This window comes from Barbatula barbatula (assembly GCF_947034865.1).
Source record: "Barbatula barbatula genome assembly, chromosome: 23".
Classification (NCBI taxonomy): domain Eukaryota; kingdom Metazoa; phylum Chordata; class Actinopteri; order Cypriniformes; family Nemacheilidae; genus Barbatula; species Barbatula barbatula.
This window is the reverse complement of record NC_136786.1, coordinates 19,495,836-19,608,138: the sequence shown is the minus strand read 5'-3', so window position 1 is coordinate 19,608,138 and position 112,303 is coordinate 19,495,836. Positions and strand designations below refer to the sequence as shown.

The 112,303-nt window shown below is 41.1% G+C and overlaps 7 protein-coding genes across 12 annotated transcripts in view; 4 read left to right on the top strand and 3 right to left on the bottom strand.

The window, feature by feature from the left end:
• Positions 1-6,686: 6,686 nt before the first annotated feature.
• cog7 (component of oligomeric golgi complex 7) lies at positions 6,687-15,622 on the top strand. The gene is made up of 18 exons (XM_079487767.1): positions 6,687-7,344; positions 7,761-7,946; positions 8,385-8,533; positions 8,739-8,855; positions 8,942-9,110; positions 9,646-9,728; positions 9,902-10,024; positions 10,097-10,295; positions 11,072-11,199; positions 11,287-11,441; positions 11,530-11,646; positions 11,719-11,784; positions 12,414-12,594; positions 12,681-12,821; positions 12,906-12,989; positions 13,809-13,923; positions 14,005-14,148; positions 14,476-15,622. Exons 2-18 carry the CDS (start codon positions 7,781-7,783, stop codon positions 14,640-14,642), a joined length of 2,304 nt encoding a protein of 767 aa, XP_079343893.1. The 5' UTR covers positions 6,687-7,344; positions 7,761-7,780; the 3' UTR covers positions 14,643-15,622.
• Positions 15,623-18,132: 2,510 nt separating this feature from the next.
• kcnc3b (potassium voltage-gated channel, Shaw-related subfamily, member 3b) lies at positions 18,133-61,708 on the bottom strand. Its single transcript, XM_079487581.1, has 5 exons — positions 61,458-61,708; positions 54,192-54,859; positions 32,814-33,801; positions 32,521-32,709; positions 18,133-19,668 (listed from the first exon to the last, which is right to left on the bottom strand). Exons 2-5 carry the CDS (start codon positions 54,807-54,809, stop codon positions 19,655-19,657), a joined length of 1,809 nt encoding a protein of 602 aa, XP_079343707.1. The 5' UTR covers positions 54,810-54,859; positions 61,458-61,708; the 3' UTR covers positions 18,133-19,654.
• Positions 61,709-67,437: 5,729 nt separating this feature from the next.
• Positions 67,438-71,317, top strand: dnaaf3l (dynein axonemal assembly factor 3 like; the record flags this gene model as incomplete). Its single annotated transcript, XM_079447673.1, has 11 exons — positions 67,438-67,519; positions 67,925-68,037; positions 68,113-68,206; positions 68,734-68,894; positions 68,979-69,155; positions 69,225-69,347; positions 69,439-69,561; positions 70,242-70,452; positions 70,531-70,645; positions 70,729-70,803; positions 71,179-71,317. The coding sequence occupies 11 exons, from the start codon at positions 67,438-67,440 to the stop codon at positions 71,315-71,317; spliced, it is 1,413 nt and encodes a 470-aa protein (XP_079303799.1).
• A 279-nt stretch (positions 71,318-71,596) lies between these two features.
• LOC306888906 (carnitine O-palmitoyltransferase 1, liver isoform) lies at positions 71,597-82,357 on the bottom strand. The gene is made up of 19 exons (XM_079447470.1): positions 82,134-82,357; positions 80,527-80,669; positions 80,296-80,435; positions 79,711-79,882; positions 79,518-79,619; positions 79,204-79,341; positions 78,543-78,620; positions 78,315-78,422; positions 77,744-77,831; positions 77,034-77,229; positions 75,981-76,169; positions 75,781-75,886; positions 75,568-75,684; positions 75,062-75,226; positions 74,850-74,978; positions 74,570-74,725; positions 74,178-74,291; positions 73,997-74,089; positions 71,597-73,662 (listed from the first exon to the last, which is right to left on the bottom strand). Exons 2-19 carry the CDS (start codon positions 80,665-80,667, stop codon positions 73,540-73,542), a joined length of 2,355 nt encoding a protein of 784 aa, XP_079303596.1. The 5' UTR covers positions 80,668-80,669; positions 82,134-82,357; the 3' UTR covers positions 71,597-73,539.
• Positions 82,358-83,639: 1,282 nt separating this feature from the next.
• Positions 83,640-91,831, top strand: fam171a2b (family with sequence similarity 171 member A2b). Its single transcript, XM_079447808.1, has 8 exons — positions 83,640-83,856; positions 84,491-84,718; positions 84,980-85,072; positions 86,731-86,883; positions 86,982-87,161; positions 87,485-87,598; positions 87,764-87,890; positions 87,967-91,831. The coding sequence occupies exons 1-8, from the start codon at positions 83,760-83,762 to the stop codon at positions 89,474-89,476; spliced, it is 2,502 nt and encodes an 833-aa protein (XP_079303934.1). The 5' UTR covers positions 83,640-83,759; the 3' UTR covers positions 89,477-91,831.
• Positions 91,832-98,226: 6,395 nt separating this feature from the next.
• Positions 98,227-101,589, top strand: dcakd (dephospho-CoA kinase domain containing). Of its 5 annotated transcripts, none has more exons than XM_079487729.1 (6): positions 98,227-98,300; positions 98,381-98,502; positions 98,887-98,999; positions 99,187-99,390; positions 99,488-99,575; positions 99,864-101,589. In XM_079487729.1, exons 3-6 carry the CDS (start codon positions 98,888-98,890, stop codon positions 100,147-100,149), a joined length of 690 nt encoding a protein of 229 aa, XP_079343855.1. In that variant the 5' UTR covers positions 98,227-98,300; positions 98,381-98,502; position 98,887; the 3' UTR covers positions 100,150-101,589. The 5 variants fall into 5 exon arrangements, with proteins under 5 accessions (XP_079343855.1, XP_079343853.1, XP_079343854.1 ...); XM_079487727.1 differs by having other exon boundaries at positions 98,239-98,300; positions 98,381-98,484; positions 99,864-100,450; XM_079487728.1 differs by having other exon boundaries at positions 98,261-98,502; positions 99,864-101,042.
• A 6,199-nt stretch (positions 101,590-107,788) lies between these two features.
• The window catches only part of c1ql1l (complement component 1, q subcomponent-like 1-like), a 4,569-nt gene continuing 54 nt past the window's right edge, over positions 107,789-112,303 (bottom strand). Inside the window, exons 1-3 of one of the 2 annotated variants that reach the window (XM_079487558.1) lie at positions 111,411-112,303; positions 109,846-109,950; positions 107,789-108,804 (exon numbers count right to left, since the gene is read on the bottom strand). The exon at positions 111,411-112,303 is cut by the window's right edge and continues 54 nt beyond it. In XM_079487558.1, coding sequence (XP_079343684.1) covers positions 108,625-108,804; positions 109,846-109,950; positions 111,411-112,049 — 924 coding nt within the window. In that variant the 5' untranslated portion in view covers positions 112,050-112,303 and the 3' untranslated portion in view covers positions 107,789-108,624. The remainder of the gene's footprint in view (positions 108,805-109,845; positions 109,951-111,410) is intronic. The other variant, XM_079487559.1, reaches the window with a different exon arrangement.

Below are 112,303 nucleotides of genomic sequence, written 5' to 3'. Positions count from 1 at the left end.
GGCTCGGAGGTGAGCTGCTTTTATTGCTTTTTGTCCTAAAAACATCTCTTGATGACAACAGCTAATTCTGCTGCCCTGTAGCATCCTACTTTCAAGTGTGCCTTACAAAGCAGCACATCTCTAATGAAGTACGTGACTATACAGCAAAATAATATTTTCAGCATTGAGTAGACATTATGGTGAACAGGATATGCTGTTTTATGACAATATAAGCCAAGCCACGAGTTCAGAGTCTGTGGTTTATATCTAAAAAATGATGTGATGTGCTCTGTCATGTGTCAAGAAATAAAAATAAATGTAGCAACACTTGATCAGCATGATTCACACAAGACTGCTGTATTCATGCACAAATGCATGTCTTATCTCACTATTGTTGAGATAGCTTCAAACGGATACTAAACAAAACTTTTTCAAAAGAGTCTGAATTTTGTTTCAATAGCTCATTTTGAGACGGAACACAATGCACAGAATGCACTTACCCAGAGGTTTGGGATAGAAAATACCATTAGGTCCGTATAAAAACATATAGGTCTATGCAAAGATACCAAAATAAACCTGTGTGTGTGTCTATTTGTATTTCAGGGGTCTGATCGGGTCAGTGTCAACACCTCTTATCTCATACAGATAAAGGCCATTTTAACACATTTAATTCTGTTGGTGTAGATGTTAGACGAGATTATGGATGTATCTGGAAGGTTAGGAAGTGTTAAAACATGCAGATAAAAGCAAGAAACTAAAGTCATGATAAGTGAACACAGACTATATTTTCTTATTTGTGTTATTTGTGAGTTGCTCAACTGTGTGATTTGTTACTCGCCCACATGACGTTAAAAATGTTACGGGAACTTCCGGTGTCTTTGGAGCACAAATGAAGATATTTAGGTGACATCCGATAGATTTTCAGACCTCCTCAAAGACATCATGGTGTCAGTTGTTGTCAAGGTCCAGAAAAGTACCAAAGACATGGTTACACTGGTCCATCTGCTCATAGTGGCTCAGTTGAATTTATTTGAAGCGACGAGGTTTATGTGCGAAAAACAAAATAAAATAGCGACTTTAATGGATATATTCTCCTCTGTCTTGTCAGTGTATAGCGCGCGTTCACGAGACCACTTCATCTTCATCTTCTTATTGGACGAGAGCACTGTGTTGTGAGTCAGAGCGCCGGCGTCCAATAGGGGCCCCATGCGGCGTTCAGCACACAAGCCTAATACACATGCGTCAAAGTGCTCCATAGAGGAGAATATATCCATTAAAGTTGTTATTTTGGTTTGTTTTTTCTTGATTTGTGGGTGAACTTCCACTTTAAGACTTTATTATGTCCTATACAAACTGGCCTGACGTTCAAATTTTAATATTGATAACCAAATGCACAATGAACATATCACATCGCATCACATCGCATCACATCGTATCACATCACATCACCACATCACCACATCACCACATCACACCACATCACATCACCACATCACATCACCACATCACATCACATCACATCACATCACATCACATCACATCACCACATCACATCACATCACCACATCATATCGCATCACCACATCACCACATCACACCACATCACCACATCACATCACATCACCACACCACACCACACCACATCACATCACATCACCACATCACATCACATCACATCACATCACATCACCACATCATATCGCATCACATCGCATCACATCGTATCACATCACCACATCACCACATCACCACATCACACCACATCACCACATCACCACACCACACCACATCACATCACATCACATCACATCACATCACATCACATCACATCACCACATCACATCACATCACATCACATCACATCACATCACCACATCATATCGCATCACATCGCATCACATCGTATCACATCACATCACCACATCACCACATCACCACATCACACCACATCACCACACCACATCACCACATCACATCACCACACCACATCACCACACCACACCACACCACATCACATCACCACATCACATCACCACACCACATCACATCACATCACCACACCACACCACACCACACCACACCACATCACCACATCACCACACCACATCACCACATCGCATCACCACATCACATCACATCACATTACATCACCACATCACATCACCACACCACACCACATCACCACATCACCACATCACATCACATCACCACATCACATCACCACATCACATCCCTTCACATCACATTACATCACCACATCACATCACCACACCACATCACCACATCACATCATCACATCACCACACCACCACATCACCACACCACATAACATCACATCACATCACCACATCACATCACCACAACACATCACCACACCACAACACATCACCACATCACCGTTCACCACACCACATCACCACATCACCACATCACATCACATCACATCACATCGCACCACATCACATCACCACACCACACCACATCACCACATCTCCATACCACCACATCACCACATCACATCACCACATCACCACATGACATCACATCACATCACCACATCATCACATCACCACATCACATCACCACACCACCACATCACATCACATCACCACATCACCACATCATCACATCACCACATCACATCACCACACCACCACATCACATCACATCACATCACATCACCACACCACATCATCACATCACCACATCACATCACCACATCACATCACATCACATCACATCACCACACCACATCACCACATCACCACATCACATCCACATCACCACATCACACCACATCACATCCCATCCCATCCCATCCCATCACCACACATCACCACATCACCACATCTCCACACCACCACATCACCACACCACATCGCACCACATCACATCACCACACCACATCACCACATCTCCACACCACCACATCACCACATCACACCACATCACCACATCACATCACCACACCACCACATCACATCACATCACCACATCACCACATCATCACATCACATCACCACATCACATCACCACACCACCACATCACATCACATCACATCACATCACCACACCACATCATCACATCACCACATCACATCACATCACCACATCACATCACATCACATCACATCACCACACCACATCACCACATCACCACATCACATCCACATCACCACATCACACCACATCACATCCCATCCCATCCCATCACCACACATCACCACATCACCACATCTCCACACCACCACATCACCACACCACATCGCACCACATCACATCACCACACCACATCACCACATCTCCACACCACCACATCACCACATCACATCACACCACATCACCACACCACATCGCACCACATCACATCACCACACCACATCACATCACCACATCACCACACCACATCACCACATCACCACATCACATCACATCACCACATCACACCACACCACATCACATCACATCACATCATCACATCACCACACCACCACATCACAATACCACACCACCACATCAGCACACCACACCACATCACATCACCACACCACATCACCACATCACATCACCACATCACATCAAATCACATCACATCACATCACATCACATCACCACACCAACACATCACCACACCACATCACATTGCATCACCACACCACACCACATCACCACACCACATCACCACACCACACCACATCACCACACCACATCACCACACCACATCACCACACCACACCACACCACATCCATCACACCACCACATCACATCACCACACCACCACATCACATCACACCACATCACATCACATCACATCACATCACATCACATCACATCACCACACCACCACATCACCACATCACATCACACCACATCACATCACATCACATCACATCACCACACCACACCACACCACACCACATCACCACACCACATCACCACACCACATCACCACACCACACCACATCACATCACATCATCACATCACCACACCACCACATCACAATACCACACCACCACATCAGCACACCACACCACATCACATCACCACACCACACCACATCACCACATCACATCACCACATCACATCACATCACATCAAATCACATCACATCACATCACATCACCACACCAACACATCACCACACCACATCACATTGCATCACCACACCACATCACCACACCATATCACCACACCACATCACCACACCACATCACCACACCACATCACCACATCACATCACCACATCACATCACCACATCACCACACCACTTCACATCACATCACATCACCACACCACACCACACCACATCACCACATCACATCACCACACCACATCACCACATCACCACACCACATCACCACATCACATCACCACACCACATCACCACATCACCACACCACATCACCACATCACCACACTACCACATCACATCACATTACATTACATCACATCACCACACCACATCACCACATCACCACACCACACCACATCACCACATCACCACATCACATCACCACACCACACCACATCACCACACCACACCACACCACACCACATCACCACACTACCACATCACATCACATCACATTACATTACATCACATCACATCACATCACCACATCACCACATCACCACACCACACCACACCACATCACCACATCACATCACCACACCACACCACCACATCACATCACCACATCACATCACCACATCACCACACCACATCACCACACCACATCACCACATCACATCACCACATCACATCACCACATCACCACACCACTTCACATCACATCACATCACCACACCACACCAGACCAGACCACACCACATCACATCACCACACCACATCACCACATCACATCACCACATCACATCACCACATCACCACACCACTTCACATCACATCACATCACCACACCACACCACACCACATCACCACATCACATCACCACACCACATCACCACATCACCACACCACATCACCACATCACATCACCACATCACCACACCACATCACCACACCACATCACCACATCACATCACCACATCACATCACCACATCACCACACCACTTCACATCACATCACATCACCACACCACACCACACCACATCACATCACCACACCACATCACCACATCACATCACCACATCACATCACCACATCACCACACCACTTCACATCACATCACATCACCACACCACATCACATCACCACACCACACCACACCACATCACATCACCACACCACATCACCACATCACATCACCACATCACATCACCACATCACCACACCACTTCACATCACATCACATCACCACACCACACCACACCACATCACCACATCACATCACCACATCACATCACCACATCACATCACCACATCACCACACCACTTCACATCACATCACATCACCACACCACACCACACCACATCACCACATCACATCACCACACCACATCACCACATCACCACACCACATCACCACATCACATCACCACACCACATCACCACATCACCACACCACATCACCACATCACCACACTACCACATCACATCACATTACATTACATCACATCACCACACCACATCACCACATCACCACACCACACCACATCACCACATCACCACATCACATCACCACACCACACCACATCACCACACCACACCACACCACATCACCACACTACCACATCACATCACATCACATTACATTACATCACATCACATCACCACATCACCACATCACCACATCACCACACCACACCACACCACATCACCACATCACATCACCACACCACACCACCACATCACATCACATCACATCACATCACATACGAATAGACCACATCACATGTCTATTCATATGCTGGTTTGTGTGTCATTTGAAAACAAAATACAATTTTGAGAAGAAAGAACATTGTTTGGAATGTGAAGTTTCATTTTGGAGGAGAATTGAGGGGTTTTGCCCATTGTGTTTGTGTTTTTTGATTTGTGTGTAGAGTTCTGAGAGTATGAGGCATGCTTTCAGAAAATGTGTGTAAACAATTGAGAAAAACTGTAACTGCACCAGATTTTGTGACCTGAAGACGTAATTCAATAATTGTCCGGCAGGAGGCAGCAATAAGCTTACTGCAGGTGCTCGGTACTTTATGACAGGATTTCATCACATCAATACATCACATTGGTGTTCTTTCTCACTTTCTTTTTCTTAATACAAAATCTTTAATATACTGCCTCAGATTTATGTATAACAATAAAGATCTGATGTAAATGTTATATTCTTAATTCTTCAAAACATTGGAAAAGCGTTAATGAGTTGAAAGTGTTTTGGGCATATTACAGTTTTTCTCAATTGTTTACACACATTTTCTGAAAGCCTCATATTCTCAGAACTCAACAAACAAATCAAAAAACCCAAACACAATGGGCAAAACCCCTCAATTCTCCTCCAAAAGGAAACTTTAGATTCAAAACAATGTTCTTTCTTCTCAAAATGGTATTTTGTTTTCAAATGACACACAAACCATCATATGAATAAACATTTATAAGAACCAGTTGAACACTGATGTGCTCTTTATAAAACACTATAATGAATGTAAAACACTTCTCCGTTCATCATAATGACTTAACAGGTGTTTGTGAGGTGTTTACACATGTGATGAGTCAGTGTTCATATTTGAATGGCAGTGTGTTCCTTGTGAAAACAAGAGATTTTTCTGCCTGAAAATTGTGCCAAATGCAGAGAATTGTGTGTAGTGTTTTGAAAAAAGTGTGTTTTAGATCTACAATGTGAGTGTAAAGCAGGAATTGTGCTTGTAGTTTAGCAGAATTGGTTCAGGGGGTTGGTGAATGAGTTACATGCTGTGGTCATTGTGTCTCAAGTACCAATATTTGTGTGTAATTTGAGAAAAACTGTAACATTTTAAATGCGTTTCATTAGCAGCACGAATCAGTGTTTTATTTCCGCAGTGCGCATGACATCCACCCGAGCAACGTAAGAGGGAACACAGCCACGTCACTCAAATTACATTTCTTAATATATTCAATGTGGGTTACATGTTTATTCATATGAACAATAATATGAGCTTTATACCGCAGTAGGTGTCCACATACAGACGCACAGTGTTTTTAGTTTCTCATTTAAAGTTTTTGTTCGCGAAAGCGGAATGTTTCTTCGCGGTCTTTGTTTCCCATCGATCAGCATTATGACGCGCGCAACCCGGAAACATTGAGCACAGAATCTGTTTATTACAAACCTGCTCTTAAATCAACTCTGGAGGAAGCGATCGCACTGTTTGAATTATATCTGGTGGTCATGGTGATATCGTTCTCCTGGGCTGTGTATTTTATGTTCGTGGTAAGAATGATAGAATAGACTGGCGAAGAACTGAAGAGAGATTTCAGTATGTTGTATAAGAATGAACTTAAACAGACAGTCTGCTTTCTTTCTTTCCTTCTTACCTTCTTTCTTTCCTTCCTTCTTTCCTTCCTTCCTTCTTTCTTTCCTCCCTTCTTTCTTTCTTTCTTTCCTTCCTTCTTACCTTCTTTCTTTCCTTCCTTCTTTCCTTCTTGCTTTCTTTCCTTCCTTCTTGCTTTCCTTCCTTCTTTCTTTCTTTCTTTCTTTCTTTCTTTCTTTCTTTCTTTCTTTCTTTCTTTCTTTCTTTCTTTCTTTCTTTCTTTCTTTCTTTCTTTCTTTCTTTCTTTCCTTCTTTCCTTCTTTCCTTCCTTCTTTGTGAGTTGTTCTTGTTGAATCTGGTGATTCTGGCTCCACAGGGTTTTCAAAGGGGGTGAACATGGACTTCTCGAAGTTCCTAGCAGATGATTTTGATGTGAAGGAGTGGGTGAATGGAGCCTTCAGGGTGGTTCAGAAAGATGCACCTGGAAAAACAGACGCGCATGCTTCTACTCTGGTCATGAAACTGCAGCTGTTTATTCAAGAGGTCAACAACTCCATAGAGGGTAAGACACACGTCGTTCTGTGTACTTTCATCTCTCATAGTAACTCGACTGAGAATTAGTTGTAGGTGTAATTTGTGCTATATGTCAATGACTATATAGGATGGGTGATGTCATTTTATATACTTTTACGTCCCAATGAATTCATTTATAAGTTCAGGGGATTCAATTGAAGTATTTATACTTTATATTTACATTAACATTGAGTCATTTAGCAGACGCTTTTGTCCAAAGCGACTTGCAGAGAGTTCAGGGAGCAATAAGCAAGATACTTTTGAGAGAGAGAAAGAGAGAGAGAAAGGGGGGGGGGGGTTAGTGTACTTTTTTTAGTGTACCTGCTATATATCTCAAAGTATAAATATAAAGTGATACACTGAATATTTCTTAACTTCGACATCTATCTGTCTCCGTTCTTTTCCACTCCTCTTTCTCTGTGTTCAGAGAGCAGCAACCAGGCCCTTCAGAATATGCCTCGAGTATTGAGGGACATCGAGTCTGTGAAGCAGGAGGCTTCGTTTCTGAAGGATCAGATGATTTTGGTTAAAGAGGACATCAAGCGATTTGAGCAGGACACCGTGCAGTCTATGAAGGTATAAATACACAAATTGTGTCGATCAAAGGATTAACGGTATAATGTTTGCATATTAGCATTGAACCCGACAGTTGCAAGTCATTCTAAAATAACAATACATTTCATTTATAACGCTGTCATACGATGAATGTCAATTAAGAAGTGAAAACCATTTGGTTCTCTACATTATGAAGAGCTTGTTTAGATGTTGTGGTGTTCGGCAGGTGTTGGTAGAGATCGATCAGGTGAAGTCTCGCATGCAGTTAGCAGCAGACGCTCTACAGGAAGCAGATAAATGGAGCACTCTGAGCGCTGACATCGAGGAGACCTTTAAAACACAGGTGGAGTCTGTTTAAGTACAGCGTGTATGTTCCAGTAGTCAACAGGAAGTTGATAGAGTGGATGTGATGCGTATGTTTGCTCGCAGGATGTGGCCGTGATCAGCAGTAAACTGGCTGCTATGCAGGGTAGTTTGGCGATGTTAGTGGACACTCCGGATTACAGCGAGAAGTGTGTTCAGCTTGAAGCTCTGAAGAACCGACTGGAAGCTCTCGCCAGCCCACAGATCGTCGCCACGTTCAACTCACTGTCTATCGGTGACACATGCATGATAACACGAATTCACATTCAATCACTTGCATCAAGTTTATAGTATTGGTAAACAGAGCGATGTATGTCCTCATGATTGTTATACTGATTTGATCATAGTTTAGGGGTCAAATATCAAAAGTGAATCGAATCAAAACTTTTTGTTGCCACCTGCTGGCTAGATTAAACCTGCACTTCATGAGGGATGTTGATAATCGACACTGGTAGAGTTCCCATGTATGTGGCACAAATGTAAGGAAACGCATATTTAGGTGTATTTTTATTTAATATTTGCATACAAAAGCATGACGACATTTGCCTTTAGAACAAGGTTTTTAACATAATAAGAAATACATTAAAGTGCGTCCATTAGTTCATTACAACTCTTTTTCTTTTAGTTTTTAGCTACATGGCACATTATTATAGAATTGATGTGCGTACATCGATATTGTAGCCCAGTTTATTCAGTCTGAACTGTCTGTTTTGTCATTTGTGTTGCCATAATGTTAATCATTGTGTGTGTGTGTGTGTTATCTGTTTTAGATCAAGCCAAGGTGTTTGTAAGAGTATTCACAGAAATGGACAGAATGCCACAGTTACTGGCATATTACTACAAATGCCACAAGGTAAATTAAGGCTGATGTTTCCTTTCAACATATCTTTTGTGTTCTGCAGAAGAAAGAAAGTCAAACAGGTTTGGAATGATAGTTTGGAACAGACAGAATTTTCTCTCTTTAAATCCATTTGTTGTATCACACAAACGTGTGTTTGTCTGGTGTGTGTGTGTGTGTGTTTTTAGGCACAGTTGTTATCAGTATGGGAAAGCATATGTCAGTCAGACGGCTCCATGAAACAGCAGCTCTCTGAGTTCTACGACACACTGCTGTCAACATGGCACACACAGTTACAGTGGAGCAGTCAGGTACACTCACAGGTCTGACATCTCTCCAGCTGTGATGGTCACACACACTCACCAATGTCTCCATGTTTGTAGGTGTTTAAAAACCCCTGCGAGGTGGTCACCGTACTGATGATCCAGACGTTAGGGGCGATTTCGCCGTCTATCCCAGAATGCATTGCAGTGGCATTAAAGCGCTGTTCTAGCGACTGTCGCCTCGACCTCTTATTGGACCTTCATCAGACGGCGGCAAACTTCGGTCGCAGTCTGGAAGCAGCGATGCAACAACAGCTCGGTGTGTGAATATGCGTCTACATTTGCTTGATTTATGCTGATGTCACACTAAACTTTTTGTTCCACTGTCTTCCATTTATACGCATGGGACTGGAGCAGATCGAAAATGCAGATGTTTTGTATTTTGGCACGTTCCAAAGGTCAAGTTCGCTGAACTATGATGTGCGCATTCCGATATGTTTAGAGATTAGAAACACATTTTTATATGGGTAGTTGACGAATAAATACAACGTGTCCTGTAGTGTGACATGGTATAATTAAGAAAACAAACGGATAATTTGACGTGATTAAATATTATATATTATTAATATTTATGTTTATCATATAAAATAGCATAAGAGAGTTTATCTTCATTTTAATAATTTTTTGATTGGATCAATTATTTAGTTATTATTTTTATCATTATTCTTTCTGTTTATTTCACAACATATTTATTTACAGATGCTTTGTAATGGTGCAAAATTGAAAAACGGCTTATAAATATATTATACAATAGATTGAATAAAATAAATATATTTGAGTGGTATACCCTAATTGTAAGTGTACATTTGGTAATGAGTTTTTGTGCTGAAAAAATATTTATACAGGATGATTTGAATAATCTTATTATATTAATGGGAATCATTTTTAATATTTCTCGTATAATTTAAATTAAATATATAAGATTATGACCTCAAATATACATAATTCTGTCTTTGAAAATCATTGTGCATCTATGATCTTGTGAATGTGTGAGATTGTTGCTCATTCTCTTGTCTTGTCCTGTTTGTGTGTTAGGTGAGTTTAACATGTTGAAGGTTGGAGAGCTGGTGTTGTGTGTGTATTCGCCTTATAAGACTTATCAAATGCAATATGGAGACCTGGAGGAGAGGAATCTGTTGGTCCAGCTCAGTGCTGTGCCACTGGTGAGAATGCTCTTAATATTTCTTAATGTAATATTTGCCTCCGTTGCATCTAAATGTGTCCGTTTATGTATGGTGTGTGTATGTCAGGAGCGTGGCGAAGTGTTGGACTGTGTGTTGGAACTCACACACTCCGTTCAGAAGGTCTTTGGTTTGGCTGCCGGCGCCGTGGATCGCTGTGTTAAGTTTACCGACGGTCTCAGTGTGTGTGGGCTTATCAAAGCCCTCCGAGGTCTTTTCAGCAAGTATGAGTCATTCACACATTTCTTACGCTTACACGCAAACGCCAGCGGGTCGGTCACAGTATTGATCAGTGCTTTTGCTCTTTCGCAGATACGTGTCAGATTTTTCCGTCACTCTTCAGTCGATCCGAAAGAAGTATAAATTGGAGGACACGCCCACTTCTGAAATCTTCACAGAGGATTGGACAGCCTTTCAGAACTCTGTGAGGTGGGCTGAGTTTGTTTTTCAGGTTTGAGGGTAAGTTCACTTTAAGAAATGTCTTTTTTATGCCTTTCTCAGGATCATAGCGACCTGTGGAGAACTGCTCAGACAATGTGGAGCTTTTGAACAGCAGCTGTCAAACAAGTAAGAGATGAAAACACACTTCTTTTTTTTCTTTTATGTGCATCACCCAACAATACAACATTCTGTCATTATTTATTCACCCTCATGTGATTCAAAGGGCCCTATCGTACAGTCGGCGCAAGTGTTATTGCTAGTTTCAGGCCGACGCAGATCTCATTTTCCCGTCCTGCGGCGCGTTGTTTAAATAGGAAATGCATTTGCTCTCATTTGTGCGCTCATGGGTGTGTTGGTCTAAATAAGAGGTGTGCTTAGGTGCATTGTTGGCGCGTTGCTATTGTGAGAACAGAAAACTTTTAAAGTAGCAAAAGTAGATTTGGACGTCCTGAGTGCACCTGCGCCGTCCGCTTTAGACCGTGAGCTTAGATCGGTATAATCTGTGTCTGACTCTTTCTTCCGTGAAACACAATAGAAGATATTTTAAGAAATGTCTCTGTGGTTTTGTGTGGAAGTCAATGGGGTTCAGTGTTGTGCGGTATCAAAATTATTCAGAAATTACATTTTTTGGGGTTCTTCAGAAAAAAGTCATACAGGTTTGAACTGATAAATATATATTTTTTATAAATATATAAAAGTTTTTTTTGTCTGCATATTTTCTTGACGTGTGTCACGATTGGACAATGTTTTGTCAGGATCCTCGGGAGGGCGGGGCGTTTCCTGTGGGAGGGGTTTAACCCCAGAAGTCTGACTGGCTTACATGAGGGTGTGACCGAGAGGCGGAGCCAAAAGAACCCATGGCAGGACTATAATTACCTTCAGCAAACAAACACGGCGGAGTATAATAATCTGCTGGAGACGCTGCACTCGCTCAAGGTTTTACTTCTTCATTTGTGTGTCATTGCTGCGTTGTTTCATATTTGTGAGAAAGAACTCAAGTCTCTGTGACGTTTTACGTGCAGGAGAAAGGAACAGGAAACTCCAGCTTAATGACGGAGACTCGCGCCGCTCTGACGCGTCTGAACCAACAGGCCAATCAGCTCGCGTTTGACTCCGTGTTTCTGCAAATCAAACATCAACTCTGCCGTCTTACCAAACCGGAGGTGCGTGCTCTTCGGGTGATTTTAGGTGAGGGTGAGGTTAAACATAGAAGCGTTTGTGTCTGACTCTGCATTTGACTTCTGAAGGGTCGCGCCTCTGCTGATTTGGGCGAAACACTAACTGATGATCTGCCGGCCTTCAGTTTGTCACCGCAAGAGCACATCACTAATGTAAGACAATATTAACATATCATCAGATGACAAGAGTTAGTCTATGTTTTCCTATGATGTCAAACATTCCGAAAAATCACTTCAAGACATGTTTGAAAGTACAAGAACGAACACAAGCCGCTGATGACTTACATGTCAGCGTATCATCGTTCATCTGTACGCCATTTTGTACCGGACATAATTATAATCATTCTGTTGTGAAGGGATTAGGTAAAAAAATTTAAACATTGGATTTAAACATTGATTTTAATGTTAATTTAAGGCAAGACAAATGTTTTCATCATGTTCGAGTACTTTGTAGTAGGAATGTCAAATGATTTATCGCATCCAAAATAAAGGTTTGTGTCTTCATAATGTATGTCTGTGTACTGTGTATTTATAAACATGTGAATTATTTTTAAATATGTATACATTAATGTGCACTGTGCCTCTGACCGTCCGACTGTTTGTGCTGTGCTTTTTAATTTAATTTATTTAATTTTTTTATTCTTAACTAGTTAAATATAATTTTTCTTATTTCTTCACTGTTTTATCAAATGGATATTTTTAATTTCTTCTATGTAAAGCATAAAGCATTTGAATTACCATTGTGTATGAAATGTGCTATATAAATAAACTTGCCTTGCCTAAATGCATGTGTTTAGAAATGGACAGTACACAGACATATATGATGTAAAAACAAACTTTTATTCTGGATGCGATTAATCGTTTGACAGCCCTAATTTATAGTAATAACACATACATTTAAATAAACACAAAGATACGGTGAAATGTATTATTTTGTTGTATATTATTATATTTGTTTGTTTGTGTTTATAGATCGGGCAGTATATCATGTCTTTGCCTTTGCATTTGGAACCGTTTGTGGCCCAGGAGGATCCAGCACTAGAACTCGCTTTACATACTGGCAAACTGCCATATCCACCAGAACAAGGTTATATAAACACACAGAACACACTAAACCTGACAGCATTATGCACACAAATAAACAAACTCACGTTTTTTCTTGCTCTAGGTGATGATGTTCCAGAGCTTGAAAACACTGCAGATTATTGGCTAGGGTCTATTGCTAGGGCAACCATGCAGACCTATTGTGATGTCATCCTACAGATTCCAGAGCTGAACCCACATGCAACCAAACAGCTTTCGACGGACATTGGTGACGTCTTCATTACATCACTGCACCATTATCCCCAATCAATAACTGATACGCAACAGAGGGTTAGATATTTTTTAGATTCGATTTTATTAGTCGACCTAGAAATAGTGCAGATTAAGGTTTTCTGAAACATCCTGAAACTTCATGAATATGAAATTTACATTTACATTATGAAGCACTCATTTTCAATGTTGTGTCATACTTTTGGTCCCCAATGTACAACAGCACACTTTCACATAATGAGCGTACACATTTTCACAATGTCAATATTTGTACGCAGCACTTATCTTTAAAACCCACTTGTTTTTTGTTTTTGTGTCCTTACAGATTACCTGAGTAATGTAATGGATGCGTTGGGCCTACAAACCTCCAGAACCCTGCAGAATATCGTAGCCCTTCTTCGTGCCAAACCGGAGGAATATCGGCAAACGGCCAAGCCCCTCCCACGCAGACTGTCGTCCTCCATCGCCAGCATGCGGGGTCTGGAGTACTGATCAATATACATATATGAGGGCTCTTCCATGTTGCTTATTTAACACCGAACTGAGAAACCAAATCTAATATTACCAGGCAAACACACGTGTAAATATTTAAATGTGGCTTATGTCCTGAATCTTTAATCATTTGAAAAGTTCTTTCATTCCTTTTTTGCTTGAAGAAATGTTTTGAGAAACAAACACTTGGGCTGCTATGTGCAGAAAATGGTGTTCGAGGGATCCTGGAATGTTTTAAGGGGTTTTGCATATTTCATTGGATGTTAGCTATTAATCTTTATTTATGCGACACATAAAAATATTAGTTTTTGGGCATAATGTCAGCTGACGTTAGTAACTTCATAAATCTGTTTCATTCAGATTTTAAATCATTTTAGGGATGTTTATATGTGTGTTTAAATAAACCTGAAGAGGTGCAATGAATTTGGCTGTGTGCAGTACTTTCTACTAAGATCAGAAACATTTCTTTGATTTGGTTATACACAAGCACTTCAGTTCCCAATGAAGTCCCCAATATTTTGTTAGAAATAAATGTCTGTCAGTGTCTAAATAAAACTTTAGCTTCAATGATAACGGCTGTAACAAGTTTCCTTTCATAATTGAATTGTGAAAATGTGAAAAAGTTTTTCTGTCAAGGTTTTGGATATTTCTAACCCAACCTGAGAAAGAGAGGCAGAAATCTCAAATGTTTCTGTCTCTGTCATGAGAGTTTCAGAAGAGATCTCAAACTGAGCTCAGATTTATCAAAGTCAATATTATTGAAGATTTCTCACCCATTTTACTCCAATCCAGATGATTTTACCACATTCGTTTTACATCTCTAGTTATGGAACAATTATCTCATTTCTGTTTAGTTTTTTTGCAGAGCATTTTTAGGAGAAACACCTGATGTAAATGTTGATTCTTAAATGAATCTTCTGAGTGATGAAAGAGCAACATCCGTTGTCCTCTGGCAAAATAAAGTTCGTACATCTGTTCTCATATGGAGCGTGAGAGTTTTGTTTTCCAACAGAAGACGCACATGAAGGTTGTTAATCACTTTAATCATATTGATTATTGATCGGGATGATTGGCAGTGGTCAGAGAGGTGGTGATTGCATATCTGTAATTCAAGTACATCAAATGAAACTTAATCCACAGGAATGATCAAACTGACACTGAATACAAGAGCAGGCACAGAGAAAGAAATGCAGACAGATTATACCATTCCAAATCATTTCAAGAGGGTAGTGCGATATCACAAAAGAAACTGAATGAACAGATTTAGGAAGAAAACCAAATCATGAGGTGAAACGCCAGGCCTTCGCCAAAGCGGCTATGTGTGGTGGTGTTCTCGCTGGAAGAAACTATTCATTCTGCATTACTTTGTGACTCACGGACCGCCTCAAAGAAAATCCAGCAGGCTTTTATATATATATATATATATATGTGCGTGTGTGTGTGCACAAAGTGGTCATAAAAAAACATGAACAACCTTTGATATGGGACAAAGTGAAGAACTGAAAACCAAAACTCTGTAGAAAATATAAACTGTTCAATAAATTGATAGATAAAATAAGTTAGAAAACTATAAATATGCACAACTTTGGAAGAAATAAAAAAACGATCTGGGGTGGGAACGGACCCAGTGACCCAGTGTGAAGACATCTCCCGTTCACATGGTATGATCTTCCAAAATATAAGCCATATTGTCATATTGTCATTCTGCCAAAGGTCGTGTTTCCACCTCCGTTCTCTACGTTCCACATATCATCTGATGATATCAGCAGACCCGGAATAACTCAAAGCCGTGACACCAGACCGCTACCTGCTTCAAACTTCACGCCGTCTCTCTTTTGAGGTTTCATTTCTGTTGACTTATCAATTAGCCGACGCTCTCCATCTAGAGTTTTGACACCTACATTGAGGTCAAGACTCATATTCAAGGGTACTTGGTTAATTCGCTCCCTTGCCTTGCATAGTCCATCTCATTTATGACTCTTACAACATCATGAAGGATTGGAACAGGTTTACGAAGCTCTGCTTTTAAGAACCCTCGCTTGTAAATGTGATAGGGGACCATAGATGCCACGTTTAAACCATTTTGGTCCTCAACCCCACAATGTCGTACATCCTCTGATTTTAGATGATAAGAAATAGGATGACGTTTTACCTGTAAGAATGTGTTGGTTGTATATGGCTGATGTGTTTGTGTGTTATACGTATTATATGCATGCATTTGTATATGTATACATCATATAATACGTATGATGACGGTCAGTCTACTGTCTCTCGCGTGTTCATGGACCAGCTTTGACTCTTCAGAAACAGACGTCTGTCTATGATGGCAAACCATGAATAAATCTCATGTTATCATAGTCACTGGAGTGCTACGATGCTTAAACACTTCAGTTAGGTGTAAACAAGGTATTCTGTCCAAAATAATGACAAATAAAATACTAAGAAATGGTAAGTATAAATAATAAACAATATTTTCTGTCCCAACTGCTTGTGAAGAAAAAGACACTTCATGCAAATGTCTTCATTGCCTTAGATCAGGGGCTCAACTGTGCTTTTGTAGGTCTGTGTCAAAAACGAAAGCCTGTTTTGTAAAACGGACAAGCCCTTCAACACTGGAAAGAAAAGTGTGGTTGTTTAAAGACGGGAATCAGAGAGACGAGCGATGGCAGGCAGAAGTCTGGTGTGGATCTGAGCTTTTTCACATTACACCTGAGATTATCAGTTTCCCATCCTGTACCCATTCATAAGGAAGATGCTGAGATTATTACGAGTCTCCTCTTCGCCTTGCTACAGTCTCTCCACAGAGAAGAGCTCTGGATTATCATTCCTATTATTGCCAATGAGAGAAAATGAAGAGGATGAAATGCTATCGGCCCCTAAGCATGCTGGGAAAAGGGGCCGTATCCCACTTATAGAGGGTTCTAGAATCAGCACAGTTGTTACCATGGCTACAGAGGAAACTAATGCTGTACACAGACGAACATTAGCTGAACATTTCAGGTCTACAGAATAAAAAACAGACTGCTCAGCCCCCTTCTACATACATAGAGATACTCAAGCCAAATCTACATGTCCTGGGCCGTTCTGATGGAACAGAGGAACATCACATGGGGCAGCGTGGAACAGATCCGGGTGGCATTTCCATTTTTTGATATTGTTAAACTAATAAAACAGTTCTGTGTGAAGCTCGCAGTCACAATTTATTCACATTTTCTTCCTATTTCAAAACAAAATATATCTCTTTTAAATATATTATTTTCTTAAATATCCATTGCATATCATGTTTTTTTATTTGTTCGTTTTATTAACATCTTTATTGTTAATATATTTTTTTTATATTATTTTAGCCCTCCTCACTTCAACTAAGGGCTGGCAGAAAATACAGTCATGCAAAGTTTTCATGCTGGTAAACAAAGTTACAAAAATGCATTTTTAATCATTTTTTCCCTCTCTCCATGTTGGCTTTTTGCTTATTAGTTTTTTTTTTCTTCATATTTTGACATCTGTTTTCGCAATTCAGTCTATGGTCCAACCATCTCTCTTTTGATGATCTATTTTGCGCCCTCCATCCCTCCCTCCCAAAGAGCGAAATTCACCCTTTTTGATATTCTATTCATAATTCAAGTTCGTTTTGCATTTGTCGCGTTCCAACATCTGCAGCGTCACGGAGATGTTTTTGTAATTCATAACATATCAAAATATAAATTCTTTTTTCTTTGTACATTTATTCTCCTTGATTGGTTTGGCGTGACCCCGTCGAGCGCTCCCTCTGATTGGTCGAGAAGAAACAACAGTGAGGGACATCAAGCCAATAGGAGAGAATTCCAGACGGTGACGGTGGGAAACACGGAAGGCAGTTTTTAGTTTTAAGTCTAACGCAGACGGTTTATCGAAAGGGGCTTTTGAAGAATGTGTTTGCGTGTTTCCCTGACCTTAACAACACAAAAAAAAAGTAAAACAAACTTACGCTTGTTATTGGTCCAAGCACTCTTGCGTGTGCACGCGTGTCATCTATGGCAGCATTAGCTCTACATAATACAAAATAAATCACAAAGTAATTCTCTATAAGCTCTGTCATTTAAGAACAAGAGAGGCTTAATGTGGGAATTAGAAACGTTCCTCAATGTTTCGGGGGTTCTTTAAAAGGACCGTAACCCTGGCAGTACAGCCAATCTGTTCGCATTTAAAGGGACGAAGACATCACCGCTTTGATCCAGTTTGGGTTGTTTTGTGCCATTTTAACTCTCGTACGTCATTTGGTCAGAGGAAACGGACTTTGGTCTGTCGGGACCGCGTGTTTCGACGTTGCCTCCCCTAAACTCACGGGACATAACTGGAAGACTGTTTGGGAATAGCAACGCTCGAGTGCTGCGTCTCGCTTCCCCCACTTTGACTTACAAAGAGAAAAAAGCTTGTCTAAGACTCGTTTTCTCAGACGGCGAATGGAACTGATCACACGGCAAAGCACGGACACACGATTGGCTGCTAAAATGCTGAGTGGGGACGACAAGAAAAACGTTGTGCATGACTAAGCCAGATTTAGTCATTCTGTGCAAACTGTCAATGAACATCAGTCTTTAAAAAGGTTGTTGGAGATTCTCCCAGCCAAGAAATGCTACAGGGTCTTAGCAGAAATGCTACATAATTATTCGAACGTGGTCCTTCATTCTCACATATAGATGAATATACAGAAACCAGTGTGGCAGTCAAACCATCTTGTGTTTTCATCGGCAGACACTGGAATGTTTGGTTTGGTTCAGTGTGTGAGTGTTCAGAGTCAGTCAGTCTTAAGGAAGAGGAGTGATCCGGAGTTTTCAGTGAGGTTGCTTTGGTTACCGTGTGAAGATCCGGCCTTGGAAAAGTCAATTTTCCGTGTTTTTTTTTCTTTCCAGTCACACCCTCTCGCAACTCCGACATTCCTCGCATGTCCAGTGTGTGGATGGTTCGGCGCCATCGGCAAAATTGTCAGGATTCGCCGACTAACCGGGTCTCCTTAAGAGATTCGCCAAACGCTAGAAACTTAACACTGCGGACAGAAACAGACACATAACGCAGCCGTTAGACATGAACGTGCACCCTATCCGATGCTGTGAATGTGTATTAACAATGAACAACTGAAAACTGAAAAAGATGCAAATAGAAAACTATTGACACAAAAACGAAAGACACAACATTTGTTCTACAGACATGAATGTAAAGATCAACGGCATGCACTGAACATCATGTATCTTCACAGGGGTGAAAAAGTCCAGACGCGCACACGCAGAATTCACGTTGTTTTTTGGCAACGTATGACGCACAGAGTCAAAGGATGGGCAATGAAACTTGACTACATTTGGCCAATTAATGTAAGATATTGAATGCAGGAATGGAATAGTCCACCCCAGATACATTAAGGATTATAGTCAAATGTACATCATCGCTGATAAAGGAAACTTATAGATTAAGACAGTAGGAAGCTGGGGAATGTTTACCTGTGGATGGCTGGCAAAAGTTAAGCATGTACTGCAAAAATTGTGTTAACAGATCATTCATTGAACTATTCTAGCTGTAAACTTGATCATTAATTCATTTTCAGGTGGACAGCATTTGTGATTTGGGTAACACTTTACATGAAGGTGTCCTTTATAAAGCATTTATAAATGTGTTCATTGCTGATTAATAAGTCATTTACAAATGCATTATAAAGCAGTTATAACTGCATGAATAAAAAGATGGATTCTGAACTATATACCAGCCAAATAGTGAGTAGGTAAGAAAACCAACACAACACCCTACAGTGTCCAGTCTGACAGACTATATTACAAAAAACATCAAGATAATAATGAATCTGCTTCAAATAAATAAATGATGAATAAAAACATTTGTTTAACATTTATGACACGCGAGTTAAACATGGCTCACTATTTGGCAGGTATTTCGTTAGAATCCCTCTTTTTATTCATGCAGTTATAATTGCTTCATAAAGTATTTGTAAATGACTTATTTATCATTAATGAACCCATTTATAAATGCTTTATAAAGGGTGCTTTAATGTAAAGTGTTACCGTGACTTGTGTTTAGAGAAGCATTGCCGTTGCACGGCGAGAACATTTAGGTCTTATTTCCACTACAAAGGAAAAAGAAGTTAAAGTTTGTTTACATACAGTAACCCTCAACACTCAAATAGCTTTTTGCAACACTTTAGGCAAAACACATTTAATTGAAGGAACAGTTCACCCAAAAATGAAACGCTTCAGTCTCCAGTTGTTCCAAATCTGTATGAATGTCTGTAAAACACAAAAGAAGAGATTTCGAGGAATGTAGGAAAGCAAACCGTTCTGGGACACTTTGGACTATCGTTGCCATTTTTTCTAATGTGGTAGTCAATGGTGGCCAAGAACTGTCTGGAAACATGCATTCTTCCAAATATCTGTTGAAACCACTCCAGGGTGATTAAATAAAAACTGAAGTTTTATTTTTGGGTGAACCGTCCCTTTAATGTCGTTGTAAAACATTACCGGGGTGCATGAAAAATACACTTCATTATTCAAACACATCTGTGAATAATTTCAATTCAAGAAAACCATTTCCAGAAAAACAAGTATGAAAAAGAGAAAAGCATTAGAGATGAGTTTAATGAGCATTCACACATGTAGGCCTACATATTAAGTGTACGAGGTGGATCTAGAAGCTCTGAATTGAAAGGAGAAGCTAGTTAAATCTAGCTAAAAGGTGTATGGCTCTCTAAAACAACACTGTGGCCTAAATTATCCTCATAGAGGGCTCTTGCTTTTTTAATATAAACATGTGTTTTAGTGAGTGGACAGTGTTGTATACAGTACAACTATATGGCATATACTTCACAGAGGAAAAGAACAGCTTGTTTAAACATCTAAACATCAAGAACAGCACAATAGAAACATTAACATCCACTCACAAATGGAATACAGATTATTATCGATCTAGAGAACTAACTAATCATTAGAGATCTATAACTAATGGAGACGTGAAGAACATTTTCGTGACAGTAGTCTCTGGATTCACAGTGTATGAGGAGGTGTCCCACTGTTGTTGAATGGTAGAATATATCAAGTTGAGGGATACATGTTGGGATGATAGAGGTGCCATGTTTAAAACAAAATGGCTCCTTATGGATGTATTTGCGGTCAGTGACCAGTTCTCCATCGGGAAACTAAATAACATTGACGGAAAACTAATTACATACAGTTATCTATAAACTACATCTTTGCAATTATTGCCATATGTTTTTCTTTCTGCTATTTCAGGAAAGTATTTTTTCAGAAATGGCTTATTTACTTGATTTTCTTATGATTCTGGAAGCACTCGGTCACATGGACATGAATATATTGAGATTTTTTAATAGTCTATATTTCTAATACTGGAAAGAAACACAGTAACACGGACGTATATATCATATACAAATGAAACTGTCGTGTAATGTTTTTGAAAACAAAAACAGTTTGTCTTTGAAACCCATTCAAAATAGAACAGAAGAACAACACCAGGACATTAACATTGATAAGTCACACAAGAAAGTCTCCTAAAACACAAATACGGTCACAAAATCCACATCTTCCCTGTACTTTCATTTCAGGATCAAACACATGCGTACACATATAAACAACACGTGTGCGTGTGAGTTTTGTTTGCAGCATTATGAGTTAGTGGAATATTGCATGTTTTGCATATACGTATATGTGTGCATGTGTGTATGGACAAGTGTTTGCTCACTTTTCCTTTTTTTTGCACTTTTAAAGTCTGATACATCACCAGCACTGTGCACAATGGAAAAATGATTGTGAAAAAATCAGGTTTAAGTTGACTTGGGAAGATTAGCTTCTAATGTGTACTACACTTGGCAAGTTATATTATAATGTAAAAAAAATTAACATTATATAAATAAATGCAAACGAATATGATTCAGCCAATGTAGAAACAAAAATAGAACAATGTAAATGACAAATAATCAAAATTCGAATAAGTAATTTTTCCCACTCATTATATAGGTTTGATTCAATGACATTCAATAAACAAACAAGGTATAGTTGTGTGTGATATACATCCTTATCTAGGTGCAGAATACTGATTGCATATATATATATATATATATATATATATATACAATATTCTTGCATTCAAAATTCACTTTTTTTGACAGTCGAGAATGACATATTCACAGTAATATTCATCAGGAATAATTCAGTATTTCAGGCAATCGCACAAGATGAAAGGATGTAGCAAACTAAATAAAATAAAAATCAGTTCCGTCTAAAGTAACCTAATAATGTACTACAGGTTAGGATGGAGAAAACAATCTACTCACAAACACATCTACTGCTCTGAGCGTTGACCTGACAGGTCTATTTCTTTATTAACACGACCCGCCATCAGTCTTCACCTACACCTGCGTGTGTTTTTTACAGTCTCTGCTCATACATGACCAGTCGGTTGTTATTGCCATGAATGCTGGTATCCTGCCTTTCTCTTCTCCTTTTCTGAGTCCTTCTGTCCCTTTCTGCTACAAAATGGAAGGAATGGGCGATCGGCAGCGGCGGAGGGGTCCCGGGGCCTCGTAAGGGTCGTAGGGCGTGCTGGTGATGGGGGTCAAGCGCAGGGCTGACCCCGCCATTCCTGATATGTTGTTGAGGCTACGAGATTTCTCGTAGCCGGTGGCTGCGTTGAGTGATTTATCGGGTTTATAGATGAGATCGGACCAGGTCGGGGTTTAAACATTTTGGTTCATGTTAGTGAGAGATCAAAGAAAGTTTCAAATGCGGTTGGGGTTAAAGAGCATGGGCGATGGAGTGGGTTGTTATTGACGTCACATGATGTTACGGTGCGGTTAATAAATCGATTTGGGTGACGGTGAAGCAGACAGACAGAAGGTGAATTATGAAGCGAAGTAACCGAGACATGATCGCAAAATTTCAACGCATATATAAAATGAATGTGCAGCAAAATGTGAAATCAAAGGTGAGACATATACAAGATCGACAAACAGACACACACAGAACAAGACAGGACAAAACAGGAAAATGAGAGTTATGAAAATTGTCATACATTGGTTTCTAAAAATTCCACAACATAAACACACTGAGGTTTCAAAATACTCCACACACACGTACACACTCTCAATGGTTAAAAAAACACCAGGTCTGCTATAAAGTTCATGTTTTGTGCGTCAGTGTTTAGTGTTTGCCACTAAACCAGTGGTAGTTTAGCAGGGCAGGTCATTTAAACAAGACACAAATAAGAGCTGGTAATGCTGTTCTTCAGACTGTGAGAGACCGACAAGAAAACCACAACAGCCATTCTGAGACAAACTAGAAGATTCTGAACATGAGATAAAATATCACTTTTCTTTAAAACCTTGTGAGCTGCCCTGCTGTCTAAGGATTACACGTCTTTGTTTTGAGGTGAACGCTTGTAAGCAATACGCGTAAACATTAATCACACATAAACATTCACACGGTTTCAAGCTTTAATGATTTTATTGATATTTGTTGGATATGTTTAAAATCCACATTTATAATCGTGGATGTATCACTGAAATGGTCACAATGCATTATGGGATTCCTCGTTCGGCAAAGGACACAATTGTTGTATTATATTATAATTATTATCTGACTTACTATTTAGAAAAGCCTCGGTTGCATATGATGCCTAAAAGTGCTGTCTAGTTAGGCAGCTCACTAGGTTTTATATTAAAGATAGAATTGAATTAAAATCATTGAATCCGTGTGATACATTACAGTCGGGTTCAGAGAAAAAGATCACCGTCTGGTTTCCTTGACAACCTCCCATAACATCCCGTTACACTTCACCTGACTGTGATGTCATAGAAGCCTTCATTTGCATATTATAGTCATGAATGCTTGACATTGAAAAACAGACTTTGTACGAGCGTTGCGTAAAGATTTGTGAGTTTGTAAATAAGGCTTGTACGATCATTCATTCAAGTGAAGTGAGGACACTCGCAGCGGCCTTCCTCCCACATATCAGATCTGCATCTCTCTCTTTCAGTTTCTATATGTGTGCTTGTCTGGGAGAGAGAGGTGAATGTGGGAAAAGTTTGCTGCGCATTGACCACAGAAAAAAGGAAGGGTTTGCTATGAAAGTAGAACAACGGCCTGAGCGCGCACACATCCAGACACGGAAAGCGCTGAGTCAAGTCTGATATACAATACATACACAAACACACACACACACATATAGACCTCATTTCTGCACATTCACAAACACAATACACACTTGTGCACGTTTCTAAAATAAGACACCACCACACACAAAGAGCACACAATGCACCGCAGACACACACACTTTCTATTACATCCATTCAAACACTCACATCCACAATTGGTCTAACACAAATTCTGTCAACTGTTTGCACAACCAACAAACTTAAATTGTGGCATGATTCATGGTTTTATAAATGATTTCATGTTTGCACAATGATTTAATGAAAGGTTCAATGACACACTTTTACACTTCACTAAGCAAAAGATGATCAGTGTTTGCTCCGAGATATTTTCAGTAGAACATAAAAATGTACAGATGTTATTTAAGTTTATTTAATACACTTACAAATGTTTTGATGAATTCTAATAGAAATATTTTGAGTTATTCAGGTTTATTTAATTTTTTTACTTACATTTACTCAATTTAAACAGTATATTTTTCATAGCTTTCACAGCTTTAAAATTTAAAAAAGGACTTTTAAAAAAAATAAAAATAAAAAAATGTTGAGTGTAAATTGTTTCACGTAAAATCACAGATACATTTTTTTAGAGTGCATACTGTCTAATATTTATCAAAGCAAATATTTAGATATGTCCTCCAGACATCACTTTTGGCCACTCCTGTACATCTGAAGTCAAGCGGAATGACTTTATCCTTAAAAAATCATAAGCGCAGAACTGTCTCTATCCGACCACTGATGTCTGCATTAGAAACCTTTTAACCGGCACATTATACACTATACGTTCAGCAGCTTTCCTATCAGCGTCTGAGTATTGCACATGGGTTAGAACAGTACGCCACACTAACCACATACTCCAGGTACATCTCAACCTGTACCTTCATATGCCGGTTAAAACCCACCCACAAACAAAAACAACTTTTTTGCTTTCTTTTACCTCTCAACATTATTGAGACGGCCACATCCCCTTTTTATTATGTTTGTCTAGTAAGAGCTTTTAAACGGATTCCTCAGGAAGCCGAGCGCATTAGCAGGAGTGGAATAAGACAGGAAGAGTAAATACATTTAATGGGATTGATGGAGGAGGTGTGCGAGTGATGGCGCTGACGACACTGAACGCTGAAGTTTGTATGACGGGGGTCGAAAACTGGGCAAACAAGCCACCTGAAAGCAAGTGTTTCTGTGGCTCTACGATTCGATTGCCACACAACATTTGTTTTAACTTAAATGTACTATAATTCATTTTTTATAAAAGCATCTGCTGGACGCACATAGTGAATGGAATAAATTAGAAAAATTTTTTTAGAAAACAGATCCAAAGATGTTAATGAAAAATAAATTCAAATCTGAAAGACTTATGATGTTGAATATATTCAAAGTAATGTAATATATATATATATATATATATATATATACGTATATATATTATATATACATATATATACTTTTGTATATATATTATATAATCAAAGTAATATATACACAATAAGTAATTGAATTCTTGTCATGAATCAACCCATTAAATCCCTTACAAAAATAAGTAAACTTCAAGTACATTAAGTAAACTCGAGTGAGCAGAGCTGAGTAGATTACTTGGGATTTGTAATCAACATCATGATGTCTATCAGCCTTCGGAAATGGATGGTGGCATCGTCTATCCTCCCAACCCTATATTTTCTTTATTTACTTTTGTATGGAAACATAGTTGCTTGAATGGCTACTTTCTGCTGTCTCAGCTGACGACATCTTTTTGTACTGTGGCGGCAAGCGCCGTGCTTTGAAAGGGAGGGGTGAGTGGAGAACTGAGAGATTGGTCCACTGGTGGCTGCTAAAAATCCCACATTGCAACTATATATTATAAGTGAAGTAATAGTTTACATTTATTCATTCGGCTTTTTATGCTGAGATTCCAACCTTCTGATCACAAGCCCAACGCTCTAACCACTAGGCCACAGCTGACTCCATATGTTTCTAGTATACAGGAAATATCTTTAACTGAAAAGTTTACTGAAAGTGTCTGTGGTTCAAAAAGTTTAAAGTTTAAAAGAACTGTATAAATGTACTTAAACTTTTTTTGTAAGGGATCCAAATGAAAAAAAAATCAAGCCACACAAAACAAAATGCCAGTAACTTCATGTCGAACACTCACAATGAAAGTTATGAGTTTATATCTCTGCTAAATGAAGTGTAGTATTCTAATCTCTAGTATTGTTTGAAATATACAGTAGTCAATAACTTTAAAGTACACATAAAGAGCACTTTAAAACAGAGATGATATACCTACCCACAGTCACGCGTTACAAACACTTGAGCTGCAATGGCGGCCTGGAGATATATGAGGGATGAGATGAGTGTTAGTCACAGAGCGGAAAGACATGAAAGACCACATGTGCAAATATCCCAACCACATCTAGATTCCCTGACGTGACGGTCGGCTTGGCACGCGCGACCATCATAGCATCCGCATCAGTCATCAGTGCATGATGATGGCAATGATAATATTCAAATGAATGCTTACACAAACATGAAGTGACATCAAGTGATGGGAGATAATGAGTTTTGGGTGTTTATGGATGATGCTATGAAGGTCCCATGAACACGACAACCAATGAGATGCTTTTTCAGCTCGCTTGGTTCTGGCAGTTCGTCGGCGTATCGACCGTCGGGCTGTTAGAGATAGAGGGAGTTCACATTACCCACAATTAAGCTCTATTGATCGGCTTGTGACCAAAACGCACAGCGGCGCAGTCGTGGCACGCCGCTCACTGCGCTGGAATGCCCAGCTGTGTAACAGGAGAGCAGATCTGCTGTTTTGATAGCGCTCTGTTTAGGTTTAAAGACTAGTTTGAGAAACGTGTTACTGTTAAAACAAGACATCGCTGCCAAGAGTGAATTGATGGATTTAACTGTAATCCAATCGTACTAAATTTACGGGAACATGACGGACACGATGGGTTCCTAAATGATGAGTTTTGATATTTGCAAAGGTTGTGGATAGGAAATGCACAGTTGCAGAGGAAACACAGACATGCAGGTCAAAACACATGGAAGGAGTGTGTGTGTGTGTGTGTGTATGATAAGAGATTTGTTTTTGTGTTTGAAATGAAATATAAATTGGAGTCAAAGGCAATAAAAGCTCCCTGCATTGATTATAGAATTTAATCAACTAGATTACTCTTGAATTTGTGCTTTTAGCATTTTACAATTAAAACATTTTCAATTTAATTTAATTTAGATTTAGAATCAAAACCAAATTGATTCATTGTCGCAGATCTTATATTTATTCCACTACATAAAATACATAGTTTTTCACTGTATATAAACCATAGACAAACCTGGTAAAGGTGTCTAAATGAACACTATTTACTTTCTTTGGATATGATTCTTGCCTTATTGTAAACGATTCATCCGAAAACATTACTTTGTAATAAGAAATATTGTAATCTTTGTAACCCTTCACCAAAATGTATTTACTTTGCCACTTAAACCAACAACAAATATTTTGTAATCATTTGTAAACTTTGAAGAAAGGGAATGGTGTACCAGGCGTTCAAGCTCCAGTCCTCATTCACTTCCATTGTGAATAGAAACATTGGGCGAAAACATCATAAGATAAATTTCATTTTTGGGCGGATTTTTGGTTAAAATATGCACAACATAGTTATCTAATGATGTTCCTCATACGCTATGTACATGTTCACGGCCAAGTGTGGACAAGAAAACATTAAGCCAGACTGAACACAAGAGTATAAACATATACAACACAATCGAGGAGAGATGAAGAAATACAAAAAAAGAGAGACAGACAGAACTCACAATGGCCATCCCAACAGAGACTTCCAGAAGTCCAATATGGAGTTGGACTGAGCAAACAGCCTCATGCAAACAGCATTAGCACAGGACAGGTCAGTGCACACACACACGCACACACACACAGACACACACATACACACACACACACACACACTCGTCTTATAACAGTGGATAGCATTTAGGGATTATATTGCACAGGAAGAGATCACTTTAACGCCCAGAGCAATGCGTGTGTGTGTGTGTCTGTGAAATCCAGATATGGCGAGTATATTTAGATCTTAAATTGACTCCCATTGGTAAATCAGACACGTCGAGTATTTGATTCACTCTCTGTATCAATCCAAATGAACAGAGTGATGTCCATTTCAATGAGACGCTTTGGATCCGTTCCAAACTCTAGTGAGCTGCCTCCATGTCTGCTGTCTAGGCAGCGCTCTTCTGAGGCATCACGCTACGCTAACTGAAACCCAAGATTATAAGTGACTGATTTTAAAATGCTCTTCATGAGCGCTAATTCTGTTATTGGTCACTCATACGCCTCACACAAATATAGCTAAAGCACTGAGGAGATGTTGCCTTTTAGTGCTCAAATAAGCAGAAAGAAATCTAAAGTGCACACAAGTGTTGGGTGAAACTACACTTTCTTCTGTTTCTTAGTTTTTTGAAGTCTTGACTTTTATGGAACTACATTTTATAATAAATATGAGTCTGGCATCTTGCATTGTAAATGGTTGAGTGTGTCACAATGCATTCTGGATTGTATTACACAAGTGATGTCCTAAAAGCATGTTTTTTTCCGCCTCAGGTTAGATTACACCATCAAAGTATGAGGTGTGTGGTACAATTGAGTTTATTTGCAAAAACAGAATGAACGTTTAATGAACACAACCCAACTGTACTTTGATTGATGTTAACTGGAATGCACAATAAAATAACATGGTTTTTGAACAATTTTAAAAACGTTCATCTGTTTATGAAAATCAACTCTTCAAACTTTTAAGGTATTTTTTGGACAAAATCATTTTGGCAAATACCCAAACTACTGTACATGAATGATTTTGGGGTTCGTTTAAATATACAAATTTTTTGTTAAAAACAAATAAACTCTAAGAAAATATATCATGCATTCACTGAGGCTGTATTCCTTTTATTTCATTCTTATGGCACTTGACTACGTAAGATTTGTTCGTTTTGTGTGATATTTCTTTAAAGTCTTCTAAAAGATTCCCAAATCAAAGCCTCAGTTTACACTCCATGTAAAACTACACAACACGAATGTAAACATTTTATGAAATCTTTAACATTAAAATTAGAATAAACAGCGATCACTTTTGGCCCGACTGTATTTGCGAAGCTGCTTTTGGACTGGGCACACATTACTGGTTTTGTCTCCTGCTGTTCAGAACAACCTTTACATCACGCCTCTGATGCCTAAGAAGGCGGTTTATGCTGGACGCTCGCTAGGTTCTGGAACAGATCCTGTGGGGCAGCTTGGCTAAAGAAGAGACTAATGAGTTCACAATCCTGCTTTGGCCTGAATGAGCTGAACTCACTAACACACACAAACATATTCAACACCAGGCATTCAACAAAAACACCTTTTTCAGAAAATATCGGTATGTAGGCTCTGGATGTTAAAGTGATATAAAGGCACTCCACGCTCAAGCCCGGGATAAAGGCCGGGGTGTCGGGATGGAAGAGCTATCGTAGTTATACGGTTCGATCTTACCTTCTCACCGTCAGTCTGTCTGTGAGTCTGTCCAAATATCCCAGTGTCTGTCTGTCAACCAGTCAGTCACACGTCAGAATGTTACACAGAACACACACACCTCACAACAAAAGCTAACACACACAGAGCGTCATACACAGTAGGAGTTTCCGGGCTACGCTAGGAACTGAAGCAGGTTGAGGTCGTATGAGCAGATTCTCAGAGCTGTGTCGCACAACAACACTGTCGGTGTTCTTCTTCGGTGCTACATTGTCGTTTTCATCTCGGTTCCGCTTTCAAACGGTTCAAAAGTGGATCATGCGGCATTGGTAGCGTGACACAGAACAGAGAACGTTTGCTCATTTGAATTCACCGAGACCTCTATCGACCCCTGACCTTTAACCCCAGCCAGAAGATTCAAACACATCGCAATGGACACCTTAACAACATTTAAGTTACGTGTTCTGTACGTGTGCGTTGCCTCGGTGTGCATGTGCGTGAGTCCAGCATCGTGCCGGGGTTAAAGGTCACCGGTGGAGTGAGGAACACACATTGAAAACACAAAGCGACGTCACCACGAACACGACACACACACACACACATACAGCGAGGACCGGGTTAGACAGTAAAACAGTGAGAGAATATATGAAGAAGCCAACATACAAACGCGGGATATGACACAACCTGAAGAGAAAGACAATACAGAACGTGTGAGATCCCACTGAACGCACACACATACACACGCACATGCACGCACACACGCACGCACACTGCAGCAGGTTCCATTTGTAAATGCATTTGTCAATTGTCTTTGTTACGCAACTCTACAGTGTCCGAGTTTGTCCTACATACATGTTCATTTCATGACAGTACAAGGTTAGTACAACAGATCTGAATAAGTCTGAGTTAAGATCGGATTTTCATTCTCCTCTGAGCAGCACGTGCCGTTCGGAGTAATAAATATAAAATATAAAAGTTGTGTTTAGGATACAGACATTCAGTTTAAAATAACCTGAAAAACATGACCTCTACTACGATGTCCTTCTGGGGTTTGGGATTTTTCCATCATCTCATTTTCGTTTATGCTGAGTTTATACTTGCTTAGGTGATAAATGTTTCCAATGATTCATGACTGTCAAGAGTGAAACATCAGCAGTTTGACAAGTGAACAAATCTGTCTGGATCTGCAAAACTCAAGCTAATGTGTCGGTCAGAGAATGCGTGAAACCCAACCTTTACTCACATTCAGTGACATTATAAAACTTTTCTTTTCACATGACACTTGTTAGAATAACAACACAACATCAAGACATCAACACAATTATCAACAATGACACAGTCATGCAGATTTGGGTTTTGTGTGTAAATGTTTTTGTATTGGTATGACGTCATTGTGTTTCAGTGTGTGCCGGAGAGATTTGCGAGGTCCTTGAAGGTGACAGACCAGGGTCATGTTTTAGTGTTGAGATCAACAACATTACAAACAGAAGAAAAAATATGAATGAAAGAAAAAAAGGAGAGTAAAAATGTGCAAAAGAAGATAAGAAAAGGGAGGCAAGGGGGCAGTTCAATTATTATTATTATCGAAGACAAAATCATGATGTTGTGAAAGAAAATAAACAAGCACAATGTAGTCAATGTAGTGTCTGATGTTTTTAAGGGAGTTTTCACATTTTAGTCCATTTTAAAGGAACCAAAAGCACAGTGGAGGCTTGGTCTGGTGTCCGGTCCACCTTTCATTCCAAAAAATACAATATAAAATGAACTAGATTAGCAAAGTTGCATATTATATTGCCTAAATTAATAATAAAATCTGTATTTCATATAATTGGGAAATGACAGTTTCATTCATACTACGGTATACAAACTGCTTTTCCACCGATAAAACAAACCAAGTGTGAAAAGACCCTGAGAGTCTGGTCGTCTAATCTGTATTTTTGGCTCCACTTGCAGGAGCATCTTACATTACGACTGAAATGGTTTAAGGGACTTTATTTAGAGATGTTGCTATGGGCACGTTCAGGTAGCAAGCCATCTTGAATACCTATAGCGTGTTTGTTGTGTTTATGTTGGAGCAACAGGCTGAGATTGTGGGGAGATGTCGGTGGTTGGTCTGTGTGAATATGAGTCAGCATGTGTAACCGGTGTGTACGCACCTTTCCGCACATTCCCATCAGTGGGTCGGAACTCTCGAGTGTTGAGGAGAAAACAGGCTCTGTCCTGCTGGTACCGTTCTCTTGTTCGGCCCACCGGGCTGCGCTCATCTGGACTGAGAACCTGATCGATGGTCGGACAGTCTTCATTTGCTAAAGCGGCGCTTGCAGCATCTCCGTTCTGCTTTGAGTCTGAAGAGAGAGAAAGAGATTGATGTTGGTGTCCAGCCTGAACTCTTAGGAATACGTATTTTCATATTCACATTTGACACATTATCTGTGTATGTCAATCTCACCTCTGTTAATCTCTATGATTTCCTCCTGAGCTAGAGGGCAGCCCACATCACCCGTGAGCCCGCCTGTCCCCAGGACACCGCCCAGCACGTTACCCAGGATTCTCTGGGGCGAGGCCGTGGCCATGGCGAGGGCGTCCGGCCTACAGTAATTGGGCGAGCCGGGTTGCGGGGCTCGTGGGATGTGTTTGTTCTTCTTTTTGGGCAGCTTCTGCTTGGCCATTGCCAGCGAATAATACATGCCAAAGTTATTGACAATCACGGGCACGGGCATGGCAATAGTCAGCACACCCGCAAGGGCACACAGCGCCCCCACCAGCATGCCCGACCACGTCTCAGGATACATATCTCCATAGCCCAGCGTAGTCATGGTCACCACAGCCCACCAGAAACCAATGGGGATGTTTTTGAAGGTGGTGTGGTTGCTCGCCGTGGGGTCGTCGGGACTTGCTCCTATCCTCTCAGCGTAGTAGATCATGGTGGCGAAGATGAGAACTCCGAGGGCCAGAAAGATGATAAGAAGGAGGAATTCGTTGGTGCTGGCGCGAAGCGTGTGTCCGAGGACGCGCAGGCCCACGAAGTGACGCGTCAGCTTGAAGATACGCAGAATTCGGACGAAGCGCACAACCCGCAGGAAACCCAGCACGTCCTTTGCCGCTTTGGAGGACAGTCCGCTTAGACCCACCTCAAGGTAGAAGGGCAAGATGGCCACGAAGTCAATGATGTTCAACGCGCTCTTGAAGAACTCTGCCTTGTCAGGACAGAAGACCACGCGTGTGATGACCTCAATGGTGAACCAGACGACGCACACACCCTCCACGTACGTCAGCCAACTGTCCGTGACTACTTCGTACACGATCTCCTCTCTCGTTGTGTTCCCCTCCGTTACGTTCTCAGTTCTGTTGTAAATGGTGTTAAAAGCTTCATGTGTCTCCATGCAAAACGTAGAAATGGAGATGAGAATGAAGAGTAGGGATCCAAACGCCACATACTGCAGAATAAGAAGGAGAGAGAGAGAGAGAGAGAGAGAGAGAGAGAGAGAGAGAGAGAGAGAGTTAGCGAGAGAAAACAAACATCCATCATTCCAGTAAGTAGTCATTTAGCAGATGCTTTTATCCAAAAGCAACTTGCGGTGCGCTTATTGCTGGGACAACCAGCCCGCAGTAACTTGATGTTAAGTGCCTCGCTCAAGGACACAATGCTAATAACTCATGACTCCCTTCTGATGAGGGTCGAACCCTTTTTACTCTCCAACAAACCATCATCATATAGTGGCAAACCCACAACCTTTCGATAACTTCCCTTTAGTATAGGGACCAATTCTCACTTTCAACTAGTTGTTATTAGCATGCCTATTATTAGCATGTTGGCTGTTTATTAGTACATATAAAGCACATATTCCACATGACCGTATTCTACCTCCCCAATACCTAAAGGTAACAACTACCTTACTAACTATTAATAAGCAAAAAATAAGGAGTTTACGGAGGCAAAAGTCATAGTTAATGGTTTATTAATACCGAGTATTGGACCTTAAAATTAAGTGTGACGAAATTTATTTTATAAATTAAATGGATACATTAAAAAATGAATTAAATAAATGTAAATTAAATTGAATAAATTGAATCAAACATTAATAATAAAGGATATGAGACAGCTTTTGCGCCAGACAAATACTGTAAAATGAAAGGTTTTATCACATAAAATTACATGGTTTTCTTGTAAATGTATAGTGTTTTTCTGTATTGACTGTTTTACAGTATTTGAAAAATACAAGGGAAAATCTGTAAAACAAACTGAAAAAATCTGTACAATTACAAGTTTTACATTATATTTGAAAAATCTGTTAAATAAAAATAAAATGTTTTTTATCCTGTAGACTTGCCCTTAAAAAAGTTAATAAAAAGCTTTCTTCATTTATTAACCCTCATGTCATGTTTGACTTTTTTTCTTCCTTAGAACACAAAAGAAGATGTTTTGAAGAATGTTGGTTACCAAACAACACTGAACCCCATTGACTTCCATTGTATGAACACAAAACCACTAAGACATTTCTCAAAATATCCTCTATTGTGTTCCACAGAAGAATTAGTCACATACAGGTTTTGCATTTAATACCTTAATTGGTTCTGTAAAGTGGATGGATGTTACTTCAAAGATTCATTATGATGTGAATTTATAAATCACATTTGTAATAGATATGACTCTATCTGTAAACGGGCTAATGCATAATTAAGAGTCTTTCAATCAGATGGTTATTTGTGCTTGACATGATTTCATTTCCGTTAGACATTGATCGCTTGTGTACAGGATCAGTTTCCATGACCATAATGACAATGCAAAGTTTCATGTATCAATGACAACATATGGGCTCTATGATCTATACATCCAATGATAAGTATTGTTAAGACAATATCTTTTCTATAGTTGGAAACAGATCACAACTTTTAATGGCAGAAACTGCTGTACAGACCTTCACACCAGTGAGATTTGGGTAAAAATGATCCAACATGTTCCCAGATTGTTTGCAAAGAAAGTCTGTGTTCCCAAAAGTTTAACTACTTGTCCATACAGATATAAATGGATGACTTCATGATGTTTCCAGATGGTTATTTAGTTTAGTCTGTTTTTGTTGGAAACTGCAGGTCTGTCCTCTGAACACACAAAATGACAGCAGAATAGTTTGAACGCTGTAGCTTGGACGTAAAGATCACCGGGTGTGTGACCTGAACTTCTCTGAGCAAGATGACCGGATTCTTCACTTTGAAGATGTTAAGCCTAACCACATGTATCGATCATTTCACATTTGTCTTCACTTTGTCTTAAAGACTTGAGTTTAATTGATTTTTTAAGTTCCCTTACAATGATGTACGGGTTTCTGGATGAGGGTGAAACACGACAAAGGATGGAAGGTCAGGACAGTATTAAAGTTTTTCTCAATTGTTTACACACATTTTCTGAAAGCCTCATATTCTCAGAACTCTACACAAAAAAAAAACCACAAACACAATGGGCAAAACCCCTCAATTCTCCTCCAAAAGGAAACTTTAGATTCAAAACAATGTTCTTTCTTCTCAAAATGGTATTTTATTTTCAAATGACACACAAACCATCATATGAATAAACATTTATAAGAACCAGTTGAACACTGATGTGCTCTTTATAAAACACTATAATGAATGGAAAACACTTCTCCGTTCATCATAATGACTTTGCTCTTTATATGGTTCAGTGTTACACTTACTACAGACAGTACATATATAAGTGTGTTGTAAAATATTTTTTGTATATATATATATATACTCATATATATATATATATATATAAATATATATACAAAATAGATTTTATAGTCAGAACACACAAATACACAATAACTAATATATTAAATTTTTCCAACAAAAACAATGTCCAGTGTACATCCCAACCAACGCAAAGTTGCACATACAGTGGTGTACATACAAAACAACAGAAGAATTGACTGTATACAGTTACAGTAAAAAGACGATGATGCATCTTCTCTTGGGTTTGGGTCTGACCACAGCACATCATCCACATCACAAGCAATGTTTCTCAGTCCAGTCATGAAAAGCATCAGCTGCTATATCTCCACATGTGTCTTCTATAGCTTGGAGAAGGTGTATAGGCGTTTGTGACAGGTGTTTACACATGTGATGAGTCAGTGTTCATATTTGAATGGCAGTGTGTTCCTTGTGAAAACAAGAGATTTTTCTGCCTGAAAATTGTGCCAAATGCAGAGAATTGTGTGTAGTGTTTTGAAAAAAGTGTGTTTTAGATCTACAATGTGAGTGTAAAGCAGGAGTTGTGCTTGTAGTTTAGCAGAATTGGTTCAGGGGGTTGGTGCATGAGTTACATGTTGTGTGTCTCAAGTACCAATATTTGTGTGTAAACAATCGAGAAAAACTGTAATGTCATCATTTTCTCCCCCTCAGATTATACCAGACTTTTAAACATTTCTTTATTCTGCTCAACACAAAGGACGATATTTGGAAGAATGTCAGTAACCAAACCGATCTCGTCCCCCGTCTACTGCCAAAGTAGAGATAATAAATAATGTATTCGTGTCTCTCTCTCTCGTGTCTCTCTGTCTCGTGTCTCTCTCTCTCGTGTCTCTCTGTCTCGTGTCTCTCTCTCTCGTGTCTCTCTTTCTCGTGTCTCTCTCTCTCGTGTCTCTCTGTCTCGTGTCTCTCTCTCTCGTGTCTCTCTGTCTCGTGTCTCTCTCTCTCGTGTCTCTCTTTCTCGTGTCTCTCTCTCTCATGTCTCTCTGTCTCGTGTCTCTCTCTTTCGTTTCTCTCTGTCTCGTGTCTCTCTCTCTCGTGTCTCTCTGTCTCGTGTCTCTCTCTCTCGTGTCTCTCTGTCTCGTGTCTCTCTCTCTCTTGTCTCTCTGTCTCGTGTCTCTCTGTCTCGTGTCTCTCTGTCTGTCTCTCTCTCTCTCTCTCTCTCTCTCTCTCTCTCTCTCCCTCTCCCTCTCTCCCTCCCTCTCTCCCTCTGTGTGTCTCTCTCTCTCTCTCTCTCTCTCTCTATATCGTGTCTCTTTCTCTCTATCTCTCTCTGTCTCGTGTATCTCTGTCTCTGTGTGTGTCTCTCTCTCTCTCCCTCTGTGTCTCTCTCTCTCTCTCTCTGTGTGTCTCTCTCTGTCTCTCCCTCTCTCCCTCTGTCTCTCTCTCTCTCTCTCTGTGTGTCTCTCCCTCTCTCCCTCTCTGTCTCTCTCTCTCTCTCTCTCTGTCTCTCAAGATTCAAGATTCAAGATTCAAAAAAGCTTTATTGGCATGATAAAAAGTGTTTTACATTGCCAAAGCAGGAAGATTAAATATAAACATTCTGTATAAAATGAAATAAGAGTTTTCTATATAAGAAACAATATGTACACATCAATACAGACATAAAAGTGTGAAGTATTGACAAAAGTTCTTAGTGAAAGTGACAGGATCCTGTCATAAGTGTCAGTTTGTGTGTGTTGTGTCAGTGTTGTGTGTGTTGTGTCAGTGTCAGTGTTGTGTGTGTTGTGTTGTGTCAGTGTTGTGTGTGTTGTGTTGTGTCAGTGTTGTGTCAGTGTTGTGTGTGTTGTGTGTATTGTGTGTGTTGTGTTGTGTCAGTGTTGTGTTGTGTTGTGTCAGTTTTGTGTTGTGTCAGTGTTGTGTCAGTGTTGTGTCAGTGTTGTGTGTGTTGTGTCAGTGTTGTGTGTGTTGTGTCAGTGTTGTGTGTGTTGTGTCAGTGTTGTGTCAGTGTTGTGTGTGTTGTGCTGGTTGTTGCTCTTCTGTCGTGACAGGACTAGACGTATCTCGCCGTCAGGTTTGAGCTGATGGGCTTTTCTCCCAGTATGTATGAGATCTTGTCCTGTTGTTGTGTCAGTGTTGTGTGTGTTGTGCTGGTTGTCGCTCTTCTGTCGTGACAGGACTTGACGTATCTGGCCGTCAGGTTTGAGCTGATGGGCTTTTCTCCCAGTATGTTTGAGATCTTGTCCTGTTGTTGAAACTGCTTGAAGTCTTTGTGGAAGTTTGTGAACTGGGGGAAGAATGTTTCTCTGATGTCCGTATAGTTTGGACACGAGGTTAAGAAGTGCAGCTCTGTTTCCACTTGTCTCTGTGTGCAGTGTGGACACAGTCGCTCTTCTCTTGGAGTCCATGTCTGTCTGTGTCGGCCCGTCTCCACAGTGAGCTTGTGTTCACTGAGTCTGTACATGGTCAACACTTTTCTTAGTTTAGGGTCTGATACGCTTTTGAGGTATTCTGCCGCTTTATATTCTCTGTTTAATGACCGATAGCATTCAAGTTTACTTTGCTGAGCTGTTGCTTCTGTCCAGTGTTTGAGATATTTTTCTTTTTGTGTTTTTATCATTTGGTTAATTCTGGCTGGAGTTTGGGGTTCAGTTGGACACGTTTGGGGTTTTAGAGTTAGTTCTGAGATCAGTTGGATGAGACAACTTTTCTCTGGGTTCAGCTCCTGATGACGTAAGGCTTTGTGATGGAGTGATTCTGTATCGCTGTTCTTAAGGTGGTTATAGAATTTAATCGCTCTTTTTTGTATTTTAATTATTAGAGGATATAGTCCTAATTCTGCTCTGCAGGCGTTGTTTGGGGTTTTGCGTTGTACCCGTAGAATGTTTTTACACATTTCTGTTTGCAGGGTCCCATTTGGTGAACTCTTGGTTGGTGAGGGGACCCCAAAGTGCTATTGGTTCTATAACGGATTGGATAATTTTAAGCCAAATTCCAGCTGGGATGTCGATTTTTATATTCCTTTTGATAGCGTAAAAAGCTCTTTGTGCCTTGTCTCTCAGGTCGTTCACTGCCTTGTTTATGTATATTCTCTCTCTCTCTCTCTCTCTCTCTCTCTCTCTCTCTCTCTCTCTCTCTCTCTCTCTCTCTCTCTCTCTCTCTCTCTCTCTCTCTCTCTCTCTCTCTCTCTCTCTCTCTCTCTCTCTCTCTCTCTCTCTCTCTCTCTCTCTCTCTCTCTCTCTCTCTCTCTCAACCTGACCTAGTTACAGACTGCTGCAGTAACCAGCGTTCCCAGGCTACATCTCTCTCTCTCTCTCTCTCTCTCTCTCTCTCTCTCTCTCTCTCTCTCTCTCTCTCTCTCTCTCTCTCTCGGATTCTTAAACTAGAGACATGTTTGAATCCTATTCGACATTTCAGTGAAATCGTTGCAGTGTGACTCACATACAACCACTAACACCACCATGAACGTTTTGTTCGGACTATTTGGTGTCTCTGGTCTTTGGTGCAGGAAGGGAAGCTAGCGCAGTGGTTGTCATGGAGACAGTGTTGAAGCTGTTTTGCAGTAAACAGCGCGTCATTAGAATCACGTTGACACTCGTGTGCACGTTCCCACGCACCAACCAGAAAAGAGCAGAGGGTACGCTACCCCACCAACCTAGAGCTGATCGCTCACAGCGATCACAGCAGTGTGTAGAAATCACACACACAGCATCCGCTCGTCTCAAACACACACACAGCATCCGCGATTTACTCTGGACAGATTTGTTAATCCAGCATGATGTAGCAAAGGATATATTGACTTTTGAGCTCAGTTTGGGTTTGAGATATTTGGGTCATCAGGAGATATAAACAAGTTTCTATTTGCTCTCCAGTGATCTCATTGATGTCTTTGAGACTGAGATAACAAAGAGCTATGCTTTTTATTTCTAACTTTTTATCTATTTCTCTTTTTATTTATAACGTCAACCCTTCGTTGCATCATAAAACATTCACCTAAAATCATTATCCTCCAACACTGTATCCCACAATGCAGTGTGCTCAGTACAATCTCCAATCACCAACAGTGTGTTCAATTAATAATGCAAATGTTTGTATATCAAAATGTGGGTAGTAGTAGTAAAAGCCAATAATAAAGACATGGTTCCACAATGAATTTAAGATTACCTTCTTATAATATGGGTGAGAGAGTAAAGAGGGAGTAAGAGAGGAGGGGGGTGAGAAAGTTGGTTAGAGGGAGAGAGAGAGCAAGTGAGGGAGAGGGCAGAGAGAGATGAGAGTGATCGGTCAGTTGATGTAACACAGGACACTGCGGGACACTGAAGGTCACATGTGTGTGTGTGTGTGTGTCAGCCTGTTGTACAATATCAGTTCGCACGGGTCACAGGTACATTAGAAGGATGTGTGAATGACACTCATAATCCCAAATTACAGATGAGTCTAAATTGAAACATCCGAGTTTCTAACACAAAGCTAACATGAAACATGTTCAAATACATGTGAAAACATAAGACGTGTTGCGTGTAGCATGTGGACTGTCTAAGCATCCTCTGTTTTGTATTCTCTCTAGAACACTGCAGTGTTGCCACGCACGTTTGTCCTTGCGACACAGCGCCCACCCCCTTCTCTGCCTGCCTCTAACTCTCTCATCTCATTCACTCACCTCTTTACTTTCTCTCCATCCCTCTCTCTATCTTTGTCCTTAATCTAACAGAGAGCTTTTGTGACCAAAATTGCTTTGTAAGGGAAAAGACAGTCACAGCGCGCACACACGCATGCAAACGTGTAGAACAACAGTGGAAATACATTGAGAGTAACCTGTTTATATACCTGTATGTATATGCGGGTTTACTGAGATGAGTCAAAGTGATGAATTCAGCATTGGCTACCCTGGGATCTGTCGCATCTATCCTGAACGAGCAGATGGCATCAAGCACACACACACAATCCTGTGCTTTCCTAAAAAGGCTGTTAATGGGGGCGCCACACAAGGGGGGGGGGGCGCCATTGTGCACAAAATATTATTTAATGATTTTCTTTTAAAACACTATAAATAATTAAATAATATTTTTTTATAAAGTTTATATAAAACTTAGGGTTAGGTTAACTTTGTCTAGCATTTTAACGAGTTCAACAAATAGATTTGATTTAAATCAAGTTATTATGTCAACCACTCATGACCATCACATGACCAAATGGAGCAAACAAAGAAACGAGGTGCAGAACAGAACAAAACAAGTAAATTGACAAGTCAAATCAAGACAACGATGTCCAAGTGGATAGATATCGATTGTATATAATTTCATCTCTGTAAATCTTAAAGTTAGTTAACGTTGCCTGAGAGCTAGTTAATATCACATCATCATCGTTGTATTCATGTTAATAACAGTTCACCTCCACATATCTCTGTCACTTGTAAACTAAATCTATGTTTGTGAATGAGCTTTATAATTCAGTTCGGGGGGGGGGTCTGAGAAGATTGTTAAAGCTGTTAATTCTCCCACTATCACGCAAATAAGCCAGTTGTCGGGCTCTTCATTATACGACAGATGCGTCTTCTTCCCCATCTGACGCGAGCTGTCTAGTTTAAACATTAGGCCCGTGTTCTTCATCTGACGCGAGCAGATCCGTCTTCTGTAAGTTACAACACGAGCTGAGGCGTCTTCTCCAAACCAAACATTTTTCCCCAAACATGACACACAAGCCGTTAGAAACACTCACACTGCAACAGTCTTACACACTGCTGAGATCATTACTAAACCTCTTATTGGGATCCAACAATCATTTGACAGCTTGGTGTTTAATACAATATACAACATAAAAGAGTGCAGATAGAGCTAAATACAACAATGAGCGTTAGTGTCAATATATATATAAATTACACTACTGTTAAGTAATCTTAGATGAAGTAGATGATATTACAAGACAAGAAAAGTAATAAACTAAAGAACAATATGAACATGCAACACAATACAGAACTGCGCAAATCACATTTACATTCAGACATTTAGCAGATGCTTTTATACAAAGAGACTTAAAGAGAAGATAAAGGAAGCAATACAGTAAAGCAAAGCGATTTGTCAATAGGAGGCAATGTAAATAAGATGGCATCCTCGGCACCTTTGGCCCACTTTGGTAAAAGTATACTATAGCAGATTTTAAAAGTTATTAGTCGTCTCTGAGTTCTGCAAAAATACAGAACAGGTACAGAAGCTTCCTTTATTTATTTGTGTTTTGATGTATGTTATCCATCTTATTTCGTTTTTCAAAAAATCTTTACTAAACTAAAGTAAAGTTTCAGTAAAAGTATGTTATAGATGCAAATCTGATCGTTACCTTCACGAGACTTAAAATATAACTAGAATGACTCCAAAGATAACATACAACTTGTCTACGGATTTTGTATTTGTTGTGTGTTGGGGGGCGCCAAAACTGATCTTGCACACCCCTCCGAATACCTGCAAACAGTCATACACAAAATCATTTAACAAGTACATTTGAATGCATGACTGGTGTGTGTAGGGGTTTATTTTGCTATAGAATCTTATACTAAAAATATATTTTGCTTTAAAAGTGAAAAGGTTAGTACAGTCTTTTATGTATATACAAAGTCTGCTTTGTCCTCTTCCAGAAAATGATGTAAATGTGTACGTTTTGACACTCTTAGATCCCTTATCCATACTGAATGTCCACCTGTTCAAGGTTTCGCCTTTTGCATTGGTACAGTTTGCGTGTTGTAACCCAGGACACAAATACTTTTGTGAGTCAGCAAAATATAAAAAATATATATTCTAAACAGAAAATAAATGAGAAAATAAATGGGATACTTCTACCGAAAATGAAAATTCTGTCATGAATCCAAATCTGTAAATGTCTTTGTTTGGTTGAACCCAGAGAAAGATATTTGGAAGAATGCATGAGGACCCCATTGACAACGATAGTTGGAAAAAACACAACGGTGGTCAAAAGTGCCCCAGAACCGTTTGCTGTCCTACATTCAAAATAATTTTTCAACAGAACAAAACAAATTGTACAGTATTTTTTCTACTATGGGAGTCAATGGGGGTCGAGATCTGTCTGGTTATAAACAAATATCTTCCAAATATCTTTCCCTGTTTCATCAAAACAAAGACATTAATACAGATTTGGAACAACTTGAAGATGAGTAAATGATGACAGAATGTTTATTTTTGGGTGAAATATATCCCTTTAATGACATCTTCATGAGTTTAAATGACTCAGTGAGTGACCGTCAAACAGACGCCTGGTTAAGAGCATCAATTACTTCCAATAGTAAATGTCAGTATTTATTTATCTTACGATACTTAAGTATTACTTTTAAATAACACTTTACAAGGTTGTGTCTGTTAACATTCAAAAGCAATGAACTTAAAATGAACTATACAGTTTTTGAGCATTTATCAATCATTGGCAATGTTACTTAAAGGAACAGCTCACCCAAAAATGGCAGTCAATGATGTCCCAGAACTGAAAATTTCTAACATTCTTCCAAACATTGTTTTCTGTGTTCATCAGAACAAAGATATGTTTACAGTTTTGGAACATGTGGAAGGTGAGTATATTATGACAGAATTTTCAGTTTTGGGTAAACTATACATTTGATGTAAATACAATATTTTAAGTTTTGGCCAGTGATGAGCAGTATTACTTACATTTGGGACTAGAAATTAAGAAATCTTCAGATAATATATTAACCGGTGCTATATTTTGATATGCTCAGCCATTTAGACAATGGACACTATGATCCCAGATAATAAAGATGAAGCATCTATATGTTTGTATGTGTTTGAGTGAGACTACAGGGTGTGATAGCGCTGCTCTGATGTGTCTCAGCAGGATATGATCTCACCGCCACAGGAAGTTCCAATTATCACCGAGATGAAATTACACAGCAGGTTCGAGCTCAGGTTCCCGGCGGAGCGGACATGAAACTGAAGAGATTGAGTCATTGCCACACACACACACACACACACACACACACACCTGTGTCAGGGAAAACTGAAACGCCTCGTGTTCAATCTGCCAAAGGTCTGGCGCCAATCGTTCACACTCGCAGGAGTCAGTCTAGTGTAAGGTATACATGACCAATAGTGCACAGACGAGTAAATCTGTGTGAGCGCATGGGCAAAATATGTCTCGTAGTGTGTATATTGAGAAATAAAGCTCCTAATGCCCAATGGGCGTCTTTGGGTTTCAGCAGAAAGAGTTGTGACAGGGAGTAGAGAGGGAATGACTCAAACATTGCTGGTAGAGTTACAACCAATCGATAAAACGCAGAGAAGAGAAGTTTGTTCTCATTCACAATATTCAATTACTCGCCATGAGTTTTTAGAATGGAGGCATGCCAGAGTTGGCATGATATCTCGCCAGGCATATTGGTGTTTAGAAAACAATCTGAAGGATTGGAAAGATCAGAGTTTTTTTCATATAATTGCTTTGGACAATCAAAACTTACATTTAAATCCATGAAGAGTCTGGAGGTGTAAAATTAATGTAGATCGTAGAGGTAAAACAATCTGGATTTGAATCAAATTGATGAGAAATGTTTGAGAAGATATTGAGATCATCAATAATATTGACCTCTATTAACTTGACAACTCTGAGCTCAGTCTGAGACATTGTTGAGATCTCTCCTGAAGCTCTAATGACAGACACATTTGTGCGATTTCTCCAGACAAATATCTGAGACGCTCTCGGTTTAACCTCATTGATGTCTAGGAGAAACAACTCAGATGTTAAAGAGATCTCATCTTTCATTCGGTCTTATGGCCAGCCTCTCTCAAGAACCCTGGTGCCACCACCGATCATTAAAGTACCCGTCAAGGGCATGAGGATAAAAGAGAGGGACGGCTGCTGGAATCGGCCATGGAACATGACAGTACACTTGTCTTTGTCAATTAAGCAACCAGGAGCCCGAAAGCCGAGCCCCTGGGAGAAGACGAATCCACTGGCTCATCCGCCTGCTCTCTACAGCCAAGTCAAGACTGAGAATGAAATATTGATGGAACAGGGCGCCAGTGTCTCTGAGCTCAGGTATGGAACCCTGAGACTCTACAAACACAAGCATGAAGCACCTCATCAATGAGCTGTAGATGAAGCAAAGCCAAACCACAGCCGTCTAACAAACACCAACATGAAGTCTGTTGCTTTGGATTGGTTTGACTCCTGCTAGAATGAGCTTTACACTTTGCACCACAATCATTTAAAACACGAAATGTTGGGATTGGCTGAATATCTGGATGGGGAAGTTCAAGATCATTTTGAAATGTCACTATGCTATTCAAATCGTAGTTAATGTTTGTGACACTTTTGAGATCTCAGTCATATTGTTTCTTAGGAGAAACATCTGAGACCTGAGCAAACGTTCTTCCGCAGAACACAAAAGAAGATGTGTTGAAGACTGTTGTTAACTGGACCCCATTCACTTGCAATGGTTCTGTGTCCGTACAATAGAAGTGAAGGGGTCCAGTGCTGTTCGGTTGCCAACATTCTTCAAAATATCTTCTTTTGTGTTCTGCAAAAGAAAATACTTTTCATTTTTGGGTGAACTTTGCCTTTAAATACATTTACATTGAGTCATTTAGCAGATGCTTTTATCCAAAGCGACTTACAGAGAGTTCAGGGAGCAATAAGCGATATGTCATAAAAGAGCAATAGTACAATAGGTGCTAATACAAAGTTACTAGTTTCAACAAAAGCCAGAACAACACCTGTGGAGAGAAGAGGGATAGGGTTTTTTTAGATCTACCTGTGAGTTTTTTTATTATTATTAAGTCACTGCTTTCTCTTAACAAAACCAAAATCCCTGACAAAATATCACAAAGAGCTGCCCAAAGCAGTTAGTTAAATATAAGTTAGGAACTCGGGCACGCCGCGGACAGGATCAGGAGATGTCCCAGGACCCTGAGGGCCGGTGTGTATCAACTCTGATGGGAAAACTGTTGATAGAGGCAGACTCCATGCTAACGATACCCACAATCAGACTCCACTGGAACATCAATAAAGATTCAAAGATTAATGTGACCTTCATATGCTAAGATGCTTTTGGTCAAACATACAGTACATTATGAAAGCAATGATATCGGTGACAATGGATGGATGAAACCGGACCTAATTCCAGAAATAATGCAATTTATACCATGCATAGCAACAAACCACATGTATGAGATCAGAAAGGATAATCAGACATATTTACATTTACATTTAGGCATTTGGCAGATGCTTTTATCCAAAGCGACTTACATTGCATTATCCTATATATTTATACATATGGGATCCAACACACAACCTTGAGTTGTTAACGCAATGCTCTTACCACTGAGCTCTATTATTTCTCCTTGACATCAATGAGATGAAATGAAGAGCAAATGGACACATGCTTAAGTCTCATTTGTGTCTCAGATAAAGAGTCAGAAATGTCACAAGCAGGCCCGCCGATAGGGGGGGACAAACGGGTCTGTTGTCCCGGGCCCAGGATAGGGGGGGGCCCAGACGGTGAAGCTGGAACTAGTGAAGTCAATGTAGAGCAAGGTAAGAAACAGAGAGGAACATGAGAGGAGAGGAACAGCAGAGGAGAGGAACATGAGAGGAAGAGCAGAGGAGAGGAAGAGCAAGGGAAAAGGAGAGATCTGGGCACGGGGGGGCCCATCTAAGATTATCTTGTCCCGGGCCCAGGCAAGACTGTCAGCTGGCCTGGTCACAAGTATGTCTGTCACTGGAGTTTGAGAAGAGACGTCAACAATGTGTCAAACTGACCTCAGATTGGTCTCGTCTGCCAAAAGTCAATATGATTGAGGATCTCAATATCAACGCAAACATTTCTCATCAAATTGACCCAAATCCACATGATTTTACCTTTACAGTCTACATTCATTTACATGAAACTCTTCACGTGTTTGACCAATTGTCTTATTTGTTTCTGTATTTATTTTCAAAAGCAATTATATGAGAAAGATCTGAGACTAAGCTGATCCTGAAATGAAGCACAACTCCATCTCCCGAGCTTTAAATGAGTAACATCCGAGCAATGAGAGACTGTTAATGGCAATTTCTCAGGCTCATCTCTGCTCATGGCTTTCAATGGCATGTGAGAGAAAACGTCTCGGTTACGTATGTAACCTCTGTTCCCTGATGGAGGGAACGAGACGTTGTGTCGAAGCCGACAGATGGGGTTCGCCCTTGAGAACCAATCATCTCTGACTGTTTTGAAAAGGCCAATGAAATTGGCGAATGAAATTTGCATGCCGGGCTCCACCCCCGGATATCCGGGTATAAAAGGGGAGCCGGCGTGCTCATTCATTCACCTTTTGTGCTGAGGAGCCTGAGAGCATCTCGTGACTGCTGCAGCGAACGGCTATTGTAGTGGCATGAAGGACACAACGTCTCGTTCGCTCCATCAGGGAAAAGAGGTTACATACGTAACCGAGACGTTGCCTTTCTGTCAGTCTCTCGACGTTGTGTCGGGATGGGGTTCCTATTGAAAACGCCATGGCACTAGCCGCGTCACAATATCCAGCGAAGCGACGTTGACCAGCCTAGGCGAGTCTGACGTAAGCGCTCTCGCGAAATTGTAACCTTCTAGTAGGCAGACAGGGGGTCCCAGAGCTTTAGCAAGATGGGTAGCCCCTGCCCTCGGCCATCTCAGACGGCACCATTGGCGAGAGCCATCCGGTACCGTAGGACCACTGGGTAAGCGCTATTCCCTCAAGGGGGAGGTGCGCTACGGAGACCAGTTCCCACCCTTTAGGGGGGAAACAGTGGAGGATCAACATGGTCTTACCGGCAGGGAAGAACTCATGGGAGGTATGTGCGGGATGCCGCAAGGTGGATGTCCACCTGGGGGAGGTCATGGGTTCCAGAAGGGGAACCAAGTCATGACGAAATCTCAGACGGAACCACCCTGCTGGGGGGTTACTACGTCTGGAGCACTGAGGTCGGTTAGAGCTACACGTGGCTAACTCAGCTTGGGCCTGCCAAAGGTGGCAGGCTACTCCGCCCAGCCCACTGCCTTGAGGGCTTAGTGATGGATGGAATGCCTATTCTTCGCCCGAGGGGAAAGAAGGGAGGCAGATGATCGCGCACTGACCCACGAGGGGATGGCGCTCTTCACAGGCGTACGCCCTTCCGGCCGCCGGTCTCACCTGGTATTACCCTGTAAGACTCGAGCTGACACCGGTTCCACGCGGAGGTTGTAGAACCTCGCGAATGGCGCCTCTGAAGCTCTGCGTGCAGTCCACGTAGAGGCGGAAGGCGCGTACTGGACACAACACGGATGGGGTTGGGTCTTCTTTCCCGGTGGGGAGCGCCTGCAAGGTCACCACCTGGTCCTGGAAGGGAGTAGTGGGAACCTCGGGCACGTAGCCGGGCCGGGGTCTCAGGGTCATGTGAGAATCACCGGGCCCGAAATTTAGGCAATCTGTGGATACGGAAAATGCTTGCAGATCCCCCACCCTCTTGATGGATGCGAGCGCCATTGGGAGAGCCGTCTTCATCGTGAGATGAGAAAGAGCGGCCTCTCCGAGGGGCTCGAAGGGTGGCCTCTGAAGGCCCGCCAGGACCACATTGAGGTCCCACAAGGGTACGGAGCGCGGCCGAGGTGGGTTAAGCCTCCTCGCGCCCCTGAGGAACCTGATGATCAGGTCATACTGCCCTAGAGGTTTTCCAGCAACTGGTTCGTGATGAGCGGCGATAGCGGCTACATACACTTTCAGTGTGGAAGGGGAGAGATTACTCTCCAACCTCTCCTGCAGGAAGGACAGCACGTGCCTGACCGAGCAAATCCGTGGGTCTTCTCTGTGAGAAGAACACCAAGACAAGAAGAGGCGCCACTTAAAGGCCTGAGTGATGGTCTCCACCACCGCGGGGGGTAGACCACTCAGGAGCTCCTCGTCCCATCCTGGAGCCAGACGTGGAGGTTCCAGAGGTCTGGTCTCGGGTGCCGCAACATGCCCTTCCCCTGCGAGAGAAGGTCCTTCGTCAGGGGAATTTGCCAGGGGGGAGTTGTCGTCAGAAGCATTAGCTCCGAGAACCAAGTCCGGTTGGGCCAGTACGACGCAACTAGTAACACTTGATGCTCCTCTACCCTGACCTTGCACAGGACCTGGGTCATCAGGACCTGTGCAATGAGGCTCACTGGGGGGAAGGCGAACTTCCACTTGTCCCGTGGCCAGCTGTGCGCTAGGGCATCCGTGCCAGGGGGGGCCTCGGTCAGGGAGTACCAAAGCGGGCAATGGGTGGTGTCCAGGGCATTGAGACTTCGTCACCTGCTGACTCCAAAGGAGGAGGCGTCGGGCAAGTTGCGTTAACTGCCGTGAGCGGATACCACCCTGGTGGTTGATATACGCTACAGCAGTCGTGCTGTCTGATCGGACCAGTACTTGCTGGCCCTGCACGAGGGACCGTAGTCCTCTCAGGGCCAACAGAACAGCTAACAACTCTAGGCAGTTGATATGCCAACACAGGTGGGCCCCCGTCCAGCGCCCCGACACTGTGTGCCCTTTGCACACCGCACCCCAACCCTGTAGGGAGGTGTCGGTCATCACCACGACGCGCCTCGGGACCTGCCCCATAGGGACGCCAGTCCGTAAAAAGGTCACTGATGACCACGGGGTTAGGATACGACGGCAGAGAGGCGTAATGCGGATCCGCCTCCTGCCTTTGTGCCACGCTCTCTAGGGAACCCTGTAGCTAGTGCTGAAGCGGTCTCATGTGCATCAACCCGAAGGGGAATTACCCCCGCCGAGGATGACATGTGGCCCAGGAGCCTCTGAAACAGTTTCAGGGGGACCGCTGGTTGCCGCCTGAAGAGGTTCAGGCAGTTCAGCACTGACTGTGCACGCTCTGAAGTGATTACCCTCGTGGAGCTCCTTCAGTCCCTTGGCCTGATGGACCTGCAGGGTGGCCATGGCATGAAGAGCTGAGTGAATGAGCACGCCGGCTCCCCTTTTATACCCGGATATCAGGGGGTGGAGCCCGGCATGCAAATTTCATTCGCCAATTTCATTGGCCTTTACAAAACAGTCAGAGATGATTGGTTCTCAAGGGCGAACCCCATCTGTCGGCTTCGACACAACGTCGAGAGACCGACAGAAAGGGAACCACCGCCTGTACCGCTGTCACACCTGCTGTCAGATACCGGAGTTATTTGTGCTGTAATGAATGATGTCACACTGCAAATACTGTAGAAAACATTTATTTCCTTCACAGATTGTGTCAAAGAATCTATGGCAAGAGCATATGAGATATCAATGCACTGCTCTGACACAAATAGAAAAAGGGTCATATTAGTCTTAACCTCTAATGTCAATATTAATGAGACACATATCGATCACCATGGGACTGTTTTTAAAGCATGTATCAGAGGATTGGTTCTCAATAACCTTCAGAAGTGTCACAGTTTAACTTGCGATGCAGTCAGCTGTACAATGCATTGTGTGTTGATCAGATCCATTCTAACAGACAACGACAGGCCGATCAATAAAAGATCAATCAATAGCAGAAAGTGGGGGATGTGGACAGCTGCTGCCTTTAGTCATAATTGAAGATGTTGAAATGAGTCCATAAAGCATCTCTCCTGTATTCCCCCTCTCTCGTCCTCTCCTTTCTGACCACTCCCCCTCTTAACATCCACTCTCTCCTGTAATCCATCTTTCTCTCCGCTCCATCCCTCTACCACTGCTTCTTTCTCATATTCCATCTTCCACTCCCAGTATATCTCAACGTCTCTCGCTCCACTGCACAGCTCTGACTGCGTAGAGGGTGGAATTGCGGCACTGTGTATGTGTGTGTGTGAGGCAAGCTGGCGTGTGATGGTCAGAGGAAGGACTGGTGCTGGTATGAATAACATGTACATTATCGCTCAGCTCATAAATGTTTCACACTTCACCCGTGCCGTGAATCTCCAGCAACCGCCATTAAATCACGTCAATAACATCCTTCCAGTCACCTCTCCGCTGTCCCCCAGCTGCCCGCTTCACTACAGCACTTATTCTGCAAGATCTCTCTTTGTCTTCTTACAGTGCTGGTATGCCTCAGACTTTCAGACGCTTTCCTTGAGAAATCCTGTTCTGTTGAGGTGATTGTATTAATGGACATGCATATATCAGCTAGTTTGGTTAATATTTGCCTATTTTAACTCATGTGTGTTATTCAATAAACGAGATGATGCGATTATCGTTTCAACTTTAGACATTTTTTACCCATATCCTACATTTGTAGTAATAATTTTACCAAAAACAATCATGAAGAGTTTATGGTAACACTTATTAATACGGTGCTATTTGTAAACAGTAGTTAATGCATTAGCTAACAATGAACAATTTAGTTTTTCAGTATTTATTAATCCCTGTTAATGTTTGTTGATGTTAACAACGTTTGATTGTAATCATGTATAAGTAAATGCTGAAATGAACATGAAGTAACATTAAGAAATGCTGAATTAGTCATTGTTAGTTCATTCTGGCTAATGCATTAACTTATTGTTAACAAAAAGCACCTTATTGTAAAGTGTTACTGAGTTCATTTGCCAAGACTTCAAAAAACATGTTTTTATTATGTTATCATGTTTCTATTGTGGTTTGTTGTGTTAGTTGTATTTTTTGAGTAATTATTACTCAAAACCAAAACAACCCATCTGCAGTTTAAATCATATAAATTGGAAACCCACAAGAAAAAAACATGATGTTTTTAAAAAGAGTTATCTGTTTCTGCAAATGAACTCTTCACATTTTTATATACTATATACAATTTAACAGAAGCATATGGAAAACTGGTAAACATCTGTAAAGTATTTTTATAGACTGAAGACCATACAAGGGTTAAGATGTCAATTATTTTGGTCGATTGGTTGAAAAACACAAGAGTTCATTGTGTTATTGTGTCAGTCTCTCAGTAGGCTCATCAATAGACATTCTGTGTCTTTTTAAAAAAGTTATCTACTGTATTTCAAAGTAAATGTTTCCTTAAATCTTATTTCTTAGATTACAGTCCCATCATTACACGGGCACCTTGCCTGCTGTACTCATTAACATCAGCATCATTAAAAAGACCCATAACAGTCAAGCACTTGATTGTATGTGTAGTACGTGTGATCGTTTGTATATGAATGCTTTCATGTTCAAAGCATCAGCTGTACAGTAACTCTGGCTGAGAAAGCAGGTGAATGAACTGAGGCGAATATTGACCCGCGAGTGACATTCAGACAATGGAGATGCATTTCCCAGGTGTCCGGTATTAAACTCTAAATCCATTTTAAAATGCACACACACACACCATCAAGGATTGTGCTTATATCATCTATGCATATTTATACATCACTATACTGTAAACCACCAACCCAACTGAACTTCTTTACATGACATCACGTATGAGGTGGATGGATAAGGATGCATAAGGATGAAAAATATAGATAACTTAAAATCCACATGATACTGCTGATAAATGCTGTTGAATTGAAGCGTCATGCTTTTTCATCGATTCTACACTACATATGAAAGATGATAAGTAAATATGCTGATGAATCCGTGCAGTATGGTTCATAACTGGGCCAATGTCAACACATGGTCATAGATTTTCAATAAGCACCCAAACATTTCCTGTAACCCAACCTCAAGACACTTCCTCTATTATTCTAAACCTGAGACGCACACGAATGAACATACCACCTGATGTGCGGCCACACTGAGGGATTCGGTTTCAAACGTTTAAGCGTCTCTCCATGCTAAGATATCAATCACCGTCTTGCAAGATCAGAAACCACTTCTCTGTAAAACACCTCGTATCAGCGCATATAATCCCATCTGAAGAAACAGAAGCAGCCACTACTAGCCCTTAAAACACAGGCATGCATTCGAATGAAAATTACCAAGGACGCGATTAACAAGCGGGCGACTGTGTTTCCTGCATGGAGCATCGGAAGCATTAAACATTCATAAGAGTAGCGGGTTTTATGAGCTATAAATGCGGTTGTGTGGCCGCTACTGTACGACTGAGCAACACTTTAAAACATCAGGATGGAAGGACTGCAGATATGAGCTGTGGTTCTCAATGCAGCACAATAACATGCTGTTACTCACAAAGATGTGAGGGAATGTGAGGATGATGTGTGTCTGGAGACAAGCGCTAGCGATGCACTGGATAGGTCTGATCTGGTTTTCATGATCTGATAACTGCACCGTTCAGAGCTTGTTTGTGAATTGGGTCGACTGCTGCAATCATGCAATCAACTTTCCCTGCTCACCGAAGCAGTCGGACGAAGAAGCTTGAATCATAAACAAAAATGACTCGTTTTGTCTAAAGTGTCTTAATAATTCAGTTGACAGAATCAAGAGTGTCTTGATCAACGCACAAGGCTAGCTCGTAAATCAGCACTTTTGGCGATGAAACCCACAACTTTTATCAAACCAAATTTTAAACCGCTCGGCTTCTCTATACTAGGATAAACTACAAGCACAAGTTAATTTACTGTACAATCATTTGGCTGACACTTTCATTCAAAGTCACTCACTGTACACTGTATCTCAAGGGCACAATGACTCACAGATCAACGCTTATGTCTTTCAGCTACCAGCCCACTGGGATTTACCACCTTCAGTGAAACCACACTATTGTACATGCTCAATAACTTACTTTTACGTTCGAAATACACACACACACATGATTATTTGGAGAAATAGAGATTTACTATTCCTTGATGGTATTATGCAAAGAGACGCGATCTTCAGTCTGACTTTAACTGTCATGACCACGACTTGTTGGTTACAAAACCAAATATTAAAGCATCAGGCTCTTTGGTGCCTACTAACACAACAAAGTTGTTTATACAGAGAGTGTATTCTGAGGAGTCCACTGGTAAAGGGATGCCACGATTTTCTAATTGACAAGAGTATGATAAAGCTCAAATGCGAAATGGCTAGACTTCATATAACCCCCCTTGTCTGGTTAGAACTCACAACCCTATTGTACCTGGACAAACAGGGGTCTTGAATGAAGCTCAACTTCATAGATCACCACTTTGTGAGGTTTGAACCAACCGTACATTTACAACCTTACAACTTAACCGCAAAATGCACGTAGCATGCTTTTAAATGAAGGAGCTGTCCACTGTGATGTGGTGCTGAAAACTCACCCGCGCGTATTTGGATGAATAGGGGTCCTCGAAAAGCGCCCAGATCCAGGGTCGCCACACGCGCCACCAGCCTGCCTTCCTGCCATCCTCCTGCAGACACAGTCGCTTCAGATCCCCGTCCCCTGCGAGCGCTGGGTCGTCCTCCGGCACCTCCGGCTCTGGGTTCTCGAAGCTGTCCAACGCCTCTTCCGCATCCCGGTGCTGTCTGTAGTTCATCCAGCAGCACGCCTCCACGTCCGTCTCATCAATGCCCCAGAAGGCAAGCTCCTCCTCGAATAGTGGCCCGCACACGTCGTTGGGACAGTGCAACTTGCCCGTCCGGTAATAGTTGAGGACGAAGGAGAAGACGGACGGGTGTCGGTCAAAAAAGAACTCGTCGGACTTCGGGTCATAGTCGAAGTTGTTGAACGCGTCCGGCTCAGTGAGCCATGACAACCGCGTACCGGGCAGCGTCTTCAGGGTGCTCCGGTACGTCTCATGCCTCACGCCGCCGCAGTTGATGACGATCTTCTCGCTTTCCGACGGGCAAGTCATGTCGACGCTGTAACATGCTTTGTTGGACGACTTGTTCCCACCCTTGCGCCCTTTGAATGAGGAGACACACACCGAACTGAGCATAAGGGAGGGAGAGGAGGAGAAGAGCGGAGAGGGGAGGAGGGAGCAGCAGCCTGGGAGGGGGAGGGGGAGATGTTTAGTAAAGGTAAAGATGGTATTTAACATTTTACAACTCTACTTTAACCATATTAGTATTCATACATCAAGAATACTGCAGTTAAATGAGATTCATCACATTGCACACTATGACCTTGTATGTTTTTGGACAAGCAGTATATATGCATTAAGAATTCATACAAAACACAAAAAAATCAAAGAACAGGAGACTGACAATAAGGGCATGTGATGGGATCAACAACCAGACCACAGTTGTGCTCCTTAGGACAACTTATTAGCCATTATGCTCAACATAACTGTAAATATGGGAGGTGACCAAAGGCATGTCACCTTCACTGTGCATGTCCCATTCAACAGTTCTAAGATCCCATTAACAGTCCATTCTCTGCTCAATGACACTGTCTCAACCTTGTAAAATGTAGGAAAATAAATACTGTATTGAACAAGATTTTTTCCGATGCTTGTTACAGTAACATCATGTTGACCAGATGCTGTCTATCAAATGTGACAGCCTTATTGCAGTCAAATGTCCTCACAAAGCATTGCCACTGAGTGCAAGAAAGATGCAATTGCGGGAGAGACACAGAGAGACTCTTGCGACTGATAAAGATTCCATCTCGCTGTCTCTCTATCTTTTTAAATCGGCTAATAAGTCAAGAGCTTCAATGCAGCTTCATTGCATGGGAGAACAAGAGAGAGAGAGAGAGAGAGAGAGAGAGAGATGCTCATTATGCACACACAGCAGTACTGTAGCCCGAGCATCACATGGTGGGAGGGGTTGTGGAGAAAAAGAGTGTGTGTGTGTGTGTGTGTGTGTGTGTGTGTGTGTGAGAGAGAGAGAGAGAGAGAGAGAGAGAGAGAGAGAGAGCAGATTTGCTGCAGTAAAAAGACTTTCTGCATTCCGCTTTATAGCCTACTTCTTATTTCAACCAAACGCTATTCCACCCATTAGTGCGGTGCTGGACCCCATCTAAAATGACTCCCCACATCCCCCCTCCCACCCCTCGCTCTCCAATTCTGCATTAAGGAATCACAATTCACTGGGAACCACACCGGACTCCAGCATCACTTACTTTTACTCTTTACTAACACATTTGCTTTTCCATCTCCTTTCATCTGATCACCTCCTTATTTATATACTTTCCTTGTCTTTTATTTTTCCTTTCATTTGTGCTTCTTGATCTCTTTCTTTCTCTTCAGTCATTCCTTTGTTTTAATACTTTACATATTTATCTTTTGCAGCGAAAAAATCTACTGATCTGAATTATTTTCATTTTCCTCTGTCACTTCTCTGTCTTTCTGTCCTAATTCTGCACTTGAGACAAAGTTAGTGAACTCGAAACCAACTGCTTAAAGAGTGACTAGGAGGAAGTAAAGTGAAACACAATTTGGGGTAAGATGTTATTTCGTACTTTTATGGTTGAATGGACACTTTTGTATAAGTATGCACAGAAAATGTAAACTATTTTAGTTATGCTTTGATGTTTAGTATAGTATGATATACTCTACAGAGAAATGCACAACTGCACAGTAACTTGCTTAAAGCTAGAAATAGTTGGAAACTTACGGAGTTATTATAGAGTGGTATTGCTTTTACAAGTTATGAAGTTATACATTATAATAATGTAAGGAAAATTAACCAGAAATATTTTAAATTATTATTTAATAGAGAGTTGAGTTATTTAATGTGTTGAAACTGTAATAGGCTTCAATATGTCATATGCTACATTGCGAGGCATATAAAGATGAAGCAGTATATAAATACACGCCGTTGTTAGTCTGATATGTTCTACAGCAGCTGGTCAATTAAAAAATGTGAGTCATTAATAGAATAATGTGATACTTAAGGGCACCCAGAGGAGGGATTAAGACAGAAAACAATTACAAAGTGAGATAAGTGAATACACAGGTGGAAATGACAGTGGGTAATAAGGGCAAATGAGGGGAGGGTAAACATATTAAAGAAACAAAATGACAGATTTAGAGAAAGCAGAGAAAAGGAAGAAGTTTGATTTCTGATTTCAGCACCCTGGACAGCGGCACTGCAGCGCTCAGGATGCTAAGACTGAGAAAAATACATGTCAAATAAGGGCATTAGGGAATAATTAGAGAAAGTCCATAAAAATTATATTTAAAAAAATCTAACAATGTGCAAAGTTATTAACAACAGAAAGCAAGTGCTCTATAACAGTCCAGTGCGAGAAATTAAAGGGTTAACATCTTTTTACTGCACCGTGTGTGTGTGCGTGCATATGTGTCTGTGTAAAGCACCAGAGCTCAGCAGAGCGGTGACGTTTCATTTCAGTTATTTATTTATTTGTATTTTTTTTAAAGGGGCTCTCAAACAAAAGGTTAAAAGCGGAGAAATAAAAAAATGGAAGGCATGTTTAGTGATAATGTAAGTGGTGTGAGAAATTCAGAGGCACGGGCAGAAAGAGATTTTATCCAGCACCTCATCTCTCTACTGCACTCTCTGCTGCATGTGCATGTGCGTGTGTAAATGCGGCAAATGAAACCTGAGCAAAATAAGAGAAACGTTGCAAGGCAGAAATGCAGTTAGAAGTGAAGAGGAAATGGAAGCTCAGGGAGAGAGAGAAATAGGGGTGAGCTGAAGAGGACTGCAGTGACGCTAATATACATTAGCAGTAACACTGCGGTAAGAGGGGGAGGGAGAACTGAAGAGATCAGGAGAGACCAACACTGACAGAGACGGGGAGGGGGCGAGAAAGGGAAAGAGAGAGGCAGAGGAAAAGCAGGATCATACAAGAGATGTTATGACGTGAAACAAGGAGTAAAAAAGAGGAGAGTGCGGGAACACTGTGTGTGTGTGTAAGCCTAAAACCTTAAAGGTATAACATTTTTTGATGGTAAAAAAATTTCAGATAGTTCACCTTTTATAGTTTTTTTAAACCTGAACGTGAGTCCTTTTTCTTTGGAACACAAACAAATTCAATGATGGAGATCACCTGGAAGCCATTGTTGTTTGGTTACTGACATTCTTCAAAATATCTTGAAAGTCATATAGGTTTGGAATAACATGAGGGATTGAGTAAAAGCTAAACTACCCCATTAATATGGGCCAACAGATGTAAGTTATCCACTGATAGGTTGTTTCCTTCTAAAAGTGCAACACTGGTTCTCAAAACCAGGACGACAATGGAGCCAATGACATGGTGTGGGGCGGGACTAACTGTTTTTCTAACCAATGACAGAGTTTCTGAAAATGTTTTTTTTTGCAATTCTGTTTGTCGATGCTGCTGGCACAGAAAAATAGACTTCACCTTTAATGTTTGTTTTTGTAATAATGGAAGGGTTTATCTTCATCCGACTCACAATTATAGGTTGTAAACTCTGTTTGACATCAGAACAGCAGTACATCATCTCGGTGTTGCCAAAGCTGTCAAAATCAAAGCTGAGAAAACAGGTTTCTATACGTGCAGAAATGTGCTAAATGACTGACGGACAGAAAGTGTCTTAAATATTTTTGACTATTCAAAGAGTCTGACCATGGCCCACACTCACAAACTTTTTGTTGTCAAAGAGAAAAAGATGTCAAATAAATGATGGATTGCAGCCATTAAAAATAAAAAAAGGTAGAAAACACGTGAAGGACAAAACACAGAGGTCATAAAAAAAAGAAAGAACATACAAACCACAAGATAATGTGAAGGACAGACTGTAAACGACACAGATTGAGGTAGCAGTAGGTATTAAAGATGACACCTGCAGCAGTATGTATGTTCCCCACCACTGCGGTTCACAAAAAAGACCCTCTTTAGAGGGTTTCGTTGTCTCTAAAGGCTGGCAGACCCTCACATTCCACTGTCTAGTCCAGTGGAGCCCCCCATAGACTTTCAATGGTACTGCAGCAATGCAGGGTTCTGGAGTTGCCTCCCCTTTGCAGTGACACCCTATTCAATGTCCTGTATCAACCCATGCAACACACCACACATCCATTTCCACCCTGAACAAATAATTTCCAACGCTTCATCAAGACATTTATAAAAAACACACTCCGTCCCGGATCTTCATTCCCTTCTCTCTCTCTCCTTCAAAGGTCAGAACATCACAGTCATTCATGCAGAAGGAAATATACCATGAATGGGAAAGAGAGAGAGAGTTTTCCCTGCCTCCCAGCACTCTTATCTCTTGAACGCATGGGGTATTTATTTGTCCAAAAATACCCACAGCAATAAAGGCAAAAGGTTTTCCTCTATATTACACAAATTATCAAAATCGAAACTTCTGGAATCATCACGTCACAATTCATTTCAGCATTGCTGGTGTTCATGCGTGTGTAGATTCATCGCTATAGCAGAGATTGTGTGTGTATTGTAGCCTTTTCACATTTTCATCAGCGTATTAGAAAACGCAGTGAAGCTTCAGTTGTGATGAGAAGAGCAAACTATGATCCTGTGCTACAGTACCTGTCCCTAAAAACTGCATCTGTCATCCAGTCACATCAGAGCTTCGTTCTCTTTTGATATCAAAGATCATAGACTAAAATAACATGTATTAAACAGAGAAGTACTTAAAGTATGAGAATGTGAGAATGGCATGGTTTCAAAAACAGCAAAATATGGGAATTACTACACTTTAAATGGGTAAATTAGAGACAAAAAGGAATGCTTTAAATAAAACAGAATCTCGAAATCCAATGATCTTAGAACAGTATAGATCAACATTTAGCAACAAATCTATCCTGAACGCAAGCAGTAAACAAAAATACACTTTGAGCGCATTTTTTTCTACAATTATCATTTGTAGGCTCTAAGTCAAATGAATATCTTTATCATATCTTTATCAGAGCAATCTACATTGTCATGTTTATAAAAATAACATCCATTTTCTTTAATGTTTAGGCGATTCATCAGCGGCAGAAACAGGCAACATACACAAATCAATTCTGTAAGAAGTGAAGAGGGCAAAATGTAAGAGATTACTGGAATTGTGAAGGTCAAAGTTGCTGAATGAGTAAAGTGTATCATCTTACAGTGAGTGAAAGCCCTTTGTCACCTCTGTTCATGAGAGCCCAGATCTAGTTTAACAACAATTACAGAAAAGACGGTCTTGAGAGAGAGAGAGAGAGAGAGAGAGAGAGAGAGAGAGAGAGAGAGAGAGAGAGATGAAACATAGATTATCAGAACTGTCCTGTATTGCAACTAGTGTATACATTCATAACCCTTAAGCGAGTAGCCAAAATGACACCCAAGAATCAATCCTCTACAAACACAAATAAATATTGTACATCGCATGAACGTTGAGGTTTACATACCGTAGACTCATGAGAACATTAGAGCTATAGCAGGATAATAAAAGTAAATGTGATATAACAGTTCAGAAATCAGAGAGAATTCAGAAATCAAGGGGAAGTCAGAAGTCATTAACAAGAAAACAGGAAACAGTTTTGTGCTATTATCAGACAGAAAAAGAGGAACAGAGCATAAAAAAGGTGTAAGTGTGTTCAATGTGTCATTGCTGATACGGTAGAATTAAACATTTCATTTTAAATCGATTATATCAAAACAAAGTTGAATAATCTGAAATACTGAAGGATTCAAAATAAATCACCATGTCAAACTAAAAAGAGGAATATATTCATACCAGAAATCTAATTTCTGTTCTCATTGATTAGACAATTCCTATTTTTTCGAAAATCTATTTTCAACACAGAGTTGGGTCAAACAAAACCCCAAGCACTGGGTTCAACTAACACAGATAACGTTTATTTGACCCAACAATGCGTTTAAACAATCCAGCATCTGTGTGGTTGGTTGCTGTTTTAGACAACTCAACGGTGCGTCCCTGTCTACAGTCTACATAGTAGTACAAGTGTCAAAGCCAAAAGGTCTTCTATCTTTCTCATTCTATACAATAATAAATATTCAACTCCACAGCGCGTGTGTCATCTTCCCAGCACTCAGCACCAGTTACATCACACAACCGGCCACTGAGTTCAATTATTTACACTCCGTATAAATATAAACCCTGACATCTCCCCGTTGTGCCTTCTGTGCTTTTAATTCACAGAAGCTTCCTTCTGATTTCTATAGTCTCTCTCTCTCTCTCTCTCTCTCTATCCATTACTCATCCCTGCAGGAAACAGACCCTAGTGATGTACGGTGGCAGCCTCCACTGAGGCCAATAGGGGACAATTGAGTAAACAGTGTAAAATTTACACTGTATGTATGTAACCGTGTTCCCTGCATCATTTGACACACCTGCCTGTCTTCCATGATATTCTGATGAAATGTGGATTCAATTTTATTGTCATTACACACATACAAGTACAGTGCAACGAACTGTATTATCGCAGCATAATGTGGCTGTTATACTCAACTGTGCATCTCTGTATCCATGATTACACCGGACACAAAACAAGACTTGTTGAATGTTGTGAAAGTAAGGCAATGTTCTCCTTATCTTACATCAATCAGATTTTAAACATATTAACATAAAAATGAAAACAGAACAAATAGATAGAAAGAGACTTTATTTCACCTCGTGCGCACATCAGCCAGACACAATGTACAATATTCATAAACTGAGACTGCACACACACTACATCACATCTACACTTAGTAGTATACTCACTTGTTCTATAGGTTGAGTTCAGATCATATGTAAATCCACATGAATAAACCCGAAGAGATCACGACATGTGTGCTGCGATTTTCCACGGATGGTTCACAAACGGTTAACAAGACGCGCGCGTGTTGGTGCTAATAAATGACACCCTTGTAAATACGCCAATTAACAATAATGAAGATAACACACTGACACACACTGACACACACTCACACACACACACATACACCCTGTCTTAATGCTACACCTGTCTGAGCGTCAAATAACTGTCACGAGCCTGATTTCAGCCCCTCTCCTCCCTGCGCGTGTGAACAGCTCTGTCTCGTGCAATGATGAAGATGCTGATGGTGAAGATGGTGTTTTTCTCTCCTCAACGCACGCGCTTCATGCTTAATTCAGACAGACGGCACGCGCGCTCCCACACACACACGGACGCGCGCGTGTCTGTGGCGGAGCTGCACCTCGCGCATTTCTTTCTTTCTTTCTTTCTTTCTTTCATCTTTTCCTCTCTGTCAGATGTCACGCGCGGGCGGTGGGAGGACTCACGCGCAGGTTAACCGTGACGTGGCGGATCAAGGCGCGTTTTCATTCAAAAACCTTCACATTATTGTTCAATGTACAACGAAAACAATCGAGCAAAAATGTTTTTGTTTGTCATCAGATGGTGTGTTTTGTCAGCACTGTAAACACCAAGACTTTATATGTGATTAACGGTTGGATTTTCTTATATATCCCACAGAATAATCAGTTAAATGATTTCTTAACTGTTTATTTTTGTGACATTCACTAAGCCACTGAAATATTTTGATCTTAAAAGTAAATGCTAGATTTGTCAATGTTTTTAATTCATATATGAGGTTTTATCACTATTCGGAGTGATGGGCCCTAAGAAGAAAACTAAAGACTTTGTCTCAGTGAACTAAAGCATTCCTCCTCATGTTCGGCACTGAAAAGGTTTTGCTGTGTGGTGGATTAACTCACAATCGTAAGAGACCCTCTGCATGAACACACGGACCCCTCTGTACACTCAACACCAGCGCCCTGATATTCACTGAAGACTGAAGGTCACACGATCAGCGCCATATTTAGAAAACAGAGAAATTCACAGAGAACAAAGTACTTTTGAAGAGACAAGTCTCCCAAAAAAGAACATTCTTTCATCATTTATTCCCGCTCATATCATCTCCAAACCTTTATGACTTTATGTCCAGTACGGTGCTTCCTGCAGTCCTTCAATCGGCCTCCTGCACATCTTTGTCTGTTACCACCTTCACTGAGGCAGATCAAAATGAATCAGAGAAGGAAGGAAAAAGATGTAACTTTGAAAACCATTCGAATTGATTTAGCTACCAAGCGACGAGAGGCCAAACAATTGTACCATAACAATCACATTGACATTGAGTCATTTAGCAGATGCTTTTATCCAAAGCGACTTACAGAGAGTTCAGGGAGCAATAAAGCAGTAAGACTTCATCAACATCAATCAAATGCTGATGTTGAATACTTTTCATAACACTGCCATCTAGTGCCGCATCTGACCAACACTGGTCCCTTTCACAAGACACTTCAGGTGCCTATATTATTTAATTCAGATTTAAGAGATCCATTAAATAAGGTGGAGCTAGATTGTGAAGAGCTTTAAAAACAAGAATCATCAATTTCAGATGAATTCTATATTGCACCGGCAGCCAGTGAAGTGAGATTGTTTTTTCTGGTGCCAGCTAAAAGACGAGCAGCAGAATTTGGAACAAGGTGGAGACGGTTTAACGAGGCTAGACTTATATCAGTATACAGAGTTACAATAGTCTAATCGGACAAAAGTAGAAGTATGGATAATCTTTTCAAGGTCATTGGAGGACAAGAACGGTTTGACCTTAGCTATTGATCTCAAATGGAAGAAGCAGGATTTAGCCACTGAGTTGATCTGTGCGTCACATTTCAGATAGACATCAAATTTACATTTACATTTATTCATTTGGCAGACGCTTTTATCCAAAGCGACTTACAAGTAGTTTTTATACAGTGGCACATTACTGCAGAGCAATCAGGGGTTAGGTGTCTTGCTCAAGGGCCCTTCAGTCATGACCTGCTGGCACTGAGATTAGAACCTTCTGACCACAATTTCATCAGATCATGTCAACTCTATTACTTGTGTTTCAGTCTGCAGACATTCTCTCACCTTCTGCTGCAATATATACAAACACAGCAAGATATTAGACAAGCAAAGTGTTTCACGCTGAACCAAATCACACACAAACAAATGCAGTGTCAACAGTAGATCCCCTCTTTCCTAGAGCCCACATACAACAAGCAGCAGGACGTGTGTACGGACACATCTTTTCTTTGGTGACCCTGAGAAACACACAGAAATTATACATTTTAGGGACAATGTTCACCCAACAATTTGAATGTACGTCTATTAAAGTAGGAATCGTAACATGTAAAGCCTCTTGTGCATATCATGTTTAATGTGAAAGCAAAACATGTTGTCCCTTTTTAAAGAATATTATTATATAGTCATGATTAAAATAAAGTCATTATAAAGTGTACTTCACTAATCGTATAGCTGCTTTGTCTCTCTTCAGTGTACCTTCATCTTTCACCGAAGGTTAGTTCCAAAATAATTAAATGTGTTCTCTTCATTTCAGAGTTTATCTTTTAAATCCTAGGAGACTGATCTTTTCTAGCTTCTAAACCTAACCTTCATAGAACAGTTATTAGGTTTGACAGACTAGATCAATGAAATACAATTAGAAAGCAGTGATAGAATAAAGAACTTAAAACTTTAGGAAGAGCTAGTTATAAATAGTTCAATGTTTCTATAAAGATGTTAAATAAAAAGTAGGTGGTCTCTCACTGGTTGGGGGATTTCCATACTCAATCCATTCCATACTCGTCTGAATGTAGGATCTAAAAATGAAATGAGACAAACAACATCAGAGAAGGTCAGAAAAAAGCCCAGAAAAGAACTCTGCCATGTATTTACATAGAGACGAGATGATATGGTGTACGTTATTAATCATATACACCTCATTTATGTCTTAAACTTACTGTTTGCCAATAATGTGCTGGGCATGTGCACATTTCTGTCAGCAGGTGCTAATGTTGTCCTCTCTGTTCGCTCTCTCTCCAGTGTACTTTCATCTCCGACTGAATGCAGGTCTGAACTAAAAACTGATCATTACTATTCAGTTACAGGAGTTACAGGAGCATACAGTCTCTGATCATCCTCAAATGTTCAAATAAGAATGACTGTTCACAGACACACGTTTCACTTATGAACTCCTAAAGCTCACAAAACCAACTGAACTTTTTAGACAATAACAGAGATGACAGTGACAACAATGAGATACAATTAGAGATCAGTAGTTGAAGACTAATAACGGTCTGGTTAAAAGTCCATTTTTGCTTCTCTCATTGTCTGCAAGCCTGTTCCTTAGATTTAACATCAGGTCTCTTTTTCGTCTTCTGTAAATTCTTTAATCTAGTTTCTAATCATTTTTCTACATCGTCCCTTCTTATATGCATGCACTTTTTTTCCTTAGACTTATACTTTTAAGATGCTTAGATGTGCTTTTTGTATCAATGCTCTTCTTAACATCTCAAATAAAAATCAAGAAAAAATCTTTATAAACTAGTATTTCAAAAAAGACATTATAGAAATGGCAAATTTATAATACAGAGAGTTTGTGTGACTTCTAACATGAAGAACCCTGCATGTGTATTCTCCTGAATCTGACTGATGCACATCATAGAAACATGTCCTCTTTCAAGCTCCTGGGGAGACAAATCCACTCGATTCACATCATGTCACTACATGTTGTCTCCTGCCCGCATTTATACTAAGAATTGAGATGTGGTCGTCTTATCCACTGACTTTTCGTGGTTACAGCACTGGTTTCAGGTAAGAGATGAACAGCAAATCTTCTCCAGGGCCAGCATGCAGTTTATTGTCAGTCTGGTAACATTTTCAGCTGGAGGGAGAATTACATTTGTCAGTATACTGTAGCATGAACAGATGTTAGACTCATTGTCATTCAACACCATACAAAGATGCTTCATTTCGTTTTTTGGAATTAACATCTGAACCAAGTCAAAACTTGCTGTCCAATTTATAAAAGTGCGAAAGTAATATACTTGCATATTACTGCACATTCATGTTGACTTTAACAACACACGGTGAAATGAATGGTTGAAATCAAACTTTTAAGCTCATTATCTCAATTACATTTTCAGATTTCAGCCTAGTTTTCACAGACTGGGCCACAAATACACAGACTTGATGTGCATCGGCGAATATCCCCCAACGTTATTATCTCGATATATGACCCCAAGTACTGTACAATCGCCTGAAGAATACTCATAGATTATATGAAGAAAAATCCATTCTTTTATTGTAGGCAGCTCATGGATGACCTCACAAGTATAGTGAGACACACAGACACATTGTGGAAATCCTTCCGTGAGAGAATAGCTCTATCCTCACAGCCGTCACCTCTCCATCCCTATAGTGCCACTTGATTTCCATTAAAGCACCACTGATGCTGGTTGAAGGTGACACGACAGAACAACATCATCTCCGGGATCACAAGATACAAAATCAGACCGGCAAACAAGAGAGAACTCTGAGGACGACACAAACTTCTGTGAGATGTTATTGTGTAGTTCATCAATGCGCTGCAGTGACAGGTCACTTATTAAACGTTCCTCGCAAAGATTCTGCCATTTCTTCAGACTGAGAAACATTTCAAACCTCTACACATCTGAGACACCGATGGAAAATCCACCGTAAGCCTGCAAAATAAAGGAACAACGGAAGTAAGCATGAATTTAGCATTTGATTTAATGCTTAAAGCAACCAGATTAAAATCTCTTAAATTCAAAAGAAGCAACACAGAATATGTGTCTGCAGTTTATAAAAAAAGATGTGTGTGCTATTGAATTATAGCGTAATTTCAGGTTGATTTGGGCACTTTCTGATGAAATGACATTATTAACTGCCCCCTACTGGCAGAAAACACACACTCACTTATTATAAAACAGGCGGTTTTAGACCATATATACTGGATTCAACTTCAAGGTCATTACAAATAAGAACATAATATCGATGAGTTCCAGAAGCATCTTGGGCCTCAAAACACAACGATTATAATTGGCGTCCTTTACATTCAGTCATTTAGCAGACGCTTTATCCAAAGCCCCTTCCAGATGAGGTGAACAATGGAAGCGACTGGAACAACATTAATACTGGAACATGGCGCACTATGGCACAGCTACAGAAGCACAAAAGCAGTCTCAGTCTGCTCCGTCATCTGATGTTGCGACCAGAAAAGTACAGCCGATATTTTGATACAACAATTTGAAACGACTTTAAGTTTAAGTGTAGGCCTATTGCATTGAACAATAAACTGTTTGTTTCCGAGGTCTGTCTTCTGGATATGATCTGCCAACAAACAACAGTAAATTGAAAGCAGATTTGTGATATAAAACCCCTCAGTAGCTTTGACCGAACTGTGGATCTTTATTACAGAAACCGTCCAGATGGAACACAGAACTGACACTTGCAAACTTTTATAAATGTATCAGTGATCATATGTAAACTGCAATATATAAAACCCAACTGGTCACATTTACATTTTTAAAGCATGATTGCAGAAAATCATTCAGTCTGCAGAGAGTCAGTCTGTCTCCCCTTAAAAGACAGTACAACACATAGAATGATGATGGGATGTTGTTCTTGTTTAGTGAACGCAATAATTCAGACAAATAATAATAAATAATAAATATGTGGAGAGGGGGAGGGACTCCAACTGTTGCTAGGCAACCGCCAAACTTCAACGCGCTCAAGAGGCGAGTCATCAGGATTCATATCGTCCATGTGTCGTGTCACCGACTACCGCGTTGAAATCGAAGCGCATAGCAAGAAACGAGAAAAGATCTTTAACATTAAACGAATATAATAAAGAAATCATATTCTTTTAGAGGAATGAGCGCGAGTCGGAGCGTTGAGGGCGCGGGATGCGTCACCTGGTGGGGTTTCGGACCAGCACGAGACCTGCTGAGCTCAGGTCTGCTACCCCATAATATACACATCCGTCATATGCACAGACTTACAAACGAATGTTTATATGTAAACGTCAATGTAGTATAATGCAATGTAAGTGGCTTTGGGCGATTATAATGTCAATATTCACTTGAGCAATATAGCTAAAGATTGATTGATTCAACCTAATTCTTTTCCCTTTCTTTCTCCTCTTTCAAAAAAAAAATCAATACTAACCTCACTATTCTGAGCTTTGTATACTGTGCTAGGCTTTAATGGACTAGTTTTGATGCACTTATGTATTTTGTTGTTATAATTGCTTCCAATGTTTCCTCATCCGTAAGTCGCTTTGGATAAAGAGGGGTTTAATAACAGACCTATTGAACCACTAACAACCGGATCATACATGTGTTGTTTGAAATACTTACAGATTTACACACAGTGAGGCCACACGGAGAGGTCAACATTCTGCTGGTGGGCAGCGGAGACCCCAGACACATCCTGAAGACCCTCACTGGAGTCACAGAGAGTGACGTGATACATGTGCGTGAACCTGTACATCATCTTTAAATCAGCCTTTATGACACACGACAATGCCTCAGATAAGCTGTGTTGCAGGTTTGGGTGATTGAGAACAGCATGGAAGCTGTTGCCAGACAGTTACTACTGATCTACCTGTCACTTCTGACCCCCGAGACCCTCAATCCCCACAGTGTGTACTACCATAACATTTATATTGTTTGAATGTTGTTGCCTGTGATTCATATGAACAACGCCTTTGCTCTGTGAGTTCTAGTGAAAAAAGTGAAAGTGCCCTATGTGTCAGTTATGGTGACCCATACCCGAAATGTGACCTCTACATTTAACCCATCCAGAGAGTAGTGAACACACGCACAGCAAGTCATGAACACACGTACACCCGGAGCAGTGGGCAGCTATCACTGCAGCGCCCGGGGAGCAAGTAGGGGTCAGGTGCCTTGCTTAAGGGTACCTCAGTCGTTACCTGCCGGCCCTTAGGGTCCAACTGGCACAAGTCCGACTCTCTAACCATTAGGCCACGACTGCCTATAGCAAACAGTATATACTGTATATATTTAATGGCACTAGAATTCTTGCTTTTCAGATTATAATTCAAATATAGGCAGGCTCTTTTTTTCTGTTATTAATAGAACTCACACTTCACTACATCGGACTGGAGATTCCTCAGGTTTGTGCTTAATCTGTGTTTTATGTTTTCAGAGAAGACAGAAGTGTTTCTGGAGATCTTTGGGAACTCTGAGATCCGCAGCGAGACGGATGCGTTTGTCAAACAGGCGTCAGCTGAACTCTCTCGGTCCATCACACACACACTGGTCTCTGACTCACACACACATCCGTGCCTTGACACGAGTCTTCTGAAGGTCCGATAAACATTCATCATTTACAGACACATTTCTGTTCACACTCATGTCAGTGATTTGTAACCCTCTGGTGTTTTACGTCAGTTTAAGGAGAGAGATGATTTGGTCCAGATCTTTAAGTTGTGGGAACAACCTCCTTCTGTGCCTGCGAGTGCACGTGAGGTTTGGGACGCCCGTGTTCGGCAGCACCTGGGAACTCGATATGATTCACGTCAGGGCGTTTTCGACTGGGATCTCACCATGAAACTGCACCAGAGAGCCGTATGTGACACAACACTTGATGACTTTTGGTGAAGGAAAGTCGTTTTTAAATGAGTTCTTCTCTCTCAGTGCGGTGTCATTAACAAACATCAGTATGTAAAGTGGAGAGAAAGTGGTGTGGCCTTTGAGATGAGGGAGGGGATTTATCAATCAGCCAATCAGAGTCTGCTCTCCACACGACTGTTCAATCACGTGCGTGGTTTCCACATATTTGACCGAACAAATCTCTATTGTTTGTGTTAGCAGTACCATTGATAAACTATTGTGTACGTGTGTTTATCAGAAAGGAAACAGGATTGCAGTTCGAGGATATTGGGGTGATATTGTCTCCAGTCCATATCTGGCCTTTGGCATAGAGACTGACGACAAAGACCTGCTGAAGAAACACAACAATCAACATGTAAAGGTAAACAAATCGATAACATTTTACTCAAAGCATAAAAGTAGTTTACATGTATTCATTATAATTGTATTGCACTTTATAATGCACTGTAATGTCTCATTAATAATTGTGACTACATATAATACATTATAACACTTATCAATTCACTATTACACTTTTATTTTATTTTATAGTTCAGTCACACTTCAGTATAGGGGGTAATTCTCGCCATTAACTATGACTTTTCCCCAAATAAAGTCTTAATATGTTGCTTATTAATAGTAAGTTAGGTAGTTATTAGGTTTAGGTATCGGGTAGGATTAGGGATGTAGAGTCTGGCCATGCAGAATATGTGCTTATAAATTCTAATAAATGGCCGATATGGCAATAATATGCATGCTAATAACAACCAGTTAATAGTGAGAGCTGCCCCCTATACTGAAGTGTTACCTATACTGTAATTGTATACAACAACATGTATTACAAAACACATTATGATGCATCATATACATTAATAACCCTTTATACATTATCAAATAATCTCATTTACATTTCATTAAGGAACTACAAGTGTGCATCATTAAACTGAATATACTGTTAAAGGGTCAAATGTTTTTTTTCTGCTTGTAGTTTACATTGTTTAATATAAAGATAACATTATTCATGTCAAGTTTGACCTTTCTCCGGCTGTCTCCCTTGCTCAGACTGCTCAGGATATCTCTGAAGTGAATGTCCAGACGTTGTTTGAATGTTTATCCAGTAGAAGGTGCTGTCCTCCAAATAAAGATGCTCCCAGCACCTCCATTACCTGTAACCCATCCACAGTTGACCCCAAAACCCCCGAGGACACACAAACAAATGAGACCAGCTCTCAAACTCACACAAAACCAGCAGAAGAGACATCACATCCATTCGGTAACATCATGACACAATACATTTATACGTATCAGCGCAGATCCGCTTACATTGACTCCTGCTTCTGTGTTCTTACAGATTTGATGGATATAAAAGGGGTGAAAATCTCATTTCTGTCTCCAGACTCTCTCACCAAACTTCCTCTCAAATCCAGATACAAGAACCTGTTTAACACCATCTACTGTTCAGCCAGGTGACACATCCCAGAGACCACACAGAACTGTGTTTAAGTCAAGCTTCAGAAAGGATAACAGTGTATCTCTCTCTCTGTCTCAGTATGGTTCATCAGATAGACTCATCTCTGAGACAGATCGCTGCTCCTGACGCTGTTCTGGTAATAGAGCTGGTCACGTAAGTCTGCCATCACACACACAGTTCTTACCCAAACCACACTGCGTGATCTTCACTGGCTACACGTGGCATCACCGATTCACTTTAAGATAAGACTTCTAACGTTAAGGCATTGAATGGTCTTGTGCCTCCATATCTGTCTGACCTAGGTCCCTCAGATATACTGAACTTGCTCTTATGTCCATTCCACCTTTTCGGTCAATTAGTTTTATGGACTTCGCTACGCCTTACACCTCGAGACGAGATGCACATCGATATGTATTTTGGATAATGTGGCCTTATGTGTCTGTATTGTGGATGTGCAAATGTTCTTTCTTTTCCTGAATCCTGTTGTTTTCTATCACTATACCTCTCATCTCATTGTGTTTTGTTCAGCTTCCTGTTGGACCTCTCTAAAGAGCTGGTGTCAGGCTTTGCTGAGAGAGTGAAAGAGATCGCTGAAGAATCAGGTTTTACACCCAAACCAGACCAGAGCGGTGATGTGTATTCTACATTCACACTGAAACAGGATTGAACGCAGACTGATGTCAGAACAAAAGTACTGCATCGACTACATTGTGAATAAAAATGTTTGTGTTGCCAATTCTTTTCTTCTTGTCCCCATTAAACAAAAAAAGAAACTGTACTGGTTTTTAAGAGTTGTTCTATGGGAAACAACATCCAAACACTTGGGTAATGTGGAATAAAGCTAAATAAAACAAACAACAAAAGCAAACGGTTGGTTGTGTTTACTTGTGTTGATATGATGATCTAAGCATCCAGGTCTGATATAATAACACCACAAACACACGTGTGCTTGAACCATTTTAATAAAAAAGTGAGCTTGTCTTTTCCTTTCCATTCAGATCTCACATGTAAAGGAGCGACAGATTGCCAGAGAAAGAGAGTAAAGCTTTGCAGTGCACACATGATCTTCACCCAAACAATGAGCTTAAATATGAGAAAAAGACAAGCCGAGAGAGAATACAGTACTGGCTCAGAGCAGATCTCTGCATCAACATTCATTCAGAAGACAGATGAGGTAAAATATTTGTCTTTTCAGACTAACATCAACACTACACAAACTCTTTCATTGCTACTGTTTTCAGCTTCACGTGTATTATTAGAAGAGCAATAATATTTATAATAACAACAATAAAAGCATCAGTGAGGTTTAAACTCAAGTAGATTATACAGTGTAAAAGCAGTGGTAAGATTTACAGAAAGCCATCCTGAAATACATACCAATATTTTCACAATGACCATATCTAAGAACTTGTGCACTCGAAAGGCAACTTTGTAAACGAAACAATGGCTGAATATTATTATTTAACTGAGTTTAACAGGTACCACAGAAACAAGGTTGAAGTGCCCAAAGGTTCAGCTGCCAAATAAAACGCTGGTGAAAACAGAAGCAAATCCAAACGGAATATTGGGCAAGCTTTGATGTTTCTTCATTTTTCTCTTATGAAAGCAACACTATTGCGCTTTTGGTCAGAAGTACAGCAGCAGGCTTACAGTATGAACGGACGCCTCATATAATGCAGATTGATGAGGATTGTGTGCTGCCAGTTTTTGAGGATTGTGATTTAATGTCATCAACTAGATGTTCTTCACAACATACGAGCGCTTGATGTGCTGTATGAACACTTAAATAAGAGTTTAAAGTCATTATATGCATCATAGCTCACACCAACATTTTGGTCCCTGCACAAACATATTTTCTAGGTTAAATTAGATTTTTATTTGTGTGACTCAAAATTGATCATTTTATTTGTTAACAATCTTTCGTTTTTTTAAGGAAGCTACCTTCAGAATTATTATTGTACCACAGTAAACACCAACTACAGCTCACACTAGAGCCAACTTGTGCACGTTAATAAGCTTGAGATGTTAACAGAAATGCGTTCAAGATTTTCTTATAATGCCATTCTTAAACCGTTTCAAAATAAACTAAGACTTGTTAAATACCTTGTGAATAAGTATAAAGTTATTGTGTTATCTTAATTTGACCTTGCAGCAGTTTTAAATAATATTTAAAATAAAAAACACTTAAAATGACTTCGACTTCAGCGAGGTCAACATGCCACAATAATGAATATACAGTATCTGGACAATCACATTCACTGCAGTCACGTGTAGAGTTCTGAGTCATAATTCACTGTAACCTGAAATACAGTTTCAAGTAAAGTGATCTTGAATTGATTCGAACACAACCTGTGTCAATGAACAATGTCCATTTGGATGTGATTGTAAGTGCTGTGAAAGCAGGTTAAAGTGTTTTCATCAGAAGATACAGAGGTGATGCAGTGCTGTGATCTCAGATGCACTAGCAGGTTAAAGGATTAGACATCATCATCTTCATCATCATTCTACTAAATCATTTTAAATCTTCCCTAAACTCTAATCATTAGAAGCAATTGATTGTAAGTGATCCAGGGAACTGGCCCTCGCGGTAAACACAACGCTGAGAAACCTCTCGCTCCACAATCTAACTCTCTCTCACATCTTTCCATTTTTATGACGAAGCAACTTCCACCATTGATACATTCTTCATGTTGTTCATGGCTTCATGGCATCGGTGCATTTTTATACAAGCATGGAATGTACAGACGCACTTTTATATGACCTAAACATGCATTCAACAAGCACGCACGCACGCACTCACACACGCGCACAAACACACACACACACACACACACTCTGTTTCCTATGTGACCTTTTGCTTTTTGCCGTTGCAGTGAACCTTTTGCACCTCTACAGGTCTTTTTTATTCTGAAAGTGGTTCTCAGTTTTGGACCCGTCTGATTTTTCTGGTGACGTCAACATCAGGAGGTCTTTCATGGCCTGGACGATCTGAGCTCCAAACTTATGGGAGTCCTGAAACAGAGAGGGGATAAAGAAAAACATCTCAACTAAATGACTTTTAGACTATTATTTATTTGTAAATTGTATTTGTTCTACAGCAGAATGCAAAATACTATATGAAGATTTAAGAACGTCAGTAACCAAACAACATGGGCCCACACTGACTTCCATTGTATGAACACAAAATCATATTTCTCAAAATATCTTCCACAGAAGAAAGAGTCGCATACACATTCTGAATGACATGAGGCTAAATAAATGATGACAATTTGATGGATTTTTCTTCAATATTCCCATTAACATGAAATATGATCTGGCTTAAAAATGGAAATATTATTGTTCTTACAGTCTGAGGGCAAGAGAATTTGCTGGAAATGTGGAGGTTGATCATGTTTTCTCCAATGATGATGTAAGATACGCCGTATCCATCATCCGCCACCTGTTAAGAGCACATCAATTCACATACATCCATAAAATGACATAAACCAACGTCTAATAATGTTCGTTTGACAGTGAAGTTTGCTCACTGGACCAAATCCTCCGCCACAGGTGGTGTAGTCTGGGTGATTGACAAAATCGAACAGCTCCGCCTGCTGGAGAGGAGTTTGACTGGTGGAGAGACGCCAGGTATCAGACAGCACCTGATGCAAAAACACACTCAAGTACATTTACATTTATTCATTTGGCAGACGCGACTTACAAGTAGTTTTTATACAGTGTCACATTACTGCAGAGCAATCAGGGGTAAGGTGTCTTGCTCAAGGGCCCTTCAGTCATGACCTGCTGGCACTGAGATTAGAACCAGCAACCTTCTGATCACAAGCCCAACACTCTAACCATTAGGCCACAGGTGACCCCAAAAAAAAAATATCGTTTTCATGTGTCAGAAAAGAAATGTTAACCGAACACATGCACACACCTCCTTGAGGAACGGCGACTCCTCTCCCAGGTATTTGGAGACGATGTAGAGGCAGAGCAGGTGTCGGTCTATGCCCGCGCCCGTCATGGCCATCCTGTAGAGGTTCTGGTGTCTCTCAGCCGCCGCACGGAACAGGTGTCGGCACACCTCCTTACTCTACACGAGAGAGAGAGAGAGAGAGAGAGAGAGAGAGATGTTTAGGGTGTGTGTAAACCTTTTTGTGGTGGTGGTGGAATGTGTGCCCGCACGTCCTTCGTAAACAAGTTTGCAGGTGTGTTACCTCTCCGCTCTCGAGTGCTTTGACAAAAGCATAGCTCTCGCTGGTGCAGGAACGGACGGTTTCGGTACGGCCCTCGCGGAACAAGCGTGTCATAGAAGCTTCGTATGTCAGAGTGAACGTTCCTCTATTCTGGATTGACATGGATGACATGGGGATGAGTAAATGATGAAAGCCTTTTTAGGTGCACTATCCCTTTAACATTTGAGTGTTACCCTGTAATAGGCCAGCTGTAAAGCGATCTGAATGAAGGCATCAGGACTGATTTTACACTTCTTGATAGCGCCCTTGCCAAATTCCTGTATGGGGTACACGTGAAAGTCGATATCGTCGGCCAGTGCCTGCGCCACAGCAAGAGACCTCTCCACACGCTCTTGACACTGAAACACAATGAAAAGAGCATCAATTATTAACTGTTCACATATACTGTAAATTAAACATCACGACGTGTGGCAGGGTTGTACAAACATTTACATTCAGCAGACGCTTTTATCCACAGCCACTTACAGATGAGGTGAACAATGGAAGAGATTGGAACAACATGAGGACAACAAAGAGGATAAGTGCAATCAAAAACTGGTCTCATATAGCCCACCACAGAATACAGGGCCAAGTATCTAGATTTCGTTTTTTTTGAAAGAGTAGAAAAGAGATAGAAGTCAAAACTGATCGGTCAGTGCAGAGATGTGTTTTCAGACGATTCTTAAAGATGGCCACAGACCTCTGCAGATATATCCCAGGTGAGTCTCTGAGGACGCAGCAGCGACGAGTCCACCTCTCCTTTACAATGGCCTTCTTCATTATAACCCAACTGGAAGCAATCTGTTGTCATCACATACTGAAAGGGAAAAGACACAGAGAGAGAGATTTATGGTTGTGGGTTGGTTGTTTTGGTCATCATCATTAAAGCATGGACTTTCTCTGGTTCTCTCACCTCCCACAGGTGAGCCATTACAGGTGCGTCTGCCCACGAGTGCTCGGCGTTCAGTCCATTCTTTCCATTCTTATAGAGCACCACAGTGAAAGACTTATCAAACCACCTGAGGCCACACGCAGAAATGTTAATGTCCCGATAAGCAAAACATGCGACAGAAGTAAGGGATAGTTTTGGGATACTGGGTGAACGGCACGCACCTGTCGTAGCACTTGCCGTGAAACAGTGACTTGGCGTATCGATCCAAATTGCCAGCTGGGTCGTCTCCCATCATGCCTTGCTCATCGTCGTCGAGGGCAACGAAGAATGCTGCTTTCTCGATGCAGTCTAGAGATCTCTTGTTCACCCCCGCACTAAAAAATTCCTTTCTGGCCTGAGCCCATGGGATTCTGGGAAATCAAATTGAAGTCGTGATTATGATTCTGGGATTAAATTGATCTCACATTCACTGCCAAAAAAGATCTTATTTTACAAATACAAAAACCTAAAAATGGTTAAATCAGGAAACCTGTAAGAATGTTCACAGAAATTCTGAAGTTCTGTAATATAAAACAATTATTACAGTGTTTAACAAAAATGCTTGAAAATCAACTTTTATTCAGTTTTAACTCTTTATTCGAAGTTTGTCGCGTTTGTTTGGGATGATAAAGAGTGTGTACCAAAACTAAATGTTTAGCTGCGATTTCTTTGCTTAAAATGAAAAGTGTTATTTCATACATTCTTCTGACTATCTTTCACTGTGAACATCATTGACTATCACAGACTAGTAGGACAAATTTAAATGGTAGTCAAATGTGCCCCAGAATTTGTTTTCCTAAATTTTTCCTAAAAAATCTCATTCTGTGTACAACAATATTGTCGTGGATGATGTCCCAACTGTTGGTTGTTTTTCTTACAAACACCTTTCCCCGTGTTTAGACATTTATAAAGGTTTGAAACAACCCGAGGGCGAGTAAATGATGACAGATTTTTCCATTTAAGTCTCTTGATACAAGATTTTCAATATGGGTTCATCACAGCGGTCTGGTGGTTGTAAACATCACCCTTAAGTCCATTTTTTATATTTGACACATAAAAAAGATTTGCCAAGATTGGATCACTGAGCAGTTTCTGTGGTGTTTTAGACTGTTTGTTAGATGGTCTCTAGATTGTTCTGGCCCATGTCGTGGGTTACAAGGCTGAACTCTGGCTAGCCTCCAGAAAGCTGTGTGTGTTTCCACACGTACGTTGAGTATGTTAGGCCTCGTCAGTACCTGTCTCCCGCTGTCAGAGCAGCGAGCTTGGCCTCTCCCGGTGCAGGGGGTGATGGGTCGTCGAGGATACTCTGAACCTGGTGTTCGATCTCTCTCGGGGACAGCATACGGCCGGCGTGATATAGCCACAGGCGGAAATAGCGACCTCTGTGAAACACAGCCACATACTCGCTGTCCTGCCAGTGGACCAGTGAATCTAAATGTGCGCACACACAAACCACACAAAACCTTTAAATCAATGTTATACACTTCAAACCGTTCGTTTCGCAAAAAAAGAGGGCGAGTAAATAATGGAACGAGAGAGACACACCTGCTGTGTGTTGTGTTTGTTGTGTATCTGGGTCAGGCTCCGTGTGTGTGTGTGTGTGTGTGTGTGTTAAAAACCAGAACAGTCCCAGTAGGGGTGTGTGTTTATACTGGGACTCTACCAGGAATCTGACAAACATCTTCACACACTGCTGTTGGATGACTTTGTCAAATGAAATTCAACAGATACTGAACAGGAATGACCACAATTCATTCAAAAATGATGATTAAATTAATATTTGGCTTGAGAAGATACAGTACATCACAATAACCAAAGACTGACAAGAAAGATAGAAACATTTCAAAGAACTGAGCTAAAAAAAAAGAGACAAGATGCTCAAGATCTATGATGAATGAGAGAAAATGAGATTCAGAAGTTGTGTGTTGGTATGAGTGTGTGTTACCCGTCTCTTCCCCTGGAATTCGTGTGGTGTTGAAAATCCTCTCACACTGAGCTGCACACAGAGGAACATTTAAACCTGGAACACGACTCTGATGGAGAGACAGAGAAAGAGACACAGAGAGAGAGAGAGAGAGAGAGAGAGAGAGAGTCATTCTCTATCATTTCGTAGAGGTTTAATTCCCTGAAGTCCAGTTGGCTTTTGTAATGTTATTTCTTGGTTTTCCACTGGAAATATTTAAGCATCTTCACATCAATAAATGATCTTTGTGAGCTACAAGAATGCAGCGTGACTTTGTAAACATTAGAATACACTGAACTTTAGTACACAAATACACAACAGCGACTTTGCTTAGCTGTATAAATAATGAATTGACGTCACTTCTGGGGACAAATGTGTCCCGTACAGATAAGTATATGAGTGCACACACAAAATCTGCATCGCTCGTCTATAAGTATGACAAAGTTCAATGCACAGCTAAAAGCAGCCCAGCGATCAATCTGCAACGGCTCGGGGTGACAGAAGCAGGTTTAGCCGATCCCATTTGTCAGTGCTGTCATGTGCATGGACTCACAGGTTTGATTTCCTCTCGGTTGAGTTTCCTGCGGTACAGGAGACAAGCATGCAGCGTGTTGCCTGCCCGTGCGGCTTGAATGGGTGTCGGCGTCACGTAGAGGAAGTCCTGAGGAAACAGAAAGGGTTAGAAGAACAGTTAGAAGACACAAAGAATGTTCCTGACATAAAGTTGGTTGCTAAAGGCTCGCTGTTAGTGTTTTGATTCTTTAAATCGTAAGTGTAGTACCATTCCATAATAGTTGCTATTGACCATAATTGGGCCACGCCCCCTCAGGTAGACATACTCCTCCCACCAATCGCTGACCTTAAAGACAAAGAAACATGATTCTTAAAGGAATAGTTCAACCCACAATGAAAATCTGTACCTCCTGCCATCTCCGATGTACATGACTATCTTTCTTTACGTGAACAGAGCTTTTTTTATATAAAAATATCACTTTATCTCCAAGCACATGTCCTAAAATGATAAAACTTCAAAAAGTAATCCTCATGATCAAGTGGGATGATAAACATCTTCTTAAGCAAAAGCATATATTTGTGAGAGAAACAAATACTGAGATACAATCAAAATCCAATATGGCAGCCTTTATTAAGCCACTGGATTTGTTTTGATGATTTTTATACTGGATGGGTGTCATTTTTTATGTTTTTTTTTTAAGTTTCGACATTTTGAAACCCATATATGGATATAAAGTGATAGATTTGATCAAAATAAACTTGATTTTGTTTAGCTGAAGAAGGGTTAGGTACATCTGGATGGCATAAGGGTGACAAATTGTTGCGAGTTTGTTATTTTGGGCGAAAATTATTCCTTATTAGAAACACATCAAATAACAGAAAAATAAAAGGGATATGGTTTGAGGTTTATGTGGATCGGATGCACTCACGTAGTTGGACGCCCACATGGCTTTGAGTTTGAGATACCACTGCAGGCGATTCCCCAGACTGCCCTCGAACTCTTTGGCTAGATTTGTCATCCTCTCATATTCAGAATCGTCCATCAATGGACGCACAGATTCCAGATACTAAAGAAGGAAAGATGTTGAGTGGAACACTAAACTGATCCAATGAAAGCGTGAGTGGTCTTCGCCCACAGAACACTTACCAGGTTTAGAGGTTTGTTCAAATCACTACCTAAAAATTATGAGCAACAGTTACAGTGATGATGATGGTGACAACAGTAAAGTCATGATGACCTCACCCTCTTAACAGTGTCCTTCACCGCCGGTACGGGCAGGTTGGGTAGAGACCCCTGGTAGCTGTACAACAAAGGCTGTCTACCTGAGAAGATCCGAACCATGGCCTGAAACAAACAAACAAACAGGTTTGGTTAAGGTTGGGTCGTTGGAGGTCAGGCGTGTCTGATGTGATCCAGGTGATCTGATAATACTAACCGCCCAGATTTTGGTGGTGGTTGACACTTTCCCATGTTGCTCGAACATCCAGCCGTGATACGACAGTAACTGCTTCAGGCAAAGTCTCATGGTGAAGATAAGAGACAACCAGAGGATCGTACTGAACAACACAGCCGACACCACCGTCCGGCACTGAATGCTCAGAGAATCACTAGAGACAAACAGACAAACACCACAATATCTGTGGAATACCTTATAACACTCAAGTCATAAAAATTAAGAGAAAAAATTGTGATTGCTAAAAAAAAACATTATTAATAAAGCTGAAGAGAAAACCATTGTTTTCATGTTTGTAGCATTCGTTGGATTCAAGGTGTGTAACGCGTAAACACGCCTTTCTGAGCATGTTCAAGCATTCATGGGAGGGAAGCTTTTGAAAAGCTTGTGATATGACTCAAGTGATGACATAACATGAGCTTCTGTGGAGATTTGTTTTGCAAATCTCATCTTAAGAAAGATTTGTCAGAATTCTTATTTGCATTTGATCAAATAGGATTTGTATAAGATGACAAAGGTTTGTGGGAGTCAACAACATGATGAGGACCATAATTCATCTTCTAGTACCTGACGGGCAGATGTTCCTGGATCTTAGCGATCAGGCCCATGGAGGGGTCTGAACGTGTGTACATGGTGGCCAGGATTGCGATGACAACAAACAGCCACGAGGACGGACTAGCAGGATACACGCCGGTGATCACGTTGTTCTGTACAAGAGAGAGAGAGAGAGAGAATATACAAACACACAAAAACAAGAATACACACAAGTACATTTCTGCTGTTTGTGAAGGTCTTTACCTTCAGCCGAACGACGCGTTTCTTCCACGAGCGAAGACCTGACAGATAAACCTGTCTCAGGGCCTGATGGGATAGCTGCAGGTCGATCCCATCTGGAGTTATAGTGAACTGAAACGCCACGGCCTGATGGGCTTCAGCCATTTCTAGACAGAGAGAGAATGAAGTTTCATTGCATCACATGTTTTGTGCATGTGTACATTCAACACGGAAACGGCCCGCCTTTCCATCTCATCCTCACGTGCCGTATGTTTGCCACACTGACTGTTGATCACATCTATTATAAATCGACATGCTTTACATCTCGCAGTATCCATTGACATAAAAGCACTGAATGCTGACACAGATGTTTCTGGTACGGTTTCATTTTACGCTTATAAATGCGTTCGACAGACATAAGAGAGGCACCACAACTGTCCACCTCACTATACTCTCAGGCCCGTCCCAACTAACTTTCATTCTCTTTCCCTTTATAAAGCCATATCATGTGTTCCTTTATCCAGACAGACTCTATATATATATATATATATCTTTCTCGTCTTCTACATCCAGACAAGGTGTATCTATGGCAACAGTGTTGTTATAGCAACCAAGTGCAAGCCGTTCTCTCATATCTGCGTGTGACACTTTGTTACAGTATGTATAAAGATTGCAGATGGAAGTAAGAAGTAGCTTATGGTACAGGAATCTTCACATACCAAAGAATGTGAAACATTATTTACATTCCAACACGTTTACACGTGTATATACAAAATCGAGATCATAAAGCTCAACACAAAAAACAATTTTTTTAATCAAAAAATATATAAACAAAAAAAAGATTAAATTCGTAGAAAACATGTATTATAAAGTTATACGATTAAATGCACATACATGTAAATAATGACTCATTTAAGAATACTTCGAGCATCCAGATATGCCAACACCGTGACACTGACGGTTATCGTGTATGGAAATGAGGAACGGACAATCAAATGCACTTTCAAAAGCGCCCTGAAGAGGGCGCCCCATGAGATGAACTTTAACCTAATTTAAAATAACCCATTAGATTCATTCATTAATGATGTAGTAAAACACTGTTCTTTCTTCAGTCGAAATAAGGACTCAAAAAATGTTTAAATCATTGCAAAAAAATTGGAAAAGATCTAAAAACCGTACGGGTCATGTGTCAAACGAGTACGTGTGCTTGTCAACACAACGCCAGGGAATCTTATTGAATAACACCGCACTTTATCCTAAACTGATCGATGTTATTAAATATCAAATATCAGGCGGGGAAAAACAACACACACAGCCACGACCTATATAAGCCTACAGCTTTATTACGACTGTAATAGAAACAGTGGTTATAAATGTATCCAGGCACAACAACAAACCACAAAATAATCCAGATGTATGAAGATGAAGTCGAATGTCAGCGAATAAAAGTCATCGATGCGTATCACCATCTATTACTGTAACCAAGGCCAATAACCCTCGCTGACTAGCACACAGCTACAAAATGCAGAACTGCAGTCACTCACACACACAGATCCATCCACGACCTCCAGAACAGAACACCCGCGATCAGACGAGCATTACGGTGTCCGCACGAGAGCATCGCATCTTACCTGCTGCTTACTGCTGTTCCTGCTGCACTGATGCCCTGATGACGGGAACAAAGTGACGAAGATGCTTTTCCTTCCTCCAGATCTCCAGGAACACACACATCAGAGAGACAAATAACCCGATCGTGTACTGAGGCCGATATATCGCGCAGACCGTCTGAGAACGGAACGATTCAATGGAACGGAAGTGATACAAAGTATATTTGATTCAAAGTGCGAAAGAATGTAACAGATACGGCGGGTGGGCGGGAGTTAACAAGCGGCTCGAAAGTGCGCCCTGATTGGCCGGGTGTCGGTGACGCTGACGAGTCTGACCAATGGGCACAGAGGGTGTTGAAGGACGGTGGAAGAACCTGACAGGCGAGTTGGCAAATAATCGCATAGAATGCGGCCGAGGGACTGAATACGCTGCTGTGATTGGGCGTCGCCGCTGTTCGTCAAGTATTACACAGAGGCGGCATTGAAATAGCTTACAGTTTTGTGATTGGGTGTGGGATACGGACTATTTCAATGTTTAAACAAACATTTTGATTGTAAATAATGCAATTGTGTAACACCCCCCGTCATATCAATATATCAATATTTATACAAATAGATTGATTTGAATTCATGATCACAAATCAGTGTTGGGATTCTTCAGGATTTACTTCTTTCTATAGAAATGCGGGGAACACCAATCTCCTCGGTCCACGTGCCCTGGCTTTATAAAACACTGCTCAAGTGACCGCAGGGTTGTCTTTGAGTTCGTTCCTTTTTATATATATATATATATATATATATATATATATATATATATATATATATATGAATGTCTCGTAATGTAGACTATCGTGCGAGTACTGCCCCTTAATAATACTAATTCATGTACTCATGATGAAGCCACATCAGAATAACAAACACACGAACACTGTCTGGCGCCACCTAGAGACGAAGAGCAGCGATGTTGTTCTGCAGCATTCCATCAATACTGTTCCCTGCTGGACGCGATCAAAAATACACACAAATCACTTGTGAAGATAAAGTTCAGTATCGCTCAGTTTACTCGAAAAAAACGATGCATTACAGAATTAGAAAGATAATGATAGATACAAACAAAATGCACTTTTTATACGCGTTAATCTAGACGTTTAATCTGTTGCTCATTTACAACACAAGACAACACAGTTACAAACGGTTTTTAAATAAATGCATAACATAACATAACATAACATAACATAACATAACATAACATAACATAACATAACATAACATAACATAACATAACATAACATAACATAACATAACATAACATAACATAACATAACATAACATAACATAACATAACATAACATAACATGTATTGCTATTTCACAACACAAGACGTACAAAGCGTAATATTAGAGACATAGACACAATGACGGACACAAATGCATCAAATAAGTGTGTGCCCTAAATACATGTTTATGAGAATAAGTGTTTTCATGTATCGTCGCATTTAACCACAAGGGTCCGCTGTTTTTCCTCTGACCGGGATGATGAGCTCGAGCAGGAAGCGCAGCATCACACACGCAGAAGGATGCTGACAACCATGTCTAAAAAGACACAGACACATACGGCTACCGAGCTGGAAAAAGCGATGTGGCTTTGAAGATGCCATCCTTTCTCGTCTCTCGTTTTGTCCTCTTTCTCTTCTTGTCCAACATTAGAGACACGGCGGGTAAATCTATCCCTGACAGCGGAGCTCTCGGTGAGTAGAGAATAAAGGACGCAGCGCGCGTTAGACGTGGGAGTGGTGAGCACATTTATCCTCAAACAATCGAGCGGATACCGATGCAAGAACAGATTAAGATTTTTTGCATGCATCTCTGTTAAATGCACATTGCGCGCATATAATTGGATGAATTTTGATCTACGTTGCTTAACGGGCTACGAACAATAAGTGCATAATATTGGCATTCCAGATTCATTCTCTGTTTGAAAATATGAAAGTAAAAACGCAAATAGAGGACATTTCATGAGCTCTGTGTGTGCCTGGCCATTATGCAAATCTGAGCTGTATCGAGGCCTTCTGGCAGCCCATTAAACCTTATATGAGCGCTTATTTATGACTTTGGCTTTTGTTCCTGGGGAAGCTGAGAAAACACCCAGAATAAATAGGCTACCTTTTTTTATTTGATGAAGGCCATGCTTTGCTACATTTGAAAGATTTCTATAGAATGCACAGGGTCTCTTTTACATCAAGTACCCAGTTGAACAGAATTATTGTCATGTTAGTTATCCATTGATGTATTTTCCTGAAATGTAAAGATGTGACTGTCTTGGACGACTTAAACTCCTGTGGGGATCTCTTATGAATTCATATTTGTGTCACACGCTTTCAGAGGTGCAGGTGAGAGTTCAGGTGTTTGACGGCGGTGATCTTTCGCCCCTGCCCAACGCTGATATTGCTGTTCACGGTAATCAGAGTGTGTTGGCACAGAGCAAAGCAGGCAGTGATGGAGTGCAAGTTGTCAGCTTCCTCTACCGCACGGGAACATGGGTAATCATTACTGCATCTCAGAAGGATTACCTCACCAGCTCTGTGCCATGGCACGCCAGTCGATTACCTTGTGAGTATGCACCGATATACCATACACTGTTTAATACATGTTTTTATTATATTTTATGATCCATGCATCTTTTTCAGGCAGCAGTATTTAATATGTCCCTTGTTTGTTTCAAAGACATTTTGCACTACTTTAAACATTAATAACAAGACATTGGTGTATATTTCATTCCGTTACATATGGTAATCTCTCTCTCTCGCTCTCTCTCTCACTCTGGCTCTCTCGCTCTCTCTTTATATATATATATATATATATATATCTCAGTGTATGCCTCTGTCAGTCTTTACCTGATGGCTCAGAAACCTGGCACGCTGATCCTATATGATGATGTCATCCAGGTGTTTCACGGCTCCCCAAGTAAGAACAAAGCTGCTATTATTACTACAGAATAACAATACATACAGTACAAGATTATCAAAGGTATGCGTGTTAAATCAGAATCAGAAAAAGAGCTTTATTGCCAGCACACACATGGAGTTTTCTATGGTGTTGGAAGCTTCTAGTACACACATTCAACATAATAAGAGACGATGTAATAAAAATATATGCATATATAAAATACTATTGTAAAGAATGGGAATATCATATATGAGACATTGTACAGGGTGGTGTATTGTTGAACGTGCACATGTGCAAATGTAACGTGTGTATCTACGTTTTTCTCATCTTCTTGCCCTTAAATGATACTTCCATTCCTGTTGCTGTCACCATAGCAACAGCATCCTATTTCTTTTCCTGGCATCTAAAACGGCTAATTGCTTCAATTCCCCAATAACAACAGGCCATTTACAGTGTGAAAAAAGACAATGTACAGACACTTTTACATTTGGCAAAAAATCTGAAGATTGAGTCATGTTGCCAGCACCTTGCCTTCAAGACCACCACCGGGTCCGCACCATCGTATCTCCACTCGCTAATGCAGATCTATGTTCCTGCCAGATCACTGCGGTCTGCAAAGGAACAACGACTAGTGGTACCATCCCAAAAAGGAAAAAGTCACTCTCCCGTACCTTCTCTGGATCTGTTCCACATTGGTGGAATGATTTACCCGCTGCTAGTCATGATTCTGCCGCATCATGTCATGTTTCTCTTGGTTTAATCATGGCAGGATCGTGACAGAATCTCATGTTTAATGTGGAGAGAGGCAATTATTGTTGTTATGCACTTCAATACTCTTTCCAAAGTCTCGTCTCTGTTCCCATCATCTCGTTACCCTCGTTATAGACCTGTTCCCCTCTTGATTTGCGCCCTTATTTAATGCCCTTGTGTCTTCTGTCTTGTGCTGGTTCATTGTGGTTGTTGGGTGAGTTCTTGTGTTGTGTTAGTCTAGTCATGTGTAGTTTTGTAGTTCGTGTTTAAAGTTTATTTTAGTCTTGTTTAAGCGTAGTAAGTCTTAGTCCTGTCAAGTTATTATAGTCCCATGTTTTGTTCTTTTACCCCTTGTGGGTAAAACGTTTTGTATTTATTTATTAAATATCTGTTAACCCCTTACCCGCTGTCTGCACCTGGGTCCTCTGTCTGTGTCTCACCCCACGCTCATGACATCTGCTACAAGATCAGCAGACTCTGTTGCCATCTTTAAAAAACGCCTGAAAACGCATCATGTAGCTGATTGATTTTAACCTCTAATTCTTTTCTGTCTTCTTAAAAAAAAAAAGATTGTACTAACCTCACTATTCTTAGCTTTGTATACTGTGCTGGGCTTTAATGGACTAGTTTTTGATGCACTTATGTATTTTGTTGCCTATGTTGTTATAATTGCTTCCATTGTTTCCTCATCTGTTAGTCGCTTTGGATAAAAGCGTCTGCTAAATGTAAATGTTGCGATGTCAGAAAATGCACTTTTGGGAACTAGTGGTTTTTAAACATAAATCTCAGAGTGAATGGCCCATTTTAATACATGTAGTCCATATTCAGAGCATTTGTGCTGCTTTTAGTGTGTAGACATGTCACAGGGACAGGTGTGATTTCTCAGAATGCTTATACAGTATACAGTTATTGTGATTTACCTCCAGGTGGGCGGAGTCAGCCATGGTTGCAGGTTCCAAGGCGGAGTCTACAGTTTAACTCCTCCTACACCGAACTGACAGCAGTTTTAACAACAGCAAGAGAGCAGCACGATTTTAACTCGTTCCCTTACCCAGTTGCCCTGGAAATGAACAGCACAGGTCAGAAAAAGACCTAAAAAGACAAAAATATGTTCTTAAATGTTGTTTATTCATATTATGACCTATAAATATATTTCTCGGGGTGTACCTGTGTTCAGGAGGGGAGAACGGCTGGACAGACCTGACACCAGTAGCAGCGGTCAGCGCACAGCTGTTTGATCGCGGCGGTGGAGCGGTTGAGGTCAGCGAGCCCGTTCACATCTCGGTTCCTCTGCCCTCCGATTCTCACGTCCGTTCTGCCACCAGCATTCCTGTTTGGATGTACGACATCAGGACAGGTGAACGGACGTTTTATGTCATTCATATTTCGTCGTAGAGGGTTCTATCTGCATTCGGAGCAGTTTTGATATAAAGAGCTTCAAAGTGTGTGCCTTCCATTTGACTTTGTCGGGGGAAAGAAGTGCAAACTCAATTTTGACAATAATGTTAGATAGAGCCTTATAACTCCAAGCAAGGTGAGAAATTATTTAATACATTAAAACCATTTTTCCTATTCTTTCAAAACACTTTTTAAAGGTAGGGTACTATAAAAAATTAGAAAAAAGAAAATGGATAATTGTATTTTTTTACAAAAGCAGATCAATTCATTTGATCATTTCAGGATTATGGGTAAGAAATGGAACTGGATTCATCACAAGAGAGGGATCTCACCTGTCTCTGGACTTCACCGCCTCACAGCTCGGCTACTGGATCGCAGCCTTTCGTTCTTCAGCAGGTAACAAACATCACGAAACACACACAACTGCTTTTATGACACACTGCTTTTATCGTCTTTAAATCGTGTATGTTATATGGAGATTAAAGTTGTAATATTTTGACTTCATTTATTGGATGAGTACTGTTATCTGGTACTAAATGTGCGTTGCATTTTCCACATCAGGCTCAGGTTTGTCTCACCCTGGCCTCAGGGACATCACAGCGTACCACACTTTCTTCCTACTCTCCATCCTGGGATCTCTCGCTCTACTTGTACTAGTTTTGCTCTGTGTTCTTCTTTACTACTGCAGGTGTGTGCTGTTTTTACATGATAGTTTTACTCAAAACTAAGAGAACATAAAATCAATGTCAATCTCTCTCTTCCAGACGAAGGTGTCTGAAACCCAGGCGTCAACAGAAACAGGTCCAATCTCCATCTGCTTTGAATGGATCCAAGCGGGACCAAGGCACCTCCACGTCCCACTTGAACCTCATCTGCGGTGGCCTTGCTGAATCCTCCACCTCTAACGGCAATCTAGACGCCAACAAATCCGAAGCATCTCCCTCTCATGCCTTTAAGAGCGCTCGGGATGAGTTCTCCAGACACATCCCTGCTCATAAACTCAGGCATTCAAAGAGCAAGCAGTCCAAAGGTGGCCAAAAAACTACCGAGAACTTCCCCATGAAAGTCCACCGGTCCACTGAGACGAGCAGTTTGGACAGCAACCTTCTACACGACGACTACGGACGCAACTACAGCCCCGACGACAAAGATCATGATTACCGCCGAAGGCACGTTGTCAACGATAACCGCGGCTATACGTCTGACCCGCCGACTCCGCCCATTGCTGACAAGCCGCCAGAATATTCACAAGTCTTGCAGGGGCCCGATCACCTCAACCGTCCGACGTCGCTCAACACGCAACCAGGTCAGATTATATTCTGCAGCTCGCTGGATCAGATGAAGGAGAACATGTATCGTTCTATGGTGCCGACTCTTGTGATACCTGCCCACTACATGAGGCTGTCTTCCGAGTTCGGTGGCACCGACCAGAATAAGGACGGACAGAACCAGACCGAAAGAGATGGTATGAATTCACAAGGGTCCAGTGGTGGTCAGAACCAGGGTCACCAAGGCCAGACGCCCGGGCATGCAGAAGCCCAACAGTCTCCGGCCGGTTCTGATGATAGTGGTTGGCCTCCGGGTGGTACGCCAGCACCAGTTCACTTCCCCGTTCTGTTTAATGACTCTACCATCTCACAGATGAACGGGGAGCTCCAGGCACTCACCGAGAAGAAGCTTTTGGAGCTTGGTGTGAAGCAGCACCCTCGCGCCTGGTTCATATCTCTCGACGGGCGTGCCAATGCTCACGTGCGCCACTCCTACATCGACGTAGGTGCCGATCTCCACAGTGGCAACCACAGCGCACAGAGCACGCTGAGCGCCCCCGCTAACTGCAGCAAAGACCGCAGCGTGGACATGGGTTCCAAACATGACCGCAAGTTATCATCTGGGCGCAAGAGCAAAGAGGAGCACCACGGAGGTGGACGCAAGGGTCACGGAAGCAGCAGCTCTGGAAAGCAATATTCCAAACCAATGTACCACGACTCGCTCGATTTAAGCGGAGGCACCAGCCGTATGGGCGCCAGCTCACCGCTGGAAAATCCCCTCACCCCTCTTCTGGACGACGGCCCTGAGGAGCCCAGGATGACGTCGATACAGCGAATGGGCCGCAGCCGCGGTAACAGCTCACGTAGCAGCAACAGCGAAACGCAGCGTGACTCTGTCACCAGCCCGGAGGATGACAACGACCCAGATGACAAAGATGAGAACAAAAAGAGTCCGTGGCAGCGTATCGAGGAACGCCCGCTGATGGTGTTTCATCCCAAGAAGTGACGCCAAAAGAATCAATCCCAGCAGATGCCTTGACCGCTTAAAGACAAACTAGAGATGCGTTCAAATTGATTTTGAAAGTTTGACAAATAGCATTTGTCAGAAAGTTCATCACTTCTTAATGTCACTGATCAATTTGAATACATCTCAGGGGGTCACTCGCATATTAGGGGGCGTCACAAAAGTTCATTACAAAAAGGATTACGTTTAATCGAAACAGAAAAGGACATTATGAGACGAGGAGAGTGTGTTCAAATAAAGCACAAGACAATATGCTGATCCACAAAATGAAGATTTGATTTGCAAATGTCCACCTTTCACACTCAATCGCTTGGGGATCATTAGAAACTTTGGGAATGGATGGAGTCTTGACTGTGGTTATTTCTATCAGGAACTTTCAGTTTTCCAGAACTTTGTTAGACTTTTCCACGTATGTCCTGATGCTGTATATTCCTTTCCACCTTCTCTTGCCTTTGATATTCATTATTTTGATGTCAGTTTTCCATTGTAATCTGAAATTGTATCTATACTTCAGATTTCAAACATTCCAAATAATTGACCGTAGCCCTTATTGTAATATTAACACGACTTCATGTTGATGTGATAATAATGTGATTTTATACCATATTCTGTAAGTATTTTGACACGTAGGCATTTTTAAGTGTTGTATCATATCAACTTTTGTGTTTTTTCCACACCACATGCACTATTTTTCTCTACAGTTTTAATTGTATTGAGATAAGCCTAAATTTAGCACTTATTGTGGCAGAAGTGCTCATTTAAATAATAAAAAGCTGATTTCAAATTTACATCTCAGTGAACCCGTGTTCACAATTATAATGAAGCGACAGTGACTGTGTCAAACAGTACACAAGAATGGACATTTTCCAGTTTCGGTTCAGTATAACACATTTGTATTTTTCCAGTGGTTACAACTACAGCGAGTATGGAGTGTTTTCTATTGTTTAAAGGATGAAGATGGTTTTGTCTATATGTATGATAGCATTTACGTGCATGAGGTAACTAGAATAGGACGACAGATTTTTATGCCCACAAACCAATCCAGACATGATTCAAGCATGATGAATTTAATAGGGATACTGAATGGAGAGAAACTTTCCAAATGTCATTTTGAAATGTAACTAAAACCCTGTTTACATTCCAAAATTCTTCCAGCGCTGATAGGATTCAATTTCATCGAAAATATTCAAGCCATTCATAAGTTAAATGTTTATAATTGACACGGTTTACCATCATCAAAACAAGCACAAGACATTGTATTAATAAGACAGATTTACAGGGTACCAAATGAGGGCAGATGTTATGAAAACCACATCAAACTCACGACTGAAATAGATCTTCTTGTGCCGATCACATGAGATCAGTGGTAAATGCCATGACTGTCACCACATGTCTTGTATGTGTGTTGCTTGTTTTTAGTGTTAATATGAACATCTACAATATGAGAGGCGAGGAGATTAACAGATGGATAAATCACAAACACTGCTGTTTATAAGCAAGACTTTAGAGATCCAAACTAAGCTGTAACTTTGGAGTTCAAGAGAGGATTTTAATTGTATGTCATACTGTATATCGGGTACTAACTCTCAAGCAGGCAAAATGTATAAAACCGACCCTCTTTTTAAAATGTAGAGGTTTTTTGAGAGGGGAGCTCGTGAGACAAAGACATTGAATCAAAGCCATTCTCTCTTCAGAAACACTCTGTGGGTCGTTTCCACAGGAAATCTTTGTATGCCTTTATCAATGTACGTTTTATCACATGACGTGGTGCTCTACCAACACATTTTCCTTCGTACTGTGTAAATATTTCTCTCTTCAGCTCAATAGGAATATGAAAAACACTATATGGATGTTGCTCCCATCGTGCACAACAGTGTTGCATAACTGTAATAAAAGGATGTCATGGAACTTTTGCAATTTTATAATTTGTTCATATGGGAACATGAAAAATCACATGTGACACGAACACTTACAGGAAACGGAAGGTTTCACTTCTGAAGTGTCCCAAATTGGTGTACTGTAAAATAAAAAGAAATAGAATTTTTTGTGGGTTTTTCTCTTGCTTTTTTTCATATAAAACACCAATGAGCGTTCAGCAATCATGCATTTTTCACACAGGGATTATCTTTAACATGTTGTTGTTTGTATGCAGTGATGAGAAATGATATGGTTTACCTTGAGTAGTGTGTACAGTGTGTTTTTGTCTGACAAACCTATTCCGACCCCATGATAACAGAACAGTCCAAGTGTAAAAACGCCATCAATTCAACATGTTTGTTTGAAGGGATCAAATGTTTTTCATGCATTCGTCCAAATGAAAATAAACAGAGTCATTTGACATCACATGTCGGAGCTCAGATTTTGACATTACTACACATTATGTACACTATATAGTAAACTAGGCCTGGTAACGTTCCTTACAAAATATCATTTAAAATATTTGTATATACTTGGCGTGCCAAATATATGTTCAATTTACCAAGACCTACTAAGTTTTGTTATCCAGTAATGATATTACCAACTGCCTATTTCATATTTATTTTTCGAGTAGACAAAGATAGTAAAATCTGTCCAATCTATAAGCATCTATTAAGATCCAGTAACAGATGACTCCTCCGTGGACTGTTCGTGACCTACTTTAAACATGTAAGTTAACAGACTTACTTTTAGTTTTAAATCTGCAAATATCAATCTAATGCTCAAGCAATCCATCTAACACCGGAGAGACGAGGAATCAGCATCTGTCGGATGAAATCATTTCAGTGTCTCGAGCCCAAACTCTTCGGACATCGTGAGCTTGGAAAAGGCCTTTATCTAACCCTGGCGCTGCCTTCTCCTTTACTTTGCCTATAACAAACAACCGCTTATGTCAAGTCAAGTCAGCTTTATTTATATAGCGCTTTTGAAAATTTTCATTGTTACAAAGCAGCTGTACAAGAAAACATTGACTTTCAGCAAAACATAAAAGGTTATGGAAGTCAAAACACAGGTCAAATATCAGACACAATCAATTCCTATATGCAGTGTTAATTAAATAAGACTATCAAATTCTAGCAGCCCCTCCGGCCAGGCAAACAGTGCAAAACAGTATGCAAACGGTGGCGAGGAACCCAAAACTCCATTGGAGGAGAAAAAAAACTCATAATGTGATGGAACGCATCATTATGTGATGGAATGCAATGCTGCCTTCTCAGCATATCAGACATCATTCTTGCTAATACATATTTTCTGATATCTCAACAATATATTACTACAAGAGTGTTCTGTTTTTCTCTTCGTCACCCAAAAGGTTCAGATACGATGTTATGATACTGAAACATGAATTTTCTATTTAAAAGGTTATAATAGGTTTGGGTAGGCTTAATATTCTCATGCATTTAACATGTGGATGACAAGCAGTCTGGCTTCAAAACAAACCACTCCACTGAGACTGCACTGCTATCGGTCACAGAAGCACTGCGGCTAGCCAAGGCGGAATACAAATCCTCGGTCCTGATTCTGCTAGACCTATCTGCAGCGTTTGACACGGTCAATCACCAGATACTGCTAGCAACCCTGTCATCCTGAGGAATCTCTGGCTCCCCTCTCCGCTGGTTCCAATCCTACCTCTCTGGAAGATCATTCAAGGTTTCATGGAGGGGCTTGCTGTCCACTGCTCATCATATGATCACTGGGGTCCCTCAGGGATCGGTGCTTGAACCGCTGCTTTTTTCTATTTACATGACATCTTTAGGACACATCATACGGGCACATGGCTTCTCGTATCACTGTTATGCTGACGACACCCAGATCTACATCTCGTTTCACCCGGACAATACCACTGTATCAGCTCACATAACAGCCTGCCTAGATGACATCTCAGCTTGGATGAAAGAGCATCACCTGCAGCCATGTGACACCATGTGACACCCCTTTTCTTCTCTCTCTACTGGCTACCAGTTGAAGCCCGGATCAGATTCAAGTCACTGATGTTTGCACACAGGACTATCACTGGATCTGAGCCGGCATACTTTCACACCCTACTAAACTCCTGCACCCCAACAAGATCCCTGCGTTCAGCAAACCAGCGGCGTCTTGTAATACCTTCTCAGAAGGGCACTAAATCCCTTTCTCGCTCATTCTCTTTCACAACTCCTTCATGGTGGAACATTCTTCCCAATGCGGTCCGGTCAACCACATCTCTCACAACATTCAAAAAACTACTTAAAACATCCATCCATCCATCCATTTTCTTCCGCTTATCCGGGACCGGGTCGCGGGGGCAGCAGTCTAAGCAGAGATGCCCAGACATCCCTCACCCTAGACACTTCCTCCAGCTCTTCCGGGGGGACACCGAGGCGTTCCCAGGCCAGCCGGGAGACATAGTCCCACCAGCGTGTCCTAGGTCTTCCCCGGGGTCTCCTCCCGGTCGGACGGGCCCGGAACACCTTCCGAGGAAGGCGTCCAGTAGGCATCCGTAACAGATGCCCAAGCCACCTCAGCTGACCCCTCTCGATGTGGAGGAGCAGCGGCTCTACTCCGAGCTCCTCGCGGGTGACCGAGCTTCTCACCCTATCTCTAAGGGATCGCCCAGCCACCCTGCGGAGGAAGCTCATTTCAGCCGCCTGTATCCGGGATCTTGTCCTTTCGGTCATGACCCAAAGCTCATGACCATAGGTGAGAGTAGGAACGTAGATTGACCGGTAAATTGAGAGCTTCGCCTTGCGGCTCAGCTCTTTCTTCACCACGACGGACCGGTACATCGACCGCATTACTGCAGAAGCTGCACCGATCCGTCTGTCAATCTCCCGTTCCATCCTTCCCTCACTCGTGAACAAGACCCCGAGATACTTAAACTCCTCCACTTGAGGAAGGAACTCTCCACCAACCTGAAGTGGGCAAGCCACCCTTTTCCGACTGAGGACCATGGCCTCGGATTTGGAGGTACTGATTTTCATTCCAGCCGCTTCACACTCTGCTGTAAACCGTCCCAGTGCATGCTGAAGGTCCTGGTTTGAAGGGGCCAACACGACGACATCATCCGCAAATAGCAGAGACGAGATCGTGTGGTCCCCAAACCTGACACCCTCCGGCCCCTGGCTGCGCCTAGAAATTCTGTCCATAAAAATTACGAACAGAACCGGTGACAAAGGGCAGCCCTGCCGGAGTCCGACATGCACTGGGAACAGGTCCGACTTACTGCCGGCAATGCGAACCAAGCTCCTGCTTCGGTCGTACAGGGACCTGACAGCCCTTAGCAAAGGACCACAGACCCCATACTCCCGAAGCACCCTCCACAGGATGCCGCGAGGGACACAGTCGAATGCTTTCTCCAAATCCACAAAACACATGTGGATTGGTTGAGCAAACTCCCATGCACCCTCCAGCACCCTGTAGAGGGTGTAGAGCTGGTCCAGTGTTCCACGGCCTGGACGAAAACCACACTGTTCCTCCTGAATCCGAGGTTCTACTATCGGCCGTATTCTCCTCTCCAGTACCCTGGCATAGACTTTCCCGGGAAGGCTGAGAAGTGTGATCCCCCTGTAGTTGGAACACACCCTCCGGTCCCCCTTCTTAAAAAGAGGGACCACCACCCCGGTCTGCCATCCCAGAGGCACTGTCCCCGACCGCCACGCGATGCTGCAGAGGCGTGTCAGCCAAGACAGCCCCACAACATCCAGAGACATGAGGTACTCAGGGCGAATCTCATCCACCCCCGGTGCCCTGCCACTGAGGAGTTTCTTGACTACCTCAGTGACTTCGGCTTGGGTGATGGGCGAGTCCACCTCTGAGCCCTCAGCCTCTGCTTCCTCAATGGAGGACGTGACGGTGGGATTGAGGAGATCCTCGAAGTACTCCTTCCACCGACCGACGACATCCCCAGTTGAGGTCAACAGCCTCCCACCTCCACTGTAAACAGCGTTGGTAGGGCACTGTTTCCCTCTCCTGAGGCGCCGGACGGTTTGCCAGAATCTCTTCGAGGCCAGTCGATAGTCCTTCTCCATGGCCTCACCAAACTCCTCCCAGGCCCGAGTTTTTGCCTCCACAACCACCCGGGCAGCAGTCCGCTTGGCCTGCCGGTACCTGTCAGCTGCCTCAGGAGTCCCACAAGCCAACCAGGCCCGATAAGACTCCTTCTTCAGCTTGACGGTTTCCCTTACTTCCGGTGTCCACCACCGGGTTCGGGGATTCCCGCCTCGACAGGCACCGGAGACCTTACGGCCACAGCTCCGAGTGGCCGCTTCGACAATGGAGGCGGAAAACATGGTCCACTCGGACTCAATGTCTCCAGCCTCCCTCGGGATCTGGTTGAAGCTCTGCCGGAGGTGGGAGTTAAAGATCTCTCTGACAGGAGACTCCGCCAGGCGTTCCCAGCAGACCCTTACAGTACGTTTGGGTCTGCCGAGTCTGTCCAGCTTCCTCTCCTGCCATCGGATCCAACTCACCACCAGGTGGTGATCAGTTGACAGCTCCGCCCCTCTCTTAACCCGAGTGTCCAAAACATATGGTCGCAGGTCAGATGAAACGACCACAAAGTCGATCATCGACCTGCGGCCTAGGGTGTCCTGGTGCCACGTGCACTGATGGACACCCTTATGCTTGAACATGGTGTTCGTTATAGACAAACTGTGACTAGCACAGAAGTCCAATAACTGAACACCGCTCGGGTTCAGATCAGGGGGGCCGTTCCTCCCAATCACGCCCCTCCAGGTGTCACTGTCGTTGCCGACATGGGCGTTGAAGTCCCCCAGTAGGACGACCGAGTCCCCAGTCGGAGCACTTTCCAGCACCCCTCCCAGAGACTCCAAGAAGGTCGGGTACTCTGCACTGCCGTTCGGCCCGTAGGCACAAACAACAGTGAGAGACCTAACCCCGACCCGTAGGCGCAGGGAAACGACCCTCTCGTTCACCGGGGTAAACTCCAACACATGGCGGGAGAGCTGGGGGGCTATAAGCAGACCCACACCAGCCCTCCGCCTCTCACCATGGGCAACTCCAGAGTGATGAAGTGTCCATCCTCTCTCGAGGAGTGTGGTTCCAGAGCCCAAGCCATGCGTAGAGGTGATCCCGACTATCTCTAGTCGGAACCTCTCAACCTCCCGCACCATCTCAGGCTCCTTCCCCGCCAGCGAGGTGACATTCCACGTCCCTAGAGCTAGCTTCCGTGTCCAGGGATCGGGCTGTCGAGGCACTCTCCTCCGACTGCCGCCCGATCCACAATGCACCGACCCCCTATGGTCCCTCCCGCACGTGGTGAGCCCACGGGAAGGCGGCCCCACGTCGCTCCTTTGGGCTGAGCCCGGCCGGACCCCGTGGGGAAAGGCCCGGCCACCAGGCGCTCGCATACGAGCACCGACCCCGGGCCTGGCTCCAGGGTGGTGCCCCGGTTGCGCCATACCGGGCGACGTCACGGTCCTTGTTTTTGTAAACATCATATGGGGTTTTTGAACCACTCTTAGTCTGACCCGTCGCCTAGGACCTGTTTGCCTTGGGAGACCCTACCAGGGGCATATAGCCCCCGACAACATAGCTCCTAGGGTCACTCGGGTACTCAAACCCCTCCACCACGTTAAGGTGGCGGTTCAAGGAAGGGCTTAAAACACACCTCTTCAAAAATTGCATTTTTCTTCCTTCACTCAACAGTTTCTAAAATATTTCTTGAATGAAAGTTTGTCTTAACTGATTTGGCTAAATGTTTTTTGTTCTCGTTTTAAGCATAAAATAACAACAACAAAATTCTAATGTGACTAAAGAAAATGAAAGGAAAAAACTACAGGTGTGCTAAAACCGGACTAGAACTGGAAGGCCTGGATACCAAAGCTATATCTGGACAAACAAAAGGTTTTAAAACTGAGAAACATGATTTACTCTGCTTATAACTTATTTAAATGTAATGACTCAAGTATGCAGGGTAGTGCGGTGGGATATGAAGACAGAGAAATGGAAAATTGAGAAAATAGTTACATGCTGTACATTGCGGCACACAGCAGTGGTTTATAGAAGTGCTGTTCTACCGTATCTGAAATGATTCTTTCATAAGTTAACATTTCCTTAAAACATTCAAATACGGTAAAACGCCACTTCACTGTTAAGAATTTCTATATAGAAATTAAAGTTTTACTGGCAGTAGTTTGTCTAAAGATTATGATCATTTGATCATTAAACACTATCCTTACAGAATAAAACGACTAATAACAGCAAACATAATCATGCAAAGCATTCTGGGAACCACAATTAGAAAAAAACTGAAAAAGGTTTATGTTTATTTTGGGTTCCCAGAATGCTTTGCATGAGGCTGTTATTTTATCGTTTCTTCCGTTATGATAAAGACTTTCATGTTCATGTTTAAAGTTAATTTATCTTTGAACAAACTGTTGCCAGTAAATTAGACAAATATAAATCTACAGTAAGTCTCCCCAACCGGAAACTGCCGAGGGTCCGGGCCGTGAAACGCGGAAGTCACGCAAGCTGAACGTCTGGAAAAGCCCAGTGAACAGAAATATCATCTTTCATTGATTCCTTTTTAACTCTGTTCAAAAACAAAATACAAAGTACTTTGTATAATTTTCATTATTATTATTTTTCATTTTAATTTACGACTAAACTTTCTTCCTTTTCTGTGTATTATGTTTACAAATGTATTGTTATTCATATTATTGCAATGCTTCCTTTGTACTTTTTTCAATATAAATGTTTATAATAAAATAAACTTTTGGAAAAGCGAAAGTGATGCGACCTTGTAATTCTTTTCCAGGCCGCGTGGCGGCGCGCATGCGGTGTGTCGGTGACTCGCGCAGAGTTCTTGTGCGACGAAGAAGAGAAACAGGTCAATGTTCTGTAAACAAACAGAGAGATGTTTGATCTAAACTTATAAACTTATAAAAGCGCATCATACTCTTTACACAGATCACCGTCTATTGAGTGTCATTGAAGTTTCTTCAAGGCTCGTCTTTGGTTTCGCGCATATTCATGCAGAACAGCTTTTGTAATCACTGTTTACTGCACATGAAGTAGGTCATTGGTGTTAGGTGAGTGTATTTTAACATCATACATTTTTAACTGTGTTTTTAATGTCAATGCAGTTTTAATAAAGCTCTAAGACTGAAGGATTTACACCCAAGTCACTGATAAACTCATCTGCATAAACTACATGAGTGAATGTCCAGATATAAACAAGACAACTGTCGAATTATTCCCGTTTCGCGTCCAAATGTAATTTAACACGGATAGTTGTGGTTCTGTATGAAATTTCTATGTGTTTTCATCACGAAAATATACAGAACGTGTTGGCAGAAATTCTTACGCGGTTCCAGTTGTTGCCGCTAGAGACCGCCAGTGATTCATACTCGGACTCATTCATTCATGACAGGCACTGTACAGTTACAGTCTAATATGAGTTTTGTCTATTTCAGCATGTTTCTTGTGGGTCTAACTGGAGGAATCGCCTCTGGCAAGAGCACAGTGTCGTCTCAGCTGAAAGAACTGGGATGTCCGGTCATTGATGCAGATGTGGTTGCTCGGAAAGGTGTGATGCAGTGTTTTTTTGTGCTTGTACATTCGTATGTATATATATATAATAACAGCTTTACACTGACAATACAAAATAGCCTCATGGCATTACGGTATTATCCATTTTATTATCTCTTATTATTCCCCCTTTGCTTAGGCAGTAAAGCAATGTTTAACGTCTGTCATCTGTCTCTGTCAATCAGTGGTGGAGTTTCAGAGCCCAGCGTACAGGCTTATCCTCAAGCATTTCGGACGGGAGGTTTTGTTAGAGAACGGAGAGATTGACAGAAAGAAACTGGGCCAGATAATCTTCTCCAACCCCGAGAAACGAAGACTTCTCAATTCCATTACACATCCACTAATACATAAAGAAATGTTCAGACAGATTCTGCTGTACTTCATTAAAGGTGCAAACGCACAGGGACTAGCACAAAGTGAAACATTAATAGTCTGTGGAGACATTTCATCAACCCTGTAGTCTAATTGTTTTTGTGGGTTTATCAGGCTACAGGTATGTGATTTTGGATGTGCCTCTGCTTTTTGAGACACGACGCCTCACTCGATTCTTATCACACACTGTTGTTGTTTACTGGTAAGATATTTATTTTCTCCTTTAATATCTCTATTTGCATTTATTTGTATAATGTTTGCAGAGCGTGTTTTGCTTGACTCCTTTAATTGTTACGGTTAATGGTTGGATGAGTCGCATTCAAATCTGTTGTAAAAAGCAATACACCGCTCGAGGCCATGTGTGACCATGATATCATCAGAGTTGCTCTGTGGACTAATACTTTAAACACTACACAAAATTCATTTAATCTCTATAATGTTACGTATTTTTAAGAGAAAAGAGAAAAATGTATGTTCTGAATGTCCACAGTGATCCAGCCACGCAGCTGTCCAGACTCATGCAGAGAGACGGTCTGAGCCATGAGGAAGCTGAACAGAGAATCGCTGCCCAGATGCCCCTCAAAGAGAAGCGTGGACTGGCCAGCCACGTGATGGAGAACTCTGGCTCTCGTGAGGATACTCACAGACAAATTCTCCACTTGCACACCAAACTGGAAGACTCCATGGAGTTTTTGGTTGTTAGGGCCGTCGCCTTGGCAGCTGTTGCCGGGCTCGGCGGCCTGTTCCTGTATACAGTCAAACTGCTCATCTCTTAGCAAACGACTGCTTTAACACAACATGAACACACACCTTTCATTTTAAACAAAGAAGGATATTCTTTTATATTTTAACATTTTCAGGTCTCATTTTGACTTTACTTGATAACTGTCTAGCAACATTTTGTTCTATGACCTCATTACCAAGTTTATAAAAGGAACTGACGCTGCTAAAATAATGCACGTTTTCTGACCTCAACACTACACGTGAGTTCACACGCAAAATGTACTGAATGTATTAATAACATTTGTTGATATCAGATGCTATTTTACTTTATAAGAATTAAACTGTCACATCATGACTTGTTTTGTTTTCTTTAGTTTTTTGTGATAAATGACTCATACAGTATAGCCGGGAGACATGAGAGACCAGAGCAGTTTTCACTTGCTGGACAATAAAATGAGTGGACAAACATCGCATGTCCTGAGATAAGAATAACCTAGAGATTTAAGATTGGGCAGAGAGTCTATTATGAAAGATGGAGATGAAAAACTCTTTTTGAATCAAGTGCATCTCGAAAGCGTTTATTGACTTGCTCGATCACAGTCATCTTTGATTGCAAAAGTACTTTTTGTCTCTTCGACTCTTTTTAGGAATATTTGTATTTTGAGCAACAAACAGTCCAAGGCTCTGTTGATATTAATAACATCTATTATAGTTATTACTATATGAGACAGATGTGACAGTGAGTTCTTGCCATGTCTTTCTTACTCTTCAGGATTGGCCTGTGGTCATGTTGTCTGTCTTTAATAAGCTCTTCTTATGCTAACGCAGAGTGACGCGGGCCGGCGGCTCTGAGGAGTAAGACCTCTGAGTCTCACTGTGTATGTGAGTGTGTTTGAGATCAAGGTTTTCACATTGTGCATCTGTCTTTATAAAACAGTTGAATCTGTGTGTGTGTTTGTGAAAACATTAGTCTCCAATTAGAAAGGTAGAATCTAAACCGAACTGAACAAAATGTTCCGTTATAGAAATACTAAAATATTTTTTTATTTAAATAAATGAAAGGAATATTTATGTAGGAATGAATAATTTATTCTATAATATCCTTTTCATATTTTGGTTGAATATGATCTGGACAAGTTCCTGACAGAGATTCGGCAGTTTTGAATGAATGTATTATTTATATGCAGTTGATGGCAATAGTGAAGCACGTGATTTTATAACTGGGCGTGTGTCCTGTACAGATTCTCTCTCTCTCTCTCTCTCTCTCTCTCCTGCAGGCTGCGTCCACATCATAACACACTGTCACTGGTGGAGTCACCCAGCCCTATCACACCAACTCGGCTGGAAAACTCCCTCCAAATGAGAAGTGACAGATGCGTTGTGCGTCTTAGTGCACGGTTCTAAGCGGGATTGCATTTTGGGGGACGTGGGGTGCTTTTCTGATATAGTGAAGTTGACTTCCACAAGTATGAGATTAAAATAAAAAGTACATGAAATAAGCATTTCCTTGACTTTTTGGTAACAGTCCTTTTATAAACCAGCCATGATTTACTTCAAATAACCCCCTCCAAATAATAATAATACAGTTAAACATTGGTGACCATGGTATTTGCAGTCAAATCAATCAATAATTATCAATATGCCAAAAAACACGGTTAATTATCAGAAGAGATGTCACAAGCATTTCAGCTCATAAATGTCACAAAAGTTACTAGGAAAGGGAAGGCAAGTTTATTTATATAGCACATTTCATACACAATGGTAATTCAAAGTGCTTTACATAGAAGAAATTTTAAATATCCATTTGATAGAACAGTGAAGAAATTTAAATGCGACTACAGTGGGAGGACATCTGATCTCTTCTGGAAGCTGGTTCCAGCTGCGACTGGCATAATAGCTAAATGCAGACTCTCCTTGCTTGGAGAGAACCCTTGGTATTTCTAGCTGATGTGATCCTAGTGACTCTTTTGGTTCTGTATTCAATGAGCATATCTGCAATCTATTGAGGTCCTACTAACTCTCCATCTTGACAGAAGAAAGCAGGTTTTTTCCCCCGAAGCTGAATCACAGACACTGTGTATGACTCTTACTATAGGCGTGCATACATGTCATTAAAAACATTTATATTTAAGGTTTAGAAGGAAAATTATGAATTTTGAAAATACATTTAAAAAAAAAGAGTGATTTGTGATGGCAAACACTTTCTGCTGAATGGTTTCCGCCTGTTTTAAAATGGTTTGTTAGACAATAATATAGAAAAAAAGAAATTAATATTTGACTGAACCGTTCTTTGGGGAAATAAAAATCTTCTGTGGCATCAATGTGAAAAACCCTTTGCAGCACCGTTTTTTAAGATTTTACCATACAGTATAATTCCTTATGAAGACCCACGCTTTAATGCATCCACGGGCTCTTTCTACACCCCTGAAGTTCATCATAACTTTATAGTAATAACCGTAACACATTAAAGATCTCGGTACACAACATAAGTCATTCCAGAAGTGTGTCACTGTATCAAAGGAAATCAAATGAATGTCTGAGGTGAGACAGATGCCGTCTGAGGACTTAATGCACTAAAGCTGGTTTGTCATTTACAGTTTGTGTGCTGTCACAGCGGATCACTCATCTGATCTGATGAACGTCTGTCCATCTGCCTTTCAGAACGCAGCTGAAGGTAAGATCATCTGTTCAGTGTCTGATGCTATAGACCTCTGGTGAACTCTGTCAGACGGAGACACATGATGTCTCTTCTGCACATTACTTGAAGCGCTCAATGACATTGCATATTGACATTGACACGAGTTACATTTCCAGCAAAAGTCTATGCAGAAAGAGTCTGGAGGTGTAAATGAATGGAGATCGTAGAGGTTAAATCATGTGGATTAGGGTCAATATGATGAGAAATGAGTTGATATTGAGATCTTCAGTAAAATTGACGAGACAAATCTGAGCTCAGTTTGACACATCTCTTCTCAAACTCTAATGGAGATAAGAGATCATCATTAGTGAGATTTCAGACTCTTTTTCTCCTTCACAACTCCTTCCTGGTGGAACATTCTTCCTAACGCGGTCCGGTCAACCACATCTCTCACAACCTTCAAAACACACCTCTTCTGTGAATACTTGACAGACAAATGAAAAAAAAAAGAAACGTAGACGAACACCCTCTTCTCTCAACAGGTATTGTTCTGGCTTGTTGAAATTAGTATCTCAGCTGTGGGCTAGTGGTTAGAGCGTTGGCCTTGTGATCAGAAGGTTGGAGTCTCAGTGCCAGCAGGTCATGACTGAAGGGCCCTTGAGCAAGACACCTTACCCCTGATTGCTCTGCAGTAATGTGACACTGTAAAAAACTAATTGTAAGTCGCTTTGGAAAAAAGTGTCTGCCAAATAAATAAATGTAAATGTATCTTTGTATTAGCACCTATTGTACTATTGCTCTTTTATCACATATCACTTATTGCTCTCTGAACTCTCTGTAAGTCGCTTTTGATAAAAGCGTCTGCTTAATGACTCAATGTAAATGTAAGAGGTCTTCAAAATGCGTCTCTCTCCAGACTCTCACTTCCAAACACATCCATTATAATCTCAATACTTATGTCATAAAACATGTCCATATATACTGTAAGAACAAGAATGGCCAAATCAAACCTTGTGTTGTTCTTGGTTTTGTGCGTCACGGCGGCTCTTCTGATGTTAGAAACACACATCCTGATCATTTCAGTGTCATCTGAAGCATTTGTATCTGTTCTCATCACTGTGGATTGTTGCTGCTTTGAATAACATGCTGATCCACTAATGCTTCACCTGCCAACAGGTGTTTACATCTTAAAGGCACAGAGCGACATTTTACTTGTTTGTTGTTTTTAGAGTAGAAACGGTTTAATGAAGTTTGTATTGATTGTTAGTATGATCTCATTGTTTTGTGTTTTTAGAATGACTCATTCGTTTTAATTCGGTCTACTGCTAACAGATCTTCACACACCACATGATAACGACACAGTGTTTTAATGTAAGCAGGAATCCTGAAAACTCAAATCTGTCTGCGTGAGATAAGAAACCAGGACTCACCAAAGTGATCCAGAAATGCCATCACAATCTCATCACACACAGAAATGACCTTCATCTCTTCTTATCTGAAAACAACACCACATTATCATCTCCTGTTGATTCACACTGATTTCAACTAACAGAGGCGTGCGATCTTTAACGCTTTAATCCATAAAGAAAGGGTTTTCCATCAGAGATCAGAGTCGTCTTCTTTCCCCATAGCCTGAAGAGACTATTAACTATGGCCAAACACGCTTTATGTCACATGATTCAAATATTTCATGTTTTCCACAGGAGGCTTGTTTGTGACAGTCGGTCCAGAGCGCTCCGTGTATGTGTGCGTCTGTCAGTCATCTGCTGTTTGCTTTGATGTGTCTGAAATGACATGCGACCTGTGAAACCTGAAGTTTAATGCAGTTTTTCATTCATGAGAATCAAAGTTTGATTTAATCCATTAATTCACTATGATTTCAATCTTTGATATGCCCTTAGTCAATATTAAAGACAACAAAATATATCAATAATAAAGTTGTATTTTTACACTGTTCTTATGTAAATGGTAAATCACAGACAGCATATCATAATAAAAGTATAGTACAAAAACTGTTAACTCATATTTTTTGTCTCAATTGTGGAGTTTTTCAGATCCTAAACAGCTGTTTTATACCATGTGAGTGATATTAAATGAGACCCTATCGGGATACAGAAGCTTTATTCAACAACAATCAAGCACTGACCTCTGATATTAAAGGACAGAGTATCCACACAACCCATAACACAAACATTACTAGTGTCAAGTAAGCTTCACTATATTTACTAAAGTATTAGGACACCTCTTTCTATCGAACACGTTTAACTACTTCAGTCATTTTGATGATTTTAATGGTCATTTTATCAAATCTTAAAGTAATTTCAACAGAACAATGCCTCTGTGTTCAGACAAGTGTGTAAGGCAAAGTACAAAAAGAAGAAATGATTGATTCAGTCAGTGTGAAAGAACTTGTCTGGACTGCATGAAGCCAAGTCCTGATCCCAGCTGAATACCTTTAGTGTGACTTTAAATGCAGTCAAAATCTCATCAGCAAACACCAATGACTTGTACATATGGATACAGAATAGACCGTTTCATTGGCTGCACACGTCGGGACTGCAGTTAACTTCCACTCTGTGTTTGGCTAGTGTCTAATAATAGAACTATTTATATTTGACTTAATTTATGTTTATATTATTTTGTTGAATTTTCTTGTACTGCAGGTTCAATTGATCAAATCATCAATTTGTTGAATGAGTCCCGCAGTGTGTCGCATTTAAAGAAACCGTATGGTACATTGATATCAAGTGGTTGATCTTGGTATTGCAGTCTAACTTTGAAATATTGGAGAGAGAAGTTTAGCCAGGTAACACTTCTTCTGGTTAATAATCTAGACACACTATTTTTTGTGAATCGAAGTGCAGCATGCGCAGTAAAGTACGGTATGTTTATGTAGTCACTTTGAAACAGTCTATAGAAAAAAAATGTACCTCCTAAACTGTTGCAACAGAGATGGAAACACAATTTTAAAAACAAGAATAGTTTCCATCTCTGTCATTTTCCAGCTCATCTCATACCCAAATGTGGCAGCAGACGAGTGACATAAACTTCAATAATACAGACAAAACAAAAGGCCACGATGGGATAAAACGAAAACAAGACAATACACACTTTGAAATCAAATACTTCCTGCGAAGGGCACAAGCAACGGAAACAGGAAAACTCAAACTACTTACAAAACTATAATGACACCACTTGATATAAATGGAACATCCAGACACGGGGCAAGGTAATCCACAAAGTGTCAGCACAGAACAGCAAACACAAGAGCATAGAATAAAAAAGCAAATCAAGGGGGGAGCAGGTGCAATTCATAATTAACAATCAATCCAATAATGTGTAAACGAGAGGGCGGGACAAAGACGTGACCCGAGACAGCGCATGACATGTCAATACCAACACTGCATGTGTCTCTCACACTAAACATGTGGGTCTGTCCTGTCATGATCCTGCCACAAGACTAAGAAAACATGGGATTCTGATCAGGATGAGTCTAATGTGAGGATACACAGACAGCCCTCAGAGGAGTGGAGCGGAGACTTATGGGTAAACTGACCTCTCCTTGATGTTTGGTTACTGGCTATTTCGTAGACGCTTCTTTATACACGCAGTCATTTCTTTGTTGCAGGGCCAGTCCTGAGGTGGATGGCCATGATGGTCTAATTACCGGGTCATTGATCAGTATTTCTGGGAGGCGAACTTGAAACTGGGTGACCCAAAGCTATTAGATGTAATGAGCACTTTTTCTTTGCTATAACATGCACTGATGAATTCTTATTTGGAAGAATGAATATTAACATAGTAAACAGAGTTCTGACTTTAAACTTTGAATAAACTCAAAAACCTGCTGTTACAAAGATTTGGGCTTCGGAGGCCGAGGGCGATGTAGTTTTAATATGATGAGTTCATTCTTCAGTTGAACGGAGAGAGTTTTCCATTAATGACACAACAGATATGGTGGATGATTTCCATGAGAGCTTCAGAAGTGTAATTAAAAAAGGCCGGAGGGGTCCGATGAACCTTTGATATCGTCCTTAATGTGTGAGATTCTTCATTTACTGACAATGAACCGTGCCGTGTCTCGGAAGCGGAGCGTGTCATTTAAACTTCACATCTATCTGTTGTCTGAATAACAGCACCCCACCTTATCCCACCCCGACGGGGGATCGTCTCTCTCTCTCTCTCTCTCTCTCTCTCTCTCTCTGTCTCTCTGTCTCTCTGTCTCTCTGTCTGTCTCTCTCTCTCTCTGTCTCTCTCTCAAACTCTCATGACAGACACATTTATCACACTTCTGACTCTTTTTCTCAGGGGAGACACACAAGACTTATACAGAGCAATTGGACACTTTTGCTTTTCCTTTTTCCATTTGGTCAATTCCCTGAAAATGTCAACCTTACCATGAAAAAATCTACTTTTTACTCTACTAACACTATTTTCACAACCTTCTTATTTATAGTCAGGTAAGAGCCATTTTCATGATTGTCACATCCATTTCGCTACATATTCCTCACACATGAAAATAAAATAAAACAATTATTTGATGTTCTATAAAGAGTCATCCCTTCTCCATTTGTTGAGTATAATAACTTCAGGTTTGTGTATTTTAATATGAAGAAATCCTACAAATTAGTTGTCTCCCGAAAAACCTGTCCTTTTTAGGTCACATCCATAACGCATGTTTATTTGACCTTTTTTAAAAAGAACACTTGGGCATGATGTTTAAACTCAACAAGGGTTTTACTAAAACATAAACCGATGATTCAATACATTGGTAATATTCTTTGAGGGTTTTTATGTCACATCCATAACGCTGGAATTGCCCATTTTAAATTTCAATTGGTATTCTGATCTATTTGCATCCGTGCACATATTTAAAACATGAGGTTTTATATAAAACAGGTTTTTGTGTAGTGTCCAAATTGCTGCCTACAGTATGTATTGCAACGGTCCAAATCTGGCTAATATTGCTTTCTAAACTAGCCTTGAAGACAGAGGCCTTTATAGTAGAAATATGGATAGCAGCATCACTCCCAATGAATACAGAGACCCAAAGTGTAACAAAAATCCCATTTATTAGTTGAGATGACATTTAGATACATACATATGTGCATATTATTATCATGATTATTGTGTATTATGTACAGTACATAGTGTGAAATTATTATCAACAAAATGTCAGTGACTATGAAAATGATTGTCTTGAAGGAGGTCACTCTTACCCCAGCGATGCGTTCTGTGGGATAAACAAAGAAAGCCACACAGCTTTTCACATCATTGATAACAGCACAATGCCACAATGCACATGAAAATGTTCAAAGGCCAGCATTCACAAACAATGACTTACAGAATCTCAGGAAATGTTTAGGGTATCATTTTAGGTCATTTACTTCACATTAAGTCAATTGAGAGACATCATTGTTCACGGACACAACATGAGAACAGAGAGAAACACTATAATGAAGCAAACTGGCCTTTCATTCATATCTTGATGGCGTTCTGATAATATAAACTTTAAGCATGAAGTTGCTTTGGTCTGGTCTGTTGGGATTCAATCAGGTCAACTGTGACATGCTAGCAGCTACATGTTATTCAACTAACAAACCTGCAACTGCATGTTGCAAAATGAATCATTTCACCCCTGAATCAAATTGTCTTATGAGAAAGTTCTGGCCAAGGCAAACAGAACCAAAGAGAGGACACAGAAGTCTAACAGACACAAAAGGATCTTTTAGAATCTTGATGTGCCCAAGACATCAATAATGATCAGAGATTTACACCAATTAAATCAGCCTGTTCTTAAACACAAATGTTCATTGCTGCTTGAATGAATGGGTTAGGGTTAATATTTTCGAATGCATTAAAATCAAAAAGTCATTTTCCTCTCGACCTCTCAGTCACTGTACAGAATGAAGCCAGCGAATGTGCTGTACTTGTTGCTGTTTCCTCCGTGCGCCTTTCCGCCGTCCAGCTTGATGGAGATCTCGTCCCCGGGGTCCAGGTGAAGAATGACCGTGTTTGAGGCGTAATCATAACTCTGATCCTGATCTTGAGCGATAGCGCTGGCTCTCACCTGCAAGAAGAGAGAGAGAGAGAGAGAGAGAGAGAGAAGAGGGGATGAGACTGAGAGATTTTATCCTTAATGTGATATTACATTTAATATAGAAACTGTGCTACATCAATGCAGCTTTTCATTTCAATCTATATTTTAAATCTTGAGGCAAAGCTACAGCGATGATATGTTCATTTAAATAGATTCAATGTGAACACTCTTTAAAAGATTCATACGTAAAACTAACTTTTTATTCATTCAACAAGGCTGTACAAAAGGTCGAGGTCATTTCCAATCAATGGCAGAAAGTGTTATAGTTTGAGCAGAAGTAAAGATGTTGATTTTAAAGTGCGTGACAGACAGCGAGTCGCTCAGATTAGAGGGCATCAATCAGAAGAACGGTGTCGCTGCGGGCCATATGAGTAACAGCTGACTCAACACACGGCACACGCGTGAGTGTGTGTCATACGTATCTGATGTGTTTTTGCATTCGTATACATCATGCATGTTTAGCTACAGCTGAAGAGCTGAGAGAAATGTTTTGATTAACCATGTATGCACAGTTTGTGTGTGAAAGTCATCTTCAAGACTCAATGTCATACTGTAGAAGAGTTTCGTGACTTTGATGAGTCCATGATCATTCATATTCAAATGAACCTCTGCAGAGCACTGAGGACCAAAACAGCCAGAAATAGCAAAGGTTTCTTTTCTCCGGCCATCTACCTCATGAAGTTAAATGTTCTACTTTGCAAGAATAACTGGTGCAATACACAAAGATATATTGACAGACAAAACATTTCCAAACATTAAAACTGACAATTTGATGGAAGCTACATGAACTTGCTGTTACTGTGAACGTTCCAATATGCATCCACAGCTTCGTGTTTCTAAAAAACTTCTGAAGAAATTAAATGTGTTGAGCTGTTATGTAATTATAAGCCAAGAATATACTGCATGATAAATATTTTCCCTTACAACAAAGACAGATGTTAAACAGACACCTGTACTTTAATGTGTGCTTTAATGTGTGCATAATTATTTAAAAATAAATTGTCTACCTACAGCGACAAATGATCTTCGTGTAGCATCTGATCGCATCGCCATCTCTCTTTTAGTCCCACTGGACCTGAGCGCTGCTTTTGATACTATAGACCACGCCATTCTTACCTTGAATAACAAAAACCATGTTGCCATTGGTCGTCAGGGATTAGCCTGGTTTCAATTTTATTTATCCAACTGCTACCACTTTGTTAATGTTAATGATGAAATGTTACATAAGTCTCTGGCTAAATTCGGGGAGCCACAGGGATCAGTTTTAGGGCCCAACAATGTGTACAACATTTCCTTTGATGGTTGTTCGGTTGTGTCGTTGTTCACAGTTGAGAACCTAGGTGTGTTGCTAGATAGCAGTCTGTCTTTGAATAGTCATACCTCAAATGCTTGTCGTACAGCATTCTTCCATCTTATAAACATCTCTTCACTGCGGCCAATGCTTTCAGCTTTAGATGCAGAGAAACTTATTCATGCATTTATGACCTCATGAATAGATCATTGTAATTCATTGTTATGGGGATCTCCTGCAACACTTCTTCGTAAACTCCAACTGGCTCAAAATGCAGCAGCTGGAGTGCTCACTGGATCAAAGAAATTTGACCATGTAAGCCCAATTCATTGCACTGGCTGCCTGTGAAGTTCCGAATAGACTTCAAAATCCTGCAAATAACCACAGTTGCCAGTTTACTCATTGGTGATTCTGATTTAGTTAAAAGCTTAAATATACATTTACATTTACATTTAGGCATTTGGCCGACGTTATTATCCAAAACGACTTACACTACACTATCCTATACATTATACATAGGTATCTGCTATCCCACAACCTTGCGTTGTTAACACAATGCTCTTTCTACTGAGATACAGGAAAGAAAATATAAACACATTGCGTTTAACAACACACATTTACATTAACATATTTGATCAAATATATACTTTCCCCACGTTTTGGTATTATTGCAAATTGTTCTGGTATATTATAATTTTAGGCTCCAGGTCCTATAAACAATATTTAAATATGAATATACCCGAATTAAAAATACTTCGATTTTCTGCCAATCTACTGACAACATTGTACATTACAAAGAGAAAAAATTATTTGCAATAATACCATGTATCTTAGTACTGTATATTCTCAAAAAATGTTCCCTTTTATTATTTTTATTAAATTATTAATTGGGATGTATATAAAGCTGCTTTGCAACAATGAAAAGTGTGAAAAGCGACAAAATAAATCAAATTGAATTTAATTCACTTTCGCCTTTATTATGCGAAAATGCAAAACGAGGGTTAAAAAATTATTATTTAAATTAGACGTACATTTAATTTAAATTAAAGGAGAAAATGTCATCATTCAGATTAGAAAACAATTGTGTGGAAATCTAGAGGTGCTCCAATATGGTGAGAACAGTGTGTGTGTGTGTGTGTGTGTGTTTGTCAGCTGTTTGTAATGGAATTGTGAGTAAATCTGAACTGATATACAAAAGGGAAACCTTCATGCATCGTTATATTATTACTCTTGACTGTGGAACAGATCATAAAACACAGTAAAGGTGCGGTAAACCTCTTCTTACCTGTCCGTTTTTCAGCAGGTCCGCCCACATGCTGGTCCCGTCCCCTCCCCTCATGAGGACATTGTAAGTAAAGAAGTACGTCCCAGGAACCTTGCACACAAACTTCCCCATCGACCCATCGTAGTTATTCCCAATATTTGTCACCACATCGTCAAACCTCAGAACCTCATACCCCTCCTGCGGGTTTCTCAGACCCGCATAGAACGCCACACGCGGACCCATGGCATACACGGATGTCCCCATTCCTGTAGCTGTTCTTCCAGCCAGAGTGAAGACATCGGGTCGTTCCGTGTGGTTCTTAATTCCCGGCGGCCCCATCGGTCCCGGTGGACCTGGCTCTCCGGGTGGTCCGGGGGGTCCCGGCAGTCCTGGTTTTCCCTGTCGTCCTGGCTTGTCCTGCGGTCTGTTGGCATAGGTGGGCAACGGGGGTCCCATACTGTGATCGGTCATTGCTTCGGCCTCCAGCTGCGTGTTAGTGATAGCTGTGCCCGTACCAATGCCCGACGTAGTGCCCGATTTTTCCAAGAAAGGGTCGCACACCATACGGCAGGTACCCAGCATTTCGTATTCACCGTTTTCCCTGGTTCCTGCCAAATGGACCAGAATTGGAATGAGGACCACCAGGACCAAGACCAGCATGACGGCCACACCAGCCCCCAGCAGGGCCTTCCGTCCCAGGCTGAAGCGGGGATGGGGCTGGGCCGCCAGCGCGGAGCTCTCTCCACAGACCGGAATATTGACCTCTGGGAGTGAGAGGGAACGGACTCCCTCAACCTCAGGTGCTCCTGGAGACGAGAAAGAAACTGAGTGTGTTTGTTGCTCAAAAGAGAGAGAGAAGGATTTGCATGCGGTTGTTCAGGTGAGCGAGCAGAAGTGTATGGGCGTTTCAAGTG

Excerpts from the sequence above, each read along its gene's own strand:
- fam171a2b (XM_079447808.1), top strand. The coding sequence starts at position 83,760 with ATGCCATCCTTTCTCGTCTCTCGTTTTGTCCTCTTTCTCTTCTTGTCC. Across the intron at positions 85,073-86,730 it reads GGTGTTTCACGGCTCCCCAA|GTGGGCGGAGTCAGCCATGG; the intron begins GTAAGAACAAAG and ends ATTTACCTCCAG. Across the intron at positions 86,884-86,981 it reads CCTGGAAATGAACAGCACAG|GAGGGGAGAACGGCTGGACA; the intron begins GTCAGAAAAAGA and ends ACCTGTGTTCAG.
- cog7 (XM_079487767.1), top strand. The coding sequence starts at position 7,781 with ATGGACTTCTCGAAGTTCCTAGCAGATGATTTTGATGTGAAGGAGTGG. Across the intron at positions 8,534-8,738 it reads ACACCGTGCAGTCTATGAAG|GTGTTGGTAGAGATCGATCA; the intron begins GTATAAATACAC and ends GGTGTTCGGCAG. Across the intron at positions 12,595-12,680 it reads AGACGCTGCACTCGCTCAAG|GAGAAAGGAACAGGAAACTC; the intron begins GTTTTACTTCTT and ends TTTTACGTGCAG.
- kcnc3b (XM_079487581.1), bottom strand. The coding sequence starts at position 54,809 with ATGCTCAGTTCGGTGTGTGTCTCCTCATTCAAAGGGCGCAAGGGTGGG. Across the intron at positions 33,802-54,191 it reads ATTCATCCAAATACGCGCGG|TATGTGGCGTTTGGATCCCT; the intron begins GTGAGTTTTCAG and ends CTTATTCTGCAG. Across the intron at positions 32,710-32,813 it reads AATCATAGAGATTAACAGAG|ACTCAAAGCAGAACGGAGAT; the intron begins GTGAGATTGACA and ends CTCTCTCTTCAG.
- LOC306888906 (XM_079447470.1), bottom strand. The coding sequence starts at position 80,667 with ATGGCTGAAGCCCATCAGGCCGTGGCGTTTCAGTTCACTATAACTCCA. Across the intron at positions 79,883-80,295 it reads CAGGAACATCTGCCCGTCAG|TGATTCTCTGAGCATTCAGT; the intron begins GTACTAGAAGAT and ends GTTTGTCTCTAG. Across the intron at positions 75,685-75,780 it reads TAATGGCTCACCTGTGGGAG|TATGTGATGACAACAGATTG; the intron begins GTGAGAGAACCA and ends TTTCCCTTTCAG.
- dcakd (XM_079487725.1), top strand. The coding sequence starts at position 98,837 with ATGACAGGCACTGTACAGTTACAGTCTAATATGAGTTTTGTCTATTTC. Across the intron at positions 99,000-99,186 it reads AGATGTGGTTGCTCGGAAAG|TGGTGGAGTTTCAGAGCCCA; the intron begins GTGTGATGCAGT and ends TCTGTCAATCAG. Across the intron at positions 99,576-99,863 it reads CACACTGTTGTTGTTTACTG|TGATCCAGCCACGCAGCTGT; the intron begins GTAAGATATTTA and ends GAATGTCCACAG.